Source organism: Psammomys obesus, unplaced genomic scaffold (genome assembly GCF_907164565.1).
Source record: "Psammomys obesus unplaced genomic scaffold, mPsaObe1.curated_primary_1811, whole genome shotgun sequence".
NCBI classification, from domain to species: Eukaryota; Metazoa; Chordata; class Mammalia; order Rodentia; family Muridae; genus Psammomys; species Psammomys obesus.
In genome coordinates, this window is record NW_026593286.1 from 137369 (window position 1) to 280616 (window position 143248).

A 143248-nucleotide genomic window follows, 5' to 3' on the forward strand; every position below is an offset into this window, starting at 1 on the left:
GTGCCGCGCGCTCACTATTCATGAGCCGCGCGCGTCGATTGGCCACAGAAGGGGCGGGGCGCGTCAGGAACCACCCTCTTGCTTCCGGTCGGCTGCGGTCGCCAGGAGGCGCTGTGGTGTTTGCCCTGAGGGAATCCGGGTGGGCGATGGAGTCTGCGGTTTGCAATGCGGAAGCTACTTCTCTTGCTCCAGCCGCCCTCCAAGAGGTGGCGGTGCCCTGTTGAGTTTCTGGCGGAGAACACCGCCTGCACGTGTGCTGGCTCCAGGCTTCACCCTCCAACCGACACCTGCACCTGCGCCCGCGTTGTTCAGACCTGGGGTCTGGCCGGGCCATGAGACGGCACGAGCTGCCTGAGCTTTCTCCTAGCTGCGGGGTCCTGCAGGAAGAAGGAGACCCGCACAGGCGTTGGTTAAACCTTGATGCTCTTTGTTGCTATCTTGTCCCGAGGGGTCGAGCCCACACTGGGTCTTGGTGCCTTGTCCCGCACTTTGTGAAGAAGCCATGCACACACTTCAGTGGTTGTGAAGAAGCCATGTACAGACCTCGACGCCTGCAAAAATACCTGGAAAAGCCGAGCGTGGGGACACGCGCCTTTAATCTCAGCACGGGGGAGGCAGAAACAGGTGTCTCCGTGAGTTCGAGGCCTGTGGTCGTCGACCTAGCGAGTTCCAAACCATCCAAGATTAACGAGACCGTTTCACAAAAAAATTTTAAGGGGGAAATTATCTCCAGCAAAGATACATGGCGAAATTTGAGTTACCACGTGCCAATCATGCTTCTACTCTTAACTTTATAGTGACCAGAAGTAAGGGATTCATCCTGTCAGGAAAGCTCCAGGGCCAAGGAACACTACAGCAACTATGCGGGAACAACCCCTCACATCCTTTGACTCCTGAGAGTAATGGTTGTTGGTTGTACGGGAGTTTTTTTGTTACTGTTGGTTTGTTTGTTTTTTGCTTTTTTCGAGACAGGGTTTCTCTGTGTAGCCTTGGCTATCTTGGACTCGCTTTGTAGGCCAGGCTGTCCTTGAACTCACAGCCATCCGCCTGCCTCTGCCTCCCTGAATGCTGGAATTACAGGTGGCTCCACCACCGCACCCCACTGGTTGTACAGTTTTAAAATGATTTTTAAACTCTGAGCCATTTCTCCAGCCTCAAATTGTACAATTTATCATAACACACCAAAAAAGCGGGGTTTTCTTCTTATTTTGATTTTTTTCCTTCTTTTAGACTTTCTGAGGCAGGGTCTCCCTATTTTGTAGTTCAGGCTGTCCTTGAACTCATAGGTCCAGCTGCCTCTGCCATCCAATACTGGTACTAAAGGCATGCACCACCATGCCTGGCCCATGATCCTCATGATTAAAAAATGCAGTTTGGGAGCACATGTAGCCCAGGCTGCCTTCAATATGAATGTGTAGCCAAGGATGACCTTGAACTGATCCACCAGCCTCCACCTCACAAATGCTAATAATATTTCAGGGGCTCCCAAATGCTGGTATTTCAGGGATGTGCCATTACTGGTTAAGCATTCTACCAAGTGAACTATATTCCTAGCCTTGGACGCATTCATTCTATTAAAAAAAAAAAAAAAAGCCAGGTGTGGTAGCACTCACCTTTAATCCCAGCGTTCAGGAGGCAGAGGCAGGTAGATCTCTGAGTTTGAGGACAGCCTGATCTACAGAGTGAATTCTAGGACACTCAGGACTATACAGAGAAACCGTCTCAAAAGAAAAGAAAATTTACTCTGTATAAGAATTTAAAATGTTTCCTACTCCCTCTCATGGCCTTTACCTTTGGGTCTAGGGCCTTACCTTTGAAGAAGGTGCTCCTCTCTGTACACTTAATGCTTAAATGAAGAAACAAACAGGATTGCACTGTACCTGTCTATGTTCTAGAGCTCATTTTAAACACTAATTGCCCCTTTTAAAGCTGTGTTGGGGACTAAAGAGATGATGGCTCAGGGGTTAAGATTACTGGCTGTTCTTCCAAAGGTCCAGAGTCAATTCCCAGCAACCACAAGGATGGCTCATAATCATCTATAATGAGATCTGGTGCCCTCTTCTGGCCTGCAGATAAACATGCAGGCAGAATATTGTATAAATAAATAAATAATAAAGTTAAGAGAAAAAAAAAAAAAACAGTGTTGGGTTCCCTGAAAAATAGAGCGTAAGTCCCCATAGGGCTCTGCAACCAGTTTCCTCGGTGGTAGACATTTGCATTTCTATGGTAACTCTGTTATAGTTAATGAAACAATATTGACACATTAACTAAAATCCATAGTTTACCATAGAGTCCACTCTTGCTGTGGTCTTATATTTCTGACAAATACATATTAAGAATTCCCCTTATGGCATCCTGAAGAATATTTTCACTGCCTTGAATCCCTCTGGTCTTCTACAGTATGGGACACACAAACACATGTAACCATTAAACATTTTAGAATCTCTGTAGCTTTGCTCTTTCTAGAATGCCATTTGGTTGGGATTTATAGTATAAAGTTCTTTTCAAACTGGCTTCACTTTATCATGATGCATTTGAAGTTTCTCCATGTCCCAATATGACTTTATAATTCTATTATTTCTTATTTGAGAAATTTTCCACTGTGTAATTACCAGTTTATAAGTTTACTTGTTGGAGGACATTTTAGCTGCTTCTATATTTAGGCAAGTGTAGAGAAAACTGATACAATCATTTGTGTGCAGGTTTTTCTGTAGACATAGTTTCCAACTCACCTGGGTAATTACTGACCTTCTTGAAAAACGGCCAAGCTGTCCTCCAAACTGGCCACACTGTTTCTGTCTTTTCTGAACCCCACCCACAGAGTTGAACAGTTCCTGAGTGGGGAGTGAGGACTGAAATAATTAAAGCAAGTCACACTACACATGGGGCCAGCTTGAGAGGGCTGTCAGTAAGACTGCAACCTGAGTTTATTCCACAATTTCTTTTTATAGGCAAAGCAAAAACAAGTCACATCAATACAAGAAAGAAGTTTGTGGAACTGTGAAACTTGTTTTCTAAAACTACTTCCCTGTAGCAGATATGGTCCAAGGTTACACAAACAAGTTTCAAGGAACTTGGTAAAACTTCCTCTTTGTCTCAAGCTGAAGGCCAGGGTGAAAACATGTTTTGTTTTGTTTTTTAAGATTTATTTATTATATATACTGTGTTTTGTCTGCATGTATGCCTGCAGGCCATAAGAGGACATCCAATCTCATTATAGATGACTATGAGCCACCATGTGGTTGCTGGGAATTGAACTCAGGAAGGCAGACAGTGCTCCTAACCTGTGAGCCATCTCTCCAGCCTGAAAACATGTTTTTTGATAAATAACAAAGCAGCTTGACAAACAAGCAGCTCTCCACACTTCTCATCAGCATTGACAGTTTCCTTTGCTCCACATCCTCACCAGTGTACTGGATGGTTGCAAATGTAGATTTTGCTATTCTAGAAGAGGTGTAATATTATCTTTTTCATTTATGATTCCTACCAATTTTATGATGAGCATTTTACATATTTATGTTTGGCATCTAAGTATCTTCTTTAACTAGTTGTCAGTTCAAATGTTTGCACAGACCTTTAAAGTCTGACCCTGCCTCTACCTCTCAAGTTCTGGGATTGTAAGATATGACACTCAGTATATGCAATTTATTCTGTGCTGGGTATGGAATCGTCTTCACCCCTGTTAGGCACGTAACTGAGAACTTCCCTAATCAATCTTACTGAAACATAGCTCAGGCCAGCCTTTAACTGAAGATCTTTTTGCCTCAGCCTCTAGAGTACTGTTTGTTGGTTTGTTTTGCTTTATTGTTGAGACTAGGCTTCACAATGTAGCCCTGGCTGGCTTGAAACTTACCACGTAGCTGGCCTTAAACTCAGATTTTCCTGCCTTTAAATTTTTTCTGTAAAAACACTACTAGGGGCAAGTCAAAAAGAAGGCGGGAATTTTTCATTTTTGGCTGACGCTGCAAATAAATCCATTTCCTTTCACCAACTTCTGTTCCTGGGCTTTCGACACAATCCCGGTAACACTGAAACAACAAGCTTTTCTAAACGCTTTAAAGAGGCTGCAGCACGTCTTGAGGGTCTACTGTGCTCGTATCTTAGGCTACTGTGATAAACGTTTAGAACCTTACAGTAGCGGGCTCCGGCGCATGAAAATTTGATTCCGTTACTGTGCTAGAATTTCCACGTGACCAGAGCCTGCACAACCCCAGTCGATAACATTGGCCCTTTCTGGGCGCTGCAAACGGAAGTTCCGCGAGTTGGTGGTGTCTGGGTTCCCAAGCCACGAGTAACGCAACTTCCGGAGCCGGCCCCCCGGGGCTACAGAATTCGACTTCCAGCCGGAAGAGGAGTTGCGGCGAGAGCACCCTCGCGCTCCTGCTTTCTGCTGCAGCATTGCCGGAAACCTGACAGGTTCGCTGGAGCTGTGCGTGCTGGCGGTCTCGATGGCGTCGCGTCGGGGGGCGCTCATCGTGCTGGAGGGCGTGGACCGTGCTGGCAAGACCACGCAGGGCCTCAGGCTGGTGTCTGCGCTGTGCGCTTCGGGCTACAGAGCCGAGCTGCTGCGTTTTCCCGGTGCGCGGTCTGGCGGGCCTTGCGAGTTCCCTCCTAAGTCTTTGGGCTTAGGTTGTTTTTGGTTTTGTTTTTGTTTTAATTTTCAAAAGCTCTTCGAACATTTATTTCTTTATTTATCTATATTATTGTGCATTGATGGATGTGCTGGCTAACTTACGTCACCTTGACACAGCTAGAGTCATTTGGGAAGAGGGACTCTTAATTGAGGAAAGTGCTCCGACCAGATTGGCCAGTAGACATGCCTGTGAGACGTTTTCTTAATTAGTCATTGGTGTGGGAGGACCCAGCTCTCGGTGGAGGGCGCCACTTCTGGGCTGGTGGAAATGGCTTGGTTGGTCAAATGCACCTGAAATAAGGAAGGACCTGAGTTCATCTCCCAGGGTATATTTTTTTATAATCCCAGCGCTGGAGAGGTGGAGACAGGCTCATTTCTCGTTCCTGGAGCTGGCCAGACCGTCTAGCCAAAACTGTTGAGCTTCAGGCCCCAGTGGAAGACACTTTCACCTCTATGCACTGGAACACCAATCCCCTAATCCTACAAATCAAGTAGGTAGGGAGTTGGAAAAATGCTATCTTGAATGTTTTGTTTTTGTTTTTCCAGACAGGGTTTCTCTTTGTAGCCCAGGCTGTCCTGAAACTTGCTCTGTATACCGGGCTGGGCTCAAACTCAGAGAGATCTGCCTTCCTCTGCCTCCTAAGTGCTGGGATTAAGAGTGTGTGCCACCACTGCCTGGTTTGCTCTTGGATAACCAAGCCAACCAGTCAAAAGTCTTACAAGTACTTTTGAAATCAAGACGCATATGGTTTCTGCCTCAGATGGTTCAAAGCTGTCTAGAGGATTAATAAAGTTCAGAGTTAGATGTGAGTACAAGTAGAAAAAAACTTAAGGGCAAACCATAGCATAACTTAGGTGAAAAATCTGGTTTAAGTGGTATTTGTATTTTTCTCTTTCTAGAAAGATCAACAGAAATCGGCAAACTTCTGAGTTCCTACTTAGAAAAGAAAACGGAACTAGAGGACCACTCGGTGCACCTGCTTTTTTCTGCAAACCGCTGGGAACAAGTGTAAAAACTTGACTCACTGCTACCCCTTGTAACTTGCAGACCTTTGTGTGGCTTGTGTCTGAACACATGTGCGGGTACTTGCACGTGGAGACCAGAGGTCAATTGGGTTTTCCCTCTATCGTTCTCCACTTTATTCATTGAGACAGTTATTTTTTAAAATATTTATCTTTGTGTAATATAAATGCGTACATGTATGTTTGTGCACCTCATGCATGCCTTCTGCCCAAGGAGGCCAGATCCCTGTAACTAGAGTTACAGGCAGTTGTAAGCTATCGTGTGGGTTCTGGGAACCAAACCTGGATCCTCCGCAAGAGCAGCAAATACCCTTAACTACTGAGACAAGTTTTTAAGGTTTATTTTGAGACAGTTTCTCTATCTAACAGGCCTGACTGTCCTGAAACTTGACTTGTAGACCAGTCTGGCCTCGTGTCTGGTGAAGATAAAAAGTTTCTTACTGAACGCTGAACTCACTGATTTTGGGCTGCACTGACCAGTGTGCTTCTGGGATCTGTCTCCCTGAGTTGCTACGTTCCCACTAGTTTATATCTGAGTTCTGGGGTACTGGGGATCCAAACTCAAGTCCTCATGTTACCTGGCAAACAGCTTAACTCAACTTTTTTTTTCCCCCTGTTGAGATAATGGTTCTTTATGTAGCACAGGGAGTTCTCTAAGTAATGGCAGCCTCCTGCCTTAGCCTTCTAAGTGGTGGTTATTTTCATTGTTGTATATCAGTCCTTGGTCAGATACACCTTTTTACATTTTTCTTTCTCATTCTGTGGCCTTTTTGTTTGTTTTGTTTTGGTTTTGTGATAGGGTTTCTCTGTGTAGCCTTGACTGTCCTTAGACCATGCTGGCCTCTGCTTCCCAAGTGCTGGGAACACTGCACAACTTCTTCCTTAGCTCTTAGCCTAGCAATCTCTGGTGGCTTTGTTGTTACCAAACCCAAGGGCATCCAGATGTCTGTCTGTCTCTCCTGCCCCACCCCTACCCCCACAGACATACAAACACTGTTTTAGAGGAATTTTCTGTTTTACATTTAGGTTTGGGGTCTATGTTAATTTTGTGAAGGATATAAGATCTGAGTTTAAGGGATGGAGAGATGGCCCAGTGGTTAAGAGTACATACTGCTCCTCCTGAGGACCTGAGTTTGGCTCCCAGCACCCACATCAGGTGGCTTATAACTGCCTGTAACCACAGTCTAGGGGATCTGACATCTGTGGGCACTTGCATTCACGAACACATACACCCCTGTACACATAATTAAAATAATAAAAATAAGTCTTCAAAAAAAGATCTGCGTTTATATATATATATATATATATATATATATATATATATATATATATACATATATAGTATGTTCACATTTACTGACACTAGCAGCATATATTTAAAAACTCTTACAGGTCTCACTGTATATGTAGTTTAGGTTGGCTTGCAACTTGGGATTCTCTGCTTTAGCCTCCCATGTATTAGTGCTACAGGTTTGTGCCATCATGCCCTAAAGATCAAGAGTTGGAAGTCAGCCTGGGCTGCACAAACAGATTCTGGGGCAGCCTGGGCTACATAGACCTATTTCAACCTTGTCCACTCCACAAAATTGAATGCCTCCTAAGTGCAAGGAATCTGACTTTGCCTTGTGGACTCTGGTATTTCTTTGCTAATGGGAAGCCAGTCATCTTTCTGCATCTAAGATTTTGACACACTGGTAACAGTGGTGAGGCTGTGGTGTTTGGTGGAAAACATCCTTGATATTTTGTGTATTATTCTTGCAGTCCAGACTTGGGGGCACAGGCATCGGTCTCATCTTCTGGATCCCCGATGCCCTCTGCCATCCTTTGCTCTTTGCCTGGGTTCCCCCTTCTCTCAGCAGGGCACAGTAGAAGTGTCCACTGGCATCTTCTAGAAAGAATATGTAGAGCTTTCTGATTGTAAATAAGTTTATAAACTACTGTGCTGTAATTGCCATCTTACGGGATTTTCGAGTTGGGATAGTTTCGGAAACCAGTTCCAGGGCTCAAGAGCATTCTGTTTTTCAGGCCATTAATTAAGGCGAAGTTGAACCAGGGTGTGACCCTTGTTTTGGACAGATACGCCTTTTCTGGGGTTGCCTTCACTAGTGCCAAGGAGGTAAGTACTGTAAAAGTAACTTCTATTCATCTGACATAATTGTTGTTTTGGAGACTTATTGCCTATGTCTGCTAACCTAGGCCTAGAATGTTTTCAGCCTCTGAGACTTACTGCTTAGTAAGCTCACCCTTTCTTGTTCTTACTGAACTCTGAGCTGGCTAGTTCAATTCAGCTGTTCTGGCTCAAACTCTCTCCCAGCTGACTTATTCAATATGGCTTCTCTCTTAGCCACTGAATTGCTTTGCTTAGCCTCAAACTAATTCCAGCAATCTGCTCTAATCTTCTGGATCCTCTCATTCTCTGGCTTATTTGGTCTTCACCTGAGTTCTCTTTCTGCAACCTGTCTCTCTGTTACTCTTCTGGTAAAACTGCCTCCTCCTCATTCTCTGTATTGCTCCCTTTGGTAGCTTCCTTTTCCTCTCTCTTATGAGAGTTGGGCATATCCTGTTCTGTCAGATCTTCTCTGATTTTTCACTTTCTTTTTCTGCCACTCAATTAGGTATCACTTTCAAACATGGGTGCTTCCTTTTATAAACTATCTTCATTGTTTGGGTTAAAGGCATGTACCACCTAAGCTTTTTTTTTGTAAACCTGAAACTTGCTCTAAACCAGACTGGCCTTGAATTCTTATTTGCTTGCCTTTATCTCCTGGATTAAAGGGGTGTTTCTATTCTAGTCAGATCACACAGACCTAGAAGGTCTTTTGGTTGATCTCTAGCCAGAGCAGCCATGTTCTGAATTAAAATTCCTCTCCAGAGTACTATGAGGCATCCTGTTTCAGGTTGTGAAGTATGGGCACTGATCTGCTTCTCTTCATTTGCACTGTCACTGCTACAAAGTATGTGTTCAAGTTATTAGGAATTTGATGGCTCTGGTATTCCTTAACTCTGCAGGTTAAATTGGTTTATATCAATAAAGAAATGTCCTTACAGGTTGTTTCAAACATACAGCATTATATTTTCCATTTGGATGATTTATCTGACAGAGATTTCATGCACCACCTCACTTTGTGGAATGACTAGACTACTGGCGCCTCCTCCCCTGACCCCTCTAGTCCCTTTACTTTGCTTTTTACCTGTCATGGTAGTAGCTGTGCACTGCCCTTTTTATTTATTTAAAAAATAAGTAAAATGACACCATTTATATGCCTGTTTAAGACAAGGTCTCACTATGTAGCTTTCGGTTGCCTGGAATTCAATATGTAGACTAGACTCACCATGAATCATGGTGTTCCTTCTGTCTCTGCCATGGCCTCTGCCTCTGGCTCATGAGTGCTAGAAATAAAGATCAGCACCACCACATCTGACAATGCTTTTTAGTTTTTTTGGGTTTCTTTGTGTTTTTTGTTTGATTTTGGTTTGGTTTGGTTTTGGTTTTTCAAGACAGGTTTTCTCTTTGTAGCCTTGTCTTTCCTGAACTCCCTTTGTAGACCAGGCTGGCCTTGAACTCAGAGCCTCTGCCTCCCTGACTGATTAAAGGCGTGGGCCAAAGTTTAGTTTTTAAACTTAAGATATTTGGCAGCAGACCCCCCCCCCCCCCCAAGTATTATCAGCCTCAGAGACACTCATATTCTCTGTTTGATATCAGATGACAGTGTCAGCTTTTTGGGTTTTGTTTTGGTTTTCTGAACAGGGTTTCTCTCTCTAGCCCTGGCTGTCCTGTGAGTCACTGTGTAGACCAGGGTGACTTCAAACTCAGAAATCCACCTGCCTCGACTTCCCAGGTGCTGGGATTAAAGGTATGCATCATTGCTCCACATAGGATTGGGTTTTTTAAATTATTTTATCTGTAAGGATGCTGAAGTGTAGCTCTCCACATTTGAGAACTTCTGGTGGGGTTGCACATGGAGACTGGCTCAGTTTTCTTTAAGGGGTTGGCTACTGAGAGTTTGACTATGCTCCAGTTAGTGGGCAACACAAATTGGAGGTTTTTTTTTTTTTTTTTTTTTCATTTTTTATATTTATTTATTTTTGGTTTTTCAGGACAGGGTTTCTTTGTGTAGCCTTCCCTGTCCTGGACTTACTTTATAGACCAGACTGGTCTTAAACTCACAGAGATCTGGGTGCCTCTGCCTTTACTAGTGCTGGGATTACAGGTGTGTACCACCAGGCCCAGCTCTTTTTTGTTGTTGTAGTTGTTGGGAAAGGTGACCAAAGAAGGGGGAACCTTGGCGGACTGGGAACTGAGTGTGATGGGAGTTCATAATGTGAAATTCCCAAATAATCAATAAAAATAGTATGTAAAAGATATTTTATCTATATGGGTGTTTTGTTTGCGTGCATGTCTGGTGCTCATGGAGACCAGAAATGGGTGTTGGATTTCCTGGAACTCACGTTTACAAACCATTGTAAACTGCCATATTGGTGCTGAGAATTGAATCCAGGTCCTCTGGAAGAGCAACTAGTGCTCTTATCTCCTGAGCTCTAGCTCAAGTATCTGGGGTTATTTTTGAGACAGGGTCACTTGTAGCCCTGGCATTTTGGGAACCTACCAGGTAGATCAAGTTGGCCTCGAACTTGTAATCCTCTTGTCTGAGCCTTTTGAGTGCTAGAATTATAGGAGAGAGGCACCACTCTGGCTAAAAAAGTCACTTGTAAGAACAGTCTCATCTAAACACAGATACCAGTCATTAAACATGCAGTCAGTATTCATGTTTCCCAGCTCTCAAGAGCTGGCTGATTGCCTTGTATTTATACTGTATTAAACCAGAGTCTGACGAAGGTCCATGTGTTGAACTGCATTATAAATATGTGTATAAAAGATGGAGGCCAGGACATGCATGTGACACCTTGCATGTAGAGGTCTGAGGGCCACTTTGAAGAATTGGTTTCCACTGAATTCTGAATTCTGGAGATATAACTCCAGTATCAGCTTTGTGTGCTAAGTAAGTTCCTTTACCAGCTGAACAATCTCACTGCCCCAAGTGGGGTTTTTTGGTTTTTTTTTTTTTGTTTTGTTTTGTTTTGTTTTTTTTTTAAGTTGTTTTCTGCTGGATTAGACTAAGGGTCTCACATGTGGTAGGCAAAGTGCTCCAGTCCTTTAAATATCTTGATGTGTAAGTTCCCACATCTTCTGGGATTCACATTTAAAATATTCTGATTTCTGAGAGTATAACTTAATTTTTAAATTTCTTTTTAACAGATGTATTCAGTTTATTTTTATGTGTATGAGTTTTCCCTGCAAGCATATATACTTGCAATCCATAGAGGCCAGAAGAGAATGTAGTTATAGGAATTGTTAGCTACCATGTAGGTCTTTGGAAGAACAACAGTAAGTGCTCTTAACAGTGAGCCACCTCCACGTAAGAGTGATTCTCGTAGAATGAGAACATAGAACATGTGCTTGTCCATCTCCCCCCCTCACACACTTTTTAGTTTTTTTGAGACAGGATTTCTGTGTAGCCCTGGCTTTCCTGCAACTTGGTCTGTAGGCCAGGTTGGGCTTGAACTCAAGAGATTCACCTGCCTCTACCTCTGCATCCTGAGTTCTGGGATCAAAGGTGTATACCACCACTGTCCTCAGTTTGTTTTGGTTTTTTTTCTTTTTTTTGAGACAGGTCTCTGGCTGACCTTGAACATGCTGTGCATTCCTGCTTCTACCTCCCAAGCTCTGGAACTGAGTTTTGTTTTGATTTTGAGACAATGTCTCCTGTAGCTCAGCTTGATTTGGAACTATATGGCCAAGGATGAATTTGAACTGTCTTCTTGCTGCCACTTTGCAAGTGCCGTCCCCATAACTAACCTAATGTTTCAACCTCACAGTAAACTTCTAGGAGTGTAAGAGTGCTGGGTCCTCTCATCAAGAATCAGTGGTGGCTGGGCTGTTGGTGCATACCTTTAATCCCAGCACTCAGAAGGCAGAACAGGTGCATCTGGGTTTGAGGCCAGCTTGGTCCATAGGTCAGGACAGCCAGGGCTACATGCAGAGAAACTCGGTCTCGAAAAGCTGAAAGAAAAAAAGAATCAGATGGTGTCTGATAATATCTATATATAATAATTCTTGGGGATGACAGGTTGATAAGTGATAATCTTAATTCTGTTTCTTCTACATAGTTAGTCATAACCCAATCAAATATTTTCTTTATATTAAGATGTCAGGACAGAGGATTTGCATACTATGGCCCTGTAGGGAGACCTTTGGGGTCATGCGCTTATAGTCCTACTATTCTTCTGAAAACGAGAACCTTTCTAGCAAGTTGATGAGTAAGTGGGAAGATGTACATGAGAAATTAATAGGCAGGCAAGCATGCAGTGGGTTTCTAGGACTGACAGTTTCTTTCAGTGTTTATTGGAATGCAAGATTATGGCAAAAAATGTAGTCCTGTCTCTATAACAAACTGCTTTTCAGTGTGGACTTTCTAAGGTTGAATAGACCAGGATATATATATATGTCATGCCTCATTCTGAGACAAGGTACAAGATGTAATGAGGTCCACAGCAGACTGCAGAGCTGATACCATCCTGTTTACTCTTATTTCCAGAACCCCCCCCCCACACACACACACTTTAAAACAAAAGATTATGCACTACTTTGTTTGTCTCTAACTGTTGGGTTCTCTGTTGGCAGAATTTTTCTCTCGATTGGTGCAAACAACCAGATGTGGGCCTTCCCAAACCTGACCTGATCCTGTTCCTCCAGTTAAAATTGCTGGATGCTGCTGCACGGGGAGAGTTTGGTCTTGAGCGCTATGAGACTGGGACTTTCCAGGAGCAGGTTCTGCTGTGTTTCCAGCAGCTCATGGGTGATAAAGACCTGAACTGGAAGGTAAGTCCTAGAACTGCAAACAGCCACTGAGAAGCTGTGTGGTAGGCTACCCTCTGCTGACATAGTCACAGCTGGTGTAGTTTGGTTACCCACCTGTGAAACTACAAAAAAGCTATTCTAGTTCTCTGCCATCAGACTTTTTTGTGGTGGTTAGACTCAGAGATGAGCCCCAGGAAACTTCTGCGTCTTATCCTGTACAAGATTTTAGCTTGTACAGAAATGTTCAGAAAGTCTTGAGGGCTGGAGAGATGGCTCAGAGGTTAAGAGCACTGCTTGCTCTTCCAGAGGTGTCCTGAGTTCAATTCCCAGCAACCACATGGTGGGTCACAACCATCTATAATGAGACCTGGTGCCCTCTTCTGGCATTCAGGTGTACATGCAGGCAGAACACTGTATACATAATAAATAAATCTTAAAAAAAGAAAAAGATCAGAAATGGTCTTGCAAGCTACATCACACTTTACCTTCTGTCTTTGTCATAGGAATGGACTCTTCAGTGTACTGCCTGTAATTGGATTATACTTAGGAAGTACTGCAGAAAAAGGAGTTTGCCAGTTTCATATTCAGATGTATCTTTTCCTTTTAGCTCATGCTGTGATTTCTTGTTGGCCCTGGGTCATACTGTCGGCACCTTCTACAACCTGGGACTTTACCCTGTTTCTTTGGAGCCCTGGGGGCCTATATACATGGCCATCACCAGGAGCACACAAAGTGTCCATTCTTGGCTTCCCTCTAGTCCTGTTTCCTCCACTCAGTAACCCTGTTTCAGCACTGGTCTCAGGAATTGGTTTCAACTTCCACATCGTTCTTTTGCATGGAAGCCAACAGGAGCCCCTTCACTATTGCTTGTTCCTACTTTGATTAGGATTTATTTATTTATTTTATGTATGAGTGCTCTATCTGTGTGTACACCTGCATGCCAGAAGAGGGCATCAGATCCCAATATACATGGTTGTGAGCCATCAGGTGGTGCTGGGAATGAACTCTTGGGGCCTCTGGGAGGACAGACAGTGCTCTTAACAGCTGAGCCATCTTTCTAGTCTCTCCTACTCTGATCTTAATTGTACTTTCATTCCTGCAGTTACATCTACTCAACAGCCAGAATGGTCCTGGTTGGACTGGCCTTGTTTGCACAGTCCATCTTTTGACAGTTGCCTAAGGTTCCCAGACTTCAAACCCAGCATTTGAGTGTTCCAAACATCACAAACCAGTTTTGTCTACAGAAGGTGCTGCTTCTATAGTTCCTGTCTATAGTACACCTCATGATTTACAAGTGTGCCCTAAATTTCTGCATCTGTTAGATGATGTTGAAGCCCTTTTACTTTCCTGGATGCTAAGTCAACCCAGAGAGCAATCCTGGATAGTTTGGGCAAGGACTGTGGCTGTACTAGGGTTGTCAAGCTACCCTCTAGAAGGTGACATGTGAGCTCTTCCCTTACACAGTCATGCTTTGTGAACTTCCATAAGCCCCTGGAAGCTTTTCAAAAACTTGCTGCCAAAGGGCTTAGCCAGATTTACAGACCCAAGGGCCCTGTCCAGACCCCATAGATGAAGGAACTTGGAGATACTGACACTTATCTCTCCTGGCTTAACCCTGGAAAGAAGCGTCCCTAGCCTGTCCTGAGGAACAGAGCTGCTGTGTTAGGACAGTTTTTGTGCAACCTGTTTTTTGTTTGTTTGTTTTGTTTTTGAGTCAGGGTCTCTCTGTGTAGCCCTGTAGCCCTGGCTGTCCTAGAACTCACTATGTAGTCTAGGCTGGTCTTGAACTCATAAAGATCCTCCTGCCTCTGCCACCTGAATGCTGGAACTAAAAGGGTGGGTCACTGTTCCTGGCTTGGAGCCCATTCTTGTCAACTGGAGGGCAGTTGTTCAGTCTGCTTAGGAGCAACATGGGTAGCTAGAGCATCTTGTTTTGTACCAAAAATACCAAGTTCAAAGAAAGTGTAGGTGAAGGGCCCCTGTGGGAATTTAGGTTGCCTTTTGTAGGGCCCTGGCTCAGCTAATGTCACCACAAGCACTGGGAATAACGGGAAGGTGGTGTAATGATCCTTTTTCTGCTGTTTCCTCTATGATGACAGGTGGTTGATGCTTCCAAAAGCATTGAGGATGTCCATGAAGAAATCCGAGCCCTCTCTGAGGACGCCATCCGCAACGCTGCACAGAGGCCACTGGAGGAGCTATGGAAATAAGTCAGTGCTCCGTTGCAGATACTATTTTCAGGTCCTTTAGGAGACTGGTGGAGGGCTCACATCTCAACACTATGCAGCAGGGGCTATTTCTTGGCAGGAGAGAGCTAAGGGCCTTTAGTCCTAACCTGAGACTTTGGGGGTGTGAACAAGTCACACAGTGTCTCCCTCTACCCACTTCTTGGCTATAAAGGTGTTAATGTGTTATGGTTTTTCCATAATAAACTTTATTGGTAACTCATCCCTAAAAACATCAATTAGTTGAGACTCATAGTTTTTACAGAAACTAATAAAAAAATTTACCTAAAAATGTACCTCACTAGCTTCTCCTAAGCATCTGTGGAGATGGGTCTGCCCACTGTTGATGGTATTTCCACTGTGGGTTTCAGTGTTATTAGGCTCCATGTCTGTGTTCGCAGGTGGTCAGGCTTATCTATTGGCATGATGCTCATCACTCTAAGCCCACTGATAATAACCTTGTTGGTTCTGTCAGTGCTGCTAGAGCTGTTCACACTATCTCTTCCAACATAGGCTGATTTGACATTTCCTGCAGCTTGCATGTGTAGGGTGTTAAATATGAGGTAAAGCACATTCGTCTCACTCTCAAAAGGACACAGGTTAGGAGCATAGTGTGAGAGGATGGTACCTGGGTGTTCAGTATTCCCCTGGGCCAGGTGGTATACACTTTTAATCCCAGCACCCAGAAAGTAAAGGCAAGTGGATCTCTTGAGTTCTAGGCCAGCCAGGGCTACACAGAGAGACACTGACTGTCTCGAAGAAAGAAAAAAAAAAAAAAAAAGTAGGGGGCTTGACAGGTAGGTCAGCACAGGCCTCTTCTTAACAAGCAGTCCCAAGTCAGGAGACATAGAGCATTTGTAGGCCTGAGAGAGAAATGTAGAAACCTCTGGATGCTGGAAAATTGGCCCTGCTGGTAGCATAGTATACATTTCTGCCCTCCAGGACCTTAACAAGTTTCAGCTGTGGGTCATGCGCTATTAGCATAGTCTGCATTCTGCACTCCAGGACCTTAAGAACAACTTTCAGCTGTGGGTAATGTTCTCTGTAGTCATAGCATCCACAAGAAGCCAACAGAGAGCTGGGTGTGGAGGCACACACCTGTAATCCCAGCACTCGGGTAAGGCAGATCAATGAGTTTGAGAACAAGGCTACACAGAGAAACCTTGCTTCAAAAAACCAAACAAAAGTCAACACAGTACTGAGAGGGAAGCCTTAGTCTTGGGCCATAATGCTTGAGTCCTCAATTTTCTTTTATTTGGACTCAAGAGGGCAGGTAGGTGTTAAGCCAGGATTGTCCCACTGAGATTTCATCAGGCAGAATGAGATGATCCTCATAGTCTCCTACTTATACCCTGATTGTATCTCTATTTGTCTCCAGGCCAAAGCCAGGTACCCACATACAGCTTCCCTGGAGGGACCTGAGGCAAGCCTTGTATTTGGGTATTCTTCCACTTTCTCCAGACAAAGAGTTACGGCTCATTTTTAAAATACGGCTTTTTTTTTTTTTTTTTTTAAAGATTTACTATTTATGTATTCTGTGTGCATGTATGAGCAAGAATAGGGCACTAGATCTCATTCTAGATGAGCCACCTGTAGTACTGGGAATTGATCTCAGAACCTTTGGAAAAACAGCCAGTGCTCTTAAGCTCAAGCCCCCTTAAACAAGATTTTTACCACTTATTTCTATGGGTGTATGTGCCCACATTTCTCCAGCCCTGTTTTTTGTTGTTGTTGTTTTGTTTTGTTTTTTAGACAGGGTTTCTCTGTGTAGCCCTGGCTGTCCTGAAATTCACTCTGTAGACCAACCTGGACTCAAACTAAGGGATCCGCCTGCCTCCTGAGCATTGGAATTAAAGGCGTGTGACACCACCACCACCACCACCACCGCCCGGCATCACCTGGCTCATTTTTATCATCTTGCACTTTTTCTTTTTAGGACTATGTATTTACTTAAGGAAAACAGACATTGGCTACATAGCCAGACCAGAGGCAGAGCAGGCTCTACTTGTCCAACTTGGGGAAATCTTTACCTGTTAACACTAAAATCACATCTAACCATAACTGGAAGAAAAATCAACACACACAAGCTTTGTTTTCTACTGAAACTTATTATTACCATTAAGAATTGCAAACTACACTACTAAGAATGAACAACCTCAGGAAGCCTTTCTCAAGCCCTGGGAGTTCCCTAGGGTTGTAGTGTTCCACACATCCACCCTTGGTTACTAACAGCAGGAGTTAACACCAAGACCCTGGGCCACAGCCAGCACAATGGCTACTGGATTCAGGAAGCAAGTCCCAGAGGAATGGAAACTGTCCTGGCCTTTCCCCTATCCCACGCCACCTGAAGCTAAGGGACAAGCTGTGTGAGAGAGAAAGAGAATAAGATGAAATAAATATGTCATCAACACTTGATGGAGAGGGATGCCTCCTGCTACCTTGTGGGCCCCTTAGAGCTGCTTTATCAGCGAACAGCTCCAGCCTCACCCAATCTACAGGCTGCTAGGGAAGGGTTTTTAGTAAAGGCTCCTGCAAGGGTCACGGCACACTGCCCTGTTGGTATCTAGGGGGAGGACAGGCCTTTTTCTAAGACAGCAGACCTAGAGCATCAAAGCTTGAGGGCCCAGAAAGCCAGGGTTAGAAGGTGTCAGGTATGTGCCAAGGAGGGCTGGACACTTCACCTGCTAGTGCCTGGAGCTACCAGCTCTGTCCAAATGTTTATTGTGTACCACAAAGCTGTAGTACTTTTATCTTTTTGGACCCAGACCATCTAAAATTCTCTGTGATCCAGGAGAGTTTTCTCAAAAGGAACAGAGAGGAAGGCTCAAGTAGCAGTGTGTACCCTACTACCAGCGGGCACAGTGTCACAAGCAAAGAGCAGCTCTGCTCCCCTCCCTTTCCCCCCAGAGGGAAGCTGGGTGGCAAGCTAACAAATGCATCAACCCCTTATAGGAAACAAACCTCTTCCCTAGTGAGGTCCTAATAGGGAACCTCAGGACTACAACTCCAGATGCCCTGGGGGCTTGTCAGCTGCCCCAAGCTTCAGGTGTCCACACTGTGCCCATGCACACTGATATCTTTGGATTTTTCCAATGCCCCACAAGAATATTTTCTCTCCAAAGCAAGTAGCAGCCTTGCTGTGATTCTTTCCATATGCTCTCCCACCGAGGTAGCCCTTGATAAATCACACTGGGCAGAGGAGACAGCCCGAAAGCTCACCCTGCCCAGCAGTATGAGGCCATGATGTGACTGTCACTCTGTACACATCAACCTGCAGATCTTCTAAGGCTGCCCTGGGAAGTGCCCCAGAAATTCATGTCTTTGTTAAACAACTTCAAATAGGGCTTTAATTCCAAATAAACCATAGACCCAGATGCCCAGAAGAAAGCAGAACCAAAGCTGATGTGCTGACCAGGGCTGGCAGTATCAAGTGGAGAACTCTGGAAGCTCCTGACTTGCTGCTCTTCCTGACTAGGCCTTCTGATGGGCGACCTCATGTGGACAGGCCCTTCATGTGTTTGGGGTTAGGCAGTCTGACTCCAAGCAGTAAGGCCTCCAGGCACCGCAGTCCTTGGTCCATGAGCAAAGTGGCCCTCTGGACAGAGGTGGCACAGGCGAACAGCACTTGGCAGGGGTGGCTAGGTGGATGGAATGCGGTGACACTGAGTGCCCAAGGCAGGTCTGGGTTCTCAAAGCACCCCAACGAGGGCCATGGAGGCCATTCCCCAACCCCAGGATTTTCAGAGGGACAAGATTTCAAAGTCTTCATCCTCAGAGTCAAAGAACCTCTCCAGTCTCTCTACATCAGAAGAATCTGGAAGGAACAAGATAAAACATTAGACATGTCTTGGGAGCTAGTATGGGTGGGGTTTGGAATAGAGGGGGATAGATTAAAATAGGCCTGCTATGCCCTGTAAGCCCCTTCCAGACTAGAGTCTTAATAAGTATACAGGGGTTTGGACCTATGAGCAAGTGACAGGTCCTAAGGAGGGATGAGAACTCTGTGAAAGACAATAGCTAACTCCTGCCAGCATACAAGTGGTAGGATCTGCTACAGACCCAGGAGAATGAAGGCAAGAAAGGGCACCCCCATTCCTTTTAGGGGTAACCAGGTCTAACCAGGTATCTCCTAAGGCTGGTCCTTGAACTCTATTGTGCTGCCCTATAGGACCAGGGCTGAACCCTGCAGGCACAAGTCATAGTCCAAGGAGCCAGGACTTCTCATTCCCAGTGACTTATAGATGGACTCCATCATCACAAAACCCGTTGTCATTACAGTGCCTAAGCAACCTGTGGGAACATGCTTCATTCCACAGCACCCTGGCTAGACATAGATAAGCTGCCAAGCTCAGGCATGGGGCGCTCTATAGTTCCCTCTCAACAAACTAGCTATTTGCACCTGGGCCTCACAAAGCGTTAATAGGAAAAAGATCAAGACCTGAGGGCTTGTGGCAGGCACAGACTACATGAACTAAGAGATATGGACAGGGGACCATCCAATCCAGACTTGGGTCTGCAGTCTCCCCACTCACCTAGGGACAGGTTCAGGACATCCTGGCAGGCCAGATGGGAAGGCTGCTGTTCCACCAGCTCAAACATTGGCAGGGCGCCTCCAAGCAGGGATAGCTGTCAGTGAGATACAGCTGTTAGATGCCCTCGACAGTAATTATAGCCTCCAGCCTGCAGAGGTCTAATCTAATTTCACAGATAAGAACATGGAGGTAGTATACATACTAAAGGTTACAGCATAGCCCAAAACAGTGATCAGCACAGCACAGGCCTGCCTACTAGTAATGGTGTGTCACCCCATCAGGCATACATGATCACAGAAGGCATGGGGAGGATAACAGGAAACAACCAGCACAGGGGCAGTCTTTGGCATACAATTAATTACATAACCACATAAGGCAGATGAGTAAGCCAGAACCCCACCCCACCATAAAGGTAATGTGTAAAACTTATTTATGACCTACATATAACCAGGAGAAACAGTAATGTGAGGCCCCTCCCCCATACAGCCTGCCCAAGTGTGAGGCAGGAACAAAACTCCCCGGGCAACCAGTTCCTAGCTAGTCCATACAAAGAGACTCCCTTTACCCCAGCCACTTCATTGCCTGGGTCCCCAGAGGTTTCATCTTGGCTCTGGACAGGGGCAGCTACAGACCTTTTTAACTTGCTGACACCAGTCGTTAAAGTCTTCCTCAGTCTTACAGAAAAATCCCTAAAATGAAAATTACCGTGAGAGTAGTGACCACATCTATGACAAGCATGAAGCTGTAATCTCTTCAGAGATGCTGGAGTGCACTTGCCAGGCAGTCTGCTCTGCCCATGCTTTGGTTCACACATACAGGCATCCCTCAATGATGGAAGGCCTATCCAATGGTGACAGGAAGAGTAATTCTACCATGTGTCCTTGATCTCAGCTCTCAAAAGCTAGGACTGGGGCTTAAACATCATGCTCTATGCACCCGATAGTCCCACGTGTCTAACATCTACAAGGCTGGCTGTCTAGCTGGTGTTAAGTACATCAAGTTCCAATCACTATGTGCTGCTGAGCTGTAGTCACTGAAATGTATACAAACTCTAGTGAGAGGAGGGATTTACAGTGGGTTCTATAGGGAGCCTGAGCCACAGAGTCCCAGACTGTTCTCAGAACTTGGCAGGGTCATATGTGGCAGAGTGTGTACTGGGTGTTGTATCTTTGTGACAGTCAGAGATTGGTACTTGACATGCTGCGCTGCCAGTGAACAAGATGAACAGCCTGACAAGGCAATGACTTCCCCGGTATGGCACTGTTTCGACTTTTGTGAGTTTTTTTATTCTCTTTCTCCCACATATATTTTGAGTAGGCAGGTTTTGCATAACCTGTAAGAAATACCTACTATATCATCAAAAAGGGAGATGGAGGAGCTCATTCAAGGGAATCATCTCCAAGATACATCAAGTAAACAAATAAAAAATTATGAAAAAAAAAAAAAACAGAAAAAGAGGTACAGATGGGTGACTCAATCAAGCTGTCATTTATGTGTTATAAGAAGGAGAAACACACACCCTAACAGTTGGTACATACACTCTATCTCAGGTAACACTTGCATACATTGTGGTTATGAAAGCCACTCAGGAGGTGAACTGTCTTCGGAGAAGATAAGAGGTCTTGGGATCCTCAACTATGTGAACCTAACACTCTACAATATTGGAAAAACTACAAAAATCTAGACATTTTCCTTTATAGTCCACTGCAGGACTGGCACAGGATGACACAGAACAATTGCCTAAGAGTTTGTATGGTTGGGACATACCACAGCAATGGATGGGTCAAGCTCCCCAATGCCCATCCTGCAGGGAGGGTGTTGGCAGTGGAAGCTCTCGTCGGGGATAAAGCAGCTGTCAGTCAGCTCCACTGCAGGCTGTGTAGTGTGGGGATCCAGATAGATGAGCTCCTCACCTGGGCAAGATGATGAAGACATCACAGGCAGTTAGCCAGAGCTGGGCAAGAGGAAGGGAGCAGGCCAGAGCAACATCCAGACCTACCATATCATAGTCAGCATAAAGAAGGTAGGTAGGAATCAAAATGTCAGGTAGCAGTGGGGTGCATGCCACCACAGTGATTGGGAGGAAGCAAGTGAGGTAACAACACAGCTCCACAGAAAAGATCCACCCCTTCAGGGAGAAAGACCATCCCTATGCACCCATAACATGCAAACCAGACTCACCAACGTAGCCAATAAAGTAGTGGGCACTGTTGGGCTTCCCTCCAATAACACCCAGGGACTGGGGCATCATGAAACAGTGCTGCAGGAGAGAAGAGGGAAGGCCACTGAGCACACCGGCCTTGCGACAGCATGCAAAAAGCATGCTCCTACATAGTCCAACACACAGAAGTGTGTGCCTCACCATCCACAATCACAGGTAGGCCACGGCCTCCAGGGGCCTACCCGAATGACACAGAAGAAATATAAGAAGACATATCACAGAAAGCTTCCAGTACAAGAGGTCCAACAACATACAGCATAGGCTCACAGTTCTACTTGGGGAAACTGGGAAGGAGAGGTGATAGGTTTGGGGGATAGCTTGTAGAATGACATGCAGCTGTAAGTTCGAAGTGTGAACAGGCGCAATGAAGTGGTGGCCTGGCCAATGGGACAGGAGAAATGACAACAGAAGACAAGTCAGATAAGAATGGGAAATCAGCAAGGGAAGTGACAGAGGAAGTGATCTCAGAAGCTACAGCAGCGGTAGAGAGAGGCCAGGGATAGTCAGGAGATATGGAGGGACAAATCAGAACCAAAAGAAGTGAGAGATTTTATATACTTGGTCTTACCTGAACACTGAAAGGTGATTAAAAGTGAAAGATTTTAATAAAAAGCAGTACTGCCATTCCATACAGTAAGGCTGACTTTCAGTTTAATATCTGAGGTAAATAAGTTCAAAAGGTTTTGCCTCTTGTGATAGTAGTAGGGGAAATCAAAGGAAGAGATGGATGGAATTCTCAGTGAATCTATCTACAGTACCCATCCTCATCGGCCTATCCCCACCCACAAAGGGGTCATGAACCATAGGTTGAGAACTACTGCTCCAGACAGAACTAGAAGCTTAAAAGATGCCCAGATAGGGCACGGCAGAGAGACCTGGGAGAGACAGAAGGACCTGATGCCTTCAGCAATAGGCTGACTGGTCCTGAAGACACTTTTGTAAAGTGTCAACATGACTTATAAGAGTCTCAACATGACTTATAAAATTAATTTTAGCTCCACTCTTGGGAGGAACAGCTAGGCAAACACACACTGAAATAGATGAAAATTTGAAAGCATGGGGCCCATGTTAAGAGTTACACTTAAGACTCACTTTCAGCGTCTCCACATAGGCCTCATTGATATCTGTAAGTCCCAGTCGGAGAGGGATGAGAAGCACCAGGGGTCTCCAAGTTGATGGCCTGTTGGTGACTTCAGTTCCTGCAGGGAACCCATTGCAGTGCCGCTCTGACTCTGTTGGAAATGCAGCAGCTCCAGCACAGGGAAGGCTTGCCCTGCACAACCTTCCTGGAAAGACATATTTTCATGAGCTAAGCAGAGGCAGACAGACATTCCTCCCCCCAAGGAGAAAAGGTGCTTTAAAAAACAGGTGCTCAGGGGCTCAGTGGTTGGGAGCACTGGCTACTCTTTCATAGGACATAGGTTTAATTCCCAGCATGCACTTGGTAACTCACAATTGTCTGTAACTCCAGTTCCAGGTGATGCAACACCCTCTTCTGGCCTCTGCAGGCACAAGGCACGCAAGTAGTGCACAAACATAGATGCAGGCAAAACACCCACACACATAAAATAATTTAAATAACATAGCAGTTAAGAGCACTGACTGCTCTTCCAGACCACCTGGGTTCAAATCCCAGCACCCACATGGCAGTTCACAACTCTCTGTAACTCCAAGATCTGACACCCTCACACATATATACATGCATGCAAAACACCAATGCACATAAAAATGAAAATAAATAATTAAACAAACAAACCAAAAATCCCAACTACTTAAAATATGAGTAACTTGTCGGGTGGTGGTGGTACACACCTTTAATCCCAGCACTTGGGAGGCAGAGGCAGGCAGAGGCAGGCAGATTTCTATGATTTCCAGGCCAGCCTGGTCTACAGTGAGTTCCAGGACAACCAAGGCTACACAGAGAAACCTTGTCTAGAAAACAAACAAACAAGCTTAGAGAACAAAAATGTCCCCACTCAAAGAAACATGTTCTAGGGGCTGGAGAGATGGCTCAATGGTTAAAAGAACATGTTGTTTTTGCAGAGGACCCATGTTCAGTTCTCAGTACCCACATAGTGGCTCCTAACGACCTTAACTCCATTTACATGGGGTTCTAATGCCTTCTTTTGGCCTACTTGAGCAGAGAACACATGTAGTATACACACATACATACAGGCAAAACACTTAAAACACATTTAAAAAAAAGAGAAACATTTTCTACACATAAAGATTCTCAAAAATATGTGTATGGTTGTTTTGCCTGCATTTACAAACAAGCAGTGCCCACAAAGGACTCTGAGTATTGGATTTCCTGAAACCGGAGTTACAGACAGTTGTGAACCAGTATGTGGGAACTGGGAACTGAACCAGGGTCCTCCGAAAGTGTAACCTAGTACTCTTAACTGCTGAAATCATCTCCCAGGCTGCACTTTAAAAACTTCCAAATTCTTATTAAGCCAGGCATGGTGGCAGGTAGTTTTAACCCTAGCACTCAGCAGAGGCAGGGGTGTAATGAAAGTTTTGGTTTCATTGTAAACTCAGTTACATCATGTAAACATTTTTTTTGTTTTAATCCCAAGTGTGGGATTTTAGTCTGGGCTTTAGTTTGTCCACAGCTGATAGTTGTCTCATTCAGGGTGTGGTCACTGACAGTGTGGAAGTTTGGAGCAGACTGACAGAGAGAAATGCTTCAGGACAGAGCAGCTTGGAAGAGACTGCTGGCTGCATTTGCTGGTGATGGAGATTGGTATAGCCCTAAAAGAACCCATTGACTTTAAACAGTTGGGAGAAGTAAAGGGGTCTATGCCCCCTCTCCTCACTAACCTTCCCTCTCCTACCTAGGGTTGGAAGGTTGGAAGTGAGGTAAAGATCTAAACACCCCAAACAAAATATAGTGTTAAAAAATGAGCACTACACAAGGGATCTCTCTGAGTTCAGGAAAAGCCTGATGTACAAACTGAGTCCCTATTACAAACAAACATAATTGTGTTCAATGTGAGACAGAAGTATGACCCACACTGCATGTGTGAAGGTCAGGGGACAACACTGAAGAGTTGGTTCTGTCCTTCCATCTTAACATGGGCTCAAGGGATCAAACTTGGTTTGACCAGAATGGTGTGGCAAAGTGCCTTTATCTACTGAGCCATCTCCTATGTGCACTTTAAAGAAAATCTAGCCTAGGCAGACCCGGCTCACTTATAGCCCTCTTCAGCAAAAAGAGAACCAGTAAACAGCTTTTCTTCATTCTTTATTATTTCTTCTGTCTAAATGTACTGAACTAGCCTTCAATAAACATATTAATTAGGGCCTGGTGGTGGTCAGACAACTTCAGTATTGTACAACACACCCCCAACACTCTTCACTCCTGTTATGGAAAGGGATCACACAGAAATTGCTGAAAGCACTTCCCTAACGCTGGTGCTGGGGGGGCATGCCCAGTCACAAAACATGATGGGAAGCCCAATCAAGACAGCCAGCTTAAAGGGGTGCTACAGGCCAAATCTCAGGTAATATGGGAATCAAAAGTGACAGTACTGGGTAGAACACTGGGTAAAAAGAACCCACAAACCTACAGACATTGACAGAGTCTTTCAAATTTAAAAATGGAAGAGAAAATTAAAGACTTATCAAGGAACAATTTAGGAAAATCATCATGTTAAGTCACACATTCAAAATGCCTCAGACAAAGAACATCAATGTATATTAAAAATCATCTTCATTAATTTCAAGAAATGGTATTATTGAGACATAGGCATCATCTTCTCCAAGTAACCCAGGGTTACATAACAACACACTGACACTATAAGTCTGAGCCCACTGAGAGCTACCTAGTGGTGGCCTTCAACAAAATACTATCTATCTATCTATCTATCTATCTATCTATCTATCTATCTATCTATCTATCTATCTATCTATCTATCTATTAAAAGTGTTAAAATATTTAATTCAATTACAACCCCAAGGAAACAGACAAATTCAATTTGTGGGCCACTAACTGAACCAGATTCTTTAAAATGTCAATGCTATGAAAGATCAAAACACAGAGGGAGGTGCCTGAGAGACAACTCAATGGCTGGCTAAGAGCATTTACTGCTCTTGCAAAGGACCCAGGTTTGGTTCCCAGCAGCCATGGAGGGTCATATAACAGCAGTTCCAAGAAATTACCTGCATCCACATGGTGCATTTAAGTTCACACACACACATGCACATAAATAAAAAAAACTTTAAAAAGAAAACACAGGGAGAACTTTCTAGATTAAAAGAGACGAAAAGCAGTATACATTTACTGAACTTTTCTGCAAGAGTGAACTTTCTAGGGAACAGGGTAGGAGAGCTTATTTAGCTTTGCGGTTTTAGCTATTTAACTTATTTTAAATGTTTTCTCTTTTAAAAATTTTATTCATTTTATTTTTATGTGTGTCTTGCCTACACATATGCGTACCACATTTATGTTGCCAGTGGAGATCAGAAGAGGGTATTGGAAGAAATGGAGTTACATATGGTTGTGAACCACCTAAGTGTGCTGGGAAATGAACCTGGGTCTTCTGCAAGAGCAACAAATGCTCTTCACCAAGCTATCTCTCCAAGGACACCCCCCTCTTTTTTATTTTTTAAATATAGGGTCTCACTATGTAGCTCTGGCTGGCCTTGAACTCACAGAGATCTACAGCCTAAGTGCTAGGATTAAAGGCATAAGCCTTGAATTCACAAACTTCAATGATTCTCCCACTGTAACCTTCCTTATGTGGTGTGACCGTTAACTCATTATCTAGAGCACACACACACACAGATAACTAACCTGATGCTGGAGAGAACTCATTTCTCTCCCTTAGTCTAGTAGGCACAGTAAGTGAATGGGGTTTGCAAATGTTTCACCTACGCTGGAAGGGCGGCTGAGACTCAAACTCTCCAGCTGAGGCTCCCTCTTCAGCTCCATCACCTACAACTCCTTGTTAACCAAAACCCTGAGCCACTTACTGATTTCCTCCATCACCACAGTGTTGTCCATTGCTATGTGAACAGCCAAGGAACTCCACGTGTCAAATACAGCAAGCTTCCTACAGAAAGTGAGAGAATACTCCCATGAGCCTTCTGCAGCATGAGCATCTCACTACTGCAGTGACAATCATAAGGCAGTTTCAAAACTTAAGTCAAGGATTTGTTCAATAAACTCAAACAGGAAGAAAGCTGAGTGCTGCTCATGGGAAAATGCCAGCTGCCCTTTGTTAGGAGACAAAGTGCGGAGAGGAGCCCCTGGGTGGCATAGCAGGTCTCACCAGTATGGAGGCAGGCACAGCTCCCTGTTGAGCAGCTTCTCCCTAGCAACTTACATTGTGAACTTAGAGCCCCAGAAATCTAATGAACAGCACAACTGAGGCCAGCAGTTGGGAGGAAACATGGCTACAGATTTACGGCTCTAAAAGAAGAACAGACAGCAGCCATACTGTTTAGAAGTAGAATGTAAATTGGGTGCTATGAAGGTGTGGCAGAAGGCCTATTAATAACTAAGAAGACAGAAAGCAAGAAGGGATATTCCCAACATAAGGACAGGTGCCAAGGATCTAAGCTACAAGGTCCTGGTATGTCAGGAACACAAGAGTCCAATGCCTGGAAGGCATTAGATCAGTGGTTCTCAACTTTCCTAATGCTGCAACCCTTTAATACAGTTTCTCATATCGCAGTGGCTCTCAACCACTAATTTATTTTGTTGTTACTTCATTAAGTATAATTTTGCTACTGTCACAAACTGTACTGTAAATATCTGATATGCAAGATATCAGATGGCATGTGACTTCTGTGAAGGGGGTTGTAGCCTATAGGCTGAGAACCACTGCACTAGGGAAACCACATACTACCCCTTCCTGTGAATGGGAAACTTGGAAGGGGCTCTGGAGAGCTGGTGTTTTCTCACAACTCATCAAACCCTCCCACAGCAGTGAGGAGACAGACCCAGGAGAGGCAAAGCAGCACTTCTCTGTGCTGAAATGCCAATAAAGTCAGGGAAGAAGAAGCAAGCAAGTAGGGCAGGGAGTATATACTATAGAGAACCCCAAAGCAGGGATTGAGAAGGGGCTGCTAGAGGGGGCATAAATTATGTAGACTGTGGTCAGCAGAGTCATGGGAGCAAGAGGCAGGCCAGGGGAAGGGCTTCTAGCTGGCGTCATAAAGTATACAAAAGTCCTGAAGTAGGAGTGTATTAGTAACATGCCATCCAAGGGTGTGTCGAGGCAGAGGAAGGTCAGGGAGCAGGGTGGGTCATGATGTGGCAACCAGTTAAAAAACCCAGGACAACTAGAGCCTCAGAAAGAGCTGCAGCATTTTATGGAGATGACTTTGGTTATTATTTGAAAAAGTCTAGGATGAGTGAAAGAGGCTTAACAATGAGATAAGACATGGACCAAAGAGAAGGGATGAGCATGGGTTAAAATTGACTTATTATAGGTTAGCATGCTCAACTAAGAGTCAGAGAAGTTTAGCATCTGCCCCATACTTTGGCCTAGGCAGTTGAAGAAACCCCACTAACATCTCCCTTGGGAAAAGCAGGTTGATAAAGCCAAGAGCTGGCATAATGTTCTAACTTTGAAACATGCCTTATGAGTCTTCAGGCAGAGATGCAACAAAGAGTTCAGGGATTTAGCCCTATTCCCATGTGTAAGACAGAGAAATTCCCACAGGTGAGGAAAAGGGATCTAGCGACAAAAGCAGAGGAGGCCAGAGACAGGAACAGTAAGAATGAATAAGCAACATGACTTGCCATTTCCAGAAAGATGTAAATAGTAATACTAAGGGAATGAAGACAGAAAAAGTGAGACAACAGGTATGACCAGGTCACTGATGGTGACCTCATCAGGCTGTATAGAGACACAGTGAAAGGTGGCAGTCATGGGGCTAACCTGTAATTACAGCACAAGCTAACGAGGTGTGTACTAATTAGAATGAGAATTTCTCCTAACACTGCTCATATACGTGAATGCTTGGCACCCAATTTGTGGAACTGTTTAAAAAGGATTAGGATGAGGGAGTAGGTTTTGAGAAGTCAAAAGCTTCTCATTCCTAGTTAGCTCTTGCTCCGCCTCATGCTGATGGATCAGATGTAAGTACTGTTCTAGTACTATGCTTGCCTGCCTGCCTGCCTGTTGCTATGATCCTTGCCATGATGGCCATGGACTCTAACCCTTTGGAACTGTGAATCTCAAAAATTAAATGTTTTGTTTTGTTTTTATAAGTTGCCTTAGTCATGGTGTTCTGTCACAGAAACAGAAAAGTAATTAAGACAAGGCAGGACTTGGACAAGGACATTTAAGGGTATGGAATGGGTGTGCATGTCACAAAGAAACCAAGCCAAAGAGTCACAGGCAGCCATGGCCCAGGATGTCTGGGCACCAGATTTAGGAAAAAAGGAAGTGTCCAGGTGGAGCTTGTAGAAGTTAGCCATTGCAGACACAGAATAGGGTGTCAAGGGAACACTTGGGAGAAACTATAGCTAGACATAGATTTGGGAGACACTGGCTTTAGTCCAATAGAGAAAGGACCCTACATGAGTAAATCCTGGACATTGGTTCAGAGCCTCCCAAAGGCACTAGAATATTAAAGTACAAAGTCACGGGGAGAAATGAATCAGGTAAAAAAATAAAAAATAAAGGGAGAGTAGAGGCAATGGAAAAATGGTTCAGTGGTTCAGAGCACCTGCTGTTCTTGCAGAGGACCCCAGGTTCAGTTCCCAGAACCCACATAGCAACTAAGAACCATTTGTTAACTCTAGTTCCAGGGATCTAACCTCCTCTTGCCTCCCCTGTAAGCCTTACAGGTATTATGTGCACAGACATATTTGCAGGCAAAATATCACACATATAAAAATAATCTTCAAAACAAAACAAAAACACCAACGGGTCATACACTGATAAGTGGCATGCCCCCTGGAAACCACAGTCATTCCAGAGGAAATTATGGAGCACATGCCAATCAGAGAAGGCTGACTGAGCTCCAGACACTGGGGCCACAGAGAGGACAGGAAGAGACAGGCAAGGACTCATCAGAAACAAACTCCAACAGACACTGAACAACATGGGAAAGCTTATGATCTATGTGATTGTCTCTGAAAAACCCACAGAGGTAAAAGGTTATAGCACCGGCAGATATAGTACCAAAACTTCCATGGTTCAAGATCTCAGATGCCCTCATCACAGATGGATCTGTACACCAGGACAGAGGACAGGACCAGGCTCTGACCTAAACATGAATCCCATTCACAGAACAATAGGCATAGTCACCCAGGGGACTCCCCTGGGTCTATAAGCAAAGAATCAGAATACCTTATTTTCTGTGGCAATTAGTACTCAAGGAGTGGGTAAATGCCAAGGAGAACTCATGCTGACCCCAAGAAGCAGAAGGGCTGGGCTCATTACGTACTTGAGGACCTGGGCAACAGTGTTCGGCCCGTACCACTGGCCTATAGACTTGCCTTCGCCAACTCCCATTTGCGCTGCAGGAAACAGACCCATGTTAGCAAACATATCCATCCCAGAAGTGTCGGGGGGGAGGGGGTGTGTATATGTATGTGCATGCATGCTTACTTTTGATACATCAGGAAAGATTTCATAAAAAGTCTAAACAGGACAGCTACCCTCCTGAGGAAAGCAAACCAAATCTTCAGGAGCCTAACTCACACAGACTGCATGGAATGAGTCACTGAAGGCTGTACAGGGGCAGGGAAGGCTTGGGTCTCAGCTAGTGCTGGAACACCCACAGCAGCTCACAGGGGTCAGAGGCTAGAGTGACCTAGAGCCTCATTCTCCAACTCTGGAAGATTTGGAAAGCCCCCAAGGGAGTCCCAAGGAGTTTGCCCTCTGTACAGAGGCAAGCCTAGGACACACTCAGTCCCCACCTATCTGGTGGATGGAGTAGTAGCTGTCCTTCCTGTCGAGGAAAGCATTGAGGACATTGAAGTAACTGTCAGGCTGTCTCTTCCGCTGAGTCCATCTCCAATCTATTGGAAACAACACAGGAGGTTAGTTTGATCACTACACAAGTAACAAACCTTCCTTGTACACAGTGTTCAATATTCAGATCGTATACAATACTTTATTTTTGAACCCTTTTAAGTTAAAAGTAAAATCTCCAGGATTTCGAAAACACACACACTGTCTCATCAAAACAGATCTATACTGAAAGCAGAAAGCTGTTTCAGCAGTTTAAAAGATAATTTCTAAAACAATAAACATTTATGTCAACATAAATTATAGGCCAAGTGATTCAAGACTGTAATTCCAGCTACATTTTGGTAAAGCAAAATGTGCTGTTCAGTTTTATATCAACTTGACACAAGCAAGAGTCATTTGGAAAGAGGAACTCTCAATTGAGAAAATGCCTACACAAGGTTGACCTATAGGCAAGTCTTTTGAACATTTTCCTAATGTTTGCTGTGAGAGGGCTGGGTGGTACCAATCCTGGACAGGTAGTCCTGTATTGTCTAAGAAAGCATGCTGAGCAAGCCATGAGGAGTAAGCAAGGAAGCAGTATTCCTTCATGACTTCTGCTTCAGTCCTGCCTCTAGGATCATGCCTTCAATTCCCACCCTTACTTCCCTCAGAAACAGACTGTGACCAGAGTGTGACAGTAAGATGGAATAAACTGGGGGCTGGAGAGATGGATATCTGGGGGCTGGAGAGATGGCCCAGAGGTTAAGAGCACTAGCTGTACTTCCAAACGTCCTGAGTTCAATTCTCAGCAACCACCTGGTGGCTCATAACCATCTATAATGAGATCTGATCTGGTGCAGTGATCTGCATGCACACATGCAGGCAGAACACTGTATTAAACAAACAAACAAAAAAATGGATTAAATGCTTTCTTCTCCAAGTTGCTTTGGTCTTGGTGTTTTATCACAGTAATGGAAAGCCTAACTAAGACATAAGAGAACTGCAAGTTCAAGGTCTGCCTACACAACTCAGTGAGCTCCTGAAATAAAATACTAAGTAAAAAGAGGGCTAAAAGTCTGTTGAGCACTGCAAGCTTCCTGCAGAGAGTAAGAGAACTTTCAAATGGACTTTCCACAGCATAAGCACTGAATATGACCCACTGCTTTTCACTGGCAGGAAACATACAAACATACACACACACACAATTTGTTAATACTAGAGGGTGAACCTAGGGCCTTGAACATGCTAGACAAGCACCATAAATCTTTGTTTTGCCTATGACATATTTTTTTGTTTTGTTCGTAATTTTTGTGAGACAAGGAAGCACTGTAGCCTTGGCTGGCCTGGCAATTGCTATTTAGACCAAGCTAGCCTTCAACTGATAAAATCCACCTGCTTCTGCCTCCCTAGGGCTGGGATTAAAGGCATGTACCACCATGCCAAACTTCTATGATGTGCTTTAAATATCCTTTCCTACACGGACCACATTCAAGCACTACAACTCACCTCGACCTAAGTGCCGGCATACCAGGGCCTGGGCAAAGATCATCTGTCCACACCGAAGCATGCAGCCCCAGCCTGTGTCTGAGGTAGGGCCAGTTCCCCCTGTGTGGAAGACAGAACAAGAAGCATTTACAATCAGAGGGCTCAACAGAAGCCAGGCATCCAGCAACAGGAGGCATTTGGACAGCTCCATACCAAAGGCACTGACTCCCCTCACACATCTGAACATCTCAGACACAGTATAACTTTGAAGACTCAGAAATGCAAGAGGCATGTTGGCTGAGGATTAAAATGTCCTGAAAATTTCCTTAAGATGGGCAAAATGTGACCCAGTCATGTAGCAATAGAAATACATGGCACGCAAATAAGAATCCCTATGATTACTCTAGAAGTTAAAGTCAGAGAGCCATTTTCTACTACCAGAAACTACTGTACAGTGTTTACAGTAAGGGCTGGGGTAGTCAGTAATAACCGTAATGAAAAGTTGGGTTTTTTTATTTTCGGTGTTTTTGTTGTTGCTTGTTTTTGTTGTTGTTGTTGTTGTTTGTTTTTTTGAGACACGGTTTCTCTGTGTAACCTTGACTGCCCTGGACTCCCTTTGTAGACCAGGCTGGCCTCGAACTTACAGAAATATACCTGCCTCTGTCTCCCTAAGTGTTGGGAGCCACTGTGTCCAGCAATTCAAGCTGAGTTTTGAGTCCCCTCCACTAATGTCTACTGTTGGGGGTTAGTCTCATTCTGTGATGAATCCTAGGCCCTGAGATCTGGTTACAGTCCAGTAGGGGGCAATCTCTTGTACAATGTTCAATGTTGTATAAATTTTGTTCCCCAGTTATCTCTGGTTAATAAAGAAACTGGGCAGGGGAGATAGCGAGGCAGAGCTTCCCTTTCCAGTCTTGGGGGTCTCAGGAACCACAAGGGAGGAGAGTAGTGGAAGTTTTGGTTTCTTTAAAAACTCAGTTATGAGTTGAATGCGGTGACACATGCCTGTAATCCCAGCACTCTGGGAGGCTGAGGCAGGCGGATCTTTTTGAGTTCAAGGCCAGCCTGGTCTACAAAGTGAGTACAGGACAACCAAGGCTACACAGAGAAACCCTGTCTCAAACAAAACAAAACAAAAACATGTTATGTTATGTAAACAGGTTTTTGTTTTAATCCCAAGTGTGGGATATGAAGCTGCTTTTAGTTTATCCACCACTGATAACTGTTTCGTGAGGGGCGTGGTCTTTGCCAGCTGGAGATAGTTTAACTCTGAAGACTATGAGAGGGTACAAATATGAGAGAGGAAGGATGCTTCAAGGAAAAAAATCTCAAGAGAGAAGAGGCTGCTGCTCCCTGTGCTGTTGCTGCTTCATCCTTCTGCTGTGTTGGCTGGTTTGCTGGACTGTTAGATATCCTAATGAGTGAGACTGGTACTGTCTCAAAGAACCCAACGACCCTAATTAGATCCTAAGTCTAAAGAGTCCCTTCTCCCAACTAACCTTTCTCTCCTCAGTGTTTAAATGTTGGAAGATATTAGGAGGGATAAGGCATGGAGAAGGGAGACAGGCATAAGAAACCCCACTAAAATTGTTTAAAAAGATCACAACAGAGGAGTGAGAAGGAAGAAGGAAGGAGAAAGAGAAAAAGGGTGTGGTGATTAAGAATTGGCCTGATGTAGTGGAAACAGCCCAGACAGAATATATGGCAAGTAACTTGTGGTATGGCTGGGACTAGTTTAAAGGATTAGTATAAATGGATATCTGCCTAGGTACTAAGCTTAAAAGTTATAAATAAATCTAATAAGTCTCTGTGTCTTTTATTTGGGAGCTAGAGTGGGTAATTAGAAAAAAAAGCAAAAACAACAACCCAAAATATCAATTATCTTCATCACTCCATGCACAGGGGGCTTGGAAGACTGACAAGGATTGTGGAAACACTTTTAACATGACAGGAATGGGGAGAATGCTCTCAGCAGATGTTCAGCAGAATGCCACTGTGAAGCTCTGCAGGAAGAGGAACAGCCTGAGTGGCAGTAAGAGGCAGAGATGTGAACAAGGGCCTCAGGTCAGTGGATGGGGTTTCCCCTATTTCTATGCCTGTCACCACTCTCCTCCCACAAGTCATCTCTACAAGACACAAGGAGAATGCAGGCCACACTTGGTTCTTAAGACCATGATGCACTGCTTCATCTATAGCAGCTCATCCTGTGTTTCAATTGTCACCTGCCAGCATATAACAATACAGAAAAAGTTTCCAGAAATAATCATTCCAATTCTAGGTCCACAACAAAGCTTAAGATAGGACTACACAGAAACTCCTTTGCAAAGTATATGTGATCATGAACATGTGTTCTACAGCTTAAAGCTCTAGAATCTAGTGGGGTCTCTGACTGAAATAGCACAGAGCTCAGCAGGCCATAAAATACCCAGTGACATCTCCCCTAAGGACAGGTTCTGTTGACTGGGAGCTAAAGATAAAGGTCTAGGGAGGGAGAGTCTGGGATAAACACTCTGGGAGATTTGGGTGAGGTCTGCCTCTACAGATAGTGAAAGGGTGCCAATTCATCAACAAAATCCACACCAGCTTTCTGGGTGGAATGCAAATATTTTGTTTCCTCCATTGAGGAGATGCCCCTGTGTGTTTAACACTCCTGGTTTCCTTAGTGCTCTGTGGGCACAACATTCTTTTTCTTTTTTTCTTTTCTTTTCTTTTTTCTAAGACAGGGTTTCTCTGTTTGCCTTGGCTATCCTGGACTTGTTTTGTAAACCAGCCAAGACTCAAACTCTCACTGCACCTGGCACAGCATTCTTTTCTAAGTTACCTTAGTTGTAGTGTTCTATCACAGCAATTGAAAAATAAGACAACTGGGAAGAGAATCTCAATGAGGGTTTGTATCTTATGTACTGTTCTATTGCTGTGATGGAACATCGTGACCAAGGCAACTTCTAAAAGGAAGCATTCAACTGTCAGCTTGCTTATAGTTTCAGAAAGTTATTTTTACTTATAATGCATATAGTATTCTACCTGCACTCTGCCTGCACACCAGAAAAGGGCATCAGATCTCATCATAGATGTTTGTGAGGCACCATGTAGTTGCTGGGAAATGAACTCAGGACCTTTGAAAGAGCAGCCAGCACTCTTAACCTCTGAGCCATCTCTCCAGCCCCTTCAGAGGATTATTTTACAAACATTATGGTGGGGCAAGGTGGAAGGGAGATAGGCATGCCACTGGAAGAGTAGCTGAGAGCTCACATCTGATCTGAAAAATGTAGAGGGGGAAGAAGAGGGGGGAGACAGAGAGAGAGAGAGAGAGAGAGAGAGAGAGATACACAGACTGACTAGACCTGGCATGGGCTTTTGACACCTCAAAGCCCACACCCAGTTACACACCTCTTCCAACATGGCCATACCTCCTAATCCTTCCCAAACAGTTTCACTAGCTGACAACTAAGCATTCAAGCAAATGAGCTCATGGGGTTGTTCTTTTTTTGGGGAGGGGAGGGGCATTCTTATTTAAAGCATCACAGATTTTCTAGACTAGGCTAGCCTAAGGGCATGCCTGTGAAGGATTATCTCGATTACATTAATTGATATGGAAAAACTCAGCTTGAAAGAGATCTCATTTCCTGGGCTTGGGTCCTAGACTGTATTAAAAAGAAGAAAGTGAGTTGAGAACAGGCATTTACACATTCATTAATTCATTCCTCTCTGCTTCTTAACTATGGATGCATTGTTTAACTGTCTCAAGATCCTACAGCAGTGACTTCCCTGCAAAGATGGACTATAGCCTGAATTGTGAGCTAAAATAAACCCTTTCCCCTCCGTTGCTTTTGTCAGGGCATTTATCACAACAACAGAAACAAGACAAAGACAGCTTGCCTCAGGGATGTTCATAACTGGTCACATAGTAAAGGCTTCTCCCTAGCTCCAACACCCCGACAGTCATTATTTACCATGGTGCCCTAGTGTTGGAGTGACTTTCCTTAACGTTGTGTATATGTCCCTGTATTTTCTATTGTTGAACGCTGTACAGGCAGAAAGCTAAGTGCTAGCAGGATCTTGGTATCGTCATTTCTACGGCCCATCACCAGCTTTATATTTTTAAATGTTTGTCCTTCCACACCTGCTCAAAAACACGAGGGTCAGACAGCCCTCCATGCCTAAAAGCAATCTAAGAGATGTATCAGGTGTTGTCTCGATGCTGGTTGGTTGTAATGGAGACCTGACAGCCAGTAGGTGGTGTAGGAAGCAGGAGGGCAGAACTGGGCAGAGAGAGTGAGGCAGGGAGATGCAAGTTGAAGTGGGAGAATTGAAGAGGACATGTAAGGGAACAGACAAAGAGTGGAGAATGGAGGTAAAGAGCCAGCCACGTAACAGGTCGTAGTGTTAGAATATCCAGGCTAAGTTTAGACAGAAGCTGGGAGACAGTGCAGCAAAAGGCCTAAGCTTTATTAGAAGTCTCAGTGTCATTATTTAAACCACTGGTGAGGGACCTGGCGAGATGGCTCACAAGTTAAGAGCACTGGCTGTACTTCAAAAGGTCCTAATTTCAATTCCCAGCAACCATATGGTGGCTCATGGCCATCTGTGGTGAGATCTGGTGCCTTCTTCTGGCCTGCAGGCACAAATGCAGGCAGAATACTGTATAAGTAATAAACAAACACATAAATAAATAAATAAATAAATCTTAAAACAACAAAAAACATCGGTGGTTCCAAGAAAGTCTCCCAATATCCCAGTTTAGTTTTATCATTGTGATAAAAATCATGACAAGTAAAATTTGGAAAGTAAAATTTCTTTGGCTTACATATCCTGATCACAGCCAATCACTGAGAAAAGCCACGGCAGGATCTCACAGAGCAGAAACCTGGAGGCAGGAGCTTAAGCAGAGACCCTGAAGAAATGCTGCTTATTGGCTTGCTCCATGGCTTGCTCAGTTTTTGTTGTGGTGGTGGTTTGTTTGTTGGTTTTGTTGGGGGGAGGAGCTGTGACAGGGTTTCCCTGTGTAGCCTTGGCTGTTCTAGAGTCACTTTGTAGATCAGGCTGGCCTCACAGAGATCTACCTGCCCCTGCCTTCCCAGAGTTCTGAGACTACAGGCGTACACCATCATGCCCAGGTGCTCAGCTTGTTTTTTTAAAAAACCCAGGCCTACCTGTTCAGGTGTGGTACCAGCCACAGTGGGCTGGGCCCTCCCACATCAATCATTAATCAAGAAAATGTTCATACTTACAAGCCAATTTGATGGAGGCATTTTCTCAAGTGAAGTTCCCTTTTGCCAGAAGATCTCGGCTTGTGTTAAGTTTTTAAAAAGAAAAATAAAACAAACAAAAAAATCTAACCAGCACAGAGCCCGTCTCAAAAACAATCAACCAACAACACAATTATTGTTATAACCTTTTATCCTAATTACAAGTTCCAGTGACAACTTGCTAACAAGAAGACAGAAAGCATGTTTCATCACAGGTTGTATACAAGTAGGATATTCAAGCTAGGGATATAGCTCAGTGAGTAAAGAGCTTCCTATGCCAGTGCAAGGACCTGAGTTCAATCCCTAGAATTTATATAAAGCTCAATGCAGCAGCATACTTCTGAATCACAGATCTCCTACAGGAAGATGGGAGGCAGAGACAGGGGAATCCCTAGAGGCTCATGGAACAGATAGACTGATATACACATGATAAATAAGAGACCTTGTCTCCAACAAGGTGAAACCCTAGGTTGTCCTTTGATCTCCATTCACGTGCCTGTACCCCTACACAAAAGATGAAGACAGACAGATTAAAAACAAACAAACGAACCAAAACATTTGAAAGATTAAGGACTACTCACCAATGGCTGGAAAGTTTCTCCTGTATGTAAACCAAAGTCTGGATGCCACATCCGACAAGATTTCGTCCTTCTCTAGTTATTTAAAAGAGAAATACAAACAAAATCAGAGTCAGCAGACAAGTGCCATCTCAAGATTTCTGCAGAAGTAATCTGAGCCAAGTGGATAATACCTGTGAAAATGCTGTATTTTCTGCCCAGAATCCAAACAGGCTCTGAGGTCTCGGGGAAATCTTCAAATTCGGCAAACCGGAGAGTATCATATGTCAAAGTGGCTATGGAAACCAAGGAAACACAATTGTCTGATTTCATACTGAGATCACTGTACCATTTATATACTAAAGATTCTTGCAACAACTGCATTTTTGCATTTCTCTAATAGCCACATAAGCAAATATATGAGCACACATAACAGTCTTTCAAATAGTTGCTCTGATGAAGGTTGGGGACAGAAGTCTGACATCTGACTTTGTAGGGAGAAAACATTAGGTTGGGCCAGCATCAGGAAATAGGAACAAAGACTGCCCCTCAAATTAAAAAAAAAAAAAAAAAAAAGTAAGCTCTTGGTTATCTGAAACTTATAATGTTTTGTCTTAATTTTTTTTTCCCCCTTTTAGGGAAACAGTCTTTCTACATAGCTCTGACTGCCCTGGAATTTGAAATGTAGACCAGGCTGGCCACACACTCGCAGAGAGCCACCTGTGTCTGCCTTCCAGGTGCTGAAATCAAACATGCATGCCACCACTGCCCAGATTTATGTTATTTTTTTGAGCTAGGGTCTCATGCATCCTAGGCCTTGAACTTGAAATGTATTCAAGAATGACCTTAAACTTCTAGGCAAGCACTCTACCAACTGAACTATATCCCCCAAAAGAAGGTGTGTCCTAACATTCTAACCAGCAGCTCTATACACCATCGATATAGATACCCAGTACATTCAGCTTCCATACTGGTGACAGAGCATGGCAAAGGTGGGCACTACTGGTCGCCAGGGTTTAAATCTAGCTAGGGCAACCACAAGCCATAGATTCTTGGCCATTTATATAACTTCTTAATGTAAACAATCACTTATCCATAAAAATGGGGTAATAACAGGTTTGTTTTGCCACACAGCAGTGAAGCCTTCATGGAAGATTTCTGCACGTAGACAAAAGGGCATCAATGTCCACGGATGTCATTAATGTCAGGGATAAGGATGTAGAATCAGAGTTGAAAACATTCCCATTTTATTATGGCCAGAAGGCTTCACTGGGTACAGTCACAGGCTGGGAAGTGCTGGATTATATCCCCCAGAAGTACAGGCCACACTGACAAGTCCCCAGTGACAGAGTACTGCTGAGGCTTTCTAGCAGGGCAGGGGGCGGACCCAGTAGGCCTTTCCTGGAACTCTACTCTTCTGTGCTTCAGTTGTCTACTTTCAAGACAATGTCAACAAACTGCCTGGTGATCCTAAGCCCAACTTAATTTCTTCCATTTTACATACGGTTATGTATGTAAAATGATGCTAAAGGCTAAATTGAAATAAATTAACATTCATGTTTTCAAGAAGCCAAAAAAACACATGTCCCTAATGTCTAAAGCAGAAAAATGAAGAGTGGGCAAATTTCTAAGGTTTATTAGCAAACTTTATAGGAAAGGAAGCCAAGTTCAAAGTGAAAGCAGTAAGTGGGCTCTATTAAGTTCAAATGTATCACCAAGCCTACTATTATAACTATGAAAATTATGGGTTGTCCAGCTTGACAAACCAAAAGCCAGAGTGGGTGTGAAGAAACCAGAAGGAACAAAACTACAATGTGGCAATCACAGCTCTCAACAGTTTCATAGCAGCCAAGAAGCAACAGTGATCCCAAGGGTCTGTGGAAAGGAGTGCCCAGGCCTCCAGCAGAATCCCACATTCCACTAGCTGAGAGTCACCTGTGCCCGGGCCTAGCTGAAGACTGCTATCTAGCTACTCTCCTATTCCTGCCACTCTACTGTATCCTCCTCAGGTCGGAGGAGTGTTTGCTTTGTTCCTGAGAGGAAACTTCGAGGAGAAGCTATGTCTGTCACAGTCCTGAAAGCATTCATTCCTAGCAGTGTAGTTTGGGAATTAAGAGCCCAGCGGTGGAACCAGGGGTCTGAGGCCACCAAAAACTAGCATGTGATCCCCATAAGTCAGTGTCCTTTCTCTATCTCCATCTCCTCACTGGTAAAGTGGGAACACTTGTGCATTCCTCATTGGGCTGGGGAGTAAGGGTTCTAGAGGTCTGAACGATAGGAGGAATGCCATAAGCCTTCTCTAGTCCTTGAAATGATGAAATACTTTGTGGAAAGAAATCCAATCTGTTCCTAAAGGGAGTGTAACAATGTACAGAAGAATCAAATCAAATGTGTAGGTTTCTTCAACAAAACAGATTCTAACCCAACAAACTTTCCTCAAGAAAGACAAGCAGTTCTGGTGTGGTAGTACAAGCCTTTCATCTCAGCACTCTGGAGAAAGAGACAGGTGGATATCTGAGTTCCAGGCCAGCCAAGCATACATAGGAAAACTCTATCTAAAAAAAGAGAAAACACACACACACACAGAAGACTTGTTACTGCATTTAGAGCAGAAAGCAGCTATGCTACCACAGGGTCAGCACAGATGCCTTTGACCTTTCACCTTGAAGAATTGACACCTAAGGCTCCATGGCCTCAATGATTCCAATTAGAAAGGTACATGAAGGCAATCTCATCCATTTGTTGCTGCAGGCATCCCACTGGTTTGGAAGATAGAAGGAAAACATATGCCACCATTCCCAGAATACCTCCCCTTACCTGGGCATACCCAAGGTCAACTGAAACAAACAAACAAGCCATTCACAAAGCATCACCCAGGAAAAGTTGAGGCAGGTGAAAAATTCCTGACCTGCATCTACTTTAAATGAAAAAGAGGAGGTTTTCAAACTCAGGCTCTAATGATGACAAAGGTTTAGAGACAGAGTCCACCCACACTTGGAGCCATACAGCAACCTGCCACACTTCTCTTAGCTTCAGTTACCTCACCCAAGAAATGGCACCACAAGCTCTGTCCAAGAGGATGAGAACCCAGGACAAGTTCAAACCTAAGCTCATGATCACTAACATATACATATGTCTACACAGCAAAAGACTCTCCTCTCTGGACACCAATTGGCCTCCATACTTCTCCACAGAGGTTTTTCAGTTCAACTGCATTGTCTTGTTACAGCCTCTTTAAACCCCAACACATGTCACTTAGAAAGTACTACGAATGGCTCCTGAGGCAGAGAAGCAAGCCCTAAAGAGAAAACAGTTTCCAACCTCCAAGCAACGGTTAGGTTAAATTTGCCATTAGACAACACACAGAGGAAGTAAGGTGTCCAAGAATACCCTGCCCTCTTCCATTTGGTCAAGCACCCTAGGTATCAAGCATCCTCATCCTCATCCTTAGACTTCTGTGACCACTAGAAGAGAAAATGAAAAGTGCTTTAATAATATGACAGTTTAGTTAGAAAAGGTACTATGACTTAATATTGCTTATCTAACAATCAGAAAAATAGGGAATTGTGCTTTAACAGAACTGAACTTTTTACTTAACCACAAACTACACTGTCATTCAATCAGGGAGAATCACAAAAACATACAGCCAGTAAATCTCTCAGAGATTATGGCAATATATCTCAGTGCTAAGAATGATGGCTCAGGAATAATTCCAGCATTTGGGAGTCTGAAGGAGAAGGATCATGAGTTTGAGGACTTGGGGAGACACAGCAAGTCCCCAGAAGGAAAGTTCTTTCCTTTCAAAATTCTTATGATTAATATAATAGTTTGCATGTACAAGTAAAAACTTCAGATGCCACAAAGCTAGGAAACTCTGTTTTAGTATACACCCTAGACAGAATATTCACATCAAATCCTGTTCTGTGAAGCTGGTAACATAGCTCAATTAGCAGAATGCTTAGTTTACAGAAAGCCCTCAGTTTGATCTTTAGTGCCATATAAACTGAGGTCTGTTGGTGAACCATCTGTAATTCTGGTATGTAATTCTGAACACTTGGGAGAGAGATCAGAAGTTCAAAGTAACCCTACAGTACATTAACTGGGACAGAAGTATTTTAAATTTGGGAGTATCTGCATGTACATAATAAGACCTCATTACAAAAAGCACTGTGACCCAAATACAGAAATGAAACTTAATCAGGTTTCATCTACACGCCTTATATACAGGCGGGAGATGGATTTTAAAAGTGTGTATGTGTTGTGTACATGCACACATGTCAGTGCCTGTAGAGGCCATAAGAAGGCATAAGATCTTCTGGAGCTGGAATTACAAGTCTGAGTGCTGAGAACCTAACTCCAGTCCTCTGACAATTGCTAAGCCATCTCTCCAGTCCCCTGAAAGTAATTTCATAAAATTCTTTTTAATGTGATGGTGGTTGTAAAGATGTTTATTTTTTTCTATTTGGTTCTGCGGTACCAGGAACTGGACTTGGTGCCTCATACATGCTAGGCAGACATTCTATCACTGAGTCACATCTCTACCCTGCTTATTTCACTCTTTATTTTTAAGAACAGGTTAGCTCAGGCTAACTAGCCTTGAACTCACTTTGTGGCCAAAACTGGCCTTGAATTTGTGATCCTTTTACTTTAGTCCTCTAAATAGCTGGGATTACAGGCTTGGGCTACTAGATGTGTTGTTGGTTTTGTTTTTGCTGAGACAAGATCTCACTCAGTAACTCAAACTAACCTGGAACTATGTAACCCAGCTGGCCTCAGTCAGGCTCTTCAGTTGTGAGATTATGGCCAAGGGTCACTATATCCAGTTTTTAAGATAGGGTCTCATTAGACCTCAGGCTGGCCTCAAATTTATAAACTTCCTGCCTCTGCTTCCCAAGGGGTTACAGGCACATACATAAAGAGTTTGGGCATCTCATGGCTTTCATTTGTTTGTAGACAAGGGTTTCATGCATTTCAGGTTGGTTTAAAATTCTCTATATAGTCAGCGATGACCTCGAACTTCTGATCTGCCTTCCTTCACTTCTGGGGAAATGCTTGGGTTACAAATATAGGATACCATGCCTGGTTACAATGAATGCTAGGGATGAACCAAGGGCTTCATGAACAGTAGGCAAACATTCTACAAAAAAACTCAAGGCCTTGCGCATGCTAAAAAGGCACTCTACCACTGAGCTACATTCCCATGTGTGACTGCTTTGACATGAGCTCAGGTAAAGAGTTTTCCCAAACATAGCATCAGGTTGGCAACTATTGAGATTTTGGATATTGAATTTAAATTAGGGATACTCAACCTGTAGTAGAGGGATAGGTAAGTGATTAATTCAAATTCTGTGAGGCTGCATACACATGTGTAGAGAGACCAGTGGCTCCCTCACATCACTTTTATGTAGATGCTACGGATCCAAACCCAGACTCCCGTGTTTGTTCTAACAGCACTCTACCTACTCACCCATCCCTCCTGGTCACCAACACTTCTTTCAAACCGGAGCACAGAAGTGCACACGCACACACACACACACACACACACACACACACACACACACAGAAAGAGGGGGGCCTGCTCAACAGGAGAGAAATTAAGCCTGGTACTGGAAACCTAGCCAACTACCTGGCTGAGGCTAGTAATGCCATGGGTCTTCGAGAACCTACAATCATTACCTTACTACACCAGCATAATTCCTAACTAGAGTCCAAATATTTACCCATATACCCACAGATAAGTGTAGTTCTCACCCATCAACAAGAAAAAGTCTCTTTGCAATACATGGAAACCGTTACAGAAAAACACAACTGATCAAAATGGAAAGAACAAGCGACCATGTGGTGCCCATCCCCAACTGTTACATCTACAACATAACTCCTGTAATTTAGGCTCAGGGATCAGAAGGGAAGAGAGGGCCAAAAGACTTTAAAGAGTTAGAAGAACAGGAAGTTTGCTGTGAGTTCACATCTCTTAGAAGCTACCCAGAGTCCAATCAGCATAGCTTCCTAAACAAGAACTGAACAAGAACACCAACTAACACGGAACTAACATGCTAACATGGAAGGGGGAAATCTCATAGGGACCAAACCCTAGAAAAAGAACTACAGCCAACTAAGGAATGCTGAGAACAGGAGAAATGGTCTTCCTTAGAAGAGCCTCCCCAGTATCAAGTAGTCGCCTTGAAATCATATACATAAAATAATATACAGACTAAGCAGATTTTATTTATATATTCAGAAATACACACACACCAACAACTAAAGAAAAACAGTCCATGAATTTGAGAGAGAGCAAGGAGGGAATACATGAGAGGGGTTGGAAGAAGAAAAGGTAAGGGAAAATGATTTAATTATATTTTAATTTCAAAAAATAAATACAAATTATGTAAGTAAATGTTTGTTTTAAATCCCAGAGCAATTTCAGTGCAATCACATATTCCTCTCAATACCTTCCAAGGAATCCTTCTCAGAACAAATGCCTGAGTTCTCACTGTGACCTACCAAGGATCCATGATTGAGTCTAAATAATCTTTCTCCATCTTTGCATTTAAACAAACAAATAAAACTAAACTGGGTGGATGGGTGGATGCAGGCCTTTAATCCCTCTGGGGCATAGGCAAGCAGATTTCTGAGTTAAAGACCAGCCTAGTCTACAGAGTGAGTTCTAGGACAGCCAGGGCTACACAGAGAAGCCCTATCTCCAAAAAACCAATAAACAAACTGTGCAGGCATGTGTCTGCACGTGCATATGTGCATGTGAGTGCAAGTGCCTTAGGTGGCCTGTGGCACTGGGTCCCCTTGACTAGGGTTATCGGATTGCGGGCTGCCTCACAGTGGTACTGGGAACTCTTAGATCTGGCTTCTCTGACCCTCTCATTACACTTGGGTACATCAGCCTCTATGCAGCTCCTCCATCAGTTCACTTACATAATTGTTTTTTTGTTTTGTTTGTTTTGTTTTGTTTTTTGTTTGGTCTTGACAAGAATGTACTTTCAGAGAGCAAGCTGTGGGTGTACATAAGAAGGTCTGGAGGGAGGAGAGAGAAGGGGAAAATAATAAATTATAATCTCAAAAAAATTTTAAAATATACTTTCTAAATGAAATTTTTCTTGGCCAGCCTGCTACAACTCTAATCCCCTTATAATCTGGCCCACATCATTCTTTCATATGAGCACCAGTCATTCCTACAGACTCCTAGTCCCCTGTAGGGAATGTCAGCTGTCTCACGATAATATTTTATTTCTTTTCTCCATTTTTTCCCTCTGATGTCTACATTACAACTCCTGATACTCAATAATAAATGTAGTTTATAAAAAGAACAAGTAAGGTGGAATATAGTGGCTCACACTTTTAATCCCAGCACTTGGAAGACAAAGGCAAGTGAATCTCTGAGTTCAAGGCCAACCTGGTCTACATTGTGAGTTCTAGAACAGCAAGGGCTTTGCTGAGAGACATTATCAAGAGAGGGGAGCCCAGGGATCAGAGGGTAGATCATAAAAGGCCACCCAGCATTATATCAGGAGAAAAACTACTCCATCATACCCAAAAACAGTCGTATGTGTTTTTTATCAGCACTAACACAGGTCTTCAAACACAAATGTCTTTTTGAGTTTGATCTTTGAGCAGCATTTAAGGCCCACTTAAGGTCCCATCATTCGATGGAACAATTATAGACTTAACTTTAACTATTTTTCACATTAACGGCAATATGACTATTAAACTGTGTTTTCCACCCTAACTGTATCTCTCATATTAAGGGCTTTAGGTATCTGAAAATACCTAAAAAGAAACTGGAGTCAAGGTGGTTCTAGCCTTTAATCCCAGCACTAGGGATACACAGACAGATTTCTGTGAGTCTGGGGCCAACATAATCTACACAGCTATGAGTTCCAAATCAGACAAGACTACATAGTGAGGCCCTCTTGTGTGTAAAAAAAAAAAAAAAAAAAAAGAAGGTAGGGATAATTCAATAATTATTCCACTCCATACCTCCAGAAACACTGTGGCAGTTTCGGTTATTCATTCTTAAAATATATATATATATATTACTAACTTCACAAAATATACACCTGGTTCATGCTTCTTGGGGAGTCAAGGTTCCAGCTTCCTCCAGCCATTTGAAACACCCAAGAGATGAAACCATTGAAATGTGTATTAACTGTAGGCATCACTCCCAAGTAAGAGCCAACTACATTTACGGTACAACTGTTAGTAAAAGGAAAACATCAAAGCAAGGCAATTGAAGACAGGTACAATAAAACCAGGTGGCAAGATTCCTTCACAAAGGACTGAATTTTTGAAGGCATAGGAGTTCTTTTAAAAAATCAATTAAAAAAAAAATAAACACTAATGCTGCTGGGGAAATGAAAGCAAGAATCTCTGTTGGGGGGGGGTTGTGTAGATATTTTTAGGGCTATTATCGAACACTGTATTTGATAAATTTGCATCTTCAAGACACCTTGCCAGGAAAAACAAAGAACTGTACTTTCTGGATCTTAGGAAGCAAGAGGCAGTTAAAGAAACAAAAACAAACAGGCAACACCACCCACCCATAACCCAGTATTATCAGTACGCCAAGAAGTCAAAGTAGGATGCGACTGATTCACTGTTTCCAGCCCAGGAACGCAGCGTGGATCACCTACACAGGTTACTGAACTTTAAAGACAAAAGATGTGCATGTTGTGGTTGCTGGGACATCAGCCAACAACTTGACAGAAGTTAAAGAGGTCGGCTTCTTCACTGGGCAGGGTAAGGCCTAGCTCCACGGCGCGAGGGGTCCACCCTGGGCACCAGTGTGCCCGCGTCCTGATCGTCCCTCAGCCTCGCTGCCCTCCCGCCCAGAGCCGGGGAACCCACAGGCTGGGGCGCTCCCCAAGGGCCTTGGAGGCGCCGGAGGCCGTGGCGTTGACCGATGGCCCCGCGAACCGGGTACTGCGCGCTGCGGGGAGGCGCGGCCCGTCCTGCTAAACACACCGGCCTCCGCCCTACGGGGCGGCCACAAGAGCCCGCTTGCGACAGGGCAGGCGCCCGCCCTCCTCACCTGCGTCCATCTTCCCCGTCCGGCCGCCGACTGCCCGTGGTGTCGCTCCGACGGACCACTGCGCGACACGGCGACGGGAAGCCGAGGTAGCCAAGCGCGGCGCAGCGGAAGCGCGGGCGTCGCCATCTCGCCGTACGGCGGTGAGAGCGCGGAGGCGGGGCCTCGGCTTATGTGGTTCCCGACGGGACCAAATCGCCCCGCCCCCTCACCGCCCCTTCGGAGCATCCCACCGCTTGCCCGAGGAGCACTCTTCCGACGCCGCCATCTTTCCGTACGCCCCGTCACCCGCGCATGTCTCGGTACGGACTCGCCGCCTGCCGTGGCCGCTACGCTGCCGCCGTGGCCCGGCAGCCCGAGCGCAGCGCGCTGCGGGCGGCAGCGCGCAGCCATCTTGCTGTACGGCTCGGCCGCGGCCCACGTCCCGAGCTGTGTCGCCGCGCTCCCTCGGGGCGGGTCGGGCCAGCGGGCGGGCGGCAAGGATCGGAGCCTGGCGGCGCCCACGATCGAGGCCCGCAATGGTGATCTGCTGTGCGGCCGTGAACTGTTCCAACAGGCAGGGCAAGGGCGAGAAACGCGCTGTCTCCTTCCACAGGTACGCGGCCCGCCTCCGGGTCCGCCACGCCCCCGCCCGGGCCGGGCCCGCGGGGAAACTGAGGCCGCGCGGCGGGCCGAGTTCGGGGGACTGGGAGTCGGGGGCCGGGTAGCTAAGCGCAACTGAGGGAGGTGGACGGGTCGTGGGGCTTTGTGACCTTGGCCCGGACCGCCGGCTTTGGGTACCCGCACAGCTATGCCTCGGGCAGAGCGACCGGAGGCCCCCGCCGCCACCTCCACCAACCGGCGCCGCACTGATTTGGGGCTGACGCTGCCAGTTTCAGGAGCCTTCTGCAAGGGCGCTTCCCTAGATTAATTCTGCTCTTTGGTTTCGAGCAGTTCTCCGCTCTTGCCTCGGCGGGGCAGCCCGCCTGGAGGTGTGTGGCAGGAGTGCGGCCCGGCGCACGCAGCTCTACTTCCTGCATCCATAGTCCTTCATCGCTCTCCTTCGTGGTCCTGCGGTCCGGGCACTGGCACTGAGCACCTCCCGCATCCAGCACTCTGCCAGAGGCCCGCGGGAGGACCGTGGAAGGGCTTTCGGAGGTTTCTCGAAAGGTTCTCTGGTGGCCCCCAGGCGGGCCTTGCCTTCCGAAGGCTTTCAAGACTCCCCAGTTCAGTTCGTCCTCTCCTGCGATTTTCAACAGCAGTGAACAGCAAGCGAAGGGACTCTGCCTTAGAAATCACTTCGCACATCCTGCTACCTCTTAGTACCTGGTGTTAAAATTTAAAGATGGGAATGACACGTGTCCGTTGAAAGTACACAGGGTTACATTGAGTCTCAGGTCGTACTGTCTGGTTCAAAACAAAACCTGGTAGCGTTAAACAATCTTATAGATCAGCCAGAATGTTTCCGTAACAATTTCATTTAGAACATGCCCCAGAAGTTTTGTTAACAGTTTTTGAAAATGAGACAGAGTTGAAAGGATCATTGTTGGCATTCTCGATGTTCTAAGGTATGGAGGTAGACAGTGCTGGAATTGGAGGCGGGGGAACTCTAGGAATCTAGCTTATTAAACATTGAGAAAGAAGGTTAGAAGGTCACATTGCTTAGAACGTACAGATTCATCCTGTTTAGAGCCAGTCTTGGTCCACAGCAGCCTCCTCAGGTGGGACCCTTAGCAGTTGAGCTAGCCATCAACCCTACCATGTGTAGCCAGTTTGGTCTTAACATATCTCGCCTTAACAAATGATCATTAAATAGCTCATTAGATGAGAGAAAAAAATTACCAAGTATGTTACTGCGCATCTTTTTTTTTTTTTTTTTCCTGCCATTTTTATGAGTGTTTTGAGACCAGGTCTCATTGAGTGGCCTTGTTGGCCTACAACTCATTGTTAAAGTTTATGCTGGCCTCAAACTTGGGGCAGTCCTCCTGCCTCTGCCTCCCAAGTGGGGGGATTGTAGTCATAAGCCACCACAAACAACTTGTTGCTTTTTTTTTTTTTTTTTTTTTTTCTTCCTTTTGAGACAGGATCTCTCTACATGTCCCTAACTGTTCTGGAACTCGATTTGCAGACCAAGCTGGCCTTGAACACTCAGAGGCCTGCCTGTGTTCCAAGTGCTGGGATTAAAAGTTTACACTACCACCCCAGCCTATGACCAGCTCACTCAGCATAACGTCCTATAGGTGTACCTAGGCTCCTAAAGGAACAGTTTTGCTGCCTAGTAGAAGAAAAACCTAGGATCACAAATCACTCTACCAGTGAGCTATACGCCCAGCTCTTTTTCCTGTTTTTGTTCTCTCTTTTTGTTTTGAGACAAAATCTCAGCAGAAGCTGGCCTCATAGGTAGCTAAGGATGACACTGAGGCCTGAATCATCCTACTCTCACCTCCTGAGTACTGGAATTACAGCTATACACCACAACACTTGCCTCTTTTTTGTTTTGTTTTGTTTTTGTTTTTGTTTAAGAGACACTTAAGCTGCCTAGATAGGCCTCGAACTCATTCTGTAGCCAGGGAGATGTTGACTTTGTGATCCTCCCGCTTCAGAGTAACTGAGGAGATCACAGTTGTGCACCATTAGGCCTGGCTAGAGCTTTTGGGTCTTAATGGGAAAGCTGTTTCCTATACCCTTAGCTACTTGAGCCTCAGCTGTGGTTGGTATTTAGCCAGGCCTCTGAAATATTTCCTGGTCTCTTGCTCCCAACTCTATTGCCTGGTTTCTCATTAGGGTTGTAGCACCCAGAAACCTATTTTTCAGGTACCAGATGATTTGGTCAGTGGTCCATTTGTGAAAGCTATTTCCTGTTGTCCCGGATTCTACTGAGCATCCTTTGTGGCCAGAGTCATTTGCCACACCTATAAGGGGTATCCTTTGTTCCTCTCTAACCTATAGACTCAGGGCCCTAAAATATATACAGTAGGGCTTTTCCTTTTCATTTCGGTAATAACCTGGAAGATGGTCCTGAATTCCTTATTAGGTTTTAAGCAGATGACATCAGTATGGGTTTGGCTGCTTACAAAAACACTTGATTTGCTTTGGTTGATGATAGTTTTAGAGGAAGGCATCTCAATATTTCTAAGTACTTTGTTATGTGTCCTCCAGGTTCCCCCTAAAGGACTCCAAACGACTGATCCAGTGGCTAAAAGCTGTTCAGAGGGATAACTGGACCCCCACTAAGTATTCATTCCTCTGTAGTGAGCACTTTACCAAAGACAGCTTCTCCAAAAGGCTGGAGGACCAGCATCGCCTGCTGAAGCCCACGGCTGTGCCCTCTATTTTCCACCTGTCAGACAAGAAGAGGGGGCCTGGAGGCCATGGCCATGCTAGGAGAAAGACCACAGGGACCATGAGGGGCCACACAAGCGCAGCAACAGGGAAAGGAAGCATGGGTTCCTCAGGGTCCTCCAGTGATAACTTGATGTCCAAGCCTGAGTCCCGAAAGTTGAAGCGAGCTTCTTCACTGAGTGATGCAACTCCCAAGGCCACCCCAGGTGCTGTCAGCGAGCAGCAGGGGCAGTCTCTGGAAAGAACTCCAGGAGATGGCCAGGCCGCCCCAGTGGCTGGCACCCGGGAAGGATCAGAAGTGTCTGCTACAGAGGCTGACCCCCAGAAGGCTTCTTCCTCTGCCGATGCAGGCGGGGCAGACAAGAGTGGCATTTCTATGGACGACTTCACACCCCCAGGATCTGGAGCTTGCAAGTTCATCGGTTCACTACATTCTTATAGTTTCTCCTCTAAGCACACTCGAGAGAGGCCATCTGTCCCCCGTGAGCCCATGGACCGAAAGAGGCTGAAGAGAGATATGGAGCCAAGGTGCAGTGGGAATAGTGTGGCCCAAAGTCCCCCAAGTTCCTCACTTACAGCAACCCCTCAGAAGGCTTCCCAGAGCCCCTCTGCCCCTCCTACTGATGTAACCCCAAAGCCAGCTGCAGAAGCCGTGCAGAGTGAACACAGTGATGCTAACCCCATGTCCATCAACGAGGTCATCTTGTCAGCCTCAGGGGCCTGTAAGCTCATCGACTCCCTGCACTCCTACTGCTTTTCGGCTCGGCAGAACAAGAGCCAAGTATGCTGCCTGCGGGAGCAGGTGGAAAAGAAGAACGGAGAGCTAAAGAGTCTTCGGCAGAGGGTTAGCCGATCTGACAGCCAGGTCCGCAAGCTGCAGGAGAAGCTGGATGAGCTGAGAAGAGCAAGTCTCCCCTACCTCCCCTACTTAAGTGGCCTGCTGCCCCCCAGCCATGGTCAGTACTTAGCCTGGGTACTCCCCTGCCTTTCTTAATCTGACTAGAAGAGGTTTCTCTGTGGGCTATGCATTCCCTGTGATCTCGTGAGAGTGCTCATTGGTGTAGAGCAGACCTAGTCACAGGAGAGGCCTATGTGCATAAAGATTCAGCATTGCAAGTAGCCAGGCTTGGTGGACCACATCTTTAATCACAGTACCCAGGAGGCAGAGGCAGGTGGATCTGTGAGTTCAAGGTCAGCCTGCTCTATGTAGTTCCAGGACAGCTTGTAGTTCTCAAACTTCCTTATGCTGTGACCCTTTAATACATTTCTTCATGTTGTGGTGACCCCCAACCATAAAATTGTTTTTGTTACTACTTCATAACTATAATTTTGCTACTATTACAAATCATAATGTAAGTATCTGTGTTTTCTGATGGTCTTAGGTGACCCCTGTGAAATAATCATTAGATCCACAAAGGGCTTGTGACCCAGAGGTTGAGAACCACTGACATAGAGACCTTGTATCAAAACAAAAATCAGAATCAAGTCAGCAGGCAAGATCTTTGATTCTTGGCCCAAAGGCTTTTCATGGAAGGGGAAGGACATCAAGAAAAGTAAAACACATGAATATTTCTTATTTTTAGCTGGGCTGGGGAGACAGAGTCTCACTGTGTTGCTCTGGATGTCTTCTGACCTTCACTCACATCGCACTGTGTAGGCCAGGCTAGCCTTGAACTCACAGAGATCCAGGTGCCTCTGTCTCCCAAATGCTGAGATTAAAAGTGTGAACTACCATACCCAGCCCTAAACTAACTCTTTTTAAAGAGTTTAGGAAAATTGGTTGTGGTCACTCAGACTTGTAATCCCAGAACTGAAGGCTAAGGCAAAAGGATCTTAATTTTTGAATCCAGCCTGAACCACCTAGTGAGATGTGAGTGAAAGTCAGGGGAGAACTTGCAGAAATCAGCTCTCTCCATCTACCACGTGGGTCCCAGAGACTAAACTCAGGTTGGCAGGCTTGGCAGCAGGCACATTTACCAACTGAGCCATCTTCCTGTGGAAATTCAATAATAGATAAGCCAAGGGAAGATTTAGCCAGGTGTTTAGCACATGCCTGTCATTCTAGCGCTTGGGCTGAGGCAGGAGGATTGCCATGAATTTGAGTTCAGCCTGAGGTACATAGTTCTGGGTTATTGAGTGAGTCCCTCTTGTCTCCTCCCCCTAAAAAAAACAAAAAGGAAAAAAAGTGAAAACTTTTTACATACCTCCCAAATTTTATCCCTTGTTGGTGTTTTATAAGTTTTGGTGTATACATCTTAAGTATTTATTAGCTATGTTTTTGGTTCTCCCATTATTTTACTATTTTTTAAATTTAATTTTTTAAATTGCATTACTCTGTGTGCATGTGGGGGTCCAGGAAGAGTCCTTTGGCACACACGTAGGCCTGAGGACAGTTTGGGGAGTTGGTTTCCATGGTCCCAGGAAGTGAAATCAGGTCCTCAGATTTGGCAGTAAGTATCTTTACTTGCCGAGCCATCTCACTGGGCCTGTTTTATTTACTTTTAAAAATCAATTTCTAGGCTTGGCATGGTGGCATGTATCTTTAATCCCAGAACCCAGGAGGCTGGTGGATCTGTGAGTTCAAGGCCAGCCAAGGCTATATAATGAGACTCTTGTCTCCAAAAAGATAAAGTAAGAATGATTTTGAGTTCTAGGTACTCTTTACAGAATAAGGATAGTGTGGGTAGTGTTTAGTACATGAGGAGAACGTTTCTGACTGCATTCACTTTATGTGTATCAGAATTTGCCAGGACAGGTATGATTGACCCACCTGTCTCCTAGAGCAACATTTAAGGGCCTTCTAAACCTCAGTGGCAATAGTGAAGCCTTTGAGTGCATCCTGAGAAGAGCAGCCTCAGTCACAAGCTGAGGTGTCTGGGCATACTGCTTTTGTAAATCATCATCCATGATGTTGCTTTTGGTGTCCTTTTCCTGTGGTCACTAGTACAGAACTTTCTGAACAATTAGCCGTGGTCTACATTGTTTCCATTTTTATTATTATATTGCTTCTTTCTCCTTGCTTTGATTTTACTTATTCTGGCTTCTGAAAGCTTCCTAACCTAAAACCTGAGTTCTTTTTTACCTGTGTACCATACTAGATTTGTTTTATGTTGTACTCATTGGTTACCAATATTTTGTCATCTCAGCCTTGAGTCCATCTTAATCCTAGAGCTATTCTAATGGTGGTGATGGCCTCTGAAGAGCAAGTGTCTCTGCTTTAGACTTGGGTTCAGAAGAAAGTGTGCTCTGGCTGGTTACACTGTTGTTCTCTCCCCCCCCCCCCCCCCCCCCCCCTAAGACTGCAATCGCCCTGGTATGAGTCAGCAGATCTATTGCCTCACTTCTTGTACTCAGTCAGCTGATTTCTACACAGGTGAGGCACTCTCTTACTGCAATTCCGGAGGTGCCTATTTCTTAATATGTGTCTGTTAACTTACTGGTTTTGGTTAGTGTTTTGAGACAGGTTCTCCTCGTGTAGTCTAGGCTAGCCTTGAACTTGTGGTTATCCTCTAGCCTCAATCTCCCGAGTACTAATACTATACATCTGAACCACCACCCTTGCCTGTATTTGTCAACTTTTGCTTTAGGCTTCAAAACTTGTTAGATTTGGTCATTAATATAGAAAACCTTTCTCTTATTTAAAAGCCTCATAGTTTGAGATTCAGTGTCACTTTGTTGCTCAGGCTTCATTCCATCTTTTTGTTCTGCTTCAGCCTCCAGTTCCTCAGTAGTTGGGGTATCAGGACTTAATCACTGCTCCCAGTTCAAAGCTTCTCCCTCCTCCAGTTCTTTCTTTCTCTTACAGTGTAGCCAAGTCTGGCCTTGAACTACTGATCCTCCTGCCTTACCCTCCCAAGTACTGGGATGATAGGCTTGGGTAACCACACCCACCTGAGTATTACTTCTCTATCTCCATAATTTCAGTCTTTCTTATAGATACACTTTTGATTGAACTTATAAGAGTTGCTTCATAGAGTACTTAAGCCTACTAATAATTATCATTATCAGTAAGTTGGGAATTTTATTTTTAGCCTTTCCCTTTTTGTTGTTAATATGTCTGTTTGGCTTTGGCGATGGTATCACACTGCAGTTCTAGCTGGCTTGGAACAAAACTGTGTAACCCATGCAACCTCAAACTCAGCGTCCTCCTGCTTTGACCTTGGAGTGTGTATATTGTAATCATGAACCACAATCCCCAGTTTGTTACTTTGTTTTAAAAACAAACATGTAATGCTGGATGTGGTGGTACACATGTCTTCAGGATGCAAAGACAAGATATTCAAGATTTCAAAACCATACTGAGCTACATGAGACCCTGTCTCAGAAAGGAAAAAAAAAAATGGAACTATATGTATATATGCAGTCATCTTTCTATGATTGTATAGACCTGATAAGTTAATGTGTATTAGCCTCCCCAGGTAAGATAGTCCAGGGTCTTGGTTTGTATTGCTTATATTTTTACCACTTAAAGTAAGCAGTAAGTATTTAGTTTTAAAATTATATTCTGGTGGCTACTTTATTCACCACTGTGTACATACCCAAGTTTGTCCTTTTTGGAAATATCTGTTCACCATCCCATTCCCAGGCTACTGAGATCTCAGCCTCATACCTCCCTAGGGCCTTGCAGGGTCCTCACCACTGAAAAACAGACCTTTCCTTGGGCCATTTTCCTTTAAGCTTACTGTTCCTTTAAGCTACTGGCTTTTTAAAAAAGCAGCTGTTCCTGGCCTTGAATCATTGTTCCCCTCATACTCCGTCATCCAGTCCTGGACACCCTGTACACTCTTACTACTATGTAAGAAGGGGCAAGTTGTGTATAAGAGGTTTTTCTGGCCTTGAGTATGTAGAATGTCACCTCTTGTATCTGGTATGGATCTTGTCATACTTGTCTTGTGTGTTGTTTGACCTAAAAGCTCAAATTTCAAATGTGGAATTTTGTTGTTGTTGTTTATTCTGTCTTGGTGTGTTGGAAAAGGATGAGTTGGTTTTCTGCAACATTACTCAGTGAGGTAGAGGATTGCCCTCTGCTATGTAAGAATGATGTCAAGAACTGACAGGAGATAAAGAGGAAGAGACACAGTAGTCAGAGATACTAGCTAGGACCTGAGAAGGAACAGAGTGTCCAGGGCAGAAGACTAGAGCTAGGCCTGAACCCTGGGGAGGATGGTACCTCTGCCCCTCCAGGAGCAAAGGCCTGGGACACAGGCTGCTGCAGGGGAATTGGGCTTAAAGTGTGTTCAGGTGCCATCACAGGGTTTTGAACAGGACCCATGCTAAAACTGGGATATGAGATCAGAGAGTATGGAGGACTGGATGAGGGATTGAGCTGGCTCTATTTCCAGAAGAGGTTAAGAAAGGGGCTCTAGGCTGTGTGTGAAAAGGTGGTTGTTTTTGCCTCTGGTCTCACTAGGGTTGTGGGATAGAACCCAGGGTAGGGGGTAGTGTATGAGAGGGGAGCAATGATGCAAGGCCAGGGACAGTCACTCTTTAAAAAGCCAGTTAGCCTTGATGGGAGAATGATAAGTGGACAGTAGCCTAAAGGGCCATGGCACTAGGGAAAGTCCTGTTTTTCAGTGGTGAGGACCCTGCTAGACTCTAAGGAGGTATGAGGCTGAGATCTCAGCAGCCTGGGAGTGGCATGGTGAACAGGGGTCAGGTGGTCACTGCCTATGTCTCTGCTTCTGCCATTGAGGCGGCACTCAAGAGGTCTCCCACATTGGACCCCTGGCCAGTCAGCACACTGTTTGCTGTTGGTTTCGTGCTCCATGCGTCAGCTGATCTCTACTGAGAAAGAATCCTTCACTGGAGAAGGATTGCCTTGGTCACTCTTTAGGTTTAAGTAAACACAGCTATCCATATGTTTATTCATTACTTTTTTTTTTTTTTTTTTTTTAGCCAGTGTTGTTTTTAACAAAATCTCAAATGTGCGATTTTACCAATAAAGACTTGGGAGCTAGATGCTGAGGTGAAAGCCCACTAGCTTAGCTCAGGGAGGCTGAGAAAGCATCGAGCTGACCTTCCTCCTTAGGCTGACATCCCAAGAAAGGAAGCGTTCCTTCTCCATGCAATCTCAAAAACCCTGGATGTGGTGTTTCATGCCTTTAATCCCAGCACTTAGGGAGGCAGAGGCAGGCAGATAGATCTCTGTGAGTTGGAGGTGAGCCTGGTCAACAAAGTGAGTCCAGGACAGCAGGGCTTATACAGAGAAACCCTGTCTCGAAAAAGAAACAAACAAAACCCCCCTCAAACTCAATGTTCCTTCTGTACCTGTGCATCTCTCTATCGTCCTCCTACCCTTTGTTTGTTTTTTTTTGTTTTGTTTTGTTTGTTTTTTTTGTTTTTTGTATGTTCACTCCCTGTCAACTGGTTGCTTGCTCCACGCCTATGGTTGACTTTATTTAACCCTGTTCAAGCAGAAAGCTTTTGTATTAAAAGTGTGTGCTAGGGCTGAGCCAAACCCTGTAATAAAAATTTTGGGTTCTTTGTATGTTATGTAAGTATGTTTTTGTTTCAATCTGAAGTATGGTATTTTAGTTTGTCCACACCTGTTGTCTTGCTCAGAGCATGATCTTTGCCAGCTGGTGATGGCCTTCCAGGTGCAGCATAGAGAGGGGCATGGTCTAGGACTCTGAGAGTATAAATATGAGAGCCAAGAAAGAGAAGGGGTGGCTTTCAGGGTGGTGTTCAATGTTGGTGTGTGGTGTGTAGCAGTTTGGAGAAACCAGAAATGATATGGAGGTTTGGAGCACACAGAAGGAGAGAAACTCAGCGGCGTGGAGGAGACTGCTGGCTGCATCTGCGGTCGACAGAGATTGGTATAGAGCCCTAAAAGAAACCCTTGACCCTAACTAACAGGGCGAAGTAAGGGGTCTGGGATCCCTCTCCCCACTAACCTTTTCTCTCTCCTACTTAAGGTTGGGGGTTGATGGGAAGGAAGTAGAGGCCTAAGACCCCCAAATAAAGTAGAATTTTAAAAAAGAGTGCTACAGATGGCTTTCCACTACAGCACTCCCTCACCACAACTAGAATAGGTTTTTCCAGTAGACAACACAATCTCGGGGTTCACACTGTGATCAAATATCCTCCAACAAGCCAGTCCTTTTACTTCAGACAATTTGCCTAAGCTAGGCCCATGGGCTTAAGGCTGGAGCCCTTCAGAAGTGTGGTAGATTCTCCTGTGACAGGGTACTTGTCCTCTGGCCTCTTAGACCCTTTATTCGAGAAAAGCGCAGGCTTTTCTGGGACCTATTAGGATAATGTTTTCTGTCTTTGCCTGCTTGTCCCCCTCCTGACTGCCACTGCTCACCTTACTTTGAATTGACTCCCCAAAGTTGTCTTCTTTTCCTTTTACAGATTGTCTACATGTGTTTTGTTTTACATTTATTTAGTGTTTATAAGGGAGGGTGGTATATGTGTGTCACATGGCCAAAATATGGAGGTCAGAGGACAGCTTGTGAGAGACTCAGTTCTCTTTACCGCGTAGATCCTGGAAACTGAGCTCGGGTCACCAGGTTTGTTATCAGGTGCCCTCACCAGCCTTTGGTTTTGGTTTTATAACGCAGAGTGTGCCTGTATATCCTAGGATGCTCAAGAATGCCTTCCGCCTCCTGAATGTTGTGATTACAGGCCTGTGCCACCATGCCTGGTTTACACTTGGATTTTTTTTCTTATTTCATGGGTATAAGTATTTTGCCAGGGTGAATATATATGTACCATGTGCCCAATAAGGGCGTTGGATCCCTGGGAACTGGAGTTGCAGTCAGTTATGAGCTGCCATGTAGGTTCTGGGAATTAAACCCTGGTCCTCTAGCAAGAGGAGTTAAGTACTTTTAACCACTGAGCCAACTCTCCAACACAGGTTTGTTTGTTTTTTTTTTTTTTAATATATGGTGTTATATATCCCCCATAGTGTTTGTGTATGCCTAGTGCCCACCAGGGCCAGAAGAGGTTGTTGGGCCACCTGGAACTGGAGTTTATATGGTGCCAGGAACTGACTGAACCCAGGTCTTCTGTAAGACAGCCAGTGCTCCTAACCACTGGGCTATCTCTCCAGCCTAGGATTTTAGTTATAATGAAGTCAACCTGTTTTCTGGAATCTGAAATTTCTGCTAAGAGGATTCACACACACACACACACACACACACACACACACACACACACACATCCAGACCTGTAGAAAATGGGGTAAATGTTCCATATCAGCTATCCTTCATTTTGTCTCAGAAGTATGTCTGAGATGGTGGCAGGGCTCTTTGTCTCCAGTCCCATTACTTTGGTGGGTGTTTGCTAACGATGGTTTGTCCCCTTTCTTTGGATGTCAGAATCAAATCTGCACTACTGTATGTCTGTTAAATACTGATTTTGCAAGTGTGAAAGGGCTAATCAAAGGTAGAGCAGTTGTCAGTCATGCTGATGCTAGACATTGCCTGACTCTGAGCCAGCCTATAGGAAGGATAGGTTCTCAGAACTCACTTTTTATTTATTTCAGGTTTTGTTTTATTTTGTATTTTTCCGTTGGAAGGGAGTTCTTTCTTATCTGAACTGAGTGGGCTCCCAGGCCCTGTTCTTACCAATTCTTACATGGGTCATGCGTTTGGTATTCTAAAAGTTAGCTAATTCAAGGTTTCCTAGATTTTCTCTGTGTTTTTATCAGGAATTCCATAGCTTTGCCTTTTTACATTTGGGCCTGTGGTCCGTTTTGAGATGATTCTCCATTACTGTAGAATTACAGGACTAGAAATGGAGTGCTTTGTGAGCCTTGCGCCTAGTGTGCTGTTGGCTAGTATAGATCTTTCACCTTTCCACAATTCTTAAGAGTCATTCTGCCATTGTCTCCAGAATATCTGGTGGGACTCTGGCATGCCCAGTACTGCATCTGTAGATCAAATTGGAAAGAACTGACATCCAACAATATTGGTTCTTCATAAACTTTTTCATTTACTTAGACTTTATGTCACCATTTGCCAGGTTTGGTACTTTCCCTTAAAACGTATACTTTTTTTTTTTTTTTTTTAATGAAAGTTAAGATGGCTCAGCAGGTATAGGGGCTTGCTGCCAAGCTGATGACCTGAGTTTAATCCCCAGGCCCCACAAGGTAGAAAGGGAGAAAACAGACTCTGCCCCTGACCTCCAAATATACACTGTGGTACACAGATGCCCACGGACATACACACATGTGCACACTAAATGGACAAATAAATAAATAAATAAATGTTTAAAATTCATGCATATATATTTCATACATATGTATTTCATTAGTTATGCCTAAATATTCCCTTTTTAATGCAAATGTGAATTTTCTATTATAGGATTAATTATAGAATTACAGTTGTTTACTGATAGCACACAGCAAAGTGAATAATTTTTGTACATTAACATTGTATCCTAAATCCATACTATAATTGCACAATAGTTCCAGGGGTTTTTGGTAGATTTTCTGAATTTACTACAGTGATGTCATTGATAGACAAGGGCACCTTTTTTGGAAGTTTGTGGGGGTGGGCCATTCAAGACAGGGCTTCTCTGTGTAGCGATGGCTGTCCTGGACATGATTTGTAATCCCATCACTCATGAGGCAGAGGCGGCAGATCTCTTGAGTTCAAGGACAGCCTGGTCTACAGAGTGAGTTCTAGGAAAGCGAAGACTATACAGAGAGACTCTGTCTCTAAACCACCCACATGTAGAAGTAAGTCAGAGGACAACCTGCAGGAGTCACTTGGTTCCAACGATCAAACTCAAGTTATCAGACATGGTAACAAGTACTTTTACCTGCTGACCCATCTCTGAAGTCTTTGCTTTGTTTTTAATCTATGGTGCCGTTGAGTATTGTGCTACAAATGATGAGCCGAAGGAATGAGGATAAAAGTTTTTACCAGACCAGAATTGATTACAAATAATCAATTTAATAAAGAACAAATTTTAATAAAGAATATATACATTGGACAGAAACACAGTGGATAACTTTTCAGAAAGAAAAAAGCTCTCTAAAGGGAGGCTACTTCTAGAGCAGTTAAGAGAAGTGACCTGGCTTGTCTCCTGGCTGTTTGTATGGGGTCATATTTGAATAGGTATAAAGAGGACAGCTCACAACCTTTTATTTTCTTTTTTCCTTTAAGTTTATTTTTATTTTATGTGCATTAGTGTTTTGCCTGCATGTGTGTCTGCATGAGGGTGTTGGATCTTCTGAAACTGGAGTTGTGAGATGCCATGTGCGTACTAGGAGTTGAACCTTGTGTCCTTTGGAAGAGCAGCCAGTGCTCATAACCACTAATCTATCTCTCCAGCTCACTATCTTGTAGGAAATTTTATAACACTACCTGTCTTCCCTGAGACTAGTTAGGTGCTAGTTGTTTGTATAAGATATCATAAGTCTTTTTATTTTAATTTTTTTCACAATTTATTCATTATATATCTCGACTGAACCCCCTCCCTCAACTCCCCCCGGTCCCTCCCTCCCTCTCTCTTCCCTCCTTATCCCCTTCCTCTAGTCCACTGAAAGAAGGAGTTCTCCTTTGCCATCTGCCCATAGCTTGTCAAGTCTCATCAGGACTGCCTGGATCCTCTTCCTCAGTGGCCTGGTAGGGCAGTATCAGGGGCAAGTGACCAAAGAGCAGGCAATTGAGTCCATGACAGAGGCAGCCCCTGCTCCCTTACTCAGGAGTCCAGATGGAGACTGAGCCTGCTAATCAGCTACATCTAAACAGGGGTCTAGGTCCTCTCCATGCTTGGTCCTCGGTTGGCCCATCAATCTCTGCAGGACACCCTGGGCTCAGATTTTTAGCTTTGTTGGTCTCCTTGTGGCAGTCAATTTTCTTGATTGATTCCACTTACCAAAGCTGAATCAAATCAGGTAAATAAATTAAATAGTTCTACATTCCCTAAGGAAATAGAAGTAGTCATCAAAAGTCTCCCATCCAAAAAAAAAAAAAAAAAGCCCAGGACCAGATGGTTTCAGTGCAGAATTCTACCAGACCTTCAAAAAAGAGCTAACACCAATACTCTTCAAACTATTACACAAAATAGAAACAGAAGGAACATTACCAAATTCATTCTATGAAGCCACAGTAACCTTGCAAACCAAATTCAAAAACACGTCAAAGATATCATCCACTATGACCAAATAGGCGTCCTCCAAGGTATGAAGGGGTGGTTCAGTATACAGAAATCCATCAATGTGATCCATCACATAAACAAACTGAAAACACACACACACACACACACACACACACACACACACACACACAAAATCATCTCCTTAGATGCTGAAAAAGCATTTGATAAAATATAATATTCATTTTTGTTTAAAGTCCTGGAAAGATCAGGGATACAGGGCACATACCTAAACATAGTGAAGGCATTATACAGCAAGCCTATAGCCAGCATCAAACTAAACAGAGAGAAACTTAAGTCAATCCCACTGAAATCGGACAAGGCAAGGCTGCCTGCTCTCTCCATATCTCTTCAGCATAGTTCTTCAAGTCCTTGCCAGAGCAGTAAGACAGTTAAAGGAGATCAAATAGGAAAAGAAGTCTTTTATTTTAAAAGTTCTTTTTTCCAACCAAGGACTATTCATGGAGATAACCTAGAACCCTGACAATGCAGCCACTTCTGATGAGAACTGATAGACTAAGATCAGAAAGGAGAGGAGGACCTCCCCAATCAGTGGACTTGGGGAGGGGCATGCGTGCAGAAAGGAGGGGGGAGGGTGGGACGGAGAGGGGAGGAGGGAGGGGCTTATGGGGGGATACAAAATGAATAAAGTGTAATTAATAAAAGTTAAATTTAAAAAAAAGTTCTTTTTTAATTACTACATTTAGGGGCTAGAGAGATGGCTCAGTGGTTAAGAGCACTGTCTACTCTTCCAAAGGACCCAGGTTCAATTCTCAGCACCCACATGGCAGTTCACAATTGTCTGTACCGCCAATTCCAAAGGATATGACACCTTCACACTAATGCGCATAGAATAAAATTAAATAAATTATTTAAAAAATTACTGCATTTAGTTTTAAATTTACGTGTGTGTGCATGCATGTACCACAGCACACATGGAGGTCTAAGGACAACTTGTTTGAATCAGTTCTTTTTACCATGTGGGTCCCAGAGATTGATCTAAAGTCACCAGGCTTGGCAGCAAGCACCTTTACTCACTGAGCCATCTCACTGGCCCCACAAAAATCTTTTAGTATTCAAAAACATTAACTTTTTATCAGAAGTATATTTCTGAACGTATAACTTTTATATCTTTCCCACACTTGTTCCTTTCTGTTCTTTTGTTTATAAAATCACTGATAGAATTTAGGCTTTCTTTTGAAGCAATAAAAGCCTGGACATACGCCACATCTGATCACTTGTTGTGTTTTACAAAAGAGATCTTTCTAGAGGATGGTAGTAAAAATGAACTGTTACTGGCTAAATTTTTTTTTTAATGTCTAACCTAAATTGCCTGGTGGCATTGTTCTTACAGTGCAAAATTAACCTTTTATTTTCACAAAGTTAATTAATTTTTTAGATTTAGTTGATTTATGTGTATGGGTGTTTTGCCTTTGTGCATGTATGTTCACCACCCTCAGGTCAGAAGAAGGAGTTGGATACTCTTTAACTAGGGTTACTAATGGCTATGAAACACCATGTGGGTCTAGAAACCAAACCTGGGTCCTATACAAAGCAACAAGTACTCTGACCTGTGGAGTCAGCTCCCCCTAAATTCTTTTCTGCATCTTACAAATTAAAAGGATTTAGGACCAATTGTCTGTATTCTTTCTATTCACAGGTCAACTTGAGTTCAATCCTTGGGGGAGGGGAAGCTTATCTTATAAACACATCACATGTATCTAAAGAAGGATAACAAACAAATAAGCCAAACAATAGGCTCAGGCAACAGCTGGACCAGGCAGAAAGGTCAGGGGTGAAGCCTGTTACATAGGTTTAGGTTAAAGAAATGAGCTGGTTGGTGTTGGTAGAAAATATTTCAAGGATTGATCCAGGTTCTCCGGATAGGGGAGAGTTCAGAGGGACCTCTACTGCAGTGGGATAGGAGGAAGGAGGAGGAGAAATAAGAAGACAGGTAAGTGGGAAATAGGTGCATTCTCAGAGACAGGGAATTTTTCATGGCTTTTCATGGTAAGAACCTAATGGTCTTCCTGATTCCTGGAGCAGAGTCACTAAGGCAAAGGGTGACTGGTGGCTGAGAAACCAGGGACTGAGCAGGGGCCAGGGTGAAAGAATCTGGTGAGCTAGGCCTTGTGGCCCACACCTTTAACCCCTGCATGGGGAGGCAGAGGCAGGCCTGATGTACAAAATGAGTTCCAGGACAGCCAGGACCCTATCTTAGTCATTATCTAGTGAGATACGGATGACACTCCTCTCAGATCTGAGGGTGCTATGACAAAGCCACAAAGGCTTGGAATTCTGAGTCCTAAACTATGGCAAAAGAGATCTAATTGAAGAACACAGTCGCAGTGCCATGAAGTGGCCAACATTCTTAGTCTAGGAGAGGACTTAAAGTCCAGATTTTGTAACAGAGGAAAATGAGCTTAGCTTTGTTTTGTTTTGTTTCCTTTTGAGAGTCTGAGGATCAAACTTACCTAGTTTTTGTGATTACATTCTGGGCATGGGTCAGAGGAGATAGAGGACACAAGACCTAACACAGCTCCTACTGGAGGGACAGTGTTCTCCCTGAAAGCACCGTCTAATGTATTGAACCTCCTTCTATGTGTCAGGTAGACCTAGCCTTACTGCACTGACTTTCCTAGTGAAGACATGGCACTCCAGTCCTCAGAGATAAAGTTTGGTTTTCTTCTGGAGCTAAACCCATCTAGTTGGTCAGTCAAGAACGACTCTGAAGGGCTGGAAGCTCACAAACTGAAATTAGCTACAAATTGGCTAGGAGGGGAAGAGAAGCTCACTGTCCTGGAGAGAGTAAAAACCTGGCTACCTGTAGATCTCAGATAAGGAAGGAGATGAGCAGGTGCAATTATGTCAGCCACATTGCTTACTCCCACTCAGAGTGTGGGAAAGGCCAGGACTGGAAAAGGAAAGAGAGAAGAGAGGTCTGAGTCATTACAGTATGTGGACTCAGTATATCCTAAACAGGCTGTCACTGTCCCTATGTCACATATTGGGAGTGAAGAGGGTACCCAGAAGGAAGAAAAGTAGCCCCTTTCTCTTGTGGTATGGGATGAAGGAACTCTAATTCATGCCTTTGTAATGGCAGCAGGAGTGAATCTTGATTTTTGACCAAATTATCTGGGCTGTTGCAGGTAATGTCCTCCTGAAATATCTACTTAACTCAGAAGGGTGGTACAGTGTATCATATGGCAGAAATCAGGGTCATAGGCATAAGTCGCCGTCTTGAGTGGCTAACAGTTGGATGGTTCTTAATTTCTGCAATGGCTGGGGGTTCTCTTGCATGCGCATGTTTGTCTTTGGTTTCTCCAAATCCTCTAGCACTCTTGCTCCTGGCACTCTTTCTGCTGTGGGGCCTTGCAGCTTGATAGTAGGTGTAGAGAGAGAAGTCACCTGTACTTTTCGGGTTGATGTCAGCCTTGGAGTGACCTGTGTTTCTGAGCCATAATCTTCACAAGTTTGTCTTACCTTTTATATAAACCCCCTTGGGTAAAATGGAAGATGGGGAACATAAAAGGAGAGTCCTTCCCTAGCTATGTGCCCAGAGTTTGTATAGTAACCCATAGCTACTGTATCAAAGATATGAAGTGATTTTTTCCCCCTTTGCTTTTCATGGTGTGAACCTGTTGGGCTTCCTGGAGGCAGTACAGATAGGCTTCCTGGAAGATATGGGTAAGAGACTGAGGACTGAACCTTGCAGGTTCTCAGGCTTGCCTCTCCATGAAGGTCACCTGAAGTCCCTGCCAATCAGCATCTCTTAGTTTCTTCTCCAAGAACATTGATCTGAGCTGTAACTGTATTAGGGGACCTGCCAGTAGACTTGTTTCCTTGATTTTTCTGTATTTCTTTCTTTTGGTTTTTCCAGACAAGGTTTCTCTGTGTAGCCTTGCTGTCCTGGACTCACTCTGTAGACCAATCTGGCCTTCATCTCACAGAGATCCACCTGCCTCTGCCTCCAAGTGCTAGAATTATAGGTGTGTGCCACTGCGCTTGGCTTCTTCTGTATTTCTTGTAAGATGGAAATATGATCGATATTTTTTTCTACCTCCCACCCCACTTTTCTCTCTCTATCCTCTTCTCCACTCCTTCCCCTTTCTCCCTCCATTCCCAGTCTTGTTTTGTTGGTTTTTGTTTGTTTGTTTTTGTATTTTGATTTTTATTGAAACCAGATCACACTGCCTAGCCCTAACGGTTCTTAAACTCACTACATAGACCAGACTGGCCTTGAACTCAGAGATCTACCTACCTCTGTAGGGATTAAAGAAAGTCACATGCCACCAAGCCCACCTCCCGTCTCTCCTCTCTCATTTCTAAACAAATTCTTAGTAATGTCATCCTGGCTATCCTGGTGCTCCCCTGTGGGGCCCATGCTGAACTCTGGCAGTGTTCTTGCCTTTGTCTTTCAAGTGTTGGGATTATAGGTATAGGCCACCATACTAAAGCCATATACTCCTCAGAGTTGAAACTGGAAGCCCCCACATCATTGATAAATGTGTTCATTGCTAATATTTGAGCAGGCTATTAACTTTAATAACTTACTAGCTGTCATAGGTTTCTACTGCTGTGATCAACACCATGGCCAAAAGCTCCTTGGAGAGGAAGGGATTATTTCAGTTTACAGTGAAGTCAAGGCAGAAACTGAAGCAGAGGCCATGGTTGCTCAGCCTGCTTTCTTATACCATCCAGGACTACTTGCCTGGAGGTGACACTGCCCTCAGTAGGCTTGGCCCTCTGCCATCAATCATGAATTAAGAAAATACCCTACAGACTTACCTACAAGCATTCTGGTGGTAGCATTTTCTCTTCTTCCCAGATAACTTTAATTTGTGTCAAGTTGACCAAATATATAAATAAATAAAAATCAGTGTATGTCACTTCAATAATACTCAGTGGATTAACGAGATAATCAAACATAATCTTTGCAGAAAATAATATTAGAGTCTGTTATGTATGTTTTGTTGAATTCTGTAGGAGTATTTGTTCTATTTTCCATTCATTATCTCTGGTTTTCCTGAGTCTGTGTGCCCCTTTCCATTGTGAATGATCAGTTGGACCTTGCTGTCATCTTGATACTAGTGGGACCCAGACCCTACGCCTCCTGCTACCCCATGCCTCCTCAGTACTACTGAGCAGCCAGCTTCCACTAGGGTCCTTGGTGGTGTGTAGTTTTTAACATTGCAGTACTGTATGATTAGTGTCATTTTCTCTGCTTGCCACAGCAGGAAACAAAGCAGTGATGTGAAAATAAGAATCATGAAGGATTTTGCCCCCAGGTCCCAGAAAGTATATCTACCCATATCCTGTCACCAGGCCCCAGAGCCCATTTGCTGACTAAAAAACCCCCATGTTTAAAGCTAAGCTAAACAGAACAGCATTCTTAAAGACTGAAAAGTATATTAGGAGTCTAAGCTTCTGGCAAATGTTCCTGAAAAAACAGCTTCTGTTTTGTGCCTGCCTTGCTGTGCTTTCTGAGTGAGTGAGTTGGTTTCTCCATTCCATTCAGTGGAAACAACAGGGGTTAGAATTTTCACTTCTTATCTGGATGGAACAATTAACTTCTGGCCTGATCCTAACTCTGTTTCCAAAGCTCCTTTAGCTCTAAAATTCTAGGATTTCCCAGGCTGTCTTTGTCATCATTTTTCTGAGACTCAGTCTTTTATACTAGACTACAGTTCCCAGAATGCTCTCTTTGGATTGGCATTCATTTCCTGCAATGCCTTAACAGCCAGGTGCACACATTTCCCGTCAATTGGCAGAAAATAACCTTGAGGAACCTTGACGGAGTGTGTCGGAGTTCAGGAAACTTAGGGATGGGTAAGCCTGCTTTCAATGTTTAGGCCACTTATTGTAGAAAATTAAAATTTTTATTTTTGCAGTTTAAGATTTTGATAAAAAGAAAAATTAAATCAAAAGAAAATTCATAGAAAAATCTGTCAGTTTTTAAAAAGAGATTGAAAGCTACAAATAGGCTAGATCCTTATGCTTTTTTCTTCCTGGTGAAGCTGAATTTATATACAGTAAAACACAAAGTTCTTGAGGCTGTAGTTTGATGAATTTCGGCATATGTAAGATCCACATACTGGATATTTGTGTTATAGAATGGTTTGATTGTCTTCACTCTCTGCCCCACATGTCAGTTAAAGCAAGGAGAGTGGCCAGGGCTGGCAGCAGTTCCCAGGCAGGGGTTCTTGGGTAGTGGAGGAGGAGAGAAAAGGAGCCAGCCCACCCAGTGCAGCTGAAAGTTTACTGCCAGGGTGGAAGCACTGATTGGTCAGCGCCCACCTGCTGTCACTCATCCAACTGGCATCCTTTAAGGACAGCAAGCAGGGAGTGGAGCCAGGGCTCAGTGCTAGGTGCTGCTTTTCAGTCTCTCGTGGACCATGGACCTCAGCACTGAACGTCCTGATTTGTTTCCATTCGTGCATTTCCTACTCTTCATCAGAGAATCTCATAGATTTGTGTTTCCTTTCATTTTCAAGTGTCACAAACCAATTCATGAACCTTGCGTGCCATAGAATTGGTGGTGCCTGAGGTTTGCACTTCTTCCTCTAGAATGACCTGTTGAACTCCTGTTTATAAAGTGGCTTTCATAGCCTTAGTGAATTTTTCCCACGCCACATTGACTCACAGGTATCTGCTTAATGGGCTTTAGCCAGAATTTGGGCAAGGCAGCAAGCTGTAGCACTCAGCAGTTTTTCCTACATTCTTTTCAGGTATATGCTCAACCAGTGCCATGGTACCCATTTACTAAGCAGGCCACACCCTGGTGATGCCAGCCAGCCTGAGGCTGCTATCTATTTCTGCCCTGTGGCCTACACATCTTTCCTGTGCCCTCCTGCCCATGCCCTTCCTTTCCTTTTGTGTCCTCCCCACCCTATCTTGTTGACATCTCGATTTTCTTTACCACATGGCATCCAATGCCTTTCCCTCTTCTGGTTCTGATAATTCTGTTCTGCCAGCCCCAAATTTGCAACTTGCAGTTTTTCCTCTCTAATTAATTATTTCCCTGTCCAGGCCCCCAAAGCTCCTAATAGACAAGACCCCTACTTGAGTCAGGCCATGCTTGATACCCCTCAGCAAAGAAGGAACAAACTACAATATCACTGAAAGGATAAAAAGGGTATACTGCAGCCTATACCCCTCCCCCCAGGACATCAGGCATAGCTGGGCCCTACTCAGACCCATAGGCCCAGATGCCATGCAGTGTGCAGCCTTGCCTGGTAGCCTTGTTCTCCATCCCTGCCTAGTCCTAGCCATGCAGCCCCTCAAATCCCCTCAATGTCTATGTTCCCTTTCCAGTTTCTTTACAGTCTCATCCTCTGTGGGCTCCTCCTATCTGTGCCTTTGTGATACCTTTATTCCCATTTAATCAGAATGCTGTCAGTGTCACTACCTAGTTTTTATGTATTATTGGTGTTTTGCCTACATGTATGTGTGTGCAACACAGTGTGCAGTGCCTTCAGAGTCCAGAAAAGAGCATCAGATCCCCTAGGACTAGAATTTCAGATAGTTCTGAACCACCAGGTAAGTATTGCAATCAAACCTGGGTCCTCTGGGAGAGTAGTCAGAATAGGCTTTTAACACTGAGCCATCTCTCCAGCCCCTCCACATAGTATTGGGAAAAGGTAAGCAGGTACTCAAGGGACCAACCCTGCTTCTCCATGAAAACCTTCAGGCTCTGAGGGCTTGGTTCCTGCCCAAGCTTTGCAGAAAGCACACTTCTGCCTAGGTTAATATGTACTGTACCATGTCCACTTAGCTCTCACAGGTATTTCATGTCAGGCTCTGTTGTTTGGTTCCTCTTGCTCTTTGTTGAGCTTGTAACTGAATACTTGCTCAGTGGGATAGTTTCTTAGTACTAGTTGCTTTCTGGAACCTGTCCCAGGGTGACTCTAAACAGCATGAACCCTATTCTGAGATGTAGCTGAGGACTATACAGATTGGTCCAAAATAGCCAGTGCCTTCTCTGTCCTTACCCAGAAGAGGAGAGGATAAAGGAGGGATGAAGTAGGGAGGGCACAGTAGTATATATAGGTGGAGCACCAAAAGCCATCAGCCCCTGACACCTTGGGGACTTTGGACACTGTACCCAGCAATGCTAGACTAACTAGTACACCAGACGGCCCCACAAGAATATGTGACTCATACCACCAGTGGTTTAAATTTGAACAAATTTTTAGAAAGCGGTTGTTATATCCCCAAATTGATATTTCTGGATTTACTGAAAGAGTGAAGTTAGCAATATTGAAACAGTAGATTCAGATTCATGTCCCAGCATGTCAGTAGCTGTCCTGGGCTGTTAGGTCATTCAGGTCTCTACTGAGCCATCTCTCTAGCCCCTAACTTAAACTTCTTAACAACCACTTTAAGAAGGTAAAAAAAAAAAACTAGTATAACTAGTTTTAATAATTACATTATTTGACATCATCATCCAAAAATATTATCTCACTAAATGACCAGTGATTTTTTTAAAATAATTTATTTAATTTTATTTTATGTGCATTAGTGTAAAGGTGTCAGATCCGTTGGAATTGGCATTACAGACAGTTTTGAGCTGCTTTGTGGGTGCTGGGAATTGAACCCAGGTCCTTTGGAAGAGCAGACAGTGCTCTTGACCACTGAACCATCTCTCCAGTCCTGTGACCAGTGATTTTAAAGTTCTGGGATACTGGAAATCACTTTGGGTAGGGTTTTGGGAAGCCTATGGATATGCCTGGGCTAGCCACATCTCTAATGCTACAGAGTTGGCCACTTCAGGTGTGCAGCAAGCATAGGGTACTGGAAGCTGAGCCCAGCTACAAGATTCTTACCGCCCCTGTTCTTTCCTTGTGGTCTTATCAGTTGGCCCTGTATCTTCTGCCATGGAGAAACACTGACTTGTTTTCCCTCTCTGTCATGGGAACCCTAGACATTTCTCAAGCATGGGGTCAGGCAGTGCTACTCTTGGGTCTGACTTCTTTCACATAGGTACCCACCCATGTTGTACATCTGGAAACTAGTTTGCTTTTATGATTGAGTAAGATTCATTATCTAGACGTGCTGTGCTGTGTCTTGCTCAGCAGGCATTGGATGTGAGTTCTGCTTGTGGCTATGGTAAACAATGCTGCTGCCAATACTTTAGGTCTGACTCTGGTGGGTACTTCATTTCTGTTGGGCCTGTCCCTGAGGGTAGAGCTATTGCTGGGTCCTGCTCCGTGCTCACCTCTTAAATGGTTTTTAATGTTTTTTAATCACTTTATTGTGCCCTATAGTTTGGACTTTGTGGGTAGGGGTGTGTTTTGTTTCGCAGAGTTTCAAATCCAGGGTCTTGAGTGTGCTGATAAGAACTCTGCCCACATCTGTGCTGGGAAGCACCAGCATGTCTCCCATGAAGGAGCTCTGCTCCATTCACCTGTGCTTCCATATCTTCACTTTTACATTCTTTGGTTGTTGGTTGGGTGTATTAGTTATTTTTCCATTGCTGTGATTGACTACAGCAACTTACAGAAGAAAGTTTATTTGGGCTTCTGGTTCCAGAGGGATATGGCAAGCATGGTGGCCAGAACAGGAAACTGAGACCTCACATCCTTACCCATAAGCACAAAACAGAGCAAGGCCATACCTCCTAACCCTCCCCAGATAACAGTGCCACCAACTGGGGACCAAGAGTTCAAATACCTAACACTATGAAGATCATTTCTTACTTAGACTGTTCTGGTTTTTGCTTCATTTAGCTTCCCCAGGTTAGGCCCACTCACATCTGACCTTTGGGCCTTTTGTGTTTATGGAGAGTGGTCTTGCAGAGGCAGCAGTCTTGCTCAGGATTTTCAGGGTGTCTTACCTAGCTTAAGTTCATCCCTGGGACCCAGACACTAGGGAAGCTGAGCAGGATGATCTTGTGGTCAGTCTCAGTCACACAGTGAGACCTGACTCAAAAACACAAAATCTTAGGGGCTGACAAGATGACTCGGTGGTTAAAAGTGCTCACTGCTCTTCCAGAGGACCTGAGTTAATGTCCAACACCCACTGGGAGAGTCAGTGGTCCCCTTCCACTCTGAGTTCTATCTAGAGATCCAACTCAGCAGTGAGCACCCTCACATTTTTAAATTATTTTAATTCCTGGGAGCGCCAGAGATGATGCTAACTTATGCATCCCAGAAAGGTCCTCAGGCAGACTGGAAGGAAGAAAGCAGGGTCAGAAGAATCAGTAGCAGTCTCTCCCTGCCTTATTGTTTCTTTGTCGTCCCTTTCCTAGACCGTGTCTCTCAGTCTGACATTTGAGGACCATCCTCCCTTGGTCTCACTAGCTGGAAAACAGTGTAAAGACAGAATTTTAGGGGGGCCTGAGCTTGTTTCTGCTGGAGAAACAAACATGTCACCCCATAATAACTCAGGCATGAGAACCCCAGGAGGGAGAAGCTGAGTGCTCCCAACAGGGGGGCCTCTAAAATAAAGGCAGTGCCAGGCAAAGGTGAGGGTCTACAGAGGACATTGGGGATTGGAATGGGCAGAGTGGATTCTGGCAAGGGACATCTAGGTCTGGAGCTTGTAATACTTATTGAGACTTCCTTTAAAGGGAGTACGTGACTAGAGCCAAGTGTGGATCATGAACATTAATTAGTGCAGGCCTTGAGTCTAGGTCTACCTCATGAGAGGGTACTTGACTGCTTCCTTCAGAAGCCAAGGTTTTTCCATGGGTCACCGACATAACCTCCACCTTCTCCTAGTACACCTTGTCAGGAGACTGTTCTGCTTGTTATTGCAAGCCTCCCACCCTAGGGGGCAGGCATAGATCATTCTTAGCCTACCTGCAGGCTCATAACGGGAACGAAAAGGGGAAGAGAATGGAGAAGAGATTGCTAAGGTGCTCACAGGACATACAAACTCACAGGCTACACATGTTAGCCATGCATGAGAGACACATGCATCCCAGAAAGATCCTCAGGCATACAAGCTGACAGGACACACATGCTCATCAAAATGCATGCTAACAGAACTAGCTTTCATGTGTTATTTTTAATAAATATGTGAGAAGAGCTATAAGGGAGAACTGGTGTTTCCTCAGTAGACAATGTACAGGTCACCTGTCCATCATGGCTTCTCACAGAGATATATTGAGTGCTGAGGCAGCAGACTGCCCTGTCTTGCTGAGCATGACTGCATTCTCTAAGCCCTGTATTGGAACAGCTTGAGATCACAAGGTCCAGTGGAGTGTCTTCTAGCTGACCCCTGCCCCTTGGGGTAGAGGCTTCAACTGAGGTATGGAGTCTCACTCAGCACCCTAAGTGTAGGGGAGTATGCAGGAGCTTGGTCTGCTTGTTACCCAGTGAAGAGGTCCAGAATTAGACCTGCTGTACTCACAAAGACACATAAATTTATACATAAATAAATTTTATTTTATGTGAAAATGTTTTACTTGCATGTATGTGTGTACACCAAGGGTATGCTTGGCACCTGAGGAGGTTAGAAGATGGCATCAGATCTCCTGGAATTACAAATGGCCATGTGGTGCTGAGACTTGAGCCTCAGTCCTTCAGAGCAGTAAGTGCTCCTAGCAGCTTGGCCATTTCTCCAACCCAATAAAAACATTTTTAAGGACTGTCCAGATGGCTCAGTGGGTAAAAGCACTTACTGCCAAGGCAACTGACTCCTATAAGTTGTCTTCTCTCCCTGGGTGTAGCTGGTTTTTTACTGTTTTGTGAGTTCTTTCTTCCACCCTTCTCCACCCTTTTTCTATGCTTTCAACTCCCTAACACTAGATATGAGAGAAAAAGGATAGAGAGGAAAGGAAAGAGATCCCTAAATACAGGGGTCGGAAAGTGGGCCATGTTATCATTAGACTACTTCCTGCTGATTAGAGACATAGAGCTCTTTGGGGCAAGTTTGATTCTCATCATCAGGGTATCTATTATTCTTGTTTCTTCTTTGCACATGACTACTTAACAAACCAGTACCAGTAGCAACCGACAACCAACCCCACCTCTTGGGACCCTTGCATTTATATACACCATTGCAGAAACTATCTGCAGCTGGCAAAATCACACCTCTACTAGAGCACAAGTCAAATCGTAGTCAGCTGCTGCAGAGCAGCTTCATATCTCCGCACCTGGGATTAAAACAAAAACATATATTTCTGTGTTTTTAAAGAAACCAACATTCCAAAATTCTCACGTATGTGGAACCCTGTGAAGGCCTTCCCTCTTTCTGGATATTCTTCCCAGCTTTTTCAGTTCAGAGCTGAAATAGTTCCTAAGGCTGACCTAGCCAGCCATCCACACCTGGAGAACACATTATGGGTCGTTGATCTCTGGAAGGTGGTATGTGTCAGTCGGTAGATGAAGAATGATGAGCTCATCCATCTTGCTTTCCAAACTCCAGGTTCAAGTACTCACATTTAAGTCATAAAAAGGTACCAGAAATAGGTGCAGTAGCACATGCCTGTAATCCCAGCACTCCAGAAGGCAGAGACCAGCCTGGTCTTCAAAGCAAATCTAAGACAGTCAAGACTACACAGAGAAACCCTGTCGAGAGAGAGAGAGAGAGAGAGAGAGAGAGAGAGAGAGAGAGAAAGAAAAGAAAGAAAGAAAGAAAGAAAGAAAGAAAGAAAGAAAGAAAGAAAGAAAAGAAAAAGAAAAGGTACCAGAAGTATCCTGGCCACGTGTGGGAATCAGCCTTGTAAGGCTCTCCACAACCTCCTGCAGAGTTGGGGTGAGAGCAGTGGTGATATTAGATCATATCACAGAAAGTACCTTCTGAGCAGCACTGAGTCCCTGTCTTCTCAGAGCTGTCTAAGCAACCTGCCTTGCTGCCCTTCAGCCCTGCTTCCAGATCCCCAGTTCCACCCACTGTGTCACCTTCACACACAGTAAAGGAGACAGTTGAATTCTGCTATGGGTATGAAGAAGACACAGCTGAAAAAAGTAAATTTTTTTGGAAGCTGTCAGCCTCTAGTTCCAGTCCAGCTGCCCTCTCCAGCCCTGTTGCTTTTTACATCTAATTCTGTAGCCCATTCACTCTCTTATCCACTCTCTTTCTTTTGCACCTTTCTTCCCATACTACATTCCAATCCCAGCCAGGGGCTGGAGGAGGGTGGTCTGGCCTCCTTTTCATTCCCCTCACTGCCCAGACTGTCTGGGCACTCCAGAGGTTCCGGAGGATCTCATCACAGAGCATTTCGGGTTGTGTGGCTCTTCTGGCAAAAGCATGTTCCAGCAGCATATGGCTCTCTACCCAGAGCCTGGCAAAACACTGGAGGAAGCAAGTAATTTACTGTTCCATCTTCTCATTTTCAGAACCTCCCAAGATGAACCCAGTGGTAGAGCCGCTGTCCTGGATGCTGGGTACCTGGCTGTCAGACCCGCCGGGAGTTGGTACCTTTCCGACACTGCAGCCCTTCCAGTACCTGGAGGAGGTGCACATATCTCATGTGGGCCAGCCTATGCTCAACTTCTCGTAAGTCCCCAGCTGACTCGTGGGCTGCCTAGGTCTTCAGATAAGTTCACACCAATCAAAGACATGCCAGGCAGGAAGGTGCAAAAACAGCTTTAGGTTTGCTTCAGAAAAGCTCTCTTCTTTCCCAGAACCTGGCAGCTGAGGCACAGAGTTGGTGAAAATAGTACTCATGTTCCTTGATATTCTTTAATCTTGTAAACCACATGTTTACAAGCTAGTTAGTCCAAGCAGAAAAGCTATTGGTGTGTGTTTAATTAAATTGCTAGTGTCAGTCTAACCTGTGTGGAAGTCAGTCACTGCTGAAATAAGAGCATATGGCATTCTTTTACTTTTGCCCTGTAATAGGTGAGGTGTTCAAGCAAGTATTATGGTTCTCAGTAGAAAATAGTGTTGCCTTTAAGGAGTGTAATTACAAAAGTAATATATGTGCTTAGTAAGTTTGAATAGGGTGGGGACAGATATCAGTGGTAGAGTGGGTTTTCTACTATTTACAGTCCTGGATTTATTCCCCAGCACCTCACATAAAAAAAAAAAGTACATAAAATAAAAAGCAAAATTTTAATTCTGTTTCAGTCTCAATTATACAGTTCTGTGTTAGGATTTTAACTAGGAGCTGGTAGGAAGGTCAGTGGGTGATGGCACTTGCCTCCAAGCCTGATGATCTGAGTTCAATCTCCAGGACCCACATGGTGGAAGGAGTGAAATTACTCTTGCCAAGTCATTCACTGACCCCTACACACATGTATACACAAACAGATAAATGTAGTAAGTATAGTCTTAAATCTTACTGAGTTATTTCTTGTTAGTACAAATTGAGTGTCTCTCACCTGAAATACTTACAGAAGCATTTCACATTCAGAGATTTTTTAAAAATTGTTTACTTCTGTGTGTGTATGTGTGTCTTGTGTATGTGTCCAAGGAGGTCAGAGGGGTGTCTGAAGCTGGAGTTTGAGGCAGTTGGAAACTGCCTGTTGTAGGTGCTAGGACTCTAACCGCAAGACCAGCAATGTGCTCTTAGCCACTGAGGCAGCTCTCCAGCCCAGAATCAGATATTCTGATCCGAGGGATATTAGCTTAGGCTTCACTAGCCAAAAATCAAAATTCCCTGAAATTTAGAACTATTTGAATACTGACATGATGCCACCTCAGTCTTTGGTTTTCTTGTGGGTTTGGGGCCTTTTTTTTGGGGGGGGGGTGATTTTTTTAAGACTGTTTTTCTGTGTAGCCATGGTTATATATACCATATAACCATATGCTATGTACTATAAACTCTGAGGACCAGACTGTCCTCAGAAATCTGCCTGCCTTTGCCTCCTGTATGCTACGATTAAGGGCATATGCCACCATGCCTGGGCCATTTGGGGTTTGAAGTTTTACCTTTTTTTTTTTTTTTAATGTGTGTAAATATCTGTATGCATGTTTGTGTACCACATGTGTACCTGGTTCCTGCAGAGGCCAGAAGAGGGTGTTGGATCCTCTGGCAACTGAAGTTACAGACAGTCGTGAGCTACCATATGTATGCTAGGAAACAAACTAGGGTCTTCTTACAAGAGGAGCAAGTGCTGGTAACCTCTGAGCCATGTCTCTCGCCCTCATTTGGGGTTTGAGTTTTCTGACTAGAGATACTCAGCCTACATTTGTTTTGTTGTTACTGTTTTTGTTTTGTTGTGTTTGAGGCAGAGTGTCACTACATAGTCCAGACTGGTCTGAAAGTCACTGTGTATCCTAAATTGGCTTCAAATTCACAGTCCTCTTGTCTCTGTTAGCAGAGTACTAGGGTTGCAGGCATGTGCCACCATATCCAGCAAATACATTTGTTTCAGTTTGAAAGTAAAATATGAAAGGGGATAAGATGATTATTCTGTTTGTTTCGTTTGGCTGGTTGGTTTTTTTTATTTTTGAGAGGGTTGTTTATTTGTTTTAGACAGGGTCTGTATGTAACCCTGGATTTCCTGGAACTCTATAAGACCACGCTTGCCATATACCCTTCTTCCAGAGTGCAGTGATTAAAGTCATGTGTCAGTGCACCTGACAAGATGATTTTTTAAAAAAGAGATCATCTGATTGTTGGAGGCATGTGCCATAACCCCCAGCATTCTGTGGCTAAGGACAGCTAAACATGAGTCAGCCTGGACTACTCAACAAGTCAGCTTACAAAGGGGGAGAGTAGTGTCTTAGTTATGGTTTTTGTTGCTGTGATAAAACACCATGACCAAAAGTAACTTGGATGGGGAAATGTTTATTTCACACTCCATCACTGAGGAAAGTCAAGGCAGGAACTTGGAAGCAAGAACTGAAGGAGTAGCCACAGAAGAATGCTGCTTACTGGCTTGTTCCTTGTGGCTTGCTCAACCTGCTTTCTTATGCAACTCAGGACCACTTTTCAGAGTTGGGACTTCCTATGCCTGCTCTACCTCCCAAATAATGACACAGAGACATATTTATTAAAAGCTTTAGACACTAAAGCTGGACAGATACTGAGCTATTCTAACCGACTATGCTGGTCTGGCCTACTTCTCAGCCACATTGTCCATTACCTACCATCTTAAATCTCACCATGGCTGTTCCTTCTCCATCCATCTCATCTTGACTCTTAGGTCCCCACCTGAGACCTTTCTGGGCCCCCAGAGTTCTGGCTTATCCTCTCCTGTCTAGCTATTGGCGCTTCAGCCCCTTATTAACCAATCAGAAGTGATGGTGAACAATTTTAACACAACATTGAGACAGGAGATGCTTCATAATAATGGCAATGACAGTGTCCAGACTGCAACCAAATGTTTGAGTACAGAAATCAGCATTTGAATACACGGTGTACAAAACCATCCTCTAACACCAATCAGCTGGGAAATCTGGATAATAAAAAATAACCTAGGGCTAAGAGATGGCTGTAGGATCAAAAGCACTGACTGCTCTTCCAGAAATTCAATTCCCAGCACCCACATGGCAGCTAACAGCCATCTATATTTCTAATTTTAGGGTATCTGGCCTCATGGCCACTGCACATGTCTTAATGTATAGGTATCCATGTAGGCAAAACACCCATACACATTTAAAAAATAATAATAAAAAACTTGGGATAGAGAAGATGGCTTACCAGTTAAGAGTGCATATTTCTCTTTCAAAATGTCCTAAATTCAATTCCTAGCACCTATCTCAGGTGGGTTAAAACTACCAGGAACTCCAGGGATTCCCAGCCTCTGGCCTCCACAGGTACCCCAACACATGTGGCTTACACATGCATATACACATGGTGAAAAATTAAATAATCTCAAAAAAGTCTAGCACAGCCAAGTAAGATAAAGCCTCTAATCCCAGCATTTAGGATACTGAGGCAAAAGGATCACAAGTTCAACAGCTATGTACAAGATTGTCTCAAATTTTAAAACTAAAGAGAGCTAGGTGTGGGACTAGAGAGATGGTTTAGTGGTTAAGAGCTCTAGCTGCTTTTCTAGAGGACCTAGGTTCTGGGTTTGATTCTCAGCACCCACAAAGTAGCTAACAACCATGTGTAATTACAGTTCCATGGGATCCAGTGCCCTCTTCTGGCCTTAAAACACAAGGGATATATTTAGTATACAGACATACATGCAGACAAAACACCCATATACATAAATAAAAAATAATAAAATTTTAAAAGAGAACTAAGGATATAGTTCAGTGGTAGAAGACTTGACAAGCATGTGTGAGTCCCTGGGTTCAATTCCAGCATTGGATAAAACAGGCAAATAAACTCTACAGAGTGAGTTCCAGGACAGCCAGGGATACACAGAGAAACCCTGTCTCAGAAACACACACACACACACACACACACACACACACACACACACACAGAAATGTTATGGGAACATATTTTTGCTGTAATCCCAGATGTAACTATGACTTCCTCTAGCAGGGGTGTGGTTTTGCCAGCAGCTGATAGTTTCCTTGAGTGTGTGAGGTTTGGGATTCTGGGAACTTTTCAGAGGATATATAAATGGTATATATTTTTATATATGTATGTATAATTTATATATAATTTATAGAAATATATTATATTTATATTATATGTATAAATATATAAAGATTATATAGATTTATATACCTGAGAGGCAGGCCTGCTATTGTGGCTAGTTGGTAGTTGGATGCTGTTGATTGTGGTTTGTCAAGTAGTCATTCACAAAGAAAGGGGAAGAAATTAGATACCTTGATGGTGAAGATCAAACTTGTCCCAAAGAATTAGCAGGAAGTAGTCTAATGATAACGGTGCCTCCTTTCACCTCTATCCTTTCTTTTCTCTACTATCTAGTGTTAAGGGGCTTGAAAGGGAAGAAGTAAAGGGGTGGAGAGGGGTGGAAGAGAGAAAGGAACCCACAAAGCAGTAAAAAAAAAAAAAAAAAATCCGGCTGCAGTTGTGCGTATTTACAGAGCATGGATGAGAGGTTACTCATGGAGTGTGGGTGGTTCCCAAATAGCTACATTACCACAGTACACCCCATTATGGATGGCAATCTCGTAGAAGCTGCATCACAGTATTCCCTTTTAGTTAACCTTCTACCTTCTACTTCTGTATACTCTAGCATCTCCCAGGATCACTTACAAAATTGGGTGGACAGGAGGGAGTAATGTTTGGAATCCCAGGTTAAGGTCCTATGCTAAAGAATGTTGACAGCTCCATTACCATAGACCTAGCCATCACCATATTGTTCTGTGCATTTTGTTCCCATGGCTTCCAAGATAAGGGAGTCTCTGCTCCAACAAGGCAATTGGATGACCATGTAATATGTGAAAGAAAAGGGCATAGCTCATCAGATCCTATCCTCTGGCACTTAAATTTTTGCAACATTTCTTTTGCCTTGGAAAGGTATGGATTTTTTTTTTTTTTTTAAGTAGTGGGCCACTCTCTCATTTAAACAGGCATTATTCTCAGCAGTTTACCAGTTATGAGTCTTTGCACCTTACCACTTCCCATTGAGAAGTCTCTCTACCACCAAGGCCAATAGTATTAATAAGCTACAGACATAGACAGATAGATATATATGACCATTCAACAAAACAAAACCCCTTCTGAGCCTGAGGCATATGGCCTTCCCAGCCACAGGTTTTTGTCCTGACTTGCACTACCAGGTGTGAGTTCTCCTCTGAGGGTCAAGTCTTGCATCCAGCTGGAAACTTGCTGGCTGCACTAGTCACTGCCGCTGTTGTGCCCGTGGGCAAACCAGCCTGGAAGTTTGATAGTGTAGCTCTTGGGGTCTGCAGGCAAATAAAATTGTTGGTGGCAATTCTTCCTCAAAGTCAGCAAGCATGGAAGGAGCTTCTAGCTGAGTCCAGCTTGGTTTTTCCATGTTCTGCAGCCAAAGTCTGTAGTGTCTTCAGCAGGAAGAAGTGGCCTTCTAGTTCTGACATGTAACCAGCAACAGTGGCAGTAGTGTTTATGATTTAGAGAGCCTCCCTAATTTTTAGTTGACATCCTCATAGCTTTTGGCATGTTTTCCAACCATGCAGGATACCCTCTTTTACCCTTTCTAGTTGCTGTTTCTACTGTTTTTCAGGTGTATTGTGGGCTTTCTCAAACCTGCCAGATGCTGAGACTTCTAATAAAGCTTAGGCCTTTTGCTGCACTGTCTCCCAGCTTCTGTCTAAACTTAGCCTGGATATTCTAACACTACGACCTGTTACGTGGCTGGCTCTTTACCTCCATTCTCCACTCTTTGTCTGTTCCCTTACATGTCCTCTTCAATTCTCCCACTTCAACTTGCATCTCCCTGCCTCACTCTCTCTGCCCAGTTCTGCCCTCCTGCTTCCTGCGCCACCTACTGGCTGTCAGGTCTCCATTACAACCAACCAGCATCGAGACAACACCTGATACATCTCTTAGATTGCTTTTAGGCATGGAGGGCTGTCTGACCCTCGTGTTTTTGAGCTGGTGATGGGCCGTAGAAATAACGATACCAAGCTCCTGCTAGCACTTAGCTTTCTGCCTGTACAGCGTTCAACAATAGAAAATATAGAGACACACACACAGTGACATCAGCTCCTTTATCTACCAGTCCTTCTATTTGAACACTATACACTTGCAATAATAGTTTGGGTCTCTTATCAGTAACCCCTGTTTGCCAAAGCACACGTTTTCCAGTACTCCCAAATGCCCCTGTTCTTTCTTCTGGAGCAGCTTTGCCATTAATGTAAGGAAACAGTAACAACTTAGCAATTCTATTTTCTGCATTAATTTGCATTTTCTTGTTTACACATGCCAGAATTTTAACTTCTTCCTTGCACTTTCCATCTATAATACCTGAATGCACAATAAATCCTTGGGAAGTTAATTTACTTCTTTCCATTATCATCCCTTTTAGTTAATTTTCTACTTCTGTATACTCTAGCGTCTCCCAGGATCACTTGCATAATTGGGTGGACAGGAGGGAGTAATGTTTGGAATCCCAGGTAAAGGTCCTACTGTCCCTGAACAGGAAGGACCATAAACACTAGTGGTTATTTTGTAACATTCAACCTTTGAGGATAGGATAAGAGGTTTAACTGTGGTCAGATCCAGAGCCACACTGCTTTCAGTAGAGTGCATGAGATCAGCTGTACTTAATTGTGGGTTTCCTTGCATGCTTGTTACCTCCTGGTTGACCAAAGAAAAACGGCTCAAATTTTTTGCTATAGGGCCTTGAGCTGACAGGCCCCTCAGTTCGTTTCCTGATGGTAAGGGTTACCTTGTATGTCCCTCTTGGATCTACACTCATTAATCCGGTGACTTCTTTTACCACAGCAGCTACAAATTCCGGGAAGCCTGGGTATTCCTTTGCAGCCAGAAACTGCTTGTTCACTGCTACAGGTGAAAGCACCGTATTCTCCAGTTAGCATACTTGGCCATTTTGAGCTCTGAGGCTTCTAACTATACAATTTCTTTGTAAATGGCAACATTCACCACAGTTAAAGCACCAGGTGTTTTGATATCTGAGGCCTCTAGCTATGGCTTGTCCTATGATACTGGCATGTTACTCATGAGGGCCAATATCAGTTGTGTCTCTTATGCATTCATCTGTTGGTACTGCTCATGCCTTTAATTGTCTAATTACTCTCCTAATTCAGTATTTGCATTCTCAAATACCAAGGTCTCTATTAACACCTGTCTGGGTTTGATACAGCTTTGTTTACAGCTGATAACAATCTAGGTGCTAATATTTTTAAACTCTAATTTATTTGGGGTTCCTAAAGTCTCTACCTCCCTTCCTACCCCCCAACCCTAGGTAGCAGAGAAGGAAGATTAGAAAGGAAAGGGGACATAGACTTCCTTACTTCTTCCTGCTGGGAAGGGTTGTAGGGTTTTTTTTGGTGGCAGTACCAGTCTCAGCAGACCAGGGAACAAGCAAACCAGCAAACATAGCAAGCAGCCTTCTTTCTTCAAAGCACTCTCTCTGTGCTTCTCTCTGGGCTCTCATACTTATCCTAACTGCATCTGACAAAGACAATGCCCTTCCCCATGTATCACGAGGCTGTTACCAGCTGGCAAAGACCACACCCTGAATGGGATAATTATCAGCTACGGATAAACTAAGGCAGTCCCATATCCCATACTTAGGATTAAAACATATAAACATATTTACATAACATAACTGAGTTTTTAAAGAAATCAAAACTTCCACTACACCAATCATTTTAAGAAATCTGTGAAGGCTTATCCAAAGCCCTGTATTATCTTAGTAAATGAAGTAGATCTTTTCCTAGGCTCCTAAACCATAGCCCAAGCTCTTATAGCTGCTACACGACATTGTTCTATAACCATATCACCAGATCAGATTTGTTCTTGTAAGTCAGAATAGTGCCTTCACCAAGCACTTGATCTTTAATGTTTGTCCCCCTTGCATTATCTTGTTGTTCTGTGTTCATGGCTTCTTCCCTCCACCACAATAACCATTGTAACTGCTGACCAGCTTCTAGCATAACTGACATCAATCTCTTCCAATAGTTGGGGAATAATTCTATTTTGAGTAGCCTAGTTACTTAGTATTTGTTTAATGAAGAGAGAATTCATTTCGTAGGAAACAATACTCTTTAAAATGCTTTAGGTCTAACATTTCTATTGGATGCCATGTTACCTCATCATATTCATGACCAACATCATTAGCAGGCATGTGCTGCACAATTACTGGGAAGCTGATGGTGACTTTGTAATCCCAGGCAACTCCTCTAGTGGCTCACTTGGCTCAGGATTAACCCTTTTGCCCTGTACTGCGTCCTGCTCTTCCTGGCCCCTTGCCTCACACAGGGGCTCTGGAAATCTGCCTTCCAGCCTAGTCTGCTTCCCTCTTTCTTCCTGCAGAAGTTATCAATCTCAGACACCAGGTCTGAACCTTTTTGTTCTCTCATTATCAGCGGCGCTATTTGCTTTTCAAGTGCTTCCATCTCTACCTGCAAACTCTCTAGTTGCACAGCTAACTCTGCAGTCCTTTCAGAAATGAGAGCATTGAGAGACCCTTCTGATTTTTCAGCTATTCTCCCAACCTTTTTTAAAAAAAGAATACAAGAAGAAGACAAAGAAGAAGTAGAAAATCACTCAGGAGCAAAGTAGGAGAGAACCCAGCAGCCACAGCCACTATGAACTTTTTGCTGACGTCCTCAAACAGTAAATTCATTCCTTCATACCCTGCCTTCTTCTCTATGGCATTAGAAACCAAGTTTCCCTTTATGCCTAGCCACATCTGAGTGACACTTGTTGGTGTACTTTTATATATCTTATTTGGGTTCTTATATCTCTAGCTCCCTTCTAACTCTTACTTACCTTAATACCTTCCAACCCCCTAACTAGCTAGGAGAGAAAGAAGGTTAGTGGCAAGAAGGTGTATAACTCTCTTTACTACTTTCTGCTGGTTAGGATCATTGGGTTCCTCGGGGAAAGTCCAGTCTTCATTTTAGGATATCTAGCAGTCTAGCAAACCAGCAATAACAAACACAGTAGGAAGACAAACAGCAGCAGCAAGAAGAGGAGCCAGCCTCCTTCTTTCTCGGAGCCCCTTGTCCCTCTTTCGGCTCTGGCATTTATACTCTCAGATATATAAGCTATCTGTAGCTAGCAAAGATCATTGCCCCTATGGGACAATCATAGTTAACAGTGTAGACAAACTAAAGCAGCCCCATACCTCACACCTGGGATTAAAACAAAAACATATTTACATAACATAACTGTTTTTTGGTTTGTTTGTTTGTTTTAAGAAACCAAAACCTACACTACTAGGTCCAGCACAGCATGAGAACAGTTCCATCACTTATCTCAGTTGTATTCTCAAACAAGCGTAAGGCAGATAGTGGCATGGACAGAAGGTACTACTTCATGTAGCTTTCTATGGCTAGTTAGTCTCCATGAGCTGTTCTGCCTCTTTATCCGTGGGCATTGTTGCCATGATGCTGACAACCATTTCTCCTCTCCTGATGTGCTAGCCTAAGCTGCTCAGCACAGCCCAGAGCCAATGGGAACAGGCGGTTCCCACACCTGCCACTTCAGTTGGCCCCCTGGGTCTCCCAGACTCTGGGCTCTGTGAAAGTAACCACTGTCATTGCCTCACCCTCAACTACATAAGCTGCTAAGGAAATTCCATAGTTTTCAACCTGACATAATTTTCTGCAGGAGAGAAATAATGTACACATCTTACCTGGGACAGGGCTGAATAATTATCCACAAGCTTCGTATTTTTCCTCTATACTGTTTTTTTTTTTTTTCCATTTTATTCTTTCTGTGAAGCTCACTAGAATAGTGTTTGTTTTTCTGTCATTTTCTTTCCTTAGGAATTTCAATTTGACACAAATCTTATCACATTTGCCTTTAAATGACCTGGACAAACTCTTATCTGCTTTAAGCTCCATTGTTTCCACTTGATTGATGCAGCACTTTTAAGGACCCAATTTATGTCATTTTAAGTCACCTAGATCCAGCAAAACCTCTTCTACCTTATAGATTACACCTAGCAAGGGGCTCAGTTAAGCAGCTAAAGCGCTGTTGCCATTACCCGGATGCCTGCTGAATGAGCTTATTTAAATGGAGTAAATAGTCCTTTGCTGGTTAGTGAACTGGGCACCATACACCACCTCTGTTACCTTCCCTCAGTAGCCTCTTGTTCCTCCTTTCAGACCCTGATTCATGGGGACCTCAGTTGTTGATAACCAAGTGTCCCTAATGGCATATATGAGCCAGGCCACCAGGAACTGGTTTCCTTCCTGTTCCAGGTTGTCCCAAGAAGGGATGGTTTACATTACTCAGTTACTTCCCTTCAACAGTAAGCCAACCTGTAAGTTTTTTTCACACCCTTCTTGTAAGTCCATCCCAACGCGAGCTGTTCCAAGACAGAATTTTCCCCTGACTCTGTATACCTAGTCTTTGTGCTGAATCTTACACTTTCAATATGTCAAAAGTTGGATGACAGGTACTTTTGTCATCTTTACATTATTTTTTCTGTCTTCACTATCTGACTCTTCCCATGGGATTGAAGGTTTTTAATCACAGGAGGGACTCTAACATAGATCCAATTTGTGCTCTCTTTCACTTTTGCCCCTTCCAGCAGCAAGAATTGGTGAACCAGCAACTCTAAACCCACCCTCTTTTATCTAATTTACCTGCTAAATTAGAGACTAACATGGGGATTATAACTACATGACCCTTTCCATTGTAATTCTCACTTTATATAAGCAGGGACTTGCTGGGCAGCCATCTTGGCCTCGGTAGCGTATTTTATTATGTATAGTAACAGCCACAAACTGCTCACAACTTGGTAGAGTCTTGTCCCATATTGCTACCCTCCAGAACTGTATTCTCCAGTCCTTCAGCTGTTTTCAGGTTGGATGCCACTCATCAAGGAGGCATGCCACTCAATGAACATGGAGCACAAAAGCCATCCTCAGAGCTGTCTCCCACCAAAGTCTGTACAAATTGCTATTCTCAAATTCACCATGAATCTGTTGTACCAGAACAACAGTTTCTCGTGTGAGTTTTTCTGGATGAAACATGAACAAATGTCTGTTCACCAACTATAGACCAAAGTTAATTAAGACTTTAGTTGTCAAACCAATGAGATTAATGAGGTTCCTTATAAAACTATAGGTAACCCTCAGTGGTACCTCTGCAAAGTCCCATTGCATCATACATGATGAATGATAACCTCAGGGAGGCTCACTTTCCAGTTACTCAGTCTGTTCCAGCAAACTCCCAAAATCACTGCAGCTCAAAGATGAAGCAGAAGAGAACTATGACTAGAATCTCCAGGGAAGGTCCTGTGACTCTCCCCTTCTGCTAAGAGTGTTAGAAACTCTATTACAGGCCAGGTATGGAAACACATGCCTTTAATCCCAGCACTTGGGAAATAGTGGCAGCCTGTGGGTTACAGAGCTATACTGTTTGAAAAAAATAAAAATAAAAGCTCAGGCCCTAACTGAAAAAAAAAAAAAAAAAAAACCAAATAAAAGCTCCTTTACTGTTACATGGACCTAGCTATCACTGTGTTGTTTTGCTTATCCCATCTCATGACTCTGAGACTGAGGTATTCTGTAAGGTGCCATGGAATGATTATGTCATGGCCAGTGGAAAACCTTGCTACAATACATCTAGTGGACAGTCCTTTGAGGTCGAATGTCTGCTTCACATCTCTGATTTCTCATACAGGTTCAACTCCTTCCATCCAGAAACACACAAGCCAATGCACAGAGAGTGTGGCTTCATCCGCCTCAAGCCTGACACTAACAAGGTGGCCTTTGTCAGCGCCCAGAACACAGGTATGGTGCCCCTAACCCAGGGCCTGCTGATCAGTGTTAAAGTGATCATGTTTATGACTTTCAAGTGTATTTTTTCTCATGGCATGTATTATAGGGATGGTGACAATATGGTTCTCCATAGACTTAGGCCTTCCTCCTAGCACAACCTTAGTTTTGGTACTTTGCCTGTGCCAACACAAGACATAACCAGAGGATAGGTTCTGGCAAGCTGATGTCTCAGAAATCACTCAACAGCCTGTGTGACCTTGATCCTGTCCAATCTCACTCCTGTTCAGCATTAGTTAGCTTGAAATGGAGCTAACACCAGGCACCGTCAGACATGGAAGTATGCAAAAGCCAGAGGGTTATCTGTACCTGGTTCCTTCCTCAGCACTACTCCTAGCCCACTGAGAAGTGCACATACGAGGGCTGAATTTCAGGCATCGGAGAATGAGGTCATCAGAGGATAACCTTCCATTGACCATTTGCCCTTGTGCTTCTCATTACTTAGAGGGGTGAGGCAAGTGGATTTCTTTTTTTCTTTTTCTTTTTTTGGGGGGTGGTGTGTGTGCACGCGCGCGCGCGCGCGCGCGCGTGTGTGTGTGTGTGTGTGTGTGTGTGTGTGTGTGTGTGTTGATTGGTTGGTTGGTTTTTTCATGACAGGGTGTCTCTGTGTAACCTTGAATGTCACTTGGTAAATTAGGCTGACCTCAAACTCAGAGATCCACCTGCCTCTGCCTGCCTGGTGCTAGGATTAAACGTGTGCACCACCACCATTACCACCTGGCTGCAGGAGGATTTCTTAACTCCATGAATTCCAAACCAGCCTAAGCAATCTGATGAGACCCCTTCTCAAAAACAGGCATAGAGGCTGAGGAGGTAACTTAATGGGCAATGTGCTTACTATGTAAGCATGAAGACTGGAGTCTAGATCCCCAGTACCCAAATAACAGTGCAACACATCTGTAACCCCAGCACTGAGAGTACAGACACAGGCAGATCTCTAGGGCTTTCTGGCTAGCCAACCAGCCTAGCCAAAGGTTGAACTGAGCTCAAGTTCAGAGACTAAACGTGTCTCAAAAAAGTAAGAAAGAAAACAGGAAAATACTCATCGTTAACCTCTGAGTTTGAGTACACCCAGATTGATTCTGGGTTATTATTGTCTTGTTATCTGTCAAAAGTAACTCAGCTCCTTTCAGGTAAGAACAGAGACGCTGTACCTGGATAGTAGCAAAGTTCAGATTTCCCTTGACTGTCAGTCACACAGTGCTTCTGAAGGTGGGAGTGGCTTGGGACTATGCTAACTGCCCCTCCCTTGCAGGTATTGTGGAAGTGGAGGAGGGTGAAGTGAACGGGCAGGAGCTGTGTATCTCATCCCATTCCATCTCCAGGATCTCCTTTGCGAAGGAGCCCCATGTGGAGCAGGTGAGCCCAACCTCCCTCCCAGGTATTTCCAGAGTGCACTTGGCAGTGGTACTTCACTATCCAATAGACTGTAGCCTTACCAGAGTTTCTTACCACTCTCTCTAGTTCTTACCTTTTTTACACTTTTTCCCATGGTATGAATGATCCCTACTGTAATACCTGGTCCCTGTACCTTTCAGATTTGTTGTTTTTTTCCATCACAAATACCCCTTTATGTTTGTGCTTTATACTTTTGAAAATATACCCAAATACACTGGACAAATTTTTCCTAAATTACTGAGCCAGAGGGGTAAATACACTTAGAATGGGTGGCAAATTGCTAACAGTGAAGCTACTAGCATTGCCTGCAAGTCACTGGTTCCTTCCTCAATCCCATTCTTGTTTTCAGTCTAATTTGTGAATGAAAGTACATCTTCTGTGCTTATTGGCCATTTTCTTTTTTATTTTGTATATTAATATACTTTGTGCTGTAGGTTGTGATTCTATTATTGACTTATGGGAGGGTTTTTTGTTTTTTTGTTTTTGTTCTTTGGTTGTTTTGTTTCTTTACATGCTGTGGCTGTTATCTGCTGTCTGTTCCCTGTGTAGCTAGTGTGGCCCAAGTCAGTGCCTTCATTTATAATGCAATCTGCCCCAGGTCTTTTCTTTTTCATGTCTGCACTCAGGTTCCTGCTTAGGGATTTGTTTCCTACTCTAAAATAGTAGTAGTAATAGTAGTAATACATACTGTGTCATTTCTTGTGCTTTTGTAGCTTTGCTTTTCTCTGTTAGACTTTTAATCTGTCATATTTGCCTTTCTGTGTGATTCAATATGTTCAGACATTTTCGTACTGAATGGCTTCTGGTCCTCATGTGGTTCAGGTGTTGTGTGTCTCTTAGACTATGCTCATGCGAACATAGGGTCTGTTTCTTTCCACCTGTGTGTAACTTTTTACCAACAACACATTATTTAAGAGCATATACCTTTATATTCCATTGTACTATGTCTCGATTTTAATGTTTTAGTAGCTTCAGGAAGGTCCATTTGCTCTTTTCTCCATCTTTATCCCCTGTTGTTTGTTTTTGTTTTGAGACAAGGTCTCTATATAACCCTGGCTGTCCTGGAACTTGCTATGTAGACTTAGCTGGCCTTGAATTCCTGGTCCTCCTGCCTCCACCCCTGAACTCTAAGACTAGTGTGTATCACCACAGTGACTTTTCAATGGAGTCTATGAATCCAGTGAATCCAGTTGTGTACTGCTGAGGATGCATGAGATCCTGACTCAGTTCCCATCCTGGAAGCTGTGTGTGGCTCTGCTGTTTCCCTCTGCTCAGGATGCTTGCAGCCCTTGGTTCCATCTGTAGCATCAAGATTGTATTCAGTACATAAATTAAGTTGAAGGAAAATGATGTAACAGTATGTATCAGCTCAGTTGTCTACTGCAGTAGCTTCAGCTCTAGTGTGTCAACACAGGCAAAAGCTTCAAGTATGCAAGTCTTTCATATAGGAACATGCTTGTGTACTTTATCGTTTTCAGCTATGCACATAAAATTTTTCTCTCTTTCCCCTTTTCATTGATTATTGATGATTCTGAGGAAATTTCTTGGTTTTTTTGTTATTGTTTGTTTGAGACAGGGTTTCACTGTTTCTCAGGTTGATCTAACATCTCTAGACTCAAATAATCCTTTCTTCCTGTGCTGGGACTATAGGTTTGACCGCCATGGCCAGCTGGACTTGTGACTTCTGTATGTTTATGGTAAGCAGGAACACCTGTATTTTCTGACAGCTAGAGTCTTTGGCACAAGACCAAATTCTATCAAGTAGTTTTGTAGGTTCTTCTGAGAAGAGCCTGTGTTTGCCCCTCTTTATGCTAACAGTGCAGCAGATCAGGGTGTCTTCAAAGCATTGATTATGCTTGGTTCGGGGACACACCTTCTACTTGTGAAATTGTTGATTTTTCCACATGCCACTATACATTTTTATGTCAGCATTATTTACAGATCGATGTAAGAACTTTGTAGCTGTTCCTTTTCTAGAAAAGGGAGGCTCGGGATTATCTGTAGACCTCTGCTAAAGTGTCATGGGCTATAGGAACAGAGGCTCAGACCCCAGCAGTACCTTCTTCCATACTGTATATCGATCCAGGTCTTCTACCCTATTCCAGCTGCAGATTCGTATTTTCCAAGTATTTTATTTGGTCTCTCAGGATGTATCTGTCATTCTGTCACCTGTACTCTAATGTGTGTCTCAGTTATCTGTTTTTCTTGATCACACTTGTCAAAGTATATCTAATCACCAAGGTTTTCTTTTTGCTGGAAAACTCACTGTGGGTTTTATTTATGAAACAGGGGTCCTTCTGAGGAGGTGGGAGGTAGAGATTATGGAATTCGAGGTTTGATACTCAGTAGTTATAACCTTAGGTTGACCGTTGTGTTCAGAGTTATGTGACTGTACCTTTAAAAGCTCACTTCCTAGCAGTGATGGCACACATAATCCTAGCATTTGGGAGGCTGAAATGGAGAAGTTCTGTGAATTGAAAACAAGCCTGAGCTATATAGTGAGTTCTGTGCCAACCTGGGCTACAGAATGAGATTCTGACTTAAAAATACAAAAAAATAAGGACTGAGAATGTAGCTCAGTTGTTCGTGTGCTTGGTGCCACAAGGCCCTTTGCTCAGTCGCTAGCACTACATAAACCAGGCATGTTGGCACACATCTGTAATTCCAGCACTTAGGGAGGGTGATCAAGAATTCACTGTCATTCCAGGCTACATGGCAAGCTTGAGGCCAGCAGCAAGGGTAGCTCATAACAGCCTGTCTCAAAAAATTGTACTTCCTAATCATATTATCCAGGTTATTAGGCTGTTTGTTGGTTTCTTTGTTTGGGGTGTATGTGTGTGCCTGCCTCTGTGTGTGTGTTTTCCTTCATTGATTTGTCAGTTTTAGAGAATTTGCACACAGGAGGTCCATTGATTTCCTGTTCTCAGACTTAATCAGGCCTGACTGTTGTAACTGATTGCTTTAGTGTTTGGATCCGTGTATTACTGAGGATGCGTCCATTGCTCCTTGTTGGTGTTGAGGTCTAGGTTTTACTGACAGACTCTTGTACAGGACAGTTTTACTTCAAGAGTTGGAATCATGGTTTACTGGGTTGGCTTGTTCCAGCTGTGCCTAAATAGATCACAGAGCTCCACATGCATTCTCTCCTGCATGCTTTTGGGAAGTTCTTCTTTTCATTTGCTTAGTTTTTATGTACATTGCTTTGATCCAGCACCATACTTTGCCAGTTATCCAAAGCTTGCTTTGGGGACTGGATGGCCTCAGTGATTAAGAACAAGAACACGGACTGCACTTGCAAAGGACCCAAGTTCAGTCCCCAGCATGTTCATAACAGTTTGTAACTCTGCTCCAGAAGATCAGACACTCTCAACCGCCAGCATCTAAGGAAGCCTACACTCACATGTGCACATATCCATAGGCAGACACATAATTTCAGTACAAAATGCGTCAATCTTTAATTACCTTGCACACTGAGAAACATGCCTAGATTTTACCTTGAACTTCTCTAGGGACTTCACAGTGCATCCTTGTCTGCACTCTGTCCAGTTTGGATCTGCTGTTGTGGATCCCCCTGCCACTGGTTTCTCTGTGTAGCCATGGCTGTCCTGGAACTCAATCTGTAGATGGCCTTGAACTCTGAGATTGCCTGCCACTGCTTCTTGGGGGCTAGAATTAAAGGTGAGCACCACTACCCAGCCTTGATACTATACAAGTCTTTACTTGCTTGGTTAGAGTTACTCACAGATTTTTTTTTTATGCTATTGTGAAAGCTCCTGTTTTTCTGATTTCTTTCTCAGCATGTTTCATTTGTATATAGGAAGGCTACTGGTTTTTATATGTTAATTTTGTATTTTGCTACTTTGCTAAAAGTATCTATAAGCTATAGAAGCTAAGAAGACTTTCTGGGGGAGTCTTAAGGGTTTTTTATGTGTAAAATTTATAATGTCTGCAAATAAGGATACTTTGACAACTTCCTTTCTATCTCCTTCAGTTGTTTTACTGCTCTAGTTAAGACTTCAAGTGCTGTATTGAACAGGCGTGGATAAAGTCTACAACTGTCGTGGTTTGGGTTTCTATTGTTGTAATAAAATGCCATGATAAAGGCAACTTTAGGAGGAAAAGGTGTATTTTGCTTACACTTCCATATCACAGTCAATAATCAAAGGAAATCTGGGCAGGTACTTAAGGCAGGAACCTGAAGTCAGGAACTGAAGCAGAAGCCATGGGGGAACACTGCTTAGTAGCTTGCTCCCCATAGGCCCTGCCATATTAATCTTTAATCAAAAATAAGTTCCACAGGCTTGCCTACAGTTCAGTCTGGAGGAGACATTTTCTCAGTTGAATCCCCTCTTCCCAAATGATTCTAGTTAATGTCAAGTTAACAGAAAACTAACCAACACAGCACCCTTGTTCTTGTTCCTGATTTTAGTGGAAATGCTTTGAGTTTCTGTCCTTTCAGAATGATATTAGCTATACACTTGCTGTATTGCCTTTATTATGTTGAGATGTCTCTTATATCCCTTTTCTGTCTAGGACTTTCATCATTGAGGGATGTTGCATTATTGTCAGGCCTTTTCTGTATCTAAGAGATGGTCTTGTGGTTTCTGTCTTTTGTCATGTTTATTTGTTGATTTACATACATTGAAATATCCTTGCATCTCTGGAATAAACCTAATTTGATCATAGTGAATAATCTTTTTTGATGTGTTCTTGAATTCAGTCTCCAGGTGTTTTTACACCTATAGAGAATTTTTACACCTATATTCATGAATATTGGTCTATAATTGTTGTTGTTCTTATTGAATCTTTATGTGGTTTGGGTATCACAATAATAGTGATGTTATAAAAAGTCATTGGTCCTGCATTTATACGTGACTTGGTTTTTTTAAGCACCTCTTTCTTTAGATTTTGGGAATTTTCTTATATAATATTGCTAAAAATATTTTCTCTGCCTTTGATCTAAGTTTCTTCTTCCTTATACCTATTATTTGTAGGTTTGGCCTTTTCATAGTGTCCCAGATTTTCTGAATGTTTTTGTACTTTGGTTTCTTAGATCTAACCATTTTCTTTGACTGAGCTATCCGTTTCTTTTACCTTATCTTCCAGATATGAAATTCTGTCTTGCACTTGTTTTAATCTGTTTGTGAGGCTTTTATCTGAGGTTTTTTTTTTTTTTTTTTTTTTTTTTTTTTTGACTTCCTGAGTTTTTTATCAAGAGCTTATTTCAGTTTGGCTTTTCTTTAGTGATTCTGTTTCTTTGTTAAATTCTATTTTCATATCTTGAATTGTTTTCATTAATTCAATCAACTAGTGGCTTGTGTTTTTCTGGTCTTCATTGAGACATTCATATCTTTTCTTTTTAAGGTCCTTGAATATATTCATAGGCTTCAGCTACATTGCTTTTCTAAGGAAACACTACAATAGGGTGCTGGTTTCTGGAGGAGGGAGGCATATTATATGCCTTGGTTGTTAATATTTGTTTGGGGATGTGACCTGTGTTCTAAGCTAGGATACTGTGGTAGTTTTGGTATGGTCATGCCCCTGTTGGTTATATGTTCAGGTCTCTGTTTGTCAGGTTGTAGATCAGCTAAATGATGCTTAGTTTTGAGTCTCAGGGCCACTTGGGTTTCAGAGGTCGGGGTCTGGTGAGCTTGCTAAAGTTCTGGTTGGAGCTTTAAGCACAAGGATAGTCCCTCAACACCATGGGGAAGGTGACTGACCATGGAGGTCTCTATGGCTGAGTAAGGTTCCTTTGTTTGCTATTCAGTCTTTTTTTTTTTTTTTTTTTTTTTTTCCTCAAGACAGGGTTTCTCTATGTAGCCCTGGCTGTCCTGGAACTCACTTTGTAGACCAGGCTGGCCTCAAACTTACAGAGATCTGCATGCTTCTGCCTCCTGAGTTTTGAGATTAAAGATGTGAGCCACTGTGTCCAGCTGATAATTCAGTCTTATTATCCCTTCATCACTGGAGAACCACAGGGTATTGCTAACTTGGGGCTGTTAGAAACATTTGTGTCTGCCTCTTACTTGACTCACATTTTCAGCATACTGTCCTATTCTAGACAAGGTTTCTCTGTGTATCCCTGGCTGTCCTTGAACTCAGAGATCCACTTGCTCTTGAATTAAAGGTGCCGCCCCGAACACCACCACCGGCCTGAGGCTGTTTTTGACGCTACTTTCAGAAATCCTTAGAGCCTCTTTCCAGAACTTTGTGGGGCTTAACATTTGTCCTACTAATACCCTATGACTCACTAGTTGACCTCTATTACCTGCCTCTGCAGACCTCTCCCCCCACCACTACCACCAAGGAGCCCAGAAATGATTGCTGTTTCCCAGGCCCAGTGCACTCCACCTTCTCTGTGCTGTCAGCCAGTGCAGTCTTAACTGTCCTGTCTCAGTGGCCCAACTGATGCATGACAGTCTCCTAGAAGCTATTAATGTGGTTGCCCTCTGGAACAGCATTCTAGCCTGTGTCCCTCGGATTGCCTGAAGCATAGGGCAGCCTCAGGATGTCATACTAATGGGCCATCCAGCCTGTTGGGCAATTTTCCCTGAGCCTTGTTCTTTTGTGACATAATGTTCTTTTTGCAATTTGGATTTGGATATCCTTTTGTGCTTTGGATATACACATTTTTTTTTATTGGAAAATTTTATTTTATTTTTTTTTAAATCTTTTATTTATTTTTTATTAATTACACTTTATTCATTTTGTATCCCCCCATAAGCCCCTCCCTCCTCCCCTGCCAATCCCACCCTCCCTCCCCTTTCTGCATGCATGCCACTCCCCAAGTCCACTGATAGGGGAGGTCCTCCTCTCCTTCTTTCTGATCTTAGTCTATCAGTTCTCATCAAAAGTGGCTGCATTGTCCTCTACTGTGGCCTGGTAAGGCTGCTCCCCCCCCAGGGGGAAGTGATCAAAGAGCAGGCCAATCAGATTATGTCAGAGGCAGTCCCTCTTCCCATTACTATGTAACCCACTTGGACACTGAACTGCCATGGGCTACACCTGTGCAGGGGTTCCAGGTCATCTCCACAAATAGTCCTTTGTTGGAGTAGGAGTCTCTGGGAAGTTCCCTGTGTTCAAATTATCTTGTTCTGTTGCTCTGCTTGTGGAGTTCCCGTTCCCTCCAGCTCTTACTATTTCCCACTTCTTACATAAAATTCCATTCACTCTGCCCATCAGTTGGCCATCAGGCTCAGCATCTGCTTTGACAGTCTATACTGCAGAAGCTTTCAGAGGCCCTCTGTGGCAGGTTTCAAGGTTGTTTCCTGTTTTCTTCTGGCTTTCAGAGGCCCTCTGTAGCGGGTTCCGAGGTTGTTTCCTATTTTCGTTTTCTTCTGATGTACATCCTCTTTGCCTTTCAGGATGGGGATTGAACATTGGATATACACATTTTGTGAGTGATAAATTATGTTGTTTACAAGTAGCTTCTCAATTTGTGTTTTACTTTTGTTTGATCTGGGTAGTTTTGTTTTGTTTGGGGTTTTTGCTTGTTTGGTTGTTTTTTTTTTAAATTAATTTATTTATTATTTATACAGAGTTCTGCTTACATGTATACCTGCATGGCACAAGAGGACACCAGATCTCATTACAGATGGTTGTGAGCCACCATGTGGTTGCTGGGAGTTGAACTCGGGACCTTTGGAAGAGCAGTCAGTCCTCTTAACCTCTGAGCCATCTCTCCAACCCTGTTTGGTTGTTTTTAAGACAGTCTCATATAACCTGGCTGACCTTCCTGCCTCCAGCTTACAAGGCTGAGATCACAGGAGTACACCAGCAGATCCTGCTGTGCTTTACTGAATAGTTTTCTTGTACTAGTCAACAAGGACCTGTTGGCTGTTTCTTTAAGGGCTGCAGCTTACCACGAAGCCTTTTCTTTGGGCCGCTGCTCTGTGGGGCTGCAGTGTGTGTCCAGTGGGCGCTACCCTCTGCCTGGGTGAATGTCCTCCTACCCTGCTCCTACTGAAAGATGTCTGCTTTGCCACTCCCAGGGCCACCTCTGCCTCCTGACCATCCTTTATTCTGGGGTCTTTCTCTGTCTCGATTCTAAGTGATTTGTGAGCCTCACGTGGTTCTTAAACTTGTTCCATAGTGACTTAATAGATTTTGTTATTGTTTATTTAGGGTTTTGTAATTGCTTTTTAAGATTCAATTATAAGCCAGCTGTAGTGGCACATGCCTTTAAACTCAGTACTTAGGAGGTAGAAGCAGGTGGATCCCTGTGAGTTTGAGGCTAGCCTGGTCTACAGACCAAGTTCCAGGACAGCCGAGGCTACACAGAGAAACCCTATCTCAAACAAACAAACAAACAAACAAACAAAAAATCAGTCAGTCAATGTTAAATTCTAGGGCTGTGGAGCTGGCTCGGTGGTAAAATGTTTGCCGTGCAAGCATGAGAATGTGTTCAGAGTTACTTCTAAGGTCTGGATCTTTGGAGCTACTGCTTTCTGTGGTGTAAGATGGTGGCCAGGTCTTTGCAGCACCCTGCAGGGTGCTGCACAAATGTTATTGAAAAGACCACTCAAAACTCACTATGTGGGTGTTGTTATCAAAAGTCCAGCTGACTTTCTGTGTTATGAAAATCACCTCACTGCATATGCTTCTCTCTGTCCTATCCTACATTGTATAGTGGTTTAAAATGTATTGGCCTTGCATGTATGTGCTAAATGTATTCTTACTGTGTGGTTGTGGATAGCATTATTATACATGACTGTTTTTAATTTTCCAGTTGTTTGCACTGATAGTGATCCTGCTTTGTTTTGTTGGAGATAGTTGCCCACAATACCAAAGGACACTGGTATCCTCTTGTTATCTTCATTTCTGTAGACTTGGTAGTAATGTCCCCAGTTTCATTTTAGGTTTTGGCAGTTTGAGCTGGCCAGAGTTTTCTGAGTTTGACACCCCCCCACACACACCCATCTGTTTTTTGAGACAGGGTCTTAAAGTGTAGTCCTGACTGACTCAAAACTTGTGATATAGGTCAGGATGGTCTTAAACTCGAAGAGATGTACCTACCTCTGTTTCCTGGGTGTTGGGACTAAAGGTGTGTGCCACCATGCCTGGTATTGTAATTGACTTTTCAATCCTATTGTGAATGTAAAATGACTGTGACACAATCTATCAAGACTTGGTTTATGGCATAACGTAGAGTTGGTCCTGTAGAGTATCACGTGGGCACAGGAGTGTGTGTGCTGTTGTGGGGCAGAGCACTCTCCATGATCTCTTACACCTACTTGAGTTATTGTTTTGCTGAAGTTTCCATTCATTATTAAGAGCTATTAAAGTCACTGTGTCTGCCCTTTCCACCCCACTTCATTGTTCTTCGAAAAGGACTTTGTAGGGTAAAGGTCTTAACTGTTTAAAATGGAATTTTAAGTTAAGCACTTTAGGACTGGGAAGCTGATGGAAAGTGAAGGTCCAGTCTTAGTCTGCTTTTTGGGCTCTGCATGCTCTCCAGTCCCCACCTTTGTTACAATGTCCACTATGTAGCCCAGGCTAGACACACCCGTCTGCCTGCCTCAGCTTGAGTTGCAAACATGCACACTGTGCTCAACTTATTGGCATCAGTTTTAATTCTGGTGTGTGTGTGTGTGTGTGTGTGTGTGCGCGTGTGCGTGTGTGTGTGCATGTGCGTGTTTTGAAGCCCTTCCTGAGCCAGCAAGAACCAAGAACCAGGTCCTGAAGTAAAGGGCTTTCCCTTCCTGACTCATCTAGTTTTCTATCTTGCCTCAGTTTCCATTGTGTCTCTTCTGCCTCCATCTATATTTTCTCTTTTCCCAGGCTTTTATCTATATATTTCCTATTGTCCATTTTCCAGTTCAGCTTGTGTGCTGAATTTCTCTCATGTCCTAGAGCACTGAAATGATCGGCCCTTAGAGCCTGTGTACACACTCACTTATGGTCACACCCTGTCCATGCATCCCACACACGAGGACATGGCTCAGAATCTACTCATAGTCTTGAAAAAAAGCTATGATATAATAGATCAGTGTTCCCCGTGTGCTGGACAGAGTCCTCCAAAAACACATTTGATATGGTTTAGGGCTCAGATGGAAGTGGGAGCTTATAGCCAACAAAACATCAAATATTAACAGAACAAACAATAGGGTCACTTCTGGAAAGCTGAGTTTGTACCAACCCGAGTTCACCTGTTGCTTGGAAACAGTGACTGAGGAACCTAGAATCATAACACCTTGATCTTGGTGCGTCGCATGGTGGCTCCCACCCAGGGTCTTAACCTTCATGGGGTATTGCCCTGCTCATAGGCCTGTGACCAGTGACTGACACAGGTGGGTACTCCCGTGTTTGTGCACTGTTTGTTTTTATTTCTTCAAAACAACCCAGGCTAGCTTGGAACTCATACAGCCAGCCTGACCTAGAATTTGAGACAGTTGTCTTGTCCCAGCCTGCTGAGTGCTAGGATCACGGGCATGCGCCACCACACCCAGCTTTTTTGAATATTTTGAAGATACAAAACTTAAGTGCTTTGCTTTGTTCTCCACTCAGATTACTCGAAAATTCAGACTGAATTCTGAAGGCAAACTTGAACAGACGGTCTCTATGGCAACCACTACACAACCAATGACTCAGCATCTTCATGTTACCTACAAGAAGGTAACCCCATAACCTGGAGCAGCTCCCAGAGCCTGGAGCAGAGCCTGACTCCTGCATCTAGTCCCCCAGTGTAGTAGACATCCTACGCAGACATGGTGTGGCCACAGGCTCTGCTGACACAGAGGTGTTGTCCAGATGTTCTTGTAATGGCATAGAAAACCAAATAAAAGGCCTTTATTTTTATGGCTGAGATTTTGAATATTATCACTGTGTAGACTGTACATTTTTTATCTGCTGCTGATAGTTTGTTTTCTAGTCTTTTCTTTAAGATATTAAGAAGGAGTCCAGGCTGTGCTGGCACAGGCCTTTAATCCCAGCACTCAGGAGACAGAGGCAGGTGGATCTCTGTGAGTTCAAGGCCATCGAGGCTACACAGAGAAAGCCTGTCTCAAATGAACAAAAAGATACTAAGAAAGGATCTCATGTTCCCTCCTTTCTTCCCTCCCTCCCTTTCCCCCTTCCATCTCCATTTACTTTTTACAGGTTTTGTTTTTGTTTTTTGCAGTGCTGGGGATCCAGCCCATGCTAGGTAAAAACTATAGTGCACACTGTGCCCTCTAATACCTAACCCTCTTCTGCAAAAAGCCCAAGCTGGCTGTGAACTTAACATCCTTTTGCCTCAGCCTCCCAAGTCCGGGATCACAGCTCTGTTCTACAGGACAGAAGTTTTTGTCTTAATACACCTCTATGTGGGAAACCTCACGTGGCAAACAGAGACAGGGTCATAGACTGTTGAACAGCGGAGCCAGACTACTCAAGCTGCCAGAAGTGAACACCTGAGGACAAAAGACATTACCAGAGTACAGAGCCAGTACCTCAGTAGAGCCCTGGGCTGCCACCCCAGGAGCCATCAGCCACACGAACATAAACTGTCCAGAATCAGCTCTGCTGCCAAGAGGATGTGAATGAGCTTGTCGTGCCACCTCCCCTGCCCCACAAGCTCCCTCCCTTCTTCCCTTGTAGCCTGAAAGCTACACCTAAATTCTGACTGGAGGCACTTCCAAGGAGGTTGGTCCTGCCCTTTATAGCATATAAGGGGCTCACACTCAGCTGTTCATCCCCTCGGGCATGCTTGGTGAAGAGTAGACCAACCTGCCTTCCTTCCCTCCCTCCCTCCTTTCTTCCCTCCCTTCCTTCTTCTTTCCATCCCTCCCTTCTTCCTTCCCTGCCTCCCTAATTCCTTCCCTCCCTCCCTACTTCCTTCCCTCCCTCCCTACTTCCTTCTCTTCCTCCTTCCTCCCTTCCTTCCTTCTTTCCTTCCTTCCTTCCTTCCTCCCTCTCTCCCTCCCTCCCTCCCTCCCTCTCTCCCTTTCCCCTTAAGTACTTGAGGTGGAACCCAGGACTCATCACAGTTAGCCCCACCAGCCTACCCTGGCTCTCAACCTTGCATGTTGATTGCCAGTCTTCCATCAGCCTTCTCCCTTAAAGTTCTCTGTGTGTGACCATAAGGTCAGCAGCATGGCTGTACTCTTCTCTGTTACGTCTGGTTGTCATGCCAGAAGCCCCCTCTAGAACTAGCAGAGTTGGCCACCTGAGCCACGAAGCTGGCATACTCACTCAGTGCTTTCTCCTTGGGTATGAGCTTTGGAGTAAGGGTACCCAGTGTTGTCCAGAGACACCCAGCAGACAGAGCACTCCTACTCTACCCACCACCCGTCTGCCCTTTCCTAGCTGTCAGTCCAACGCTTAATTGTGAGTTGCATGCAATTTCAGTAAGGTGCTGTTTTTGCTTTGGCAAACAGCTGGTACTCAAAGTATCCCCTAGAGGCCAAATGAGCCTTTGATCTGTGAACCTGGTGGGGCTGCCTGCCCCAGACCCAACTCTACTCAGGTCCCAGAGCCTTGGATCTTTCTAGTGGGTGAAAAAAAGAGACCAAAGCCTGGAAATACACAAGCGCTTCATGTGTGTTGCACAACTTCCAGGCCTTTCCATGAACAAAAGCCAGGAGAGTTTTGTTTTAGAAACAAGTCCTCATGTAGCCTAAGCTGATCTCAAATTCACTATGTAGCCCAAGATGACTTTAAACTCTTGATGCTCCTGCCTCTGCCTCCCAAGTACTTGTGTTACAGGTGTGTACCACCAAGCCTGATTTGATGCAGTGCTGAGGATCAAACCCAGAGCTTCATGCATACTATTCACCAACTGGGCCACATCCCCAGCCCCACGAGGTCATTTTCTGTATGTTTTCTCTTATTTTCCCTAGGATAACATGTCAAGTTACATTGCAGTGATTGACCTCTCACGGCAGTTAAGTGTGAGTTTGCTGGCATTGAGAAGTACCTACGGGATTAGTGAAGCCAGTCTCCAGACACTATTAGATCATAAAGGCTCTGACCTAATCAGTGGATTAATCATCTGATGGGTTATACTCTGGTGGCAATAAGTGGTGAAAGGTAGGAAGTGGAGCCTAGCTGGAAGAAATAGGTTAGGGAGTGTCCTTGGGTATCCTGCCCTGGCTCTTCTGGTATCCCCTTTGCTCTGTTCCTGGCCACTGTGATGGGAATTGCTTCACAGCAGCCTTCTGGCCATGGTGAACTGACACCTCTGAAGCCCTGAGTCAAATAATCTGAACATCCTGTCACAGTGGTAAGAAAGCTGACTAACACACACTCATCTCTTGACTACATTAGCCTGTGATGTACACATTTAAAAATACAGATGAGGGGCTGGGGGGGGGGTGCTCAGGCAGTACAGTTTTTTAATTCAATCTCTAACATCTATGCAAAAACTCTGTGTGGCCAAATTGCCCTATGTTATGACCATCCTCCAAGCCAAACCACCACCACCTTTAGGTAGAGAGACTGTCTGCTTACAAAAGAGCATCCTAGCTGGGCTTGTTGACTATGTACTCTGCCTCAGGGAGGGTTGGGGAGGGTCAGGAGAACCTGAGTAGCCAGCCATTCCCTTTCACCTGTAGGTACCTACAGCTGTACCTTAATTGCACATGACCTCTGGAAGGGGCTAAAATATATAGGCTGGGGGAGGCTAGAAGAATGGGGCTCCATCTGTGTGCCCTCATTCAACCCCACTGGGTAAAGACTTTCCAGGTGCAGTCTGTTGGTGGTGCAGAGGAGCACTCCTACCCTGAAAGTAACTCCTCACTTATGCTCTGTAAGAAAGCCCAATAAAGGCATGGTTCACCAAAGTAAATCTTGGTAGGATCATGCTTTGGTGTGTTTTGGGGAATGTTAGGAGAGGAGATTGACCATGGCTCCCCATGTGAAGGAATTTTAGCAGTAGCCCATAATCTCAATGCTAGGAAGGTGGACAGGAGGATCCCGGGTTTTGCTGGTCATTCATTCTAGCCAAGTGGACATGCTCCAGAGTCAGTGAGAGATCTTGCCAAAAAAAAAAACAAGGTTTAGGAAAACAATAAGGTAGAGTAGAGAGATGCCTTGGAGCTTAAAAACACCTTGCTGCTATTCTGGAGGATCCAGGTTCAGATCCCAGCACCCACATGGGGAAGCTCACAATTGCCTGTGGCTCTAGCTCCAGGAGATCCAATACCCTCCTCTGGCCTCCACAGGTGCCCATATACATAACTAAATAATAAAATAAATATATTTTTTTAAATAAGATGGAACTGAGGGCTGGAGAGATGGCTCAGCCATTAAAGGCTAGGCTCACAACCGCAAGTAAAATAAGATAGAACCTGGCATGATGGTACACTCCTTTAATCCCAACATTGGCTGCAGAGACAGGTGGATCTGAGTTTGAAGTCCATATTGGTCTACATAGGGAGTTCCAGAATAACCAGAGCCACAACGAGACAGAAAAACCCTATCTTAAAAAAGGTGGAGAGCAATTAAGAAAGACACCCAGCATCCGCCTCTGACCTACCCCCACACACACACAAAGCTGGGTATGATGGGAAATGCCTGTAGTCCTACCACTGGAGAAGCTGAGACAGGCAGATTTGAGCCTACCCTGACTGAGCTCCAGGCCAATAAGAAACCGTGTTTCAAAAAACAGGCTGTAGAGTTGGGCTCTGTAGTTGAAGAACATTTATTGCTCTTGCAGAGGGCCTGGGTTCAGTTTCAGCATCCACATGGTGCACAACAACTGTTTATAACTCCACTTTCAGGGAACTTGATACCCTCCCCTCTCTTACCTCCATGGGCACTAGGCACACATGTGGCACACATACATGTGCATGAATACCTGCATACAAATACAGATTACATGGCTGAAGAGGTGGCTCAGCAGATCGAGCACTTACAGCTCTTCCCTACTGCTTCACCCACATCCAGCATCTTACAACCTTCTGTAACCCCAGCTCTAGGGGTCTGACACCCTTGTCTGGCCCTTTCAGACAATCCACACATGCACATGAATGAGAATTAGCCCTCACATGGGATTCTTAGAAGAGCTACAGCCTCAGGGCCTGAAGGGAAAGCAACTTCAAGTCTGAGGAAGAGCTTCATAAGGAGAAGAGCAGAACAGATACAAGATAGATAGGGGGAGGGGTACTGAGGGGAAAGAGCCCCTACTTCCCTTCAGCTCCAAAGGACTAGGAAAATTACATCACTGTGCTAGTAACCCTTAATTTCCGTCAGTCCCTTAGAACAAGTTAGGTTCTCTTATTGCAGGTTTTGGGGAGTGTGGCTGGGGAAGTAAATCAGGAAGGCACTGATAAACTTCCAAGTATAATTCAAAGCCATCTGGAAAGTGGAGGGATCAGGTCTGTGGCTGCGAAGGAAGACAGAGAACGAAGAAGCAACTGAGAGCTCCAAGGTCACAGCTTGCAATCAGCTCTTCCTGGGGAACAGATTGCAGAGGAGCCTGGATATCTCTGGGAGAGAAAGCAGCTTAGAGGACCTGTGATCTAACTTCCACTTGAGTTTAAGATTATAATTTTATTTAAGTTCTTTGATTCTGTTTATTCTAAACTGAAAATTTTAAATAATGTTTCTATAGGATATATGCAATTATTTTAAACTAAATTATTAACAAGACTGCTGATTAAAATTTGTTTTGCTAGTATATATACTTTTCCTATTAAAGACAGTTTAAATATGATATATTAATTTCTGACTGTGCTATGACACTAATTTTGTATGTAAATTCAGTTCTGTTGTTTCTAGGAGTTGGTGGTTCTAGTGAGTTCATTTTGCTCACGTAAATCCCTTGAGTGGTTTTGTTGTCAGAAATCTAGAATAGGCTACATCTACTCCCTAGAGGCACAGCTGGCTCTGCCAGCACTCCCTACCGCCAGCATCAGGATCATTTACTCTTTTGCTCATTAAATAGTCACATATGAAGCCTTTCGTGTCATTTTTTAATTTTTGCAGTTTGTTTTTGTGATTGAGTGCTAGAAGTGGGATTGCTACTTACCTGTTTGGGTGTGGGGTTTTGTATCCAGTGCATGGGCCAGGCAGGTGTCCACCCCCAAGAACAGAAGAGACTGGTATTAAACTTGGATTTAGACCAGTGATAAGTGGGAAATGAGTGCTGTGGGTTTGTATTTCTCTTATGATTTTTTTTTTTTAATTCTTGACGCAATAAAGGAGCTCACAAACTACTTTGAATTAGGAATATTAATCGTAATTGCCTTGCTTTCAAATTACAATTTTTTATTCAGGTAAAATGCATGTTAACACAAAACTCAACATTTTAGTCATTTTTAGTATAGAACTCAGTTTCACTCAGTACGTATTTCCTGGGTTTTATGCCGGCCTTTGCTCTGCCGGCCATTGGTCTCGGTGCAGAGGACATAATGAAGATCTCCAGGCATGAGAGGACACTTTTTTTTTCAGACTGAACTTTGTAGGCATTTAGTTAGACAGTCCGACCCCAGTTATCCACACCCCTGACCTCCCAGCTTCCTCGATTTGTGCTAGTGCCATAGGGTTGAATGCGAGCAGTTAGGACTAATCTCTCCCATTTGTCTTCACCGGGGGTTGGAGTGGTTCCTACCACATGTGCTGGCTCACCCTCTCTTGAGTGTGTGTGTACTCTCTCTCCTACCCCCTCCTTTATGAATTCTATACCTTGTTTTAATTAAGGTAGAAAAGATCCTGCTTTATAAGGAATACATCAGGTTTGTAGGAGTGCCCACCTGCAGGGCTGTCCTGTCAGAGGGTTCTCTGCCAGCCTGTTCTGCCCTACCCGTGTCTTTAAGGGGTTTTTAAAGCTTGCCTCATATAGGCGTTCACAGTTTTTGTTCCATTTATGTCTCCAACTTTCATCTTTTTGTTGTAATGTGTCATGTTCCCATTGTGTCCTCTAACTAAATGTGCATACTGATCTCTGTGCCACTTTAAGCCCTTTTCTGAGTTGAGCATTTACTTTGTGTTGGAAATAACCCAAAGGATTTGATCCAAGGACAGAAGGCTGGAAAGACAAGACCACCCACACATCAGCAGTGCTTTTTCTCTCTTTCCTTCCTTCCCTGCTTCCTTCCACCTGCTGTCCACCAGGCAGCAAATACCAAGACCACACCGGGAGATGGATTCCACCCTGCGTTCTTGGGGTTGGAAACATGGGGTAAGCAGCTAGGGCTTCATAGGAAGGAAGGAGCCAAGAAAGCAGCAGGGCCTAGAGGTGGATGGCAAGCAAGTGTGAGGTAAAGACAGGCCAATGAGGGGGCTTTAGGGCCTCTAACACTGAAACCTTGCAGATCTATGGAATTCTTGCCTCATTAGGAAGTTAGACAGCTAGAAGATGTCTCCGTTCTCAGTCCCAACTTTATTATATAGCAAGGAAAACTAAGGCTGAGAGGCTGGGTATCCACCTTCCAGCACTGCCCTAAAGCCTGAGCAGGAGTCACTGAACCGGGGAATATCCCTGCATTAGGAAGCAGTGGGTCCTACCTGGAGCGCCAGCATTACAGTGAGGTTGGCCTAGAGGCAGATACATGAAAGGCTTGAAGTGCTAGAGCTGACACCTAAGGGGTGGTGAAGTAATCTGGCAAAAGTGGGGAGCAGGGAGCTACCAGACAGCCTCTTCCAACGTTCATACTCACTAGGTCTTTGAGTCTCTTCGTCATTATGTTGCCAGCTAAACTAGATGTGGGGGTGTACTCAGGAAGCTGAGGCAGGAGGATCTTTGTGAGTCTGAGGCTAGCCTAGTCTACATATTGAGTTCTAGGACAGCCAGGACTAAACAGAAAGACTATTCTCAAAAACACAACAAAAATCTCTAGATAATTCACAGTGACTACCAGGCCTATGCGCCAGCCAGCCAGTCTTGGAACTCATCTGCTTGGTGAGTCATGTCAACAATTCAGCCTGACCCAACTCATTTCTCCCACCCTTGATAGCCATTTCCACACATTTCCCATCACTTTGCATAAATAAGAAAGTAAAAATTCACACCTTTAACCCCAGCACTTGGCAATCAGAGGCAGAGAGATCTGAGTTCACAGAGCAAGTTTTGGGACAGCCAGGGCTGCACGGATAAACTCTCTCAAAAAAACAAAGAAACCAGGTTAGGTGGTACACACCTGTAATCCCAGCACTCAGGGAGGCAGGCAGATCTCTGTAAGTTTGAGGCTAGCCTGGTCTACAAAGTGAGTCCAGGACAGTCAAGGCTACTGAGAGAAACCGTCTTGAGAAACCAGGAAAAAAAAAAAAAAAAAAAAAAGTAAAAATTCTTCAGAGACAATGCACTTCCTGTCCCCTCCTCTCTGGGGTCCTATGGGACTTGTGTCCTGCTACAGGTTCATAAACAGCACAGTAGGGGTCCTAAGAACCCCTGGGAGGCCCGTACCATGCCTCCTGGTGGTTGGGCTTGCTGTCCTCAGAGGGAGAAATCTGCTGCTGTGGGAAGCTGTTTCTGTGAGCTAGGACCTCTCATTAGATCCAGTGTCCCCAGCTTCCTCAAGGCCATCTGCACAAGAGACCCTTGTGAGACCAGTTCAACCAGTGCCATGATCTAGCCACTGGTAAGGAGAGGCTCTGACTGGATGCTCAGCAACTTCAACTCTGTGGCTGAAAAAGGTAGTCTCTATTGGGGCAGGTGTAACTCTGAGGGCTTTTACAGGGTGCTATTGCTGGGAATTTGAAGCCCTGGACACCATTTTCATTCCCCATGTTGTCTAGAATAATTAGGAGTAACCTATGTGCATGGAACTCCATTTGGATAGTGTCCAGGTCAGCAGAACCTGGCCTTCCCTATGTTTTGAATATTGCCACATCACTCTCTGGACTAGCACAGGGCTCTCTGCTGTTGCACGGACTGACTGGAGAACCAATATCAGAACCCCTCCCTCTTGTGTTATCAGATCAACCTTTCATACCTCTAATGGTTTCTAAAGTGGGTCACTACAGTGGCTCAGCTTAAAGCAAATGGTTCATTGCCTCATTGCCCTCCAGGCAGAAATGAACCCTATGTGGCTACAAGGCTTCTTTTTACAGGACCTCCATCAGACTGACACAGCCTGGTAGGAGGATAAGCTGCTAGGCTAAGTCAAGTCAAAGGATGGGTCCAAGGAGACAGGAGGACAGGGCATACAGCACGTATCTCCAGCACTACAGGTCTGACTGGGGCTCCAAAACACTCCATGGCTTGATGTAGAAAACAAGCATCAAGATGTATGTACTGGATATAAGGAGCCAAGTAAATGTGTAAAAAGGAAATAAAGTCCTGAGTGAACATAGATTGTTTAACATAGCCATGGTCATGTCAGGGACCCAATGCCTCAGACCCATGGGAAGGAGAAACCTTCCTTTGGTTTGGATGAATGTTGACAATATGTGCAAGTATGAGTGTTTATGCTTTGACCAGTGTGGACTAAAATGAGTGACTGCAGCGTCCTCCTCCTGGATGATTACAGCCTGAGACTGCATCTACAGATCTCTATTAAGGTGAGCTAACCCTTCCCCTGGTGCTGTATGTAACAAGCTAAGGTTCCAGGTTGTTCCCACTCCATTAGAGTGCACACACCCTGCCTGATCCCAGCTTTTCTGAACATGTGACCATGTGGTCTTTCTTCATCCCCTCTCAGCCCCTAGTCAGGTCAAATTCAAAGCTGCTCAGAACATAGCAGCTAGGGAAGGGTGTTGAACCTCTAGTACACCCTGAAGGACTGGGCTTCCCTGGAGTCTGAGCTCTTGGACCAGGTGATGTCTGGCAGTCCTGTGAGGACAGACAGAAAAGCAGAGTAGGGTCTAACACTTCACTGGGTTAGCACTTTATTGGAGTACAACTTACACAGAGCTCCTCATCCACAGGGCCTCTTGTCTACTGGTCAGCTGAACTACTAGCATAGAGCCCTACATCCCTGGTCCCTGCCCCAAAGGACCCATTTGTGGGTTAGGGACACCTTCTTCATCTAGAAATAGCCTAAGCAGCAGCAAGAAGCCTTCTTCTCAGACTTTAGGGACAGTAAACATCCCTGGCTTCTCCTGCATTAACCAGATCAAATGTACAGGGCCTGCTTCCCAAACAGACTGAGACCAGCTTATGTCCTGGGCAGGCCCCTTCCCAAGGTGGGGCCTGGGACATCAAGTAAAAGTGTTCACAGGTCCCTTTCTCTAGAGCTGGACACTCATGGTGACTTTCTGGCAGGAGTTCCAGGAGAAGAGCTATAGTAGACACAGAGGCCAGCTCCAGACTCCAGCCTTCTCCACTCACCCCTCCCAGAGGCCAGGGTCCACAAAGGAATGGGGTTTGGGACAGGGCCCCAGGGGTTGGATGCTCCCAATTTGAGTGCAGGAGGTGCTTTGCAGGTGCTGTGGGCCTCTTGGGTTGGGCCCAGGGGCCCTAGGAATGGCCCCTGCCCTGGTGTGCAGCTCATCTCTCTGGCAACAACAGGAAGAACGCAGCCTTCAGGAAGCGGCCAAGACTGCAGAGTGTGGCCACAAGCCAGTGGGAGCGGAAGCCAGGGTCTGTGCTGACCACACACTTGAGGACATCCGTCTGGGAGATAAAAGAGACAGTTAACAAAGCCAGGCACCTGAGGCCCCTGTACCTTACACTAGAAAAAAGTCTTCCAAATCACAAAGGGAACATACAAAGAAAGCTGTTTGAGAAAGGAGGTTATGGTCTATCTGAACCAAAACTTGAGCAAGACACCTGAGCGTTAGATGGGGAAAGGTCTCAAGTCTGACATCTTTGCCTACCCATTTTATAGGTGAAAACAGAGGCTTCTGGGTGGAGCCTATCATCCATGCCCAGAACCTAAAAAGCATCTTTGGTTTGGTCAATCATGTAGGCAGTCAGGCATAGAGACTGGGAGGGTCTGATCCTGACACCCCACCTCCAGGTCTTGCTTCTTGAGAATGCAGAAAAGTGAGGCTCCTAAGAGGGAAGTGAGGGTGCTTTGGGCAGTACTGATGGGCCTACCCATGTTGGCTTTGTTCTGCCAAGCGTCACCGTGGGGCAGCAGGGAGACAAGAGTTCATGGTCAGGAAGCATGTCAGTGCAGGCACAGAAGAGCCAGCCACCTGCCTGTCTCAGAGCAACCCTGAGTCCTGCAGCCCTTGCCCGCTGCCCTGCCTTCCACCCCACTCCATCCTTCTGTTCTCACACCCTTGTGCTTACAGCACACCCCTCTTCCAGGACCCCTACCCCACAGCCCTGCTGATGCTCAGACTCACCCATCCACCACGCCTCCGAAGCCAGGTCGCCAGGGTCTTTCGCACAAACTCCCCCAAGCAGTCAACCAGCGCATGAACCATGGCAGGCTGAGCCTGCCGAACACAGTCCACTGCTAGGCCCGCAGCCACTGAGTACAGGGACACTACCTTGCCCCATGTGATGCCTATAGAGAGAAAGTTGCTGATCAGACCAGACCCAAGCTGGTGTCTGGCCCAAAGAGGACCATGAAGAGCTGAGCTTCTCTGACCTACTTTCCTGCCTATCATCCACTGGTGACCAGCAATGACAACAGAGATGGGTGGCCCTGCCTGCAGGCCACCACTACAGGGCACTTGGCGACGTACTATACTGATGCAACTTGACCATCTCCAGCCTGTCAGATTTTCCCTCTCAGGCAGTTCTTAGGTAGATGGAAGTTGCCTCTAATAGATACCTGCTGGAGGCAAGGATGAGACAGCCTTACCCACACCTGATAGAGGTGTCCACAGGAAAGCAGTGCAGCTCAGCACAGAGGAGCCAGACTGACTCAGAACTGGACAAGGAGAACAGCAGGCAACGTCAAGGGTGTGTCCAACTCTGTTTAGTCTGCTACTCTGAACCTTGATATCACGGCAGTAGGTCAGGGGCTACCCACACTTGAATTAAGGTAGATGAACAGTAATGTGGGGGGTATTACATGCAGCACCTTAACATATAAGGATTTAGGGGTTGGGGAGATGGTCCAGTAGTTAGTCTATGCAAGCCTGAGACACCAGCATTCAAATCTCCAGAACCCAGAAAGCTGGTTGGGCATGGTAGCCCACCTCCCAGTTCCAACCTTGGAAGGCAGAGACAGGATCCTTAGAACAAGCTGGTTAGCAAGACTAGCCAAATCAACAAGTTCTGGATATGACTGAGAAATCCCGCCTCAATAAATTAGAAGAGTTATTGAGGACAATATCCAAAATCAAACTTGGGCCTCCATGTGGACATGTACACATATGTGCCCATAGACATGCAAAATGTACATACACACATGACAATAGGAAAAAATGCAGAAATGTATTCTTTCCTACCAGTACTGCCTTTTTAAAGAGCAATAAGGCCTTGCCTGGTATAATCATAACACTTGAGGCAGAAGCAGAAGCAGAAAGAGTTCAATTCAGGACAGACTGCAATACATACATTCCTTTTTTTTTTAATACATACATTCTTATGTCAAGATGGGGAGCAGGAGAAATGGCTCAGCAGTTAAAGAGCACATATTGCTCTTCCAGAGGACCAAGTTCTGTTCCCAAGGCCTACAATAAGGAGCTCACAAGTGTCTGTGCCTCCCGCTCCAAGGAGATCTGTGATGCCTCTGACCTACAAAGATACCTGAACACACACACACATCCACCACAAGTACAAACACATAGATGTAATTAAAAATAAAATAAATCTTTTAAGCCAAGCTGTGGTAGTTCATGCCTTTAATCCCAGCACTCAAGAGGCAGAGGCAGTTGGATCTCTGTGAGTTCAAGGCCAGACTGATCTACAGAGCAAGTTCCAGGACAGAAACCAAAAAACACACACAAAATATATTTTGTGTGTGTTTTTAAAAAGAAGGGTAGGTGTGGTATTATAGTCCTGTAATCTAGTTTAAGGAAGCTGAGGCAAGAGGTCCTGAGATTGACAGAGCCAAAAAGAAAGTTCACATAATACATTAAGCACATAAAAAAAAAAAAAAAAAAACCTGTTTCCTTCCTCTAGTTAACAGCACAAGATAAATTATAACAAGATATAGTTGTGGCCCACTGTGTTAAAAGCCTTAAGGGTTGGAATAAAGTGTTTGCTATGCAAGCTTGAGGACCAGCACCCATATAAAAAGCTAGGCATGCTGGCATGTATCTGTAATCTCAGTGCTGGCATCAAAGCAGCACTGGGGCAGGATCTGTAGGGCTTACTAGCCAGCCAGTCTAGCCATCAGTGACCTCTAAGTTCAGCAAGAGATTGTCTCAAAAAACAATTGGAAGAAGCTACTAAAGAAGATACTCATCATTAACCTCTGACCTACACATGTATGCACACACACACACACTCACTTGTGAAGATGAGATAAGGGTTAAAGTAACTGCTGTTCTCAGCTTTGCTGGGGAAGATAATTGGAGAGTGTTTGACAAGAGCTAAAAAGCATGCCCAGCCAGCCATAGGCCCTGTGAGGTGTTAACCTAAGAAGCAGCATTTACAGACTGTGAAATGCCCCTCACCCTGCCTCCATGCAGCATTGAGAATAACCTCTTACAATGCATGAAGCAGCGCACAGATGTTCACCAGAGTACCATTCACAACAGCCAACAAGGAAAATTGAAATGCTTGTTAAGCCAACTTCAGGGAGTGTGTGGCTGCCTTATTATACAGCTAGTAACGCAGTGAAGTTCTGATGAATGCCACAACATGGCAAGGGGAAGGATAAACATAAAAGGGCACAATTCCAGTCCCACCTACAGGAAATACAGGGCAGGCATACCCACAGAGACAAAACATGCAGGGAGGCCGGGGGGTGAGGGACAGGGAGAGCCTGCTGATAGGTGGGTAGGTCCTCAGGATTGGGACAAACAGCATGCTGAATGTGCTAAATGCCACCGATGCTGACATTTAATGTGGCTAAATGTACAGTTTAAATGAACATCTTATCAGTTCAGGAGAATTCCCATAGCCACCCCCACCCCAACTTGTATGCATGGCACCTCAATAAAAAAAGAGTAGGAGAGCCGGGCAGTGGTGAGACCTGCCTTTAATCCCAGCACTCAGGAAGCAGAGGCAGGCCTATATCTGTGAGTTCCAGCCGAGTAGAGAGCAGAGGAAGATGCTGTGCAGGAGCATGCCTTGGGGAGCTCCTGCTTCCCTTACGTCCGCAAGCACATGCAAACTATAATTATAGACTGTCTAACTATAAACATGCAACTTTCTAATTCTGGAACATTTTAAAGATTTGGTGGGGGTGGTATTGTTTTTTGAGACAGGGCCTTTCCATTATATAGCCCTGGCTGTCCTGGAACTCACTATGTAGACTTGGCTGCCCTCAAACTCAGACATCCGCTGCTTCTGCCTCCAGAGAGCTGGGATTTACAGCTATGTGTGGCCACACCCAGCCTGATTTATATATTTTCAATATGTATGAGTATTTTGTCTGCACATATGTCTGTGCACCACATATAAACAGTGCCCAAGAAGACCAGAAAAGGGCTCAGATCGCCTAGAACTGGATAGAACTAGAGTTACAGCTGGTTGTAAGCTGCCATGTGGGTGCTGGGAATTGAACATGGGGCCTCTGGTGTTCTTAACTGTTGAGCCATCTCTGCAGCCCTTCTAATTCCAGAACATCTAAGTACTCCAGGAGAATTCCCATAGCCACCCAACCTCAACTTGTAGTCTGCACATTTCAAAAACATGGCATTTGTGTCCGGCACATGTAAGCTCATCTGCAGTACACAGCCTCCCTCCTCTTTGTAGCTGACTAGTTCCACATCCGATGCCAGCCAATAGACACATGCCTGTATAATGCTGTTGGGAGTACACACCGCCTGGCTTCTCCTGTATTTTATCTCTCTTACGTTTACACTTAGTTGCAGTTGGGCAGGTCATATGGAAAGGCCATGCTTTACCATTGGAGGACCTGCTGGGCTGGTGGCTAGCACTCCACAATGGCCACACTTCACATGTGTTCCCCACACCCTCGTCAACACCGTGGATGTCTGGCCACCCCAGTAAGCATGAAGCTGTTCTGGCGCACACACAGTGATTGATGATGTTGAACATCTCGTGCTTGTTTGTAAAGTCTGCCGGTGCTTCCTGGCCTCCAGTGAGTTGTGACCACCCTGCATTCCCATGGCCTGCATCCCCACCTCCTCCCTGCAGCGTGGAGACAGACACTCAAGCGGCCACCCATGGCTGGCGTCAGCTGGAAAGGGCTCTGTCCCTGAGAAGGATCACCCAAAGCAAGTGCCTCTCTGGGCAGACTCCACGCTCAGGGTGGACTTGCACGGGGCAGGGTAGAAATGGGGTAAGGTTACTCCGACCTCTCCCCAGCTCACACTCACTACCACCCAAGGCTTCAGTCCCTTTTTCATGCTCACACCTACCACTGAGACCCAACCCCTCCCCTGGGCTCAACGAAGACATCAGTGGGCCAGATCTGTGGTCTCAGAAGCAAAGTTCCTTATAAATCCAGCCATCCATGGCTCGTAAACTGGCCTGCTTGACAGCTTGGAAACAGATACCCAAGCAGCCACCCCTGGATGGCGTCAGCTGGAAACCTCCAGAGAGGGCAAGGGTGGTCCTCCACCCAAATCTCTGGGCTGCTGGCTTCCTTTTTGAGCCCACCCACTGCCATTCCCACCAGGGGCCTCCAGGTGACCCTCCAGGAAGGGACAGGAGCTTGCTCATTAATTCCTCCTTCAGTTTCCCTCACCCCCACGCCACAGCCCTTCTCCACCTCTCCCGCTCCACCACCCACACACTCACCTACTTTTCCCACAGCCCAGCCCCTTGCCTTGCATTTTTCAGTACAAGAGTCACATTAGCTGACCCTGGTCTGCCATGTGATGCTCCTGAGGCTTGCCTGGGCCTCCCACTCCCAGACAGAGATCACATGGACCTGGAGTAAGTGATTCACATGAACGAGCTATCTAGCGGGGTTCCTAGAAAAGAGCATGGAAAGGGAGGGTTTGGGGAGAAGAGTGTTTCAGCCTCCTGTATGTCTAGGGCAGCGAATAGAAGTGAACTTGTGCCTGCAGGAGCTGAGAGGTGGGTTAGCACTCCCTCCTGAAGCAAAGATGGAAGCACCTGGGAGAGCCACAGGGGAACGTGGCCACACTTGTCCACACCAGGGTCTCTGTTCTCCTAAAGTGCCTATGACCAACACAGTCACAGACTGTTCTGGATGCTCATATTTTTAACTGCCCCATAGGGATCTAGCGTTGGAAATTCAAGTATCATGGTCACTAGAAGGCCAGGATATGCTGCTGCAGTCCACAGGGCCACTGCCCTGCAGGGCACCGCAGCCCCAGGCGGTGCTGGACCACCATCAAAGGGCAGAATTGTGTCAACAGCCCTCAGAATGACCGGCAGCAGGACCAGTGGGATGGCTCAGAAGATAAAGTCATCTACAGCCAAGCCTGAAGACTTGAGTTCAACCTCAGGGACCCAAAAAAGGAGAGCGCCAACCCCCAAAAGTTGCCCTCTGAACTCTATGTGCTGTGGTTGAGCATGTGAGCATGCACACACACCAAATAAAACTGTAATAAAAACAGCCAGGTATGGTGGTACACAGCTTTAGTCCCAGTACTCAGGAGGCAGAGGAAGGCTGATCTCTGAGTTCGAGGCCAGCCTGATCTACAGAGTAAGTTCTGGGAAGCCAGGGCTACACAGAGAAGCCCTTCCTCAATGAATGAATGAATGAATGAATGAATGAGAACAAAATACCCAGCAGCACCTTGCAGCAGTGCTGTGTGAGCCAGCTCTTCACTGGGCTGGGCTTTACACACACAGTTCAGAACAGCCCCAAGTGCCAGGAGGCCTGTGTGATGGCAGTAACTTAGAACCCAGAGGGCTGTGTCAGAAGATCCCGAGAGTTTTCTATCCCTGCAAACCTGCCTGATCCACAGATGTTAAGTCCCTCCCAGAAGTGCCCTGGGTAAACAGGCCAGACCTACCTGCCGAGAAGATGTGGCCCGCCACAGCGAGGAAGGCATCCGTCACCACAGGCTCAGACTGTAGGGAGATGTGCAACTGCCGGGCCACATTTCGGTATACACTGGGCCGAATCTGCTCCAGCTCATCCCCTGCATGGGCACAAAGCAATTCAGGCGCTCTCACACCTTAGCCCTGTGGCCAGCACTGACCAAGACTCAATCCTGCACTTGATTGATCCACCTGACCTTACTTAACCTCCAAGCTAACACCTTCCCCTTCACTGGGCCCTGATCCCCACTTAACCTGTTTGACTCCCACCCCTTATTCACCTTATCTTACTCCATTTGACTCTCCCAACCTTGGCCCCATGAACAAAGAGACTTAGGGAGGCTGTGGAACCTCCAAGCCCCCTAGGGCAAGCTGGCTGGGCCAGTGAGGCAGGAATCCTACAGTGGAGCATGAGTTGTGCCTGCTCAGTGACTCACAGCAGGCAGGCAGCCAGTGGATGGACTGAGCAGTATACAGGGGCCAGGCAGGCAGGAAGAATCCAATATAAAGAGGAGCTTGGCTGGAAGACCACATATATGTGCTCACCCCCTGCTGCCTCACAAGATGATGCTGGCTTAGGTGCTAGCATCACTGGTAATGGCTCAGAAAACGGACTTGGAGAGGCTGAGCCATGGGCCTGGCACACTATCATCCACATGCCAACCTGGGCTCCTGGTGCCAAATGGGTGTGTTTTTCGTGTGGTACTACATGAGCCCAGCCATGGCTGTGCCAAGAAGATGCCTTCCACAGTCCCACCTGCCCCCTGGGCTACACTGCCCTTGGCAGCATCATGCATGCACAGGGAAAGAGGATGCCGGGAATTCCATGCAGCCTCTGATTGGGTGTCCCAGGCCCAGCCACTTCCCCAGCCAAAGCAAATAGGGAAATGCTGCTGCTGCCTAGCGATAAGGACGCCCACGTCATCCCTGAGGCCAGCTGTGCTCTATCTAATTAATTAAGATCTGGAACCAGAGCAGAATCGGGAGGAGGGCCAAGGGATGAAGAGATGGCATGGAAATTCCCAAGACTGGCCTGGCTGTTGCCAAGGATAAACCCTGGGGGGGTCTCTGGAGACTGACCCCAGGAGACTGTTCAGGGACATAAGATATACTGCTTCCCATTTGTGGCTGGGCCCATGCTGGGGGTCAGGGAGATACTGCTAACCTTAGAATTCACCCTGAACAGTAATGACAGCACCAAGCATAATCTGAACAGGAACACTTTGGGATTCAGGGTCTCTCTCCAGGAATCCCCTTAGCTGTCTAGAAGGGTCTAAACTGCAGAGTGTAGGAACAGGACTGGGTGATGGAAAAAGACCCTAAAGTTCTTGAAGACTCAGAGGACTACTGCTGAGTGCAAGGCTTTGCACCTGCTTCTTTCCATAGGTCAGTGTTCAAGCCTCTCAGGACCTGCAAAATGGACTGTGAGGCCAGAAGTTGAGTGGGTAAGACCCAAGGCAGGACTTCCTCCATGGCACCCAGGTGTCATGGGGATTCCCAGGAGGTCAAGATGTCCCCTTCTTCAGAGACAGCCAATGGTCTCCTTCTCTGATGAGTTTGCCCAGCCAAACCCCTTCACTCACTCTCTCCACAAACCCAGAGATAGCTCCCTTCCATCCATGCATAGCCCTCCTGGGAACCCAGCTCAGGCCAGATGGACAGTGCCCATCTCTCACTCCTAAGCAGGTCATGCCTACACAGCCCTGTTCGTTGAGGCTGGCCCAGCGCAAAGATGCAGGGCCTATACAACCGCATGTGTGCACACCGCATCTCTCAGGAAGGGTCCTACAGGCCCCTTCCAACCAGGAGAGTGCACACAGCTCTTTCTGACACCCATTCACACACACACACACAGCCCTTTTTTTTAAATCTCTGCTATTACTCCAGCATCTGGCTGCGGTAAGGTGAACTGTCCAGGATCAAGGTTTGCCTACCCTTCCCCAACACATGCCCAGGCCTTAGAGGAGCTAAAGAGATCTACGGAGCTAGCAATGTGTGACCCCAAAAACAAGTGTCCCAGGCGCCCTTCAAAGAGGCCCCGGGGAGGGGGCTTCCCATCAAGGGAAACTAGAGTAGGTGTCGGACCTCAGCCAATAACCGAAAAACTGAAAGGCCTTTTTTGCCAAAACAAACATTGGGACATGTGGTCCCACAAAGGATTTTTTAGTCCAGCAGAGTACAAGGGTCACAATAAAGTTTAGTTGTAAAAATATTACTCTTCAGAGCTTTCTGTGGTTTGTGGCAAGAATGTCTGCGATCTGGGCTAAGCAGGCACGGCACGGGAGAGGTGGGAGAGTGGGGGTTGGGGTGGGGGGGAACCTGAGACAAAGGAGCCAGCAAGCAGGCAAGCCTGGGGATGAACAGAGAAGCACCAACCTGGGTGGCCAATCCTTGCACACTCTCCATTCCAGACGGATCCCGGCTCCCACACACGCCTCCTCTTTACCCCACAGGGAGGGTGCGGCAAAGCCGCAGAGGGGCTGGACTTGTCCCCAGAAGGGCATGTCAGTAGAACAGCTGTACCCGGAACCCGAAACACAGCAGGCAGGACCATTAACTAGCTATGGGGCAGCCTGGGATGGTACCTGCTAGTGCCCCATACTCACCCAAGCGTAGCAGCACGGTGCACACCTCCGCCAGGCGTCCTCCAGGAGCCGGTGAAGCACGCTCTGGTGCGCTCCAGGAGAGGCCCGCGCGCAAAAGCCGCGCGTGCACGTACTCCCGGCCTAGTGCCTTGGCCTGGGCCACCAGCTCCTTGTCTGTAGGCGAACGATCAAAGGCATCCATGATCTCCGCAGCAAAGACAGAAGAGCGCCGCAACACCTCCATGGCCGAAGCGCAGGCGAGAGGCGCCACACCTACGAATAGACAGAGCTCAGCCGGATCGCCTCCAGCCAAGTGGCGAAGCGACTCCCGCCACGCCAGGAGACCTGGAGGCGCGGCGCGAGTCACAGCGGTCCCCACCGCGTGCCTGATGCTGACAGAAACCTCACAGGAGGTCGGATGGGCGCCGCCAGGCGCCGCCGGCTTCTGACAGCCTCTCGTTTTGCACCCCAAGCTTTTTAAAGTACAGTGTCACGGATTTTAGGTTCTAAATTAAATCACGCAGTTCCCGGCGGTGGCCATCGGTTGGAACCACCGCGGGGAAATGGCGATAGGTTCTGTGGTCACAGCGCCTTGGACCAGTTTGGGGGCGACGGAGGATGCAGGGTAACCTGCTGCGACCAGGCGACAAGCAGGACCCTCGCGGGCTCCTCCTGGTCGGCAAGTCAGACGCTAAGGAAGGCTCCCCAACAGCTCGGCTGACTCTAGGCTCCGAGGCCACGCACCTGCGCACCTCACAGAGCCGATGTTTGCCCCGGGTGTCACCGTTCCCATGGTGCTACATCCAGGGGACCGACGCCACGCCCGTCCGACTCACCTCTCCGGCCGCATGGCGCGCGGGGCGGCGGTGGAGTTGTGGTTTCAGGACCCGCTGGCCCCTGTCCCCACCGATCTAGATCCTTCCATTCAAAACGGCGAGCGCGAGCCCCGCCCCAGCGCCCGCCCCGTCCACGCCCGAGCTGAAGCTCTGGCTCCGCCGGTCTTCCCGCGCTCGCACAATTCCCGGTCTGGAAGGGTGCGGGAGGCGAACCGCGGACTCCCTGCGGCGAGAGGCCAGGCCTAGGGCTTCGCCTTCTAAGGAAACGGCAACCCCCGGGGGCGGAGCCGCAGCCCAGCTCTGCCCAACGCCTCCCCGGCTTGAGCAAGGCCAACACAAGTTCTCGGGATGCGCCCGGGAACGCCGCCAGGCTGGAGCTGTCCCGGCAGGCAGCGCGAAGAACAACCAGCTCTGACACCAACCCACTGGGGCTCACTGAGTTCCATTTTAGAACCAGCTGACTTATTCTTTCCTTACTGCCTTGGAGAGGTTCTGGATTCCTGCAGCTCTAGGGAATCTGACGCCCCCTTCTGACTTCCGAGGGCACCTGGCATGCATGTGGTGCACAGACATGGATGCAGGCAAACATTCATACACACAACAAAAGTAAAAATAAGTGAATATTTAAATATAGATTCTGGATTCTTAGCTTAGTAGAAGCCTTCGGAATGTGGTAGAGACTTGGATTTGTGCTTGTTTCAAGACACTGAAAATACCCCCCCCCCCCGTGCCCACTCTGGTCTGGATTTGCTCTTAATGAGATGGAGTTATTTACATCAAGGCCAACATATAAACTTTTGTAGTCAGTGATCTCTCATTAGGATATTTTTCCTTTGAGAGATAAAGAGGAAGGGGGGAGGGAGAGGGGAGAAAGGAAAGGGGAGGAAGAGGAAGACAGACTTACACAGTGAGAGAAAGGAACTCTGGGTTGACCAACTGGTCCAATTTGTAGGGATCATCCTGCCCTACAAGGGTTCATATTTATACCTACGATGGATCAAAAACGTTGTGAACTATTGGGGGTTGGTCTGGTGCTCTGTGTATTCAGATGTTGACCTCTGTGCCCTGAGATCTGGTTGCAGTTTTGAAATGGGCATTGTTATGTAATGTTGTGTAAACTTTGCTCCCCAATTAGCTCTGATTGGTTAATAAAGTTGTTGACAGTTGATTACTGGGCAGAGAGAGGTAGGTGGAACTTCCTTTCCCCATCTTAGGATCTCAGGTAGGGAACACGAGGAGAGGGAAGAAAGAAGAGGGGGAGAAAGGATGGGGTGAGAAACACTGACCTGATGGAGCAGAAACAGCCTAAGCAGGACAAATATGGCAAGTAACTTGGGGCACACGGCTGGGAAATAGCAAGACAAGCATAAAGAATTATTATAAATGGATTATCTGCCCAGTTATTGAGCCTAAACCTTATTAAGAAATGTCTGTCTTGTTTATTTGGAATTTAGAACAGGTGATTATATATATATATATATATATATTTACATATATATATATCCAATCATTACAGCAGTGTGGTAGTTATCAGGGCTCCCTTTTTCCATATGGATTTCCAAGAAAGTCAACATCATCTACTAGACTCTTTTTTTCCTTCCTTTTTTGACCCAACTGCACAATTGTAACAACAGGATTTGCTAATTCGACCTATCATCTAAGTACAACATTTAACCTAGAGCTATAAAATACATAATCTCTACAGACACACACAGACACACACAAAAGCAGACTACACCTGGAACCGTAAGCAAGTGTCAACAAATTTCAGAGAACTAATATCATACAGTGATTATTCTCTGAATTAAATTAAAGCTAACTTACCGAAAAACTGGAAGTCTCCAAATGCTTGAAGAAGAAACACCAGACTTACAGTGAGGCAATAAATAACAAATCACAATGAAGGGTTTTGTTTGTTTGTTTGTTTTAGTTCAAGATTTTTGTTTTATTATTATTTTATTATTATTATTATTATTAGTTATATTTTATTAACTCTGTATCCCAGCTGTATCCCGCTCCTTTATTCCCTCCCTCAGCTCCTCCCTGCCCCTTTCCAAGTCCACGGATTGGGGAGGCACAATGAAGTTTTAAAAGGATTTATCTATGTGTTTTGTGTATATGGGTGTTTTGTCTGCTGTAAGTCTTCACACAAGAGAAGGCATTGGGTCCCACAGGACCACAGTTATAAGTGGTTGTGAGCTACCATGTGGATGCTAGGAAGAGAACTCAGGACCTCTGAAAGAGCAGCCAGTGCTTTTAACCACTGAACCATGCCTCCAGCCCTATAATGGAAATATTTTCAAGTGAACAATTGTAAAAACGGTATACAGATTCCCAAGTAAAGCCCAGTATCATCATGCACATGTTTGTAATCCCAGTGCTATCAGGGGCAAAGAAGATGAGATCCCTGGAGCTTTCAGGGCATGAACCTAGCTCAAGTCTCACTGAGAGAGCTGTCTTAGGAAACAATGTGGAAAAGTATTAAGAGAATAAGAGGGACCCTTCAGGTGTCCAGGAAGCGAATTTCAAAGAGATGGGAATGAAAACCTGGTTCAGACTGACTTCATCAACCTGAATCAAACTTGGGGAGTCTGATATCAGGTGTTTTATTCCCCACAAATTTAAACACAGTATAACTGGGGAGGGGAAGCTGATACAATCCCTGTTGCACAAAGAAGCATAATTACATTGAAACTCAAATCAGTGTATGTGTCATTTCTTCCAAAGAGATGGGTTCTAGAGAGAAGCTCCCTGTTCTAGTGTAAGGGCCTAGGGAAGCCTCTGGCCTGGTCTCAGTCACACAGACAGCACAGAGGTCATTTGGGCTATTAGCCATCTCAAGTCCTTGTTGTAGGAGCTTAATATGGCCTGGCCCGACAGGTAATGCAGATCACCAGGCTATTAATCACTTCCAATGCCAATTCAAATCCAGCTGTCTGGATGGAAGAATTGGTTTTTCATTTTTCCCATTAGAAAAATATGCATACTTGACATTCCTGGTGTCTCTGGAGATCTGTGGACACAGGAACTTTGTGCTATGCTCTCAACAAGATAAGGAAGGACACCGGAAGTCTTCCTCTGGCCTGAATACTGAATACTGAGGTGATTAAGTGTACCCACGCACATATCACACTCACATACACTCACACACACACACACACACACACACACACAAAATACATTTAATTTAGAAAAAGAAAGAAGAAAGCAGTATATACAGCTATATAGTAATTTCAATTTTTAAACAAAACTCAGTTTACCAAAATTGACACTGGAAAAAAAGAAAATCTGAACAGTCCAACACCAATGAAATATATTGTTTGTAAGAATATTCCCATACTATTTTAGCTTTTCTATCATTGTTAGGAGACACCGTGATCAAGGCAACCTAGGAAGGAAAGCATTTAATTGGGGGTTTTCTTACAGTTTTAGAGAGTGAACCCATGACCGTTATGGTAGGGAACAGGAAACAAGCAGGCAGAAATAGCCTGGAGCAATAACTGAGAGGCTACTTCTGATCCACAAGCAGGAGACAGAGAGAGCCTGCAGCAGGTATGGACTTTTGAAACCTCAAATCCCACCCCCAGTGACACACCTCCTCCAGGAAGACCGCACACCTCCCAATCCTTCCCAAATAACTCTACTACTAAAGACCAAGCATTCAAATACATAAACCTTTAGGTCATTCTCATTCAAACTACCACACGTATTGACATTTTGTGTTTTGTACAGTTTGTTGAATTGAGAAAATATCATTAACCTTACACAGGTCTATCCAAAAATTTTAAGATGACGAAATATTTCTCAAATCATTTTGTAAAAACAATCTAACATCGATATCCAAACCTGTCCAGCACATTGCGAGAAGAGTGAAAGAGAGCCTGCAGTGATGGCTCAGTGGTAGGAGTTTGTACTCTTCTTGCAAGGGGCTCAGGGATGAGCAGCTTACAATTGCCTGCAACTGCAGAGGGGTCTAAAGCCTTTGGCTTCCCAAGGTACTTGCATGCAGAGGCACCTACTCCACAAAGACACCCACCCATACAGGTTTTGTTGTTGTTGTTGTTTGTTTGTTTTCTGTTTTGTTTGGTTTTATTTGGCTTATTTTTTAGAGACAGGGTTTCTATGTGTAGCCTTGGCTGTCCTGGACTCACTTTGTAGACCAGGCTAGCCTCAAACTCACAGAGATTCGCCTGCCTCTGCCTCCCAGAATGCTGGGATTTGGCACCACACCTGGCTAAATAAATCATTTTAAAAGAAAGTTGGGGGCCAAGTATAGTGGCAAATGCCTTTAATTCCTAATACTCAAGAAGCAGGAAGATCTCAATGAACATTTTTTTTATGTGTGGGGTTTTTTTCTGCATGTATATCTGTGCACCATGTGGATTCCGCCTGCCAGTGGAGGCCAGAAGACAAAGACATTATTAGATTTACAGGAACTGGAATTGCAGAAAGTTATGAGCCACAGTCATGTGGATGCTGGGACTTGAACCCTGGTGCTCTCCAGCCCTTTAGTGAACTCTATAGTGCAGAGTTGAGCACCGTGGTATTGAATTTGTGAAGAACACTCAAGTTTGGGATTCCTATTGTGTACAGATAGAAATACAGAAGTTCAACAAGGGAAAAAGGCTGACCCAAAGTACAGATGAGGAAGGGCAGTAGGCAGTCCTGAACTTGGAGCTTGACTCTACGTCCTTTGGGAATTACTTCTGGCAACAGAAGAGCTGACGCCTTGCAAGCCTAAAACTGTTCTCACACCTGTTTCCTTCCTTGCCCTGTGCAGCCTCAGGCCCTTCCGGCCCCACTTGGTCTGTTTTCTTCTATATAAAATGAGACCATGTTTCTCCCACTTCCTGTCTCCTGTTGAAATGAAGCCTGGCTCCTGGCTACACAGCAGCAGGGGTGAGTCACTGGGCAGAGCTGATGACTGTCTTTCAGCCCAAGAGTGCAGAAAACAAGTCAAAAGCCAAACCGCCCCTGGGTGTGGCAGATTATACCTCTAATTCTAGCACTCTGGAGGCTGCATAGTGAATTCTAAGCTACCCTAGGCTACACAGGGAGACCTTGTCTCAAACACACACACACAAACAAAGGCAAGCATGGTGGTACACGCCCTTGATCCCAAAACTTGGGAGGCAGAAGCAGGTGATCTCTGAAAGTTTGATGCAGAGAAGAAAGTTGTGCTACCAGGACCTCCTCCTTGGGTGGTCTGTGTCATCACATACTCCAAGCTTGATACCTCCTGCTCACCTCAGGATGCTGGTTAACTACAAGCAGGACAGGGCTAGACTTGAAGTCCCAAATCCTTATTGGGCCAAGCTTCCTGTTTCATACAGTAGGGAACATCTCTACCCACTGGCTAACAGGATCTCCATGTGAAGTGCCCATTCTAACTGAGATGCTATCGTGTAGCTGTGGAGGAAAGGTCCAGAGAGATGCTTTGGAAGAAGAACAGCAATTCTGCTCTCAGGTGAGACTGGGCCCTGCCTGGCCCTTCTCTTCCCAGGGTCTGCTGGTATGGCACCCTAGGCAGCTCTCTCTCCAAACCTCCACTACGTCCAGAGCTTGTGTGGTCCACAGCACAGCTCTGGAGAGAAGCTGTGCTTTCGGGTTTTGCAGAGGTATCATGGGCTAGACAGGTATAGACAGATATAGACGGGTGTAGGTAGGGCTAGATGGGGCTGGATGGGGCTGGTGGGCAGTGGGCCTGGCAGGAAACCTCTGCAGCGCATGATGTGCTCTGGCAGGGAGAGAAGTGAGAGATGATATTTGCAAGAATGTGACATCCTGGGCTGGGCTAGTTCTTGCGTTCATAGCTTGTGTGTGGGGAGGTCTTCCCTGACCAGCTCCCCAGCCAGAATAAGGAATGAGCCCTGTGTGCAAGGTAACCTTCACTACAGTTTCTGAAGTCTCCTTTTCAATTTTACACTCAGGTGGCTGCTTCCCCAAAGCCCTTGCTGTTACTGCTGAGGTCCATGTCAGCCCCTCCCTACGGACAACCCTCCTCCCTCACAACCTTGTCTTTCCAGACCACTACGTGCTTAAGGCACTGAGAACTCCTTTCCAATCTCTATGCCAACTTCTAGGAGTAAGATCAGGTGGCCCGAACATACACAGCCGTTCTTGTCTCTCCCCTCCTACCATCTTGGCCTCTTCTGTCTGTTACCAGGCTCCTTGAGATCCTCTCTTTGGAGACTAGGAGCCTCTTCTGCATCAGCCATTTGTTTTCCCCACCCAGAACAATCTTCCCTAGGTCTTACAATTCTTCCTCAGAAAGGCCTGCCCCTCCTCCAGCCTCTCCATCCTTATCTTATGGTTGCTATTGCTGTGGTGAAACACTTTGACCAAAAGCACCTTCGGAAGGAAAGGGTTTATTTGGCTTACAACCTCCACATTACACTTCATCATCAAAGGAAGTCAGGGCAAGAACTAAACAGATCAGAGACCTGGAGAAAGGAGCTGATGCAGAAACCATGGAAGCATGCTGGCTTGTTTAATATGGCTTGCTCAACCTGCTTTCTTATACCACCTGCCAGAGCCCGCCAGCAGAGTCGAACGGTTCTTGAATCGGGAGTGAGAATTAAAATTAATAAATTAACACACAACACATGGGACCTTTTTGAGAGGCTCTAGTGGAAACTAGACTAGACACCTTGCTTTATTTTAGACTGCTTTTAAGCCAGAGTCAAAGCAGCTCAGCACAATGAGTTAAATTCACAAGGAGGTGAAATAAGAGGTGTGATTTGACAAGCTATCCCACCTGCTGTCACAAACAAAAGGAGGTGGACTTGAAAATTCTTTCCTGACTTCAGTGAAGGCCTGGTAAAACCAGTCTTTCTGCTGAGATTTAGATATCAAAGCAGCTGCTAGAACAGCAGCTCCCAATAACCCCCCAGGACCACCATCCCAGGAGTGGTATCCCCCACAGTGAGCTGGGCTTCCCAAATCAATCACTAGTTAAGAAAATGCCCTACAGGATCACCTACAGCTGGATCTTATGGGGGCAGTTTCTCAATTGAGGTTCCCTCCTCTCTGATGACTCTACCTTGGGTTAAGTTGACATACAAAAATAGCTTAATTCCCTAGCCAGTGTTTCTTGGGGTGAGTATAGAGACAGTGGGCTCTAATTATAGGTGGAAAGGGGCCGATACAGGCTCATGTCCTGTGATTGCTGAGCCAACCATCGTGATACCTCCCACCAGCCTGGAAGTACCCTTGATAGTCCTTCATAATATAAAAGTTTAGAACATCAGCATGCCACTTGTACACAATATCTTGAGGGATTGAGGAGGGGGGTTGTTTGTTTCTTTTGGTCTTGTTTTGTTTGCTTTAAGCCTACAACACTTGGTATTCCGAGGCCTACCATCCAAGTACTAAACAAGCCCAGGCATGCTTAGCTTCCAAATTAGCTGAGATTAGATATGTTCAGCATTCAGGGTGGTATGACTGTCAGCTGTTCTAAGACCAGGCCATAGTGCCCTCAAACTCACTGTGTAGCTGTGTTGGTTGGGTTTTTGTTTTTTGTTTGTTTGTTTTGTTAACTTCATACAAGCTAGAGTCACCTTTTGAAAGGAGGAAACCTCAGTTGAGAAAATGCCTTCATGCTGGCTTGTCAGCAAGCCTGCAGGACATCTCCTTCATTAACAACTGATGTGGGAGGACAGCTCCACCATCACAGGTCTGTTCTCAAGCTTTCGGCCCTGTACTTCTCTGTTGTTTGTTTTTATTTTAAATGTTGGCTCAATTCTATTTTCATGAGATGTTTGCCAAAGACACAGGTCAGGAACTCATCCATATTGTTTTTTAATCCATTTTTGTGAATGATAGAAAGATTTTTGCTTTTTTTTTTCTTCCTCAAATTGGGTTAGTAATTGGACCAGCAGATCCTGAAGAGTTCCTAATGACACAAGATACCAATGAGCTGCCCATGGAGCTACCTGCGGACCCACCTCCTATTCATCAGAGTGCTGGTTGCTTCATCACAGGTGTGGTAAACATCACACAGCAGTGTATTTATTATTCAAGATTCTTTTTACTTATGTGTCTGTGTGTATGTAAGCGTGTATATGCACAGGTGTGTGGGCGCCCATGGAGACAGAGAAAGGTGTTAAATCCTTTGAGCTGGAGTTACAGCTGTTTGTGTGGTACTGGGATCTGCTCTGATCCTCACGATTGAGCAGAGCACACTTGTGCATTTTAACCCAAAATTTACATGTCTTTGATTCAAACATGCTAATAGTTCATCCCTCGACACTGTCAATGAAATAGCTGTCACCTGCTTTTCAGCGCTGCATGGCATCACCCCAGGGTCTAACCCCACATCGCTTCATGCTCCGCTGCTCCACTGAGCACTTGCAGGGAGTTAGTGGCTGTGACTTTCCACTGTGAAAGATAAGGAATTACTTTCACCTGGAACCTTCCTGCTTCCAGTCCTGGTTCTTCTCCCACCTTCATTTAGGCAGCATTGAAACTATTTGATAGACCAGGTGAAAACTCACACCTTCTGCCAGAGATAAGATGGCACCCCAACATCAACACTGCTCTGTGGGGACCCTTGGCACCATGAATTACGCTTTCTTGTTTTGGTTTGTGTTTTTCATATACCGTCACATTATCCCACTGGATTGGTTATGTTCGTTCTCCGTAATGGCCTGAAGTCAGCACCTGTAACTTTGGAGTGGTAGATCTCCATTGTTTACCACACCTGTGCAAACTTCTGCTGCTCCCAGTGCCCCGGTTAACTGGTCTCCGAAGCTTTCCTCACTTTCTTTCCTTCTCTCTTCTTCTAGTTTCCTGTGTGCACACTTGCAAGTGTGTGCAGGTGCACGTGTGCGCAGTGTCAGAGGACAACTGTGGTGGGTTGGATAGGAACGGCTGCCATAGGCTCAAGTGTTTGAATGCTTGGGCCGGAGCAAGTGGCACCATTAGGAGGAGGTGTGGCCTTGTTGAAGGCAGTGTGGGCTTTGAGTCTCCTATGCGCAAGCTATGCTGGGTATAGTATACAGTCTCTTTCTGCTGCTCAGAGATCAAGATGTAAAACTCTTGGCTTCTCAGCGTCACATCTGCCTGAACACTGCCATGGTTTCCGCCATGATGATATAAGACAGCCCCAATTAAATGTTTTCCTTTATAAGAGTTCCCATGGTCATGGTGTGTTGGGGTACACTGTGTGAATGTGTGTCTCTGTAGTTTCAATTGTTGATTAGCAGAGAGCTAATATGGTCCATCACTGGTTTTTGTTTTGTTTTGCTTTAAGATTCATTTATTTATTATTTATAATACTTTGCCTGGCTGAGTGCCTGCAGACCAAAACAAGGCACCAGATCTCATCATAGATGGATATGAGCCACCAGGTGGTTGCTGGGAATTGAACTCAGGACTGTTAAGGAAGAACAGCCAGTGCTCTTAACCTCTGAACCATCTCTCTAGCCCATCACTGGTCTTATGTTTTGTATATATTCATCCCTTTTCATTTGCCTATTGGCTTTAATAAAGAGCTGACAGCTAGCCAGCAGGTGGCACACACCTTTAATCCCAACACTCAGGAGATGGGTGGCACCAGCTCTACAGAGAGAGTTCCAAGACAGCCAGGTCTACAAAGAGAAACCCTATCTGGAAAAACAAAACAACAACAACAAAAGCTGATGGTCAATAGCTGGGCAGTAGGTGGAGAGCAGAAAGAAAGGAATGGTGGGAGAAGGAAGCAAAGGCGGGATATTGACCAGTGGACACAGAGGTGAACGGATGGACCAGAGTGGAGCAGACTGGTAGAGCTAACCATGTGGTGGGACAAAGGGCCAAGACTAATCAGATTAATCTACATAGTTGGCTTGGCGACTGCTCTAGCTAAAAGGTCTAAACTTTAAAATATTAATAAGCCACTGGGAGGTAATCCCAGCACTCGAGAGGTAGAGACAGGTGATCTCAGTGAGATCAAGGCCAGCTTCGTCTATGTAGTGAGTTTCATGAGAGCCAGGGTGACACAGAGAAACCCTGTCTAGAAAAAAAAATTAAAAGCCTCTGTGTCACTATTTAAACCATGGCAGTTCTAAGAAAGTCCCACTATAATGGTGTCTCTTCACAGCAAAAGAAACCCTAACTAAGATAACAAACTTTGATATTGTTTCTCAAGCACTGTTCATCTTTCTTTTTTTTTTTTTTTTTTTTTGAGACAGGGTCTCTCATTAGCTTGGAACTTGCCAAACAGGCTATGACTACTTTTTACATGGGTTGTGGTAATGGAACTCAAGTCCTTGGTCTTGGGAAGCACTTTACCAACCAGCCCTCCACACACCCTTACTCTTTTGAGTCAAGGTTTCATGTAGCTCAGAATGTCTGGAACTTGTTATGTAGCTGAGGATGACCTTGGATGCCTGATCTTTTCTATTCTGACCTCCTGAGGGCTGGGATTACAGGTATGCACTACCACACCCAGTTTATGCTGCGCTGAGCTGAGATGGAACCCAAGGCTTCATGCATACTAGGAAAGCACTCTACCGATTAATATACATTCCCAGCCTCTTTTGTAATTATTTTCAACAACAACAACAACAAAAACCCACAAAACATAGATTAAAGACACCCAACAGTATACTCTGAGAACTGAAATTTAAGTCCACCTCCCTCTACTTGCTCATCTTCTGAGCCTACCTTTTATTTTCCCAGTATAACTGTACCAGAAATTGTGGTGCCTTTATTCGGGTTTCCAGAAGACAGTGATACAGTTGTGTAACTTTCACACCCTCCGGACCCATAAGAGTCCTGTCATACACTTCCTGTTTGTCTGTCTCATGTCATCCCACAGGCACCTGTACACCCTTCCAGTGCTCCTCGCCACGTCTCCATATAAGCACCAAAGAGTATTTCCCTGATGCTTCTCTCTCTCTGGCTGGATCTATAAAGGTCTATTGTAACAGAAGGTGGGAACCAGTGCTAGAGAGGCATGTATTGTCTTTGTTTCCTTGTCCAGCACCCTATTCTATCTCTTGGTCTGTCTGTTCCGGTTTGTATAGGAGGACTTAGTTTTTATTTTTAATCTTTCTGTTGAATTTTATTAGTGACTATCTTATGTTTTATTTTGATGCTCTTTGATATTCTTTGAATGTTAGCTTAATTCTACCCCCAACACCACCTCTTTTGAGACAGGGTCTTACTATGTAGCCTTGGCTGGCTTGGAACTCACTCTATAGACCAGGCTGGCCTGGAACTAAAAAGATCTGCCTGCCTCTGCCTAGGGTTAAAAGTGTGTGCTACCATCCTGGCTCCCATTCTCTTTTGTGCACAGTGCATTCTCTTAGGGTATGTGGCATTTCCTATGCACTTTGCTTTGCTGATTTCCCTGAGGTGCTACTCCTCTGGTATAGGTTTCTTCTTGACTATCCTTCAGTGGAATTGGACAACCCAGCTGCTCCTGGCACGTGTACTCACGGAGCCAGTGTCTGGTGGCCTACTTTTTGGGGGATCCTAAAAGGTCTTCTTCCTGGGCACTTTTTGAGTTCTGCTGAGGAGGCTCCTGTTTGTAGCAGAGAGTAAAAGAGCTCTGCTGTCTGTCTGGTGGCAAACAAAGGCAGAATGTAGGGAGGGGGTCATAGGCTAACAGTCAGAAGCAGGCCCTCTTTTCTCACTCAGGCTCCACCATTCCTAGGATCATCTGCAGCTGGATGGGTCAAATACAGTTCTGTAGTGACAATTTTGGAATTTTGGTTTCTTTACAAAACACAGAAATATTGTATGTTTTCATTTTAATCCCAGATGTGGGAGATGAGGCTGCTTCAGATTGTCCACAGCAACTGACTATGATTTGTCTTGTGCTCTCGTGGGGGCATGATTTTGCCAGCAGCTGATAGTTTCTGTAATTGTGTGACATTTGGAATTCTGGACTCTTTTCAGAGGGTATAAAATGCAACGACCTGGAGAGGCATGTTGAGTAGCTGGTTGGATGTTTGTTGCTGTTGCGTGCTAGTTGCTGGTTGCTATTGATTGTGGTTTGTTAAGTAGCTGTGCACAAAGAAGAAACAACAAGAAGAAATTAGACATCCTGAAGAACAAACTTACCCCAAGGAACTCGACACTCCTAATCAGGAGGAAGTAATCTAATGCTAATGTTGCCACCTTAGCCCTGCTATCCCTTTTTCTCTCCTCTTTAGTGTTAGGGGGTTGAAAGGGTGGAAGAAAAAGGAACCTACAAAGTAGCAAAGTAGTGAAGGGCCAGCTATACAATTCCCCGGGAGAGCTGACTGATACTGTTTTGCCTGTATGGGAAGGCTGCCTAGCACAGTGTAGATGATGAGCCAGGCATGGGGCCAGATACCTCAGGGCAGTAGTTATCAACCTCCTGGGGGGGTCAAACAACCTTTTCACAGGGATTGAATATCAGATATCCTGCATATCAGATATTTATATTATAATTCATTACAGTAGAAAAATAACAGTTATGAAGTAGCAACAAAATAACTTCATGGTTGGCGTCACCACAACATGATGAACTGTATTAAAGAGTCACAGCATCAGGAAGATTGAGAACCACTGTCTTAGGGCAACCAGTGCCCTCACTGTTGATAAATGTTTGGGGCTTCAATGAAAGCATCCTTAGAGTTACTATGATGAGTCATTTTCACAGTATTCCTCCTCCCACCTCTAAGAGGGTATACTCCCCTGACATGGATGGAGATGGACCACATGATTTGTCTCAACCAATCTCATGTATACAGAGTGAGGAAGGCCTTCATGGAACAGAAACCATTTGACCATCTCATTGATGCTATGTCAGAGAAGGCTGCTCCCCCTACTTTGAAAAGAGCAAAAGACAGGACAGAATTTGAGTAGAGGTGCAGAGAACCCAGTATGGAGAAGGTACTCAGGCAAAAAAGATGTCTCCGTCTCTGAGGTGTTTCTACTGTATCCTGGGCTATTGCACCATTAAACTTGCTGCTGCTGACAGCTACGTCTATGGACTCAGTGCTATCATCTGGCCTCCACTTGGTGGTAGAGAATATCAAAATCTCTCATTTGATCTTGAGAAATGGGACCATCCCAGACTAGAAAGAAAAACAACTGGACCTTGAATAAGGGCCAGCTAAGAAAGAAGAATAAGTCTGGCAATTAAGGGCTACTAAACCTTGAGCAGAGGCCAGACCAGATGGCCCTCCTCAAAAGACTGGGTGAGCTTGTTTTAAGATAAGAAACCTGGGACTGAAAAGACTGTCCTTAAAGCTGTAAGCTGCCAACTGCAAACTGCTATCTTTTCTGCTGACTAGTCAATGTAAAGGCCTGATCTTTAGGTATAAAAACTCTGTGCTTGGTATGCTCAGGGTCGTCTCCTGCTTTGAAGGGACGACCCCCATCGCGATCGGAATAAACTGCCTCTTGCTTTTGCATTTGTGGTCTGTGAGTCTCTTTGGGGAGGGAGCGGTACGGAGCCCCTGCATCGGGAGTGCAGGTTTTGCAATCTGGGGAGATAGCTCAGTGAGAAAAAGTTTCTGTACAAGCCTAGTGGCTTCAGTTTGATTCCCAAAACTCACATAAAGGTGGGAGAAGAAAACAGACTCTACAGAGTTGTCCCCTGACCTCCAAACCAGTATCAGTAATAAAATAAAAGGCTGGGCAGGAGGGTACCTACCTTTAATCCCAGTGCTCTAGAGGCAGAGGCAGGGGAATCTCTGTGAGTTGCTCTGTCACACAGAAAAACCTTGTCTTGAAAAAAACCAAATAATGATAATAGTAACAAATATAAAATATTATTCAGTTATTCACTTTCATCTTCTCCTCAGCTTTCTTTGTTCAGTAACTTTCCCCTAGTTTTAAAATACCTTTCTGGGCCTGGTGGTGAATACCTATACTCACATGACTCAGGAGGCTAAAGCACAGGCAGAGGATTTTGAGTTCAAGGGCAGCCTGTGCTAAAACAGGCAGACCCTGTCTCCATGAATATATATATTTCTGCACTGTCATTTCGGTCAGGGGACCATTCCCAGCTGGGGTTGTGAGCCCTCCTCATCACTCTCGTCATTTCCCAGCAGCGCCTGTGGCACGGACTCCACACTGCTTCACTGGCTTCTCTAGCTCTGTTGCTCCTGGCATTAAATCATCTTTGTTTTCCTTTCACTCTCTTGGAACAAGCCTGTGCAGGCATACTTCCTGGTGCCCTGTGGGTTTGTGAGCACCTTTAATTCCACTCTCATTTGAAAGATCATGGCTTGGGGTAGATTTGAAACTTCACCCCACTCTTTACACTCCAGTTTCACACATCACACACACACACACACACACACACACACACACACACACACACCCTCAACCCTTTTTCTCCTCCTTATATCCTTTCTAGATTAATTTTCTAGCAAACTACCACAAACCTGGAACTGCACTGCCACATTGCTTAGCCCCTCTAAATCATATCTAGAAGCCAGAAGTCTGAGCCCGGCTGTGGTAGAGCCCTGGAGCTGGCCAGCAGCCTTTAGCATTCCTTAGCGCAGGGTCTCTGTCACTGTACTCTCCGCCTCTCTGGTCACAAGGCATTCTCTCTCTCTGTTCCTGTGCCTCTGTGTCCCAGTCTCCTTCTCCTTTTAAGGACACCTACAGGTCTTAAGAACCCACCCTAATTCAGTGCCACCATATCTTAAGCTTGATCACATCTGTAAAGGCTGTTTCCAAATAAGGCCACCATCCCAGGTGCTGATGGCCAAGACTTCAGTGGTACCTTTTGGGGTGAGATATAATTCATGCCACTCCACCCCTTTCATAGTTTCGAAATTGTCTTTATCCCAGAGTAATGCCAGCACTTAGGAGGGAGAGTAGAGGCAGGAGGATCAAGAATTTAAAGCTATCATCAGCTGGGCCAGATCCTAGCCTGGTAGACTACATCGAGATCCTGTCTCAAAAACAAACACAAAACAAAACAGAAAGCAAAAAGAGAGTGTATGTAGTTTTTCTGTTTTGTTTGACATCTTATTTATTTATGTGTGAGTGGGTGGGGTGCATGTGTGCATGCCAAGCCGGTGGGAGTCAGAGGCCCACCGAGTTGGCCCTTTCCTTCTATCATGTGGGTTCTGGGGATTGAATTCAGTTCTGCAGGCTTGGCAGCAAGTGCCTTTACCACTGAGTCATCTCCCTGGCCCTGTTTTTCCCTTTTAATCCAACAATGTTCTTATCAGTTTGGGGGTATTTTTGTCTCTGTGTATTCATGACATGCATTTGTATTTTTGTGTATCTGTTTTATGTGGATGTCAATAAGTTGTATGTAGCAAGTGCAATCATGCGTGGTATATGTATATTTTGTACTGTGGTAGATGGGCGTCTGTGTGTATATGTATGTATCTCTCTGTTGTGTATATGTCTGTGATTTGTATGTAATATGAGAGTATTGCTATGTGTTTGTGTATGTGTATGTGCTATGTACATTGTATATTGTTGCTTGTCTGTATGTAATGTATATGTGTCTACATATGTGTGGTACACATTGCTGTGTGTCAGTATGTGGTATGCGTGTCTGTCTGTGGCTGATACTTCAACCCCAGCTCATGGTACATGGATAGTAGGATCTATGTGTAATTCTTCCCTTAACATTATTTTCTGGATCCATGATGGAGAAACCGATTTCTCAGCTTTGTCTTCACCTCACAAAAATCACTTAAAATGCTATTTTATTTGCATTCATAATTTAAAATCCTCACCTAGCTAGGAAGTAATGGTGGCAGCAAGCCTCTAGTCCCAGCACTCGAGAGGCAGAAGAAGGTAGATCTCTGAGTTCAAGGCCAGCCTGGTCTACGGAGCAAGTTCCAGGATGGCAAGGGTTACACAGAGAAACCCTGTCTCAAATCCCCACTACACAAAATCCACATCTATGTATACACAATGTTCCATGGTTTTCTAGGGTACCTATAATATCTGGAGCCTCTGGTTACCCTCAGTCATGTTTCCCAGGGGCAGGAGCAGGGGTGATTTCCTTCTTCAGTTGAACTGGTGCTTCCTGTTTATGTCAATGAGTTGGCTGAATAAGGGCACTGATGCCCTGGTGTTACTCTCCAGATGCTCACCATGGCAAAGAAGCTCTGCTGCTGGGCAGATGGCACTAAGCTTAGAAGCCAGAGATGATCCTCAATCTTCACAGGAGAACTTTTGTGAAGAGGAAGCAAGACAGCCAGGCTGGTAGGGGAGATGCTTCAATGGAAGTAGATAGGAGAGATGCTGTTAGTGGCTTCGTAAAAGGACTGAGAGGCTCTGAGAGATGGGAAAGATGGGGAAATAGGTCCTCCCTGGGCCCTTCTCAGGAGGCCCGACCCACTTCCCTGTCAGCCCACTGACAGGCCCAGAGTGGAAGAGAACAAAGGTGTTTCATGTTAAGCCAGTAAGTTTATGGTCACAGTTTGTTATTATAGCTGTCATGCAAAATGGTGGTGATTTAACTATGAACACAATTGTACGCTCACTGCTGCAGCAGTCACTGCTTGGGATGGGAGAGAGGGGTTGCTTTGGAGGCATTTTGGGAGTTGCTCTTGTGCCCCTCTTCAGAGATAAACTACTTATGCATGTACTATTGTTTTGTTATAAAATGCTGAGGACCCAGAACCAAAGACATGCTAGGCAGACACTCTACTACTAAACTGTGCTACTAATTAAACAAACAAAAGCAAACAAGACTGGAGCTAGGCGTGGTGGCGGACATTTAATTCCAGCACTTGAGAGACAGAGGCAGGTAGATCTCTATACATTTCAGGACAGCCTGGTCTATATGACAATTTCCAGGCCAGCCAAGGCTACTTAGTGGGAACTTGTCTCAAAGATAGATAGATAGATAGATAGATAGATAGATAGATAGATAGATAGATAGATAGAATTCCAGGCAAAGTGGCTCACAACCTGTTCCCAGCATTTGGGGGTGCAAGGTGAGGCTAGACTGGGCCTCATCCTTTCTTCCCCAGCAACATAACCACATCTATGTGATTAAGAGGATAAGGGGCAAGGATACATTAAGACAAGATGTCAGGGTAGCTCAGGAGGTAAATGTGTTTGCTGCCAATAGTGATGAGTTCAATCCCAGGGAACCACATGGTGGCAGGGGAGAACCTTCTATAAGTTGTCCTCTGTGAGACATATGCATGTTCTTGCACTCCCATACAAATACATAGACGGATGGATAGATAGACAGATAGACAAACAGATAAATGGGTGGGAAAGATGGCAACCAAGTAGGGATAAGCCCCAGGGTACCCACCTGTACTAGCATTAGAAAGAGGGAGATGAGCATACCAGGCTGAGCCAGGGTGGAGATGGGGAGGGACCTCTTGGCCCCTCCCAGTTGGAGCTAAAGACTCCTGCAGGCAGATGGGCACTGCGTTGCACAACTGTAATCCCAGCACTCGAGGAGGCAGAGGCAGGCATACCTCTGTGAGTTCAAGGCCACACTGGTCTACAAAGCGAGTTCAGGACAGCCAAGACTACTCAGAGAAACCCTGCCTCAGGGGAAAAAAAAAGACTCCTGCAGGCCCTATCTGCCTCAATTCCCACCTTCAAACTTAACCAGGCCAACCTACCAGGACTAGGATCCACACTTCAAAGAGTGAAAACACCCCCCCCTTAACTACACTCATGTCCGCGGCCCCTCACCTGAGGACCTGCCCTACAAAGTTGGGGGGGGGGGAAGGAGAAAGTTGTCCACCTACCACATAATCTGCTTCTAACAAGATGTGTCCCTACAAGTGGCCCAGCCCCATTATGCTCCGCCCTTCGTTCAGTAGAATTTGTCCAATTCCAGAACGCGCCTTCACCCACACACACACCACCCTACTGCAGGCTTTTCTGGCTCCTCACCCTGTGACAGTTTGAGTTCCCAGACCACTAAGGCTGAAAGAATCAGATTAACTTTGTAACCTATGTTTCTTTAATTGCCTTATAACTTATATTTTCAAGTTTTAGGCCCGTGTTAATTAAAGCCTCTTAGTGCTTCTCCAGAGAGCCGAGGAATGTAAAAGTTCCTGACATCAGCCATCTGTGAGGGCAGAGATAAGGAAGAGAACAAGCAGAGATCTCTACTAAATGGAGAGAAAATCACCAGCTGGCGCCTGTGAGATGAGCTTTGTTTGGAAACTGGGCCAAATGGCCCCTATCTTCTCCTGACTTTTAATCCAAAACCTGTAACCCCCACTCCTCAGAACAGACACGGGATGAGTTAATCACTCTCCCACCTTTAATCGTGGCTATATCTCATATGGCAAGAAATTCCAAACTGACTTGAAGATCAGATATTTACGACAGGACTGACCAGACCTAAGGATGCTCAGAACCAACCAATTATTTTAAAAGTTAAATACTTCATCCAATCATGAATTGCCAAGAAGGCAACCCCTAGAATTCCCCACGCCTGCCTTGTCTTTTAAAAACCTAAGGTCTTTGTCTCCCGGTGCTACTCCTTGCTGATCAGCAGGGGTGACTCCATTGCGCAATGGTCAGAATGAACCTCTTGTGATTTTGCATTGATGGATGATTAGTTTCCTGAGTTCTCTTCATACCTTCTTATATTTAGGCTCTTGCTGGGCCTACCAAGGCCAGGGGAGGGGAAGGGGGTGTGTACTTGGAGTTGGAGAGCAAGTCTTTTTCCTCTAGTGAGGAGGTTCTCCACAAACCTTCAGATTCATCAGGAAGAATGCACTTGCCAGCCACATGCTAGCTGTCAGAGACAAAGAGGACCTGTTTGTGATCATGGGTACTCTCATGCAGCCAGCTGTCCCAGAGAAACACGAGGTTCGTACGAAGTTGAATCTGGGATTCAGGTTTCATCTCCCTCTGGGGAGCCGAATACAGATTGTAGTGTGTCTGCGGCTGCTCCAGCTAGTTTTCAGATGCCAGCAGCCACAGGAAACTGGTGGCCCATGTTTCCTGTGGGGACTTTAGTTTTTCCCTGTGGATAAGCATTCTTTTCTTCAGTTTGTTCCTCGTTCCGGAATCTAAGAGCCTCCCCCCAACAAAATATGTTATTTTAAAACAGCATTGTTCTGAGATTTCGAAGTCAAAGCCGGCAGTCCACACTTCTTTTTCCTGACTGTACCAGTAAAACCTGGGTACACCACACTGGGAAGTTAGAAAAGCGTAAAAGATTTTAAAAGCCACAATTGCTTATGAAGATAAGGATTCTTGTGGCATATTTTCCATTCAAAAGAATATTTATATTTATGTTAAACACCCAAGGCTCTTAATGCGAATTGTGTTCCTCTGGCCTTTCTTCACACTCCTAAAGTCCTTGTGAAATTCCACCTACAACTGGGATCCTTTGCTCATCTTTCCTAGACAGTCTGACCTTGTCCTTGATGTTGTGATAAACATGGTGGAAGGAGACACTGTCTCATGGATGGAGAGGTGAGTTGTCTGCCAGGGCTCACCTCTGCTGCAGAGTCGGTGCCCTTTGATCCTGAAGGGACACTGGTTCTGTTCTGCCCAGTTCACAAACCCCAAAAGACCAGGAATAAACAGACTCCGCTGTAAGTACATGAAGTTCTTTTTATTGTAAATTACAAGCTGCAGCTTGGGCCCACACAACCCCACCGCCAAAGTGGTGGGAGCCAAGCATGCTGCGCCCAGGTTAGTTGGGTAATATATAGATTCTGGTCCCTCCCAGCATGCCCAAGGCAGGGGCGATTCCTGCCTGGCAAGCATCTATTGGTCAAAATGCTACATTTTGAATTGATTGGCTATAGGAAGGTTCACAGACCATTAATGACCTGGTGTCCCTCCCTAGGGGGATGGGCCAGTTTCCTAGCAACTGTTATCTCTAGTGGGTGGAGAAAGAATGCAGTAAGGCAGTCCTTCCCCTCAGGGCATTACTAGACTTCTCCATCCACAGGCCTTAATTAATAATAGCTACTAATTTTTAATCTTTTTGGTCTCTCAGTTCCTCGCCCTTTTCAGTCCTAGGAGAGATGGAGGTTTGTAGTTACCTTTTCCACCTGCCAGAGGAGACACAGACAGAGAGGGAGCAACAGTCTTCACAAAGTGATTCAGTGGAGAAGGGAGAAGCTTGAGTAACTGGCAGGGACCCCAGGGGCCAGGTAGAGGGCGGGGCTGGTAGAAGGACCCATTTCCTCTGCCCTGGGGGTGGTATCCAGCAGGGTTTTATCCTGACATCCATCTTACATTTGTTTGTTTGTTTGTTTGTTTTGGCTATTCTCCTTCCACACTGGCCAGCAGCTGCTGAGCTATCCCAAGGACAATGACAAGGGCATTGTGTCACCTATTACTAGTTATTCCTAGGCTTTTTCCTGCCCAACCCCTCTGCAGTCATTGTTCTAAGGGAGCCCTTGATCCACTGACAGAATAGGAACATGGCTGTGTAACTGGGAGCTCCTGGGAGCTGGCTCTGCAGTACACACACACACACACACACACACACATGAATGCACACTGGAGAGGAATCCACAAAGATGCTTTGCTGTAGGGGACTGACAAGTTAGACCAGCCCCTGAGGGCTGAAGAAACAGCAGAGGAGACCAGTGACTCAACTGTGAGGTCTGAGGAGGAGGAGTCAGAAGCAGCTTTTGAAATCTTGACCTGGAGGGAATCAGGGGCTCAAGGGTCAGTGAGGCAGATAGGTGATTGTGGGGTGAGGCGTAATGTCTAATGGCCATGGAGCCCTAGGGAAACAAGCAAATGCCAGCTGCTAACTAACCAGCGAGGAAGGCAAGTGATGAGGGAACCTGGCACTTTAAATGTCCATGTTGGTTCTGGCCTCTCCCTGTTTCCAGGTTGGACTGGTGGCACAGATGTGTGTCCTAAAGCTGAGGAAGAGGCTGAACAACCTTGGGGGAAGAGTACTGAAGCATCGCCTGAAGTCATAACCCATAAACCTGCTCCCAGCTCATGGAGGGGTCTATCACCAGACTGTCTTGACACACCAGCCACTTAAGTAAGGACATGAAGACTTTATTAATATGAAGGCTTGGCCTTAGCTTAGGCTTGTTCCCAACTATCTCATATCACTTAAACTTACCAGTTTATACTAATTTAAGTTCTGCCACATGGCTCATTACCTCTCCTCAGTCCTGACCCTTGTTTCTTCCTCCAAGTCTTTTGAATCCACCCTACACACACATACACATACACTGCCTGATTCTTTCCCACATTCCTCTCTCTGCACATAGGTTTCCTGAGCATAGGTCGTGTAGAATGGTGGGATAGAGCACTATAGATCTGGTCAGACCATTCAGCTATATTACACCTCTGAGCTCTGGCACAGAGTGGGTGACTCATATGTGAGGCCATTTGCCTTTCAGCAAAATGTGCAATCCTCAAGGAACCTGGCAGCTCCTGGCCCTAAGATTATGTTTTCTCAGTGGAGGCTTTGCTCATAAGGGGGCTAGATAATGAAATTGAGGCCTTGGCTTCACTTTCTTTGAGGAAGGAGTGTGTGCTTATCGAATATCCAAGTTTCTCTCCCCATTTTTCCAAGGGATCAATTAGAATAGCATACCACCTCATTCTGGCCTAAGGTATACCAGATGTCTCTCTGGCTGTGATCTCCTCCAGGTCCTCTTCTTGACACCTAGTTCAGCTTCTGCAGAGGAAAGGAGCACCTTTACCCCTGAGGACAAGACTTTCCAGAAAGATATGCTGACATTTTCTGGTTGTCCTGTTCCCCTGCCTCCTTATTTGAGTGTTGGTATAATTTGGCAAAGGTGACCTAAGCCTAGAGCTGAGCCACTGAACAAAGGAGCCTGGGGCACACATATGCCATCTCCAATTATTAACTCTCATGAGTAGTGTCTGTGGAACAGCATAGTGTGGCATGCAGCAAGTGAAGGTCAGCCCACAGTCACCCACAGAAGAAGAGGCTTGATTTCCACCACAACTGAACTGGGCCTACAAAAGCAGAAACAGGGGTTGGGATGTAGCTCACTGGTGGAACACTGGCCTAGCAAACACTAAGGCCCTGGGTTCAGTTCTCAACTCTGAAAAAAATAAAGATGAAATAACAAAAGTAGAAACAATCATCACAGGTAAGACCTACCAAGCTCTTGTTTTGAACAAAGTATTTGCAGTCTTACAGAGGAAACCATAAATGTAGATATGAAAGTTAATGCAAAATGGATATGGACGGCACATTCCTGTAATCCCAGATAAACACCAACATTCCACTCTCTCTCTCTCCCCCCTTTGCTGGAGCCTGCCAGCAGAGCCGAACATTTCTTGAGTCAGGAGTGAGGATTAAAATTAATAAACTAACACACAACACATGGGACCTTTCTGAGAGGCTCTAGTGGAGGCTAGATGCCTTGCTTTATTTCAGGACTGCTTTTAAGCCAGAGTAAAAGCAGCTCAGCATAATGAGTTAAATTCACAAGGAGGTGAAACAAGAGGTGTGATTTTGACAAGGTACCCCACCTGTTGTCTCAAACAAAAGGAGAGAGACTTGGAAATTTTTTACTGACTCCAATGAAGGCCATGGTGAAGGCAGTCTTTCTGCTGAGATTTCAATATCAAAGCATCTGGTAGACCAGCGGCTCCCAACAGGTCTCCCTTTATTATTATTTTTTAATTGACCATAACTTATGGAGCAGAAGATTGTGCCTGTCTTAGGTTGTCTTTCTTGTAATATATATATATATATATATATATAAGAATTGAATATTGGTACATGAATTTCATCGTTCATGTCTGTTTTAGGTCAAATATACCTCAGAGACATCTTATCCATCATTGGCTAACAATCTCTGCTAGGGTAGACACTGGGGTTTAAATCTTAGGCAGATCAGCTCAGCTTTAACATTCTAAAAGGCCTTCAGGAAGGTTTTAATTGTCACTGATAGGAGATGTGCTCCTAATAACAAGCCAGATCCAAAATAACACTCCATAAAAGTGACTTAAAAGATGACTTCTTGTACAAATATCAAGTCTGAGAAACATTCACAGGAACCATAGTAAAAGGCTGTCGAACAACCAGAACCATTTGAAAGCTTACAAATACAGTTTGTCAGTTTACATTGATGTCAAGAAACATTAAAGTTTGAATTTTGTTAACATTTCCAAACAACAAAGCATAAGGAGAATTTACATAGGCAGTTATAGGGCCTCCCAAGAGTTTCTGAAGCAAGCTTGTTTTGGTCTGCTGAAAACCAGAATCAGACCAAAATCCCATAGCCAGTCCTATTTTCATTCTTCCTGAGGTTCTTTTTATTATAAATCATTACAAGCTGCAGCTTGGGCTCACACTCCCCACCACTGGAGCAGTGGGAGCCGAGAGCCCCGTGCTCAGGTTAGTTGGGTGATTTAAAGATTCTGGTCCCTCCCAGCATGCCCAAGGCAGGGGCGATTCCTGCCTGGCAAGCATCTATCAGTCAAAATGCTACATTTTTAATTGATTGGCTATAGGAAGGTCCCCAAACCATTAATGATCTGGTGTTTCTCCCTAGGGGGATGAGCCAGTTTCCTAGGAATTGTATCTCTAGTGGGTGGGGAAAGAATGCAGTAGGTGGGTTCTTCCCCTCAGGGCATTACTGGACCTCTCCACCCAGCTAGTTCAGGCCTTAAAATTTAATAATAACTGCTGATTTTTAATCTTTTGGTCTCTCAAAAGGATTATATGGCATACATTTTTTATGACTTATAAAAATGTTGAAAAGCTTGACTAATATATGTAGTACCATTATTAGTCTTTATAATGGAAGGAATACCAATTGTAGCAAAACATTTTAGTTTTTTAAATTTTGGGATATGAGTAATGTCATTTGTTGTTTGGAATGGTTCCAATCCTAGGTTTTAAGTAAGTTAACTTTGTGTTAACAGATTTTAAAATACATAATGACCAATGATCATAGTAAACTTATACATTGAAAACAGACAGACAAAACACCTTGCTATTTGTTGAATCTGATTTTTATGACCATAGAGGCTTTGTAGCAGAATTAACCATTAGCTTTCGTACGGGAAAACTGAGAAGCTGCCTCTTTAATAGTCTTCCCTTGTAGGGCGGCAGCCATCGCTACTCCTTGAGTGTAAGACGGCCCGATGTCAGAACATAACCTAATATAGTCAGAAATATCTCCTTTCTTCCTATGGCCTGATGTCAGAATATAACCTAATATAATCAGAAATATCTCCTTTCTTCCTAAAGGGTCTCAAAGCTGCTTGGCAAGCACTGTTAGCATTCTCATAAGCCAATTGTTTTACTAATAATAATCCAGAATTTTCATCGCTTATAAGTCTGTTTGCTGCTTACATTAATCTTGTCACAAAATCTTGAAATAACTCATCAGGTCCTTGACAGATTTTAGACAAATCTTCCACCTGTCTACTTATTTGTGGAAGTTTATTCCAGGCCCTTAGGACAACGGCATTCACTTAAGCATAAACTGCCACATCAAAATCCAATTGCTGTCCTGTTTCCCTGTAGATTCCTTCCCCAGCAAGCATGTCATAAGTTACAGGAATTCCCTGAGGTCGATTAAGTTCAGCTGTAACTTGACAATGCTCTGCAAATGCTGACTTCCATAGTAAATGATCTCCTCCTGATAAGCATGCTCTTGTTAATTGTTTCCAGTCCCCTGGGCAGAAGGCCTCAGCAGACAAGGACTCCAACAGAGCTTGAGTAAAAGGTGCTGTAGAACCATATTGAGAGCATGCAGCTTTCAATTCTTTTAATTGTTTAAAAGACATAGGAGCATGGACTCTTGCCACATTACCTTGTCCATCAGGCTGCTGTAGCATTGGAAAACCATAAAACTCAGTTATATCTTCTCCATTCTGCCTAGCTTCTTGTAAAGAAGGTTGTAAGGGAGATACAGTAGCCCGTACAGTGGACAAAGGAAAAGATCCCCTTGTCTTTTGGGCCACTGCAACTGTAGCAGTCCCAGGAGGAGGGTCCAAACCTGCAACCAATGATGGAGTCGGAGTGGGAGATTGAGCCTCATTTTCCCTAGTTGTTAATTCTCCAATTTTTCTGTTTATTTCCTCCAAGCTCCATTCCAACTTTTAAAATTTCTTTTTGCCAAGGCTTACACTTTTAACATGCACAACCTGAATCGAAGGGTATCTCTCAGAATATTACTGATCTGGTTCTTCCTCCAACTCTGCAACCTCATCAGGATCTAAGTCATCTTCAAAGTCTTCTTCTGACAAGAAATTACTGTCATCAGGAGGGAAATACAACTCCTCTGGAGGAGCTGATGGTCTAATATAATTTTGTCT

The 143248-nt window shown here is 44.8% G+C and overlaps 4 protein-coding genes across 5 annotated transcripts; 2 read left to right on the forward strand and 2 right to left on the reverse strand.

Annotated features, from left to right (window-relative positions):
- Positions 1-4306: 4306 nt before the first annotated feature.
- Dtymk (deoxythymidylate kinase) lies at positions 4307-15036 on the forward strand. Its single transcript, XM_055616764.1, has 5 exons — positions 4307-4578; positions 5534-5642; positions 7682-7772; positions 12339-12536; positions 14615-15036. Exons 1-5 carry the CDS (start codon positions 4449-4451, stop codon positions 14723-14725), a joined length of 639 nt encoding a protein of 212 aa, XP_055472739.1. The 5' UTR covers positions 4307-4448; the 3' UTR covers positions 14726-15036.
- A 1792-nt stretch (positions 15037-16828) lies between these two features.
- On the reverse strand, positions 16829-46826 carry Atg4b (autophagy related 4B cysteine peptidase). The gene is made up of 13 exons (XM_055616633.1): positions 46743-46826; positions 37897-37998; positions 37727-37798; positions 31918-32016; positions 30378-30479; positions 29903-29975; positions 26471-26550; positions 22586-22779; positions 21454-21532; positions 21040-21185; positions 19905-19961; positions 19273-19366; positions 16829-18554 (listed from the first exon to the last, which is right to left on the reverse strand). Exons 1-13 carry the CDS (start codon positions 46750-46752, stop codon positions 18481-18483), a joined length of 1182 nt encoding a protein of 393 aa, XP_055472608.1. The 5' UTR covers positions 46753-46826; the 3' UTR covers positions 16829-18480.
- Positions 46827-47025: 199 nt separating this feature from the next.
- Thap4 (THAP domain containing 4) lies at positions 47026-98618 on the forward strand. Of its 2 annotated transcripts, XM_055617067.1 has the most exons (6): positions 47026-47334; positions 49878-51016; positions 74456-74615; positions 86248-86357; positions 87658-87761; positions 98307-98618. In XM_055617067.1, the coding sequence occupies exons 1-6, from the start codon at positions 47258-47260 to the stop codon at positions 98424-98426; spliced, it is 1710 nt and encodes a 569-aa protein (XP_055473042.1). In that variant the 5' UTR covers positions 47026-47257; the 3' UTR covers positions 98427-98618. The 2 variants fall into 2 exon arrangements, with proteins under 2 accessions (XP_055473042.1, XP_055473043.1); XM_055617068.1 differs by lacking the exons at positions 47026-47334; positions 49878-51016 and adding an exon at positions 66923-66998.
- An 8914-nt stretch (positions 98619-107532) lies between these two features.
- On the reverse strand, positions 107533-118401 carry Bok (BCL2 family apoptosis regulator BOK). Its single transcript, XM_055617027.1, has 5 exons — positions 118082-118401; positions 117267-117518; positions 114633-114761; positions 108957-109120; positions 107533-108276 (listed from the first exon to the last, which is right to left on the reverse strand). Exons 2-5 carry the CDS (start codon positions 117487-117489, stop codon positions 108151-108153), a joined length of 642 nt encoding a protein of 213 aa, XP_055473002.1. The 5' UTR covers positions 117490-117518; positions 118082-118401; the 3' UTR covers positions 107533-108150.
- Between the last annotated feature and the right edge of the window lie 24847 nt (positions 118402-143248).

Coding starts and splice junctions, on each gene's coding strand:
- Dtymk (XM_055616764.1), top strand. CDS start 4,449: ATGGCGTCGCGTCGGGGGGCGCTCATCGTGCTGGAGGGCGTGGACCGT. Junction 5,643..7,681: donor GCAAACCGCTGGGAACAAGT/GTAAAAACTTGA, acceptor TCTGTTTTTCAG/GCCATTAATTAAGGCGAAGT. Junction 12,537..14,614: donor ATAAAGACCTGAACTGGAAG/GTAAGTCCTAGA, acceptor CTATGATGACAG/GTGGTTGATGCTTCCAAAAG.
- Atg4b (XM_055616633.1), bottom strand. Junction 26,551..29,902: donor ACTGTTGCCCAGGTCCTCAA/GTACGTAATGAG, acceptor CACTTTCTGTAG/GAAGCTTGCTGTATTTGACA. Junction 21,533..22,585: donor CCTATGTGGAGACGCTGAAA/GTGAGTCTTAAG, acceptor TCTCTCCTGCAG/CACTGTTTCATGATGCCCCA.
- Thap4 (XM_055617067.1), top strand. CDS start 47,258: ATGGTGATCTGCTGTGCGGCCGTGAACTGTTCCAACAGGCAGGGCAAG. Junction 47,335..49,877: donor CGCGCTGTCTCCTTCCACAG/GTACGCGGCCCG, acceptor TGTGTCCTCCAG/GTTCCCCCTAAAGGACTCCA. Junction 74,616..86,247: donor CAGCCTATGCTCAACTTCTC/GTAAGTCCCCAG, acceptor TTTCTCATACAG/GTTCAACTCCTTCCATCCAG.
- Bok (XM_055617027.1), bottom strand. CDS start 117,489: ATGGAGGTGTTGCGGCGCTCTTCTGTCTTTGCTGCGGAGATCATGGAT. Junction 114,762..117,266: donor CACCGTGCTGCTACGCTTGG/GTGAGTATGGGG, acceptor GTGCCCATGCAG/GGGATGAGCTGGAGCAGATT. Junction 108,277..108,956: donor TTCGGAGGCGTGGTGGATGG/GTGAGTCTGAGC, acceptor TTTATCTCCCAG/ACGGATGTCCTCAAGTGTGT.